The sequence below is a fragment of the Gambusia affinis genome, linkage group LG18 (assembly GCF_019740435.1).
Source record: "Gambusia affinis linkage group LG18, SWU_Gaff_1.0, whole genome shotgun sequence".
Lineage (NCBI taxonomy): Eukaryota > Metazoa > Chordata > Actinopteri > Cyprinodontiformes > Poeciliidae > Gambusia > Gambusia affinis.
Genome location: NC_057885.1, coordinates 11,028,987 through 11,173,165, shown reverse-complemented (window position 1 = coordinate 11,173,165; position 144,179 = coordinate 11,028,987). Strand labels below are relative to the sequence as shown.

The window sequence follows — 144,179 nt, the reverse complement described above, 5'->3', positions numbered from 1 at the left end:
GCAGGAAGCTCACTTCTGTTCAAAACTCACTCACTTTAATCTCAGTGGATCAAACAAAATCACACCTTTAATCCATGTCTAATCTCAGGTCAGCCTAAAAAAGAACCAAAAAAAACCCCAAAACATACAGGTAAAATCCTCACAATAAGAACTAAACAAACCGAAGAAGAAAGAAACTCCTCTGAGGAGTTCACTGAAACTCTGTCTCCCAGCGGTTTTCATTCCCACTCTGAGCTCTCTGTCTTGAATGGAACCTTCCATGTTAATCTAATCGTTGCTGTCAGATCTCTTAGACCGCGACACGGCTCAGCCCCGACTCGGTTTGGACTTCCTCGTGCCTTCTGACACCATGTTGACAGTAACAACATGATAATTGCACCGGAAAATATCCTCGACACCTATTACGGTGGCCACACTGCCTTGTTGGAAGCCTTTTTGATACTTGATTGAGTGCTTTTATCCTGCTTGTGACTCAAAAAATATAATTTCAGCTGACAGACAAAGAAGCAGCAATCATGACTCAGTCTTGTGGGAGTCATGAGCCTGGAGTCTGTGCGGCATTCAGAGTGCATTTACTTATGTCAGCTTGTGTTAAAATTTGTCAATTTTTTTTTTTTATTTAAATCACAAGCAGTCAGTTTGAGTTAAGGACAGAATAATTAACTCAATGAGAAGAATTTAAAATTAGAGCACCAAGCAAAGAAAAAGCAACATTAGAAAGGGACATTCCTAGTGAATATGTAAAAATAATATTTCAGAATTATGCTGAACATCTACATAAAGGGTGAATTTAGAGAAACATTAATGTTACAAAAAAGAAAAGCACTGTAGTTTTCACATTCTTACTGTAATCTCAGGTAGTTTCTTGATTCTGAAGATGTTTTGAACTTGTTTAAACTTGTTTTTCAGTTGTGTTTGCGTTATAGTTTCCGTTAGCCATTTTTTCATATTTGAACTCCAGGTATGTGCAAAGAAACCTGTGCCAACAGAAAGCTTTCAAAAATGAAATGTGTAAGACCTGGTGGCAGCGAATAAAAGGAAAATAGTCCGTTTGAACACGTCCTAGGTTACACCGCTACAATTTGTCCACACTTCGTTCTCTCAAAACATTTTATCTGGCCCTGAAAGTCATTTCAAGTTATTGTTACACACAGTTGTTGGAAGGGAATTCAAAATACTGATATGTGATCTATCATCCATTTGGCTCAGACACTGAGGGAAAAAAAAGCTGCTCAATGTTGCAGACGGTTATCGTGAGTAAAAACCAGCAGCGGTAAACTGACATCAGCAAACGTAAAAAGTGACACTGAATAAACTTCATGCTTCAGTAATACAATCAACGCCTCACAGTTGGACGTACAGACCTGGCTGCCGACTTGGCTTGAGCTGTTATTAGCTAACAGCCATTAGCTTTTGTCAACACAAGGTTTGTTTTCTTAAACATGTATGGGGCTTTGTGGGAGTGGGTGGTAGATTTCTAATATTATTTTTACATCTAGTTGTGAACTTTTTGAATTGTTCTAGTTTGCATTTGTTTGTTACAAATTGCTGTTATAGCTCGTACATCTTGCAATCAGACCTAATTTAATAATAATAATAATATTTCAGGACCACCTTGATGTGTATTAATTTTGATACGAGTATCATGATAAAGTATTGGCGTTTACACTCAACACCACTATGGGACATGGTGCTTTACTCCTGTGGACGGTTTGTCGTCACTCCATATATGGTCGTCCATTTCTTTTTTATGGTAGAGGCCACCAAAAGCTGTCGTTGTGCCAGTAAAGTGCAGTTTAAAGTAATTTATCTGTCTTGAAAAACAATGAAAGGGCTGACTGAATTATTTATTTCAGCACTGTCAAGATTTGCAGGTTTCCCGTCTCATAAATATGATGAAATCTGCCCTTTAAAAGAAATGAATTATTCTGTCACATTTGCAGTCCTAAGATCTTAACCTTTTTTACCGTCCCTTGCTGCTTTTGCTGTGCTGCTGTGAAGTGAAATAATGAACAACAGTTTTAGTGTGTGTGATGTGAGCGAGATCTGCAGTAGTTCTCCTGAAGGGTGAACTTGGACAACACACTACTGGTGCTACTCTTGCTGCCACTTCCTGCTGGCACGTGTGCAATCAATCACACTCATTAGATAAAGTGACATTTAAATGAACTGGAACAGTGTCGGAAGGTTGCTGCTGCTTTCTGTTAGGTTTTCAATTAGAACTATCCATTCATATTTAACTATAACTTCTTTTCAATTTAATCTATTTTAATTCTTTTTTTAACAATAATAATGACTTATGATTTCTCATAAAGTTTTTATACCCTTTGGGATATACTTTAAATTGCCTTGTCTTACCTTGGAGCAGATCAAAAGAGTAGGAGGATTTCCATCTAGTGAAATGAAGCTGGGCTTCACCTGTTGCCCCCCGTCCGACGACAGCTAATTGTTTTAGCCGGCACGCTTTCAGGTAATAAGTACAAGTAACTCCCGAGAGCCCAAAAAGTATTTTTCTGCCGTCAGCCGAACAGCTCGAGCGCGAGGACATAAAGTTAATTCCCATTTTGCGCTGGCTTATTCGTGATCCTGAAGAGTGTCTTTAATAAAACCACCCTACCTTTGTCCCGACAAGTACTCCAGGAAGTTGCAGCCCAGCCAGCATACCTAGGTGGACCCCATATGGGTTAAAAGAGGGCTGTCAATATGGGTCCCAAAAGGGTTTGTCCACGGGTTCCATGGTGGCCCCACATGGGTTTGCCCAGGTAGATTTTAATGGGCTCTGACTGGGTCTTCAGTGGGGCCCAGATGGTTAACTTACATGAGGCCCATCTGTGGCCCACTAGGGTGCGTTCAGGTATATTTATCTGGGTCCCAAGTGGGTCTGAACTGGGCTAGAATATGGGTAACAAGTGGGTTTGTCCACGGTTTCCATGGTGGCCCCACATGGGTTTGCCCAGGTAGATTTTAATGGGCTCTGACTGGGTCTTTAGTGGGGCCCAGATGGTTATCTTACATGAGGCCCACCTGTGGCCCACTTGGGTGCTTTCAGGTATATTTATGTGGGTCCCAATTGGGTCTGAACTGGGCTACAATATGGGTAACAAGTGGGTTTGTCCACGGTTTCCATGGTGGCCCCACATGGGTTTGCCCAGGTAGATTTTAATGGGCTCTGATTGGGTCTTTAGTGGGGCCCAGATGGTTATCTTACATGAGGCCCACCTGTGGCCCACTAGGGTGCGTTCAGGTATATTTATCTGGGTCCCAAGTGGGTCTGAACTGGGCTAGAATATGGGTAACAAGTGGGTTTGTCCACGGTTTCCATGGTGGCCCCACATGGGTTTGCCCAGGTAGATTTCAGTGGGCTCTGACTGGGTTTTCAGTGGGGCCCAGATGGTTAACTTACATGAGGCCCACGAAGGTGCCTTGAGGAATATTTACCTAGGTCCCAATTGGGTCTGATCTGGGCTAGAATATGGGTAACAAGTGGGTTTACCCAAGGTCTCCATGGTGGCCCCACATGGGTTTGCCCAGGTATATTTTAATGGGCTTTAACTGGGTTTTCAGTGGGACCCAGATGCCTTATCCTTGTAGGAACAATGGGGTCTTTCTCACCTAACCTGGAAGTGAATTACATTCTTAGATATGCAATCTTGATCAACAAAACAAAGGTCCTAAAATGTGTTAGCATAAAACTTGCAATAGAAAAAAAAAAGAGATGAAAAATTTATTTTGGTCAAGGCGTTTTATTTTGTAATTTGAAATATTGTCAGAAGTTATTTTTTTACCTCACTACAGCAATTATTAGAACTTCATTAACACTCAGCAAATGGTGCCACAACAAAAAATGCGCTGTTAAAAAAAATAAAATAAAAAAACAATTATTCACATGGCATTTTGAAAACAGAAACTAGTTTACTATAACAAACATATAAACAGATCTATAAATATAGATTAATGAACATATATCTATAGCTGCACACATATAAAGACACCTACATATATCTGTAAAGATCTATATTAATGTATAGATGTTATATAAATACCATCTATATAACATACAGTGCAGACCAAAAGTTTGGACACAACTGTGAGTCCAAACTTTTGGTCTGTACTGTAGATATATATGTATATACATACCCAGAGCTATATAGATCTTTCACAATACCGTTTTGTCAAACATTTTTAAGAATAACCTTCATGTCACATGCATGCTTAAACTTAGAAAGCTCTCATACATTATTGAAACTGTCCATCTTGAAAGATCTGCCCACCTGAGTTTGAACTGACAGCCTCCCTAGTTGTTCTAACTTTCCTATTTCCACCAGTCACAGGCTCCAGTAAACCACTTTGAGAGTGCCTTTTCCATATCTTTGTGTGATTCTGTAGATGAATCCATTTCTTTTAAGTGTCCCTAAAATAACAAGCAAAGGTAGAAATTGTATTAGTATTTTACTTTAGTACAGTGTAAAATTTATGAGATTTGCATCTCCCCCTTCATGGGGCAAAAATGCTTGCAGAGATCTGCCATAATCAAAAGCACTCTTGAGTCATTATTATGATGTACAAAAACTATATTCTTATGGTAAATTTTAAATATATCCATCTATATAAATCAACTACTGGCATAAGAAAGGTTTTATTATGGTTTTGTAGATTTTGTTAATACTGTTTGAAAAACAAACAATATTACCTTCAAATTTTGTCATGTAACAAAACTTTTTAAGTTCTCAAAACAACGAAAGAAAACTATGAAAATAAAACCAAAAATAAAAGTCTCAGTTTTTAACCTTTTTAACCTAAAAGATTACTAAAATACCAAACAAAAGGCATATAACAACCGAAATAAATTAACATATGTTTAAGAAAGAAAAGTGGAAAAAGAATTTACTCTGACCATTAAAATTGATATTTACCATACACAACTTCAAAGAGACGCGGGTCACGGAGCTTGTGTTTCCAATGTCGTCCAAAAAGGCTGAACTGGACCGCCAATTCATGGGGCATGAGGACTCGCACAGCTGGACACTCCTCCAATTTCTGTAACCATGGCAACCTTAGGTATAATGACAATAATAAGACAACATTTTGAAATCAGAATACATGATACATTTTATTTTTATTAATCAGTTTGTTATTATTTCCCACTTATGCTTAATTTTTGTATTAATTTACCTTTTTCAAATCGTCAAAGGCGATCTTCACAGGTTGATGCTCTTGAAGTCTGCGAAAAATATTTATTAGTCCAGTTAAAATAACATTTGGGCTTTTCAAAAAGCCTATATATATTTAAGGCAAATCAGCCTTTGTATAGATTAATCACTGAAGCCTTATATTGTAAACACTGAACAGTTTCACTAATGCAATTATCCTCATTTATTTGGTACTGTGACAGGACTGACAGTAGTATTAATCTTAAGAGTAGTTTAGAAAAATCACTAATAAATATTACTAATAAATCCTAAAATATTGTACACATAAAAGAACAAGAGCTACACTTAAATATAAGTATATTTCACATAAGTGCTAGCAAAATATTGCAAAAATATCAGAGAAATTCTTCATCTTTCAATCATTGAATCAGGCTTGGCCACTGAAGACTAGTCTATAGACCAACACACAACAGCTGCAGACTGAAACAAATTATGAGAAAACAAAACACTTTAAAGTGTCACTTACATGATAAAACAAACATGATTTAAAAATATTAACTGCTATGCCTTTATTTTATTTACAAAAAAGCTTTTAGGCCCAATATACTGAAACCAAGTGGGCCCCATATCCATCCATCCATCCATCCATTTTCTATACACCCTTTGTCCCTAATGGGGTCAGGAGGGTTGCTGGTGCCTATCCCCGGCTACTTTCCGGGCTGTTCACCCTGGACAGGTCGCCAGTCCATCGCAGGGGCCCCATATCTATCCCATTCCCAGTTAGCCCACATTAATGCTGAATAAGGCCCATACAATTAGCCCAAATGGGTCAACAATATGGCTCCCATCTTAGGTTAAACATATGGGGCTCATGCAGTCACCCACACAAAATCCATGCCCAATCACTACTAATCTAGCCCACAACAAAACGTTCAATGCAGTTTCATTTAAAATAAAAAAAAGCACCCTTGCATAGGTGGGTCCCAGCCAAGCCAGCATGCATGAGACCCACCCATGCATGCTGGTTTAACTGATTGTGAGAAAGATTATTAAAAGCCCATGTACATAGAATGAAATCACAATAGTTACTCTTTTAAATCATGCAAGTGTTTTTATTGTGTCAAGACACTGAAACAAATTCTGCTAGCAACTTAGATTCTTTAGTGAACCGAATTTATTCTGCCGGGTTAGCGCACAAATGAACCAATGGTAGCTCAGCAAATAATGGCGCCGCATTATTTGAAAATGTTATGGCTCAAAACAATACGGAGTTTGAAATCGCTCTGCACCAAAATATACTTATCTTATTGATGGTAGATTATTTATTGTGTTTTAACAATATCAGAAAAAACTGTCACAGGAAAGGATAAAAAAAAAAAACCATAAATAATCTTTTGGGGTGCGCCGGTCATCCGATCTGTTACGACCAGCACATTTCTTTAACTGGCGATTTAAAATCTCCCTAAAATTTGATATAATAAACGTAAAACAGACAGAAGAGAAGTACTTACAGATTGTTTCGTAGGACAGTCAACCTGCAGATTCCGCGCAAACGGACTGATGAGGAGAATACGTTGGAGTGTGAAACCGCATATCCATCCGCAGTTAATTTTACGTTTTCCAAGAAACACAAGATTAATTTTGAGTGTTACATCGGTTTAACAAATGTAAAACCGATGTAACACTCAAAAACGTGCTCAAACAAAAATAAATAAATACGGTCGTCCTCCTTATTCAAATGTTCTTTGGAACTATTTTCTTTAGTGGATGTGTAAAATGCCTACTTCAATTCACCAATCTTTATTGGCAAAGGTGCCAAGAGCACAAGTGTCAAACTCCAGTCCTCCATGTCCTGCAGCGTATAGATGTGCCACATGTACAGAACCCTGGAATGAAATGGTTTAATGACCTCCTCCTTGTGTAGATAAGTTCTACAGAGCCTTAATGAACTAATTATTTTATTCAGGTGTGGCGCAGGAGAGGCACATCTATACGCTGCAGTACACCTGCCCTTGAGGACTGGAGTTTGACGTCGCTGCAATAGAGCAATAAAAAGGTTAAAAAGATCATTGCTACCAGATTAAAATATATAAAATTAATAATTAATAGAAATGTTAAGTTTTTATTTCATTTTATTTATGCTGACAACTTGGAAAATGTTTGCAGATATATGAAACAGATGCTCAAAATGTTAGTCTTTCTCACTTGATAATGAGTTTTGCTTAAATTTATTTTCTAAACATTTTGTAATATTTTTCACAATGGTCTGATCTGAACAATTTCTCCAAATAAGAATTAAATCCTGTTGTGAAAAAGCTGCAATAAACCCTTTGCATTAAAAAAAGCAAGGTGAAAAGTCCAGATCTGAACCTAATTTTGAGTGAGCAGAAGATTACATATACATGGTGCATATTTAAAACAGATTATGTCTCAAAAATCACATCCAGACTGGACTGGACTGTTCTAGTGTAAATAATAAAAAGAAAAACCGTTAGGTGTTCAAAGTGTAGTAAGAACAATACTGAACTGTTTTAAAAAATAAAGCATTGAAGCATTATTTTTAATGGCAATATCCTGGTCTTTTGGGCGTAGTGTCATGTCGGTGTTAGTAAATGAGCCAGACACAGAGATCACATAGTGAGCATGTTTTAGGTACAAATACAATACACCTTGGTGACTTCCAAGACGAGGTAACCATCCAAGGAAAGCTTTTCCTTCTGTAGACAGAAAAGCTTATGCAATTGCTTCTACACTTCATATCAACTACATTAGAGGCCAACTGAGTACAAATTGCCTTGGCAAGACCATCAATCTGATACTTTGGGTAATTTTTTTTCCAAATTTTTAGTTTCTTGCTCTTGCAGCTTTTGCTTTTGACATATAGTGAAAAGTTTGAAAGTTACAGGTTAACCACATTCTCTATTAAGATGTTCCAAAGTTTTGTACCATTAACTGACATAAAAATCTATAGGGTCTACATTTCCTTGTTGAGGTCCAACTCATGTACGGCCATGTTTATGTCATGTGGGTCCGATGTGGAAAGCCCACATGGGCTTCCTATGTGGGGCCCATGATACTGAAACTATGTGGGCCCCACACGGTGTAGCCCATTTCTGTCCCATTCCCAGTTAGCCCAAATAAAAAAGGACTAGGGCCTACATGTCCATGCCCAGGTCTAACCCATGTACAGTCGGCCCATGGTTATGTCATGTGGGTTCAATGTGGTCAGCCCATGTGGGCTTCCTATGTGGGGCCCATGATACTGAAACTATATGGGCCCCACACAGTGTAGCCCATTTCTGTCCCATTCCCAGTTAGCCCACATAAAAAAGGACTAGGGCCTACATATCCATGCCCAGGTCCAACCCATGTACGGTCAGCCCATGTTTATGTCATGTGGGTTCAATGTGGTCAGCCCACATGGGCTTCCTATGTGGGGCCCATGATACTGAAACTATATGGGCCCCACAGAGTGTAGCCCATTTCTGTCCCATTCCCAGTTAGCCCAAATAAAAAAGGACTAGGGCCTACATGTCCATGCCCAGGTCTAACCCATGTACGGTCGGCCCATGGTTATGTCATGTGGGTTCAATGTGGTCAGCCCACGTGGGCTTCCTATGTGGGGCCCATGATACTGAAACTATATGGGCCCCACACAGTGTAGCCCATTTCTGTCCCATTCCCAGTTAGCCCACATAAAAAAGGACTAGGGCCTACATATCCATGCCCAGGTCCAACCCATGTACGGTCAGCCCATGTTTATATCATGTGGGTTCAATGTGGTCAGCCCACATGGGCTTCCTATGTGGGACCCATGATACTGAAACTATATGGGCCCCACAGAGTGTAGCCCATTTCTGTCCCATTCCCAGTTAGCCCACATAAAATAGGACTAGGGCCTACATATCCATGCCCAGGTCCAACCCATGTACGGTCAGCCCATGCTTATGTGATGTGGGTTCAATGTGGTCAGCCCACATGGGCTTCCTATGTGGGGCCCATGATACTGAAACTATATGGGCCCCACACAGTGTAGCCCATTTCTGTCCCATTCCCAGTTAGCCCACATAAAAAAGGACTAGGGCCTACATATCCATGCCCAGGTCCAACCCATGTACGGTCAGCCCATGTTTATGTCATGTGGGTTCAATGTGGTCAGCCCACATGGGCTTCCTATGTGGGGCCCATGATACTGAAACTATATGGGCCCCACAGAGTGTAGCCCATTTCTGTCCCATTCCCAGTTAGCCCACATAAAAAAGGACTAGGGCCTACATATCCATGCCCAGGTCCAACCCATGTACGGTCAGCCCATGTTTATGTCATGTGGGTTCAATGTGGTCAGCCCACATGGGCTTCCTATGTGGGGCCCATGATACTGAAACTATATGGGCCCCACAGAGTGTAGCCCATTTCTGTCCCATTCCCAGTTAGCCCACATAAAAAAGGACTAGGGCCTACATATCCATGCCCAGGTCCAACCCATGTACGGTCAGCCCATGTTTATGTCATGTGGGTTCAATGTGGTCAGCCCACATGGGCTTCCTATGTGGGGCCCATGATACAGAAACCATATGGGCCCCACACAGCGTAGCCCACATCTGTCCCATTCCCAGTTAGCCCACATCACTGCTAAATAGGGCCCATACATTTAGCCCAAATGGGCCAGCCCATATGGGTCCCATGTTAGGTTAACCACATGTGTCTCATGCAGTTTGCCCAGATAAAACCCATGCCCACTCATTACCCATGTACCCCACAACAAACCCAAGTGGGGCCCACTCATGCATGCTGGCTGGGAGAGAGCATAAATCAGCGTACTTTATGGTTTGGAACGTAAAAAATAAATAAATAAAAAAACGCAAGAAATCTCTTAGGTGCGGAGAACCAAACTTAACCTAATGACGATCTTTGTAACCCTGATTAAGATCTGCTCAATCACGCCCATTCAATGGCGCACGCGACAACTTCGAGTCCCAACGAACACGTCCTCGCGACGCGTTCGGCTCTATTACGGCGGGCTTTGATCTGTTTCAGCTGCTTTTTAGGGGCAACAAATGAAAACTGGCAGCGCTTGATCAAAAGGTGCACGCGACGCCGAAGTGTCATCAAATTATTTTTAGAGGCAGTTTCAATCAGATCTATCGTTGCGAGAAATTGAGGATGAGATCTCAGACTGCATTCATTGAGGGAGCGAGAACGAGTTGTGCTGCTACATAATGAACGACGCAGATGCTGCTCTCAGTCTGACCCCACTGGTTGCGACTGTGCTTCACTTTATATGGCGAGTTTTACATTATCTAAGGCCGCCATTATTATGGTGATATTTAACAGCGAGCGTAAAAGACATACAGTATTTCAGCTTGATTGTAGCTGCATTCTGTTAAGGTTAAAATGCAATATAGTCAATTTGTCAGAAGCAGCGATATTTGGGCTCTACATCCTCAGTGTCTCAGTTTTTTATGTTTTCAGACAACCCCCACTGATTTTGCTAAAATTACTCATTTGTTTCCAGAAGGCATCCTGCTTTTCTTTTCTTTTCTTTTCTTTTTTTTCTTTTGCCTGTTTGTCTCAAGGGTTTCAGAACCCTAGATACTAATTAAAGACCATATAAGTAAACAGAAAATGCAGTTTTTAAAATAAGGTGTTTATTAAAGGAGAAAACAATAATCCAGACCTAATGACCCTGTTATCACACACACACGTTATCACACCTGACTTCACTGTCTCTAGCTGCACCGGTCTGGATTAGCGCCACACCTGTTCTCAATCAAGGTATCCCTTAAATAGGACCTGCCTGGTCCTATTTAACAGCTACAATGTGTTCCAAATCTTTTTCTTCTCAAATGTCTACGCAGTCTTATAAAAACTACAATAAACCTCAAATTGTTTTATTTTTCTAAAATCTAACCATTCTTTAATCCATCCAGTGGATGGATAGTGCTAGCTATACTCGTGAATCCTTAACCAACAGAATAATATCGAAGCAAATATTCAGTCGGTTCTACGGCGGCAACTTTTTGTTCTTTTTGTTGAGGCACACCGAAAATCTACCGAACCATGACTTACAAAACCAAAATACTCCCGCTTTTTATTTTTTTGTACCTTTATGCCTCTGCTATTAACAGATATTTTCTCAATGTTGTTCCTACTTCTGCAAAGATTGAGGTCATTCGATTTCACTGCTAAGTTATCATCAATCCATCCATTTTCTTTAACTGTAGTCTTTTTCAGACTGAAACAAGAGGTGCAGCATATCCTAGCAGTCAGGGGGCAAGAGCCCTGGACTTGCACATTTCTTTGAATGCAGGTGCAGAGCCGGAGAACCTGAAGAAAGCCCACTCAAAGCACAACATACTCCACCATATGGCCCTACGGTTTGCAAAGCAGAGAAAGCAGAAAGCCAGCTGGACTTACTGAGTTTATTGGATTTTCTTTTTGAGAGGCAATTCTAGAATTCAGTCCAAAACAAGTTTATTATGGTCCTTTTGCAGACCGTTGTCTCAAATTTGACCCCAAACTGCCTCTGGTCTCAATACAGCAACGATGGAGTATTTATCTCTCTAACACTGCTTGATGCATATTCCACCCATACCAGGGACTTTCTTGGAAGGACTTTTCTACCTTCCAGTGGTTGGAGTTCTGCACAATTATTTGTTAAATTCTCTATTTCGCGCATAAAATACCTGAATTTGACAAATTGTATTAATTGCTAATCTTCCTAATTTAGCATTTGCTTGACAGTAAAAACAAACAAATAACTTTTTGTTTGCATAAAGAAGTTGGAAGTGAAGACAAAACCCATCTGTTCAAATAGATATTGGGGAAAAGCTCTAACTTTTTTTATCACAATATTATAAAGTTGGAATTATCACATAATTATTAAACAAGGTCAGTATTTGCAAAGTTTGAAGGCTGCTTTATGTTTTTGCTTGTAAGAGAATTGCAAATGAGCTGGACATCCAACCAAAACAAGGTTCAAGGTCAAAGAAAGTTCATTTTCAACTTTTCATCTGTTTAGAAGACTTACTATCTGCTTATTTTGAAAACTTCTTTTCTCCTCTACTTCAGGCGAAATCGATGATGAGATCTGACGAGCACTATGGCTCAGATACTCTCTCGCTCCCGCAAAATTAAGGCTGGCACCCTCTTAATTAACTTTCATTTCATTTCATTTTTGTCTCCACTGTTGCAGACAAAAGAACACTCCGGTCTCTCCATCATCCCGACTGCACAATTTGGCATCGAAATCATTTATTTGTCCAGAAAATATCTGGCTGAAATCCTTTTTTCTTTCTTTGTTCAGGTACAGCTTTCATTCTCCAATACTATTAATTACAAAGACTGAAAATGTCTTGCCTCTGATTTTTTCTTCTTTTTTTTTAAAGTGCAAAGGCTGTCAATTTTCTGCTCAGGTTTTATGTATTTTCTTTTTCTCATCTGTTCAGCTATGATTTTGGCTCTAAAACTGTCATTCGCTGTTTTTGTGGCTTCCCTGTACACCTCACTTCTCTTCTGCTTCGCCTTTGAAAAAACATTCCTTTTTTTTTTTTGTTCCGTAGATGAAAAAGGTAGACGGCGAGCACCCATTAGGTCACAGTGCATTAACCACACTAATAAACCCATTACGCTGCAAAGGAATGGGATCCAAACGAGAGAGGAGAGGGGCTTGAGTTATAGGGGATCAGGAAAAGAGGAGAGGAGAACGAATAGGGAGAGATTGCAGCAGCAGTCTGGGTAAAAGTAAAACCTTATTGTTTTATATTCACTTTACATTCATGTGTTGTTGTTTTTTTTAAATATTGTTTCTGTCTGTTCATTTACTGGGGTTTTTTTTTTTTGTTTGTTTTCTCCCAACCACCACCACTCATTAAGGGAAGGATCTGCCATCTTATGGCATTGCATCACTTTCTGCTCCCTCACGCAGCCCCTCTGTCTGAGTATTAGCGTCATTGTGGGGCCAATTACCACACTGCAGTGCTGTTCAGGGGGCCATAAATATCAGCAACGCGTCCCCAACCTGCGAAGCTCCTGTGAGGATAGAAAGGAACCATAAACAAGAAAGTAAGGGGGGGAAAAGGGACATCGTGCCGCTGAATGCAGCAGCTTTAAATGTACTTTTCTACAATCAGATCCATGTGAAATGAGGTGCTGCAGAGCGAACGCTTGTGGGTTTTTGGCATTGCAGTGTCACAATATGAACTGTAACTAACAATGTCATGATGCATAAAGGAAGGATTTCAACTTTTAACGTGTGCTAAAAGCTTGGGCTTGGCTTTGCTCACGATTATTTTGTGGAGAAAACACAAAAGCTTCATATTCCAAACAGTCTGACGATCCTCGTTCCGGAAATCAATAACCACAGATCATATCTTTTATATTCTCTAATGCTGACGGAGGAGGGCAACGAAGAGGCAACGGCTGACAGGCGCTGTGGGGTCTTGGTCCTGATGCCGTACAGCAAACGCTGAGAGAACTGATCAGCAGCTGGAAATTTCAATCATACCCCAGTTCGACTGAAGAAAAAGAAAAAAGCTTCACGTGACGTTCACAGATTGCTAAGGTTGTTGTATTTTGCACCAATACAGGTGCAGTTCAATTGTTTTACTGAAGCTGATGAGTAAAAGACAATTCCCCAAAAAACACTATAATTAGACATTAGGCTGTGAACATTTCTTAATAAAGACAAGATGTTTGATTGGGATGTCATATATCTCTAGTAGGGTCAGAAGAGTGCTAGTGCCTATCTCCAGCAAACATTTTGGGCGAGAGGTGGGGTACACCCTGGACAGGTCGTCAGTCCATCGCAGGGGAGGTCATATGTTTGTTTTGTTTTCTGAACTGTACAAGATCGGTGCACTAACTTATAAAACATAATCTGAACAATATCTTACCGAACCTTGGTCTCAAAGTTGTGTTGCAGTCTGGTGGTTCTGTTTCTGGTGTTGCCTCCCCTTCATTCTCCTGATGGGATTAGTTCAAAGAAAATGAAGGCGAAGCAGTGAGGGGTGATGCTCAGAGTCTTGTTCCTGCAGAGGCTCTGAAACAAAAGGCAGGGACACTGCCCAGGGTGAAGCCCACCAGATGCCCGTTGAGTTCTGGAGATGGGCACCATGCCTCCCTCCGCAAAGATTAATCAGGTATGGAAAACGGATGAACAGATAGTTCAGTGTGGGACAGCACTGCCATTAAATTTCTCATTAAACCATTTTGTAGCAAAGAAGGAATGTTCACGGTTGAAACCTAAGAGTTTCCGTCCTTCAGAAATGAGTCAGCATCATCAGCTTTCATTCCTTTGTTTTGCATGGCTGCGTTGAGAGGCTGCTCCTTTCTTGTACTGTCTAAAACAAAGCCAACTCGCAAACAGTAGAACTGATTTCAGACGTAAACAAATACTATGAATTAAAAAGAAGAAAGTTGTTTGAGTGGGTGATTTTATGCATGAGAGGTATTGATCAATACCCACAGTATTCGAGACAGTCCCTTTCGCTCAGTCACATTCAGAAGTTGTTCTTTTAGTATCCGGCACCTATTGATTGAAATATTTTTGAACCGTAACTAACTGCTGAACCAATCAATGAAAATGTAATTCTGTCTTGACTTACTGAATTACAGTTGGAGAGCCAATCACATTCGATAGAATAATCTCTCGTTTTTAAACCTGGACTGTAAAGAATTATGTCATTTAGGGCTAAGACACCTTAAACTATCGGGCATAAAAAACACAACTTTTCAGCACTGGACCTGCTGTATGTACTTGTGAACGCTTGACAGCACATACAAATCACGTCCGATGCCGCTTTCCCCATCGCATCATATACCAACGCCCAGCAGATCCTTATTTTCTCTCAGGGAGTGGCCGAGGAGGCTCCTTCTGTGATGCTCTGCTGACACCATGTGGCCGTCGCTGTAACTGCGCCTCCAGCTGGGAGCGGCGCAGCAGCGGGTTTGGGCGCAGCGCTCCCCGGCAACATTCATCAACAGCAGACGTTTCCGCTCCTCTCCTGGTGCGTCCAAATTGATGAACCATCAACAAAAGTTTCATCACGTTCACTTGGTATTGATAAAGCAATCATGCATGCTTTTCTTCTGCGTTTCACGGTTTAATCCTCCCTTCCAAAGACAAATGGGATGTCAGAAGCATTTTCTATCCTCCCACTAGGGCTCAGCTGGTGTAGGATGCGGGTTTCGGAAAGGTGGTCTTTCGGCTGTTTTCGTGGTGGTGAAACAAACAGGCGACCCAGCTGGATGTCAGTCAGAACATGTGTATGGGGGTTTATGTGAAAACACTTCAGAGATCTTGTAAAAAGTTCAATTTTTACTTTTTTTTTGAAACATGCTTTTTAAAGTACTAAAAAATTGAAACTGATACAATTAAATTACACTGTTTTTCTAAGCTGAAACACTGAAACCCTTTTTCACACAGAGAGAGCTTTTACAGCCACCCCTCTATGAAATAGAAATACAGACCATATATGAATGAAGATGTGCATGTCTTGAAAAAGTCAGAGCGTTACTGCCTGTTGTGTTTTCCTAACGACATATTTTAGGGGAATGTGTCGACTGGATGTGTGTCTGCCTAACTGACAACACAGAGAATAATGGAGGGAGCACTTTCACTTTCCCCTGAGGTTTCTGCTTTAGAAGAGCAAGAACATAACAAAATGCCCTTTATTTCATACCCCCAGGGTATGAAATAAATGGAAACTTAGCTTCAAGGAAAATAATAATGCTTGAGGAATGAAGATACAACAGAGTTCAGGCCGCAGCTAGGACAGACAAGTCGAGCTGGAAGCCAGAGCAGTGAGGCAACTTCCGGTGTTGTTTGTGAGCATAACGTTTTTCAGATAAAATTATGTTTATGACCTTGCTTTTCTTTTTAATCCTAAATAGGTAGGAAATGAAGATGAAGAAGATTTTGGTGACACAGCTGTTTGAATTAAGTGGGGGTAGTGACACCTATTGCCTCAGAGTAACAATGCTGGTCAGAACGGGAGCAGAAATGACATCTTCCCCACATGCTGTGGTAATTTGGGTTTTCAGAATTACAATTGTTGCCACAAGCAGTCTTTCATCACTGTAAATAATGCAAAGCTTGGGTACATCACATAGTGCTTGAGGTTTCTGGAAAAGGTGCCGGTTTGTTAGGTCTCCCAAGATATTTCCTTTCTTATATTTGTCTGGATAAATCTCCATACAATTCAGGCTTGTGTGCTAAGCGCTCAATATAACGTTTGATATTATCATCCTGCAGCGACTTCCAGATGCAACCTTGATTTCTTTCTGTCATAATATTTTACAATTTTCTCAACTTCCGACATGAAACTAAAAACAGCCAACATGCCCTGCGAGGCTATAGGAAACTCAAAGAAGAAGAAAATATAAAAGCCGTGATATTTGTGCTCTTTCATGGTAATTTTGGCAATTAAATTTCAGCAGCTGTTTGATTCGCATGAAACACTTTTTCACCACTTAAGACAAAAGCATAAAACAGACCCGCAAACAAGACTCTGAACCATCTCGGTTGCTTCCTTTATTTTTTTTATTTTATTTTTTTATCATTATTATTATTATTATTAATTCTTCTACAGTATACAAATATCCACACACACAAAAAAAATGTTCTCAAAGCCCCACATTCCTCGTAAACATTCACTTCCTCCCCACCTAGCAGCCCTGTCCTGCATTCCCTTCACTGCGCGCTCCATCGCCCGACAACCTGTCGCATGTACGAGTTTTTGTTTGTTTTGTTTTCTTTTTCTTCTTCTTCTTCTTCTTCTCTTTCTATTTTCAAAACCGCACATTGGATCCTCAGCTCAGCGACCTCCTCGATGCTGCTGGAGCACTGTTGCATTCTCAGACTGCAGCGGCGACACCCAGATCCGGGACGAGAGGAAGCGGCCAGTAATCACAGTGTGAAGCTCTTGACATCAGTGCGTGAGGTTTGCGGGCCCCGGAGGTGATGAGCAGGACTCTATTGCGTGGGTCGAGCTGAGTGGGGACTCAGGGAGGGTCAGAAGCAGGGAGGAGAGGCAGGTCTTGGTGCATCAAACAGCTTGACATCTTGTCGCACGTTGTTTTTTTGTTTTGTTTTGTTTTTTTCCTGTTATTGTTGTTTTTATTTTTTTGTTTGTTTTAGGCAAACAGTTGGATGGGTCTGGTTGCCTTGCAGTGTGATGTCAGATTGGCAGCAGATTATTCTTAAGTGTTCCTGGAATTTTAACACATACAGGCGCATCAAAAAAAAAAAAAAAATTTAAAGATCATTCAGTTTAAAGAGTGAAACTTCTATTCATTACACAGAGTGATACATTTCAAGCGTTTATTACTGTTCATTTTGCAGCAAAAAATTTAATAAAATACAGTTACTCAAAAATAAAATGTTATGCATGAGATGAGATATTAAAAATACTTGATGGCTGCTCATAGAGTGCTGCATCAAAGAATATTAATGGTAAGTTCAGTGGAAGGAAAAACTGCAGGAGGCTGGATTCCCAAAAGCCATCCACTTCAAGACTTCACTTCAGGCTGAATCTAATTTCTAAACTTCTCTATCTGCTCTAATAGTGTGGACATTTAAGCAAAAAAAAAAAAAAAAAACATAAAAAAAATTACATGATTAAACCGTAAAGCAACACAACTTTGAAGATGGTTATAGATTTTTTTTTAATCGGCGTTTTGCCATTTATTGTTTAAAACTGTGATTAGATTTTAAACAAAGAATCTATTTTACTGTATATATGAAGGCGGGAAACAGAACAACATTCGACTCCCTGCTCTTGATGACTGCATCCTCGAGCAGGGACCATCGAAACCCATTTTGAAGGTTTGCGAAAGATTCAAATCTTCACAAAATCCCCCACCCCTAAAAAAAAAAACACTTAAAATACATCACTCTGTATGTAACAGAACTACATGAGACACAGCTTTCACTTTTTAAACTACATTACAAAAATAAATAAGCTCTTCAATGATTATCTAACTTACTTGAGAGACGCACCTGAAAGCCAATCCCCCCTCCAAACATTGTAGTGACACCAGGTTTAAAAAGCTGCAGGGTATATATATATATATATATAATAAAATTTAAAAAAAAGATATTTTGTTACTGTATGGCTACAGGATGCAGGAAATCAAGTAATAAAGGGCGACAAGAACACAGATAAAGTGACTGCTGAGGCTTCAGTCCGCGATGAAGCCGTAAAATTTAAAAATCTATTAAAATCACCTTTAAGAACATCGTGTGAAAACAGTTTATATATATATATATATATATATATATTTTTTTTTTTTTTTTTTCTATTTATATATTTATATTGAGACATCCATAAAGAGTGGCACTGAGGGCACATCAGATCATTTTGGCTCTGTGCTGCGTTTTCATTGCGACCGCTCATGCATCCCCCCTCCCTTCATGTTGACATCTTGATTCTTACTCCGTGAGCTGCGCCCTCTCTCCCTCTCACTCTCCCTAAAAGAAAAAAACACAACCACGAAGAAAGCAGTAGTGCAACAAACTTTTAGCAGGATTATTTTTTCTCTCTCTCTCTCTTGCTCTCTCTCCTGAATGAAATGAGTCAAGTACACGAGTTCATCCACACAACACGTCTTCAGTGAAACACTACACTTTGTGAGTTTGAAACTAGATGAACAAACTGCATCTTTAGACCCTTTATAAAGAGGTTTTTTTTGGTTCAAACTAAAAAAAAATAAAAAATACAAAGAAAAGAAAGGAAGAGAGAACCATGAGCAGGTTTTGAGCCTCGGCTCCTTCCTCCACCTGTGCGGGTTTTTTCTCTGCAAGAACTAAATACAAAGGGATTATTGAAAAATAAGGCTACCAGGCTGAGGGGCGTTTGACGGCACCCAGGCTGAGCTACATTCCATCTCTGAAGACAAGACAAAAAAAAACAAACCCAGGAGAGAAAAAGAAATGTTTTATCTTCCAGTGACGTATGAGCGATAAAACTCTTCCTTTAGTTTAGTTTTCCCTCTCGCTGTCACACGCGACGTGCTGCCTCTCTCTGAATGTTTTTATTTCTTCTTCTTAAATAAGCTTTTGATTTTAGACGAGGAGCGCTTGATTTTCTCCCCGTTGTCGCAGGAGTCCTGGGACGAGGTGCTGTGGAGCTTGTAATCTCTCCCCAGGGTCCGTCCCTCCGAGTCCAGCGAGGTGAGAGACGGGTGGCGCCCCACGTTGGGCAGCATGCTCGCCGGCAGCTGGCCGTAGCTGTAGGACTTCTCCAGGATGCCGTTGTAGATGCCCTTGCCCGTCGGAGAGGCGGCGCTGCCCTGCGACAGCGGCATGCTTTGGGATTCGGGCATGACGCGGGTGAGGTCGGGCGAGCCTTTCCGCGCGAACGGGTGGTGCTCCAGGGCCGGGGACGGGGAGGTGGAGGGCGGGCCGGAGGGGGCGGCGGCCGGCGTCGGGGGCATGGGAGGAGGCGTGGAGTCCCTGAGGCTGCTGCTGCTGCTGCTGCTGGTGGTGTGGGTGGAGCCGGGGCGCTCCGGGCTGCCCTGGCCCAGCAGCAGCAGCTCCTCGCGGGAGATGCGGCGGTACGGGGCGTCGGCGGCGCCTGGGGAGTGCAGCTGCTTCCGGCCGATGGTGGAGCAGAGGGAGTCCGTGTCGGAGCTGCCGTCCTGAGCCGGTTCTCTGACGGAGAGGAGCAGAACAAGCGGGTCACAGACCGAAAGCGTCACTGCAATGTGGAAATATGTTCGACTGTTCAGAATATTAACCACAGAGGGCAGGAGGGACAAAATACGACAGCCAATTCACAAGTTTAATTTTTGTTTGTTTGTTTACGTCTTTCCCAACAACAACTAAAATCACATCAAAACAGGAAAAGCTTTTAAACACATCTGTTTTTTAACCGCACTCTGGTGCTATTGCACCTCTACTGCTGCTGATACTATGACCCAGTTCTACCGCCAACGCTGTAAAAACAAAATCTTACAAGCACTTTCGGTCTGTTTGCTTAGAACACTTGAAATAAAGACAAAACTAACTCACAAATAACTTCTCCGGAAGACATGGGAGCTTGGTTTTAGTCAATAATCCCTTAATAATGATGAAAAAGTACCAGGCACATATAAAATAATCTGCCAGTGGAACAAGACATTTTTAATTTACGGTATGGGAAAAACACATTGTTCCACTGGCTGATTATTTCACTTACACCTAGTATTTTTTCATCAATATTAAGGAATTATTGACTTGAAGCAAGCTCCCATATGTTGCTGAAAAGTTACTTGTAAGTTCATTTTGTCTTACTTCAAGTGTTAGAAACCAGACCAACAAGACTTTTGTGTTTTTGCAGTCTGGTAAAGATTGGCCCAGGCTTTGTTGAGACAGAGAGAATACTGGGACAAAAATCAGATCGTTTCATTTTCGGGAGGCAGTTAGTCCTAAAACAAACGTCTGATTACTGAGATGAATGTGATTTTGCCTGCAGTCAGAAGACAGTTTATAACCCTCATGGTAATCTGTCAGTGTCTGGATAAAACACCTGTTAGTCCAAACTGTAAAACCATTCCATGGCATTCCGGCCACAGCTACATACCCCCTCCTATCCAAACTGAACATAAACTGTTCGTCGTCTGCATCGGGGCGATAGGAGAGGGACGAGCCGGCCATGGACAGCAGGTCTGGGTCCGGGGACATCAGGGACGACTGCTGGCTCAGCAGGCTTCGGCGGGAGCGGCACAGGCTGCTGTTGCGGGTCAGCTGGGGTCGGATCAACGCGGCGGCTGGGAGAACAAAGCAAAGATCGGACGTCGTTCTGGAGCAAGCGGCAACATTTTCTCCTGCTGAGAAAGAGCGTGAAAAAATATATACATATGTAAAACGGCGCGGCGCACTCACTGGAGAACTGTGGAATGATGGGAGGCGTGTCCTCGTCCAGGTCGTCCACACCGCCTGCGATGGGGTACGGCGGGACCGAGACTCGGGGCATGACCACCCAGCTGTGGTCCGAGTAGAGGCTGGCCGTCAGGCTCGGCAGGCCTGAGTTGTTGACGACGGGGAAGCCGCAGAGCTTCTCGATCTGCTGCCAGCGGTGAAGCCGCTCCCTCAGGCACGCCGTCACCTCTGACAGAGCTTTCCTTAAAAAAAATTTTTTTTAAATGTAAAAAAAAACAAGAAGGGAAAAACTAATCGAAGAGGACGGCCCTGGATCTGAACGTGCCGAACTTGGCGAGCAAATTCTTCTCTGATGCACATCAAAACGTCCTTCCTAAGACGCACAGAGAAGAAGTTGACGAGCCAAGATTAATGCGCCTTTTGGCACAAAGCAGACCCGCTGTAAAGCTGGACCTCTGCCTAACAAGAAGCCAGACGGAGCCCTGCACTTTCTTCTCGTTTTTCCTGTGATTCCCCTTGGTGTTTGAACAACTGAATAATTCTTTGGACTGGATTTCAGAGGCACTCTAAATAATCTCGCAGACTAAACAGAGTTAAGCGCCCAGAAGAATGTACCCTAATCTGCAAAGAAGTGTAGAATAGATCAGGAGCTGGCGTTTCACCAGAGGGCACCGGTGGCGTCAACACCAGTGGAGAGCCGGCGTAGCATGCAGGTCGGACATGTTTGGGACAATTCGGGGTTTGCTTGATGCTCGTTTTTCAAAACAATTAAATAAAACTCTCACAAATGTGTCATGCTGTCCATGTATGTATTCAGCACTCAATACTGGAATTTAACTAAGCCATTCTAACACAGGACTATGTTTAGGACTGCCGGTGATTTTCTTGTGCCTGCCTTCATAGATCCTCTTATAAACTCTAAAGGAGGTGACCCCCACAGCATTGATGCTGCCAAAATGTTTCCCAATTAGCGGAACCTGCATTGATAAGTTTTCTGTCACATACACCTATTTGAGTGTAGACCCAAGAGCTGCCCACCACTGTCTCGACAATAAAGGCTCAAACTGATGGATGTACGCCCAAAAAGACTGACGAAGGAATGATAGTAGTGAGTAGTAATTTTTATTGCCACAAAACATCCATGATAAATGTCGACACCGAACGTCCCTTATCGTTCGTGAGACAGTGATTGTTATTGTCAGGATGTCTTAAATGTAATTTTCTATGTTGAACTTCAGCTAAACAAGAGTCAGGCCTTGATTACATGTGCAGGGAGAATCAGTCTGACTCTCGGTCACTTCCTGAATCAGTTTACTGCGAACAAACAGTAAGACGGCAATAAATCCCAGATTAATGAGGCTGTTGGGGGGACGGGGGGGGTTTGTGCTGCTGATGACTTGAACTCCAATATACGCAAAGGCCTTAACCATGAATGACAGAGAAATTTAATTTCTCTCCATTTTGCCTTCCTCAGGGCTGCTTTATGTTAGACTAAGTTATTCTAATGAACTCAAGTTAAAATAAATGATTGTAAATCAGATTGCGAGGGGAATTGCGCACGCAGGAAGTAGATTTGAGCCTTACTTTGCTTCGAGTATCTTGTGGTCCACCTCATCCAGGGACGAGCTGTGGGCGACATGAAGGGTTCCGAACACAGAACCTCTTTTCTTTTTTATTTTCTCTGCCTGAAACAAACAAACAAACAAAAAAAAGACGAAACCATAGTTACTTACAGAACAACTCAGAATGAAGGAGTGGGATCAAACGAATAAAAACATTTGTTAAAACTTGTACACGTTCGATTCAAACAATATGCAACATTATTAAAGCATTAAGATTTCTTTATTCTATTGTCACAGTCAGCTTTGCTACATATGTAGAATAGGACTTTTTCAGACAGGTTTCAAATAATAATTTGAAACAGAACTAGGCTAAAAGATCTATTTCTCACTTTTGAACGAATCAGAGCTTCAAATTAAGGAGCGGACTAGTCAAAGCAGCGACTTGAATCCAATTAAGATGTGTTAGCATGACCTTAAAAGCAGGCTGGTTATAATCAAAAACTCTTTTTTTAATATGACTGAATTCAATTCTGCAAAGACGAAACAGTCAAAATTATCGTAAACTCTTAGTGAAGGTTGTTACCTCCGCAACTTATAAGGTCAGGGTGTCGTTACTTCTTCACACAGGGTCAGGCTTGATGGAAGAGGGTTTTTAAAAATAAAAAAAAAATTAAAAAGTTGCCATTGTGAGAATTTGTTGATGTTCGGGAAGATTTAAGTGTCCTTAAAACTTGACGCAGCTGCCTGAGGTTGTATCAAACAAGAATCGAATTTATGCACATATTTCACATCCCCCAGGGCAGCTCCGTCACTTCTAGAAAAGTCCGTCACTTGATAATCCGCATTAGCGGCCAAATCAGGGCGAAATTCATTCAAATTCATACAATGCAAATATGGACGGAGCGCTTCGGCCGCAGATCCCGGCGCTGGAGGACGGCAGAGCGCTCGGGATCCGTCGCTTCCCCGCGCCGCCGAAGAGAAGCTCACCTCGTCTTTGGCGACGTACAGCTGGAACTCGGCGCTCTGCTTCTTGATGTTGTAGTACTGAACTTCCACCTCGTGCGTGAGCTGCAGCCACTTCTGCAGCGCCTCGGGGACCGAGCGCTCCGACTGCATCTCCTTCTCCGCCCGCTTCAGAGCCTTCCGCACCTGCAGGAAGGTGACACGTCACGACCGGGGGTCAAAAAAAACAAAAAAAAAAAAAAAACAACCTCCGCCGACAGAAACAGTTCGTGACAAACGCAGCAGAGATTACTGTTTATTGGATTCTTCCATATCTGATGAGTTAAAAAAAAAAAAGGAGTTTTGTCCTGACTTGAATTCAAGGGCAGAGCTGTAGGGGGTTTTTTTTTTGTGGCGGTTCGCGATCAGTCGTGAGAACACACAAACAGGCACCAGCCCAGTGAAAACCACCATCTACAACTCGTCCCACTGCTAAAACATGAATATTAGCTAGTTTCTCTGAAGTGCAACATAATACAGTAAGTACAGACGAGTTGAAGTGTGATGTCACACATCCAAGGTCCCGCCCCCAGCTTCCTGCTGGAGGACAAAAGACGCTGCACACTCACCGATTACGACTACCACTGTTTTTAGCTGTCAAGTTGTGAACATAACACGCTCAATCTTCAATGTACGCGTGACGTATAAAAGATATACAAAAGAAAATTAACAGCAGTATTAATTGTCAACACTATAATAGTTAGTAAGGTCTATGTCATATTTCACAGGTCAATAAAAAGTTTTAAATAGAAAGAAAATAGCGAAGGGTATGCTAGGCCGCATAAGTAGGTCAGTTATGCTAGCTTGGCTTTGACAATTGTAGCACGTACATGTGCTGCATAATTTCATATGTTTTTGTTCAGTCAACACTAAACTCACTCACCTATTCTCTGATAGATCGTGAGCAGAAGAGCTGCTTAGATTTACTAATAAAGCACCGCCGTGTTCAGGTGACCGCTTATTAATAATCGCAAAACAAACATCAAGCATAAAATACAACACTGTACCGGACTGAGCGCTCTGCTCTCTTTGTGGGAAATGTTGTGTGTTTTTCGGTGTGGGATCTTGACACATTTGAATGTAATCTCTGCTCTGTAGGCTAATGCAGCTGTTTGTCAGTCGGTCGCCATGGCAATGGCTCTGCGTGTAGCATAAGATAAGTGGATAGATGGCTTTATTTGTTCCCGTACGGACACTGCTTTGGCTGGCACATGTGGGTGTTTTCTGGATCCTCTCAGCTTCTTCAGAACATTGAAACATGAATGGAAATTGTGAAAGACGCAAACAGCCAATAAATGCCCAACAGCCGTAGTCCGTATTACACAGCAGTATGTGTAATACTCGTCCTTAATAACCACTGCAAGTTAAGGATGAAACGAAGCGGCTTTCTGGCAAAGACCTAAAGAATACTTCCCAAACCACATGAGCATGGAAAGAAAACGCAGAAAACTTTTTAATAATACCGATTTTCAACTTCCCTCCCTCAAAGAGAAGACGTCACTGCTTTCTAATTCAACATTGGAGGCAACAGAAAACAACAAACTACGACTAAAATGCATCAAAGTACAAGGCCTTTCTCTCAGAAATCTAAGGCTGTATGGTGATAACCGCAGAGCTGCGTCACGAATCCACTTCCCGGCAGGTTGGCAAAGATGCTTTGCATGCAGTCAGAGGAAGCTTCAAGGTACTTTATAGGGCCATATAAAGTCAAAGCAGCAAGCCACAAATATACAGATAGGTCTGTGTGCAGGTGATTTGTGGTTTTGGTGGTTAAGATCCATTTACCTGAACGGAGGAGAGGAGGGAATCTCTCCAAACAAGGAGGAATAGAAAGTCCAGACTCCCTCTGAGAATCAAGCATCAGTGCTGATGTGACAACATACTGTCTGCACAACAGCCTTGGTGACATAATCAGACCCAGACTGACACAGACACACACTTACACAGCAGAGAACAAAGAATATTTTTGTTCGGAACAGACTCCAGCTTCAGGAGGAGTTGGTTGAGTTTTGGTATTCCTCCCATGAGCCTTTGCTCCACTGACTCTGTGTCGCCGTGATACTCAGCTAAGCAGTCAATCTGCTCTCATTTAACGAGCGAAAGTTATTACATCCACTGTTTTTCCATCATCATCACTGTAAAGATGACAAACGCACTCGGAGATCAACATTACTCTAAGTGAGAGAGTCTGCAGAACGGAGGACAGTGATTTTGATTTATCCTTCCTAATATGTCATTAACATGACACAAACAGCATGGGGCTGCGATTTATGAAGACGTGAACTCCGGTGAAGCCATCCATCATTTTGTAATTTTCAGTTTTTTTGTTTCGCTGAGGAGCTGCAGATTTACAGTTCTGGTCAGAACTTTGCATCCACTCGTCGGGGTCAAAGTTGGGGGCTTTTAATGCTTCATTTTAAAAGGTCAGTGGAACAATTACACCTCAAGTTGTTTTGATTATTTTTGGAAAAAAATCAAAATATCGATGGATCATTTGAGTTTATACTGGATTTTATTGTTTCAGAAGTACACAAACAGACAGAAGCATGAATAAACGATCATCTAAACACTTTAATTTACTGGAGATGGTTGATCTTTTAACTTGACAAGGCCAAGTGCTGTTATTAGCTTCTAATAAATAATCATGATTAGTTGTTGCTGGTTCCTCGTTAGCAACATAAAAACATTTCCCCTTAGCGACCCGATGAAAATCTAACATGGAGAGTCTTGTGAAACCTTTAGTAGCAACTCCATTTTCTAATCAGCAATTAACCAATTTATCTCATGACAAACTGAAACGAGCTTCATCATTTCCATTCCGATGATTAATATTTTTTGAAGGGCAATTTTGTCTAAAAAGACTTCATGATTCACTTACTTCAAGTTTCGTTTGTGTGTGACTATTGTTTTTTGCTTTTCTTAACAGTTGTTGGTTGTTGTGTTTTCTGAATATTTTAAATATCTTCCAGTTCCAGTATGGAGCGTACCCTACAAACTTAAAGTGTTAGTCTTTGAGAGGCAAAACTTGCGAATATATTACTTGAAAATGGTGTCAAAACATTATAATTTCTCCCTTATTTGGCTAGAAGGAAACTAGTAAGGAGTTAATTTCCCAAACGGACAAGTTTTACATCCAAGGTGAGGCGTTCAGATCTAAAAACACTATGAAACGTTAAGCAATAATGGTGGCTTTATGCTTTTATACTCTATAAAAATCCCTTTTGCAGGAATCAGGCAGTCCTTCCTTGTACGAAGAGGACGAGCCTCATTTATCCGGTATTGCTCTGTCCCAATGACCATATTTACCACAGCATTTCCCTGCTGCCGCTTCCTGCTTCGGTCAAAATTTAGAAGTGAACATAAGTTCGTCCACCGTTCTCTCAGAACTGCAGTGCACTATTTGCTCAGCAGTAGCAATGTTTCTGAGGCTCACAGAGCTGTCCAATTTATTCTATTAAAGAAATACTTACACAAACGCCCCCTCAGCGAGAGGGGTGGTCAAAAAACAATCGGTTTTCTTGGCTCCGTGAATTAATTATGAAGTACAAATCAGCAGGAAATTGCTTTTGCATCAAATCTGGAGGCTACTGGACACCATTAGCGGGACAGCTGCACAGAGATCAGCGATTAAAATGGCTGTTTATCTTATTCTCTTGTTCAAAACAAATGAACCAGAACATGTTAAAGGCGGCTTTAATCTCGCAATCTTAAATGTGCATCCTTTTTTATTTATTCTTAGTCTTTGTCCTGAATCTAGATCCGCTGTCCAACCACAACCAAGACAAGCTCCGGTAGCTTTGTTTTTAGTCACCCTCTCTTCTTCAAATAAAAAAAAAAAAAATGCTCTAAAAAAACAAGATTCGGCTTATTTCTCATTTCTGTTCAGCATGTGATCATTTTTGCTATATTTCTATCCTTCTTACCACTGATTTCTTCATGCATCTCTTTCTTCGACCCAACAGCTATTTTTCTAAATTTTTACCACATTACACCTTATATTTGGTGATGCAAGCATCACGAGACGAGAGTTTAAGTTGTACATCAAATCTCCGTGTTGAACATTCTCAGACAAGTCAACAAACACCCTTAAGAATCTTCTTTTTATAGACGTATCATACCCTCGATGCTGCTTCTACCCGACTCGGGTTTCCTCCCCCTTCGTGTCGCTCTAAGACGTGTTGCATATGCAGTACGCCTCCGCGCCGACGGACCCTCGGCGACGTTGTGCACAATCAGCCGAGAACTAATAAAAGTCTGCAACAGAAGCAACCAAAACCACCACCGCGCCGGTCCGTGACGAGGTTTGAGTTCGTGCAATTCAAGAGATGCAACACGATCCGGCCGAGCGTCCACTTGGCGAGCGAGAGGCGAGGACGTGCACCTGCTGTCCCCCCTGGTGACTGTGCTCAGCAACAGACCCCACGGGCGTCATCCACAACCCCTGGGAGTGAGCAGAAAGGTGCGGCCTGCAGAACCGTGTTCGAGCAGTTTCCGTTTATGAGAAAACAGTAAAGCATCACCAAAATCACTTTAAGTTAAAGGACAAAGACGAACAATTCTGGACTTCTTAGAGCAAGGGCGAGTTTTGGATTTGCGTTTAAAAAAAGTAGGACTGCAGCTAGCAATGTTCGTAGTTATCCATTAATCTGTCAGTTTTTCTGACGACTAATCAATTATCAGATAAGAAGTTGCACATTCTGCTCATTTTTTCATTTCTTCATTTCACCGCTCAAGACTTTGTCTACACAGGTTCGCACACATTCGTAGCCCGGGATTAGAAGAAATTGTCAAAACGAGTGAAAGAAATAAGCGAGTCGCATTGATGTCAAAGGAAAATGCGCAGCAGCACCTGAAACGACCTCTTGCTACAACCGAAGTATGCAGAATACCGTTCCTGAAGGCACAACATAAACACGGACAGATTGCAAGAAAAAAATAAAAAATGGTTGCCTGGTCCAACGAGTCTTCATCTGCAACATTACAATGACAGATTGAGAGTTTAGCGGAAACGGCATAAAAGCAGAGCTACAGCTCGTCTAGCGGTCACGGATCGGGACTGTTGCTGAACACGTTCATCCCTTTCTGAACACAGTGTACCCATCTTTTGATGGCCACTAATCCGCCCCGGAAAACAGCTCAGATCATCTCCAACTGGTTCCTTGTATATCGTAACAGCAACTCTCAAGGTACTCCAATGGCCACCGGATCTCAAAAGACGGCTGAACCGGGTATGAGTAAGGTGTGTCTAATAAAGTGGCCAGCAGTGGGTCTATGGCAATAAGGAAATATGTCAGATTCAAAGAAATGTTTTGTATTTTTCCCCTCCAGGGGGTCTTTTTGTGGGCTCTAGTGTCCCTTGTATGACAGTAGGCTGACAGGAAAGGGGGAAAGAGAGGGTGGAAGACATGAGGCAAATGTCGCCGGGTCCGGGAATCGAACCCGTGACGGAGCGTCGAGGACTGAAGGCCTCCAAACGTGGGGCGCGCTACCCTCTACGCCACCACAACACGCCCAGATTTAAAGAAATTTTGTCACAATCTCCCACTAACAAAGATATCTCTCTTCAGATAGCAATGATGTTATGTTGTCTCCAATGACTGTCTGTCTTCTACCGGAAAGAAACGAACATGATTTATCATCATAGTTGACAAAAGTTAATCCAGGCTGTTCATAGCACATCACTGACACACTTGCCCTAACGTGGACAGGGATCCGTTGAAAAAAAAAACCCCAAACGACTAACTGAGGCGCCACAGACAGGGCGGCGGGGTATAGCTATCTCTCACACCAGAACTCCTTCAACACTTGAAATTACTCCTAGGAAAAAAAAGCAGTAGTCAGACATTTATTAGCAAGAGACTGGAATGGAGGGTGGCGGATCAGAGTGCTCTCGTGCGTCAATCTACCCTTCCGGTAAACCAAACACCTCCAAGCAGCTGCTTTATGCTGGGGTGTGAGAGGTCAGAAACATTAAGGGTTTAGTCTGAATCTGATTCGAAAACCACAAACATCACTTCCTCTGAAATACTGATGTTATGAATGAGAGAACGTGGCTACATTTTTTTTTCCAGCAATCCCACAGTTTTCTGTTTATTTGGAGCTGAAATCGAAACTGAAAGACACATTTTCCTCATCGCACGGCCGTAATATAAAATCCGTCATAGCATTGCTCGGTGTTGTGATGATGTGTCGCTATGACGGGAATGCTGACTCATCGTTTGATGACTGACCGCTAAGCATTAAAATCACTTGACTTTCAGCCAGGCCCAGGCCCTTTCTCTCTCTCTCTCTCTCTCTCTCTCAGCACTGGAAACTAAATATTTACATGCGTCGACCTGTGACGGACAAGAGATCCTGCTTCAACAAAGCACCATCAGGCAAATGAAAAAGCTTTAGGAAAACATTCTCTAGCTGAATATACAAAATGTAAGGCTAGTGATTAAAAATCTAGAAAAGTGGCAGTTTTAAGGTCAATCTTTTATTTTCTTAAACCTCTGATGTTTAATTTTGCCGACATTTAGCTGTGAGGTCAACGGTTGTGAACTTTAGCTCTTCAGAAGATTTTTCTTTCCGTTTCTTGATATCTATGCATTGTTTAAAACACTGCCTTGAGGCATTTTGGTCCATTCACACGGTTCTAACAAGAGCATTGATACAAATTGTTGAATTGCAAAATTTCCCACCTCATTCCTTCATGCTTTTTATAGCCATTAAGAAGCCTCTGGACATATTTGAATGGGTTGTTTTTCTGATAAGGTCCAGTTTTTAAGTGTAGTCTATTTGCCTCTAATTGGGTTGAGGCTGGCTGATTCTAAGATGTTGCATGGGACTGTTTTGAGTTTTGGGAACATTTTCCTGCTGCAATTATAAAATACGCCCAAATTTCAACCATTTTGGATGCTGATCTCAGGTGAAGGTTCATTAATATTCCAGAAACACTGAGGAACGCGCCACCACTACATGAAGAAAAACACATCCGCAGCATGATGCTGCCACCGTCACGCGCAGCGACACCCACTTCCAGTTCATAGGAGGTTGAGTCATGACTAAATGATGCAAATTATGTGTGCTAATAATATTTTTGTCCTTTTACTTTTAGTGGTTGAATGTTGTCGCAACACTGTGTTGACGTTGTGATGAAATAAAAGAACAGGATGACAGTCGTAACGGATATTCTCATCACAATATTAATGATTTGTCTTGAGAAGAACAGATTAGTTCAGCAGGTCTATCACATTTCAACAACTGAAATGACCTGATCTTAAAGGTTGTGCTTTTGCATTTATTAATTTTTATTTTTTCTTATTTATAGTCACACAAAGAACTCGGTTTGCCTTCTGAGATGTTGTCCCATCTACTTTTTTTTTATTCTAAAACCTAAAACGAAAAACTATGTTTGAAATATTTCATCCACAAAACATTTTATTTACTATGATATATCTGAAAAACTGTAGAAGTTTTCTTTTTCTTCATGTCAGTTTTATGAATACATGTAGGACTTGCTGCAACAACGTCTCGTTGAATTGTCAAGGTTGCTATCTGTTCTCTTTGTTGACACTTTGGGCCAATGGTTGAGACTTGGACTCAACTTGTGCCAGTGACGCCAAACAACCCTAACAGGAACGCTAAGCGCTGAGCCCCGACGCTCACCTCCAAGCTCTCGTTGACCTCTATCCCTCCGTCGTTGTCGTCGTCCAGCTGCTTGTGGATGTGCCGCAGCGCCTCCAGGCTGAAGCGGTCGGCCTCGCCCACGCATGGCGGCATCACGATGAGACACGGATCTACAGAGAGGAAACGCTTCATGTCAGTTCATCGTCCCATGTACTACACGTGAAATACAAATTCTAATAAAGAAGGGTGTCTTAATTTCCCAAAGACAAGAGGTATTTGTTGTGTGATTCATTGAAAATGGGCCCCAGCGTAAGAGTCAGAGTGGGAAAGCCACAATGACAATTAAATTAGACGCATTTTAATTATTTCAAGACAATCCTGGAAGACTAGACTGCAAGAAGTACTATTTAATCAGTGAAGACAGTTAGTCAGGCAATTCATTGCGACTTGATTTTCAAAATGCAGGCAGGGTTTCATTTTAAAACTCAGGATTTTATGGGTTTTTAGATGAGGTTCTTCGGATATCAGAACAGAATATATTCACGTTTTAAAAGGCAATGAAATGTTTGACCCATTTCATACAGAGGACAAAGCAAATGTTTTGTTGTGGTTTCTGCAACAATGAGTAATCAGCCTTCGTTTACTGTGCTGCTTCTGTAACAATACATAAGTTGTATCATCCACAGAGTGAAATAAGCTAAGTCACACGCATGCTGCACCGAAGCCATCGGTCACGTCAAAGGGAGGAACATTCATACGGCAACATCGAGGCAGTTCTGTGCTGCTCGTCTCCAGGGTTGTTCCAGCTAACAGGGCTCCAGTTGCATGGAATCTTCCTCATCTAAAGGTTTGAAATGCAGCTCCAAACACAGAAATTTGGATTTCCAGCACATAAATCATTTTAAAAGACTTCAGCTCACATTCTATCTAATAAATAGCAATAATCTGCTGCACTGTCAGAGCTCCAGACTTCTTGTTTGCACTGGTGTGGCTAAACTTTTCAATGAGCAAGGGACTGCCACCGCAGTTTTCATAGCACCTATACCGTCTCAGCATTGCATTTTTAACAGTGATATTTTTATCTAATTTATGCCATGCAATGTCTTCTGTATTGAATTGTTTATATTTTTTAACAATGTTTATCTAAAACATGTAGACTAGAGGTCACATGTATCGAAGAGGTTCAATAAACAACCTAAGAGTTAGAAAAACTTTTTTTTTTTCTAAACTTCTAGATTTGCAAAATTCATATCTTTTTAAGCTACTGGCTGTAATTTTACTGTGAAGCAACAGATCTGTTTAAAAGGAAATAATTTTACTAAAATCACCAAGAGTCCAGGGACTAGTTTTTCTTACGCAAAGCCCAAAGAAACTAGACATCATTAGAGAGAAGGAAACATCTGTATTTTTATGATTTGGCACTGAATATTTCCAACATTTCAACAAGCGCTTGAAGATTCCAACAAGGTCGCGTCATGATTTCGGTGTCAGCCAATCAGCTCTCATTTATCCGACGGCTGTTGTTCGTCCGACTTTCAACAAGAAGCTTCCTGTGGCGTCCCTTTTGCGTTCCCCCCGTCTTGTTTTTATTTGACCACCCCTGAACTGGAAAGGAGCCACATTGTCTCCGAATCCCCACACATACAAACCAAAGTTTGAAAATCCTCAGAAAACTGCAGCTCCGGCGCAAACACACACACACCACATTTGTCCCAATTTCAAAGACATCAGTCACACTGAACAAAAACGTTTTTCCACCTCAAAGATGGGAACCGTCAATCAGTCGTGTTCTAGCCTCGGTCCAAGCCAGAAGAACAACCGTGTTCTGCGCTGGCAAGAGTTCAAAACAGAAACGAGCGACCGCAAAGCCAACACACCACCACCTAACATGCCCAAACTCTGGTCTGCAATTCAGGTTGGCAACAAGAAACCTGTCAGTGCCTGAAAGGGCGATAGAGAAACCAAAAGAGTAATTAAAGAGCAGCAGTAAAGTAAAACAGCTGTGCCTTTTAAAACAGTTAATCTTTGGTAATTACTTCCAGGGCACAGAATAAAACTGAGCACTAGAGTAAGATTACGAAACTTCAAAGATTCAGGAAATAGTATCGTGTGTGTTTTCTGAAAATATTGGGAATTGTTTCGATTGTTTGATTTAATTTTGGCATTTCGTTCACAGAGCTACAGTCACAAGAACCATTTCTACACCAGAACGTTTCCTGACACTCTGCAGATTATGCTCATAAATATTAAGAGATTTCTGCACCATCACCTTTAGCCTTGCTGGAAGAGCAGACCTTACTGATGCAGTCATGGATGTCAGTCATGACATCCACCAAAGGGGCATTGGAAAGGAATAATGCACAAAAATCTAAAATTTATATTTTCTCTAGTTACAACAACTCTGTGCTGATCCCAGTGCATTTCAGATATTGCAAAATTGCATTCAACTCTTTATTGTTGTTAAAAGTTCACACGTAAAATATATTGGCACATAGCCTGGCAAATTGACTTCCTGTAAAATTCCTCTCGATTAAAATCCCGCTTCACAAACAGTCTGGGCTTTCTCCCATTTACTTGGATTCCTCCGGTAGAATTTCAATCGGGCCAATCAGGAGGAGAAGTTGTGAACCTCGATTTTCTGGACTGCTTTAGAATTGTGGTCAGCCCGTAGTTTTCCAAATACTGAATTAACATTAACAGTCAAGTTGTTCAGCTCGGCGCTTCTCTTTCCGCAGCGGAGGATGGTTGTTTAGGCGATTCACGGTACGCTTCATGGCGTCGAACTGGTGCGTTGCACACGTCACAGCCGAATGTTCTCAATAAAGTTTAAAACATCAGAGTCCACCCCTACAGGAAGCAATCGTTTCTCAATAGCCACCTTCTGTACGAAGCAAAGCGGAGTACTGGGGGGCTGGTTTTTATTAGGCTGCTCTGCACCTAGAAAAGGGCAAAAAGTATATAATCCCCACACCCATTAAACAACAGTAGTCAAACAATTACACACACTCCATTCGTGCAAGTGTGCAGGATAAATAACATGAGCCACTCCTTGCTCATTTTAATCCCCCCTCTAAATCTCCACTTATGATGTAAGAGTAAATGTTTGACAGTGTGGCAAATAGCTTTTGCATTTGAACAACAGACTTAAAAAGCCACCATGTCCCGCCTTCTCACAACAGTCCACGTGCAATTTGGAGGTCAGTCCAGGAAGAAGCCATATTGTACATGGAGTGTGGCTGGTCATTATGAACAAATATTTGAATAGCCCATACTTTTGTTGGAGGCAGTCGTGGTGTACATACGCCACTTTGGTTGTGTGGAGGTTTGAGGTGAATTTGCGACAACGGTCAAAATCATAAAGTATTTCTCGTTTTAACCATCCAACTGAAAACAGCACTTTTGTAAACACATTAAAGGTTTGGAGGGCTAACTTGTGTTAGCCGCTATTTTAGTTATTCAATCGTTCCTAATTTATGGGAAAAACAATCAAATTCACTTTAGCTGCACGGTCAAAGAAAAGCAAGAAAAGAGAGTTTATTGTGTCAGGTGAAGGAACTGGCAAGGGCAAATGACTGAGCTTAGATGAAGCTGTGATCACGTGTTTGTGTGAAAATAGACACAGTGGGTTAGTGTATCGGAACTGAGCTGGATTTAAATCTACTGCCATACGGAGGACTTTGGGGAAACGTCACGGGTCACTTCCTGGTAGGCCGAAATGATGAGCACCAGCCTTCTCTTGACAAAACTCTGAGAAACAGGAAGGAGGCGACCACATATCGCTCTAAACCACTTCTCCAACATAAACAGTGTGAATAAGTTGTAGGATGTCAGAAACCCTTTCAGCAAAGTCTCAGTCAAAGCAGCCTGCGTCTGTTTTCAGTCGAAAAGCACCAGAGAACAACTTACATAAAGTATTTGCCTAGATCATCTGGGAAGTTTACATAGTCTGCTGTTTGCATAGCAGTGTGCATGTCTATTAGGCTGTTTGGTTATTTAAAGAGACACAGAAGTTTTCTTTGGGTTTTTACAAGCCAGGGCTGAGATGCACGCACACAGCTGCACATCCTATTGTGAGTCCAAGTTTAACTCTTAAGTGGGTTTTACAGGACTGACAGACTTGGCTGCATTTCTCTCCATAGGCTGCTGCTGCGGTGGCACAATTCCTCGTGATCTGACTTGTCTTCCCACACAGGGAAAAACAAGAAGACAGAGTAAAAGAAGGAAAAACTGTCAGTCACAGCTGGACTACCTGCTGTGCGACTCAGGAAAGATGACAGCGCAGGCCTTTCCTTCCCAGGTGTCCGACTTATTTTTGTCTGATTGAGTACGTTTAGGAACTGCCGCTAGCACAACAAAGAGGAACAGGAAGCGCCCCACGCTGACCTCGAGCTCTCCCGGGGAGAAGCACGCTCAAAAACAAAACAGTGTAGCCTTAAAGATGACAAATTCGGAAAGCACTGGATTATTTTTAGTCCCGGCTGTCAGCGTGTAAAGAAAAAAAAAAACCTCAACAATGGCAGAGGTCTCCCTCGCTCGAGCAGGCGGATGCGCGCTCAGACAGACGCACACACGCAGCGTGGCGACGCGACGCGAGCCGGAGAGGTGTAGTAAAGCCGTTTGAGTTGCTTTAACTCACAAACGCATGCAGGCTGTCGCAGAGAGGGCAGCAGCTTGGCTTCAATAGAATCTGATAACAAAGGCATTTAGCTGTCAGCCTCTTCCTTTAAAGTGAAAGGCTGCACCTGAAAAGAGTTTTTTCTTCTTCTTCTTCTTAGAACAATATATGCATGTCATTAACAAGCCTCTGTCTTTGTATTCACAAGGAGCTGAAGAGAAGGAGACAGGAGGAGAAAACAATGAAGACAAAGTGCTCTGTGGTCTGGGACTTCCTCAGACTGTATTTAAACCAACAACTGCTGCAAAACTCTACTGGCGTCCGAAAATAGATAAAACATCCACCATCCTGGAGCCGTACTGGGAGAAACGGAATAGAAGAACAAACCTATAAAAAGAAAAAAGAAAAAAATTGAAGCAGCTAAGAAAAGAAAAAAGTATACAATTTTTCTTGTTTTGACAGCATTGTATCTTATTGGGTTTTTAAGTAACAAAACAACACCAATCCATGCAGAATCACTAAATGGGATGAAAATAATGCAAAAATTAAAAAGAAGTGTGGCATTCGTTTTTATTTTGCTCCCTTTAATTTGATTTCCCTAGGAAAAAAAAACAAAAAAACCCCCCGTAAATCCAGCTGTTCTGTGACAGCTTCATCAGTCGGCGGAAGAACAAAACTGAACAAACGGAATCATGAAGACCGAGGAAAACCACAGCATCGATATGTGTAGAGTTTTCAATAAGACGCCACTGTTGATGGAAAGCTAGAGAATGAGTCTAGCGGGACAGTGACCCTAAACATACAGCCGGAGGTTCGCTGAAATGGTGTAGAGAAAAACATAGTTGTGTTAAAATGCCTCAGTCAAAGTCCATACCTACATCCAGTTGAAAATCTAAGAGTTCCTTTTATAGATGCTCTCAATCCAATCTGAAGAGTTTAAGCTGTTTCCCGAAGAACAACAGGCAAACATTTCTGTCTCCATATCTGAAAATACGAAGCTGTTCAAGCTACTTTTTACCGGGGACTTTACAGCTTTTCACTTTTTCCAAAGATAAAACTAAACACTTTGAAAGTATGTAATAAACTTTCTCCAACTTCCAATTTATAAAGACAGCTGTATCATTTTCAGATGGCTGTAAATCAACAGCATGGGTGTCACTGTTTTCCCAGCAGTGAGGATTAAAGCCGGTCTCGAAGACTTTAAATCAGCTCTTCACAGGCCACGAAGGGAGATCTCTACGTGGGACCGAGCTTAGCTCCGATTCCGCCTTCGCTATAACTTGATCTGGGACGAGGAGCCTGATTCAGGGTAAGCGTATATGAGAGGAGGGAGTGAGCGTAGGGGCGCCGGGGAGTTGAGACAGCAGGATACGGTGGGTTTGATGATCTGTGACTGTGGGGAGCTGAGGCGGCCTCTTCTCACCAGCACACCAGTTTGAGATTTCTCAGGATCCTCTGCTGTCTCCTCCTCTTCCACACACACACACACACACACACACACCAACACACTAATCCCTCTTTCTCCAGACACAGTCATTTTTCATTGCAGCATTATTCATCATACAGCAACTATTAATACAGACTTTAAAGAAAATGTTTGGGTTTTTTTGTCGGCTATACAATGGCTGACAGAATCAGAAAGAGGCTTAGACAAGAAATAAATAAATTTTCAACACGTTTATGCCGTAAAACTCTCGATCGGCCAGATAACCTCACCAAAATTTTGAACATAATGGTTTTTATTCTTTATTTTGCTGAAACGTAGGTATTAAATTCAAATTAAAAATAATTACATTTCTATTTAACAATATTTAAATTGAGGTGGTAACAGTCAAAATGGTTTTTTAGCAGTACAAGAAATCACTTAGATTTCCTGTACCGCTAAAAATATATATTTATGCACATATAATATGCATAAATATGTTTATGCATATTGTTGTTTGTTTTTTGGGAAAGGGGAGGGGGGGAGGACTGCGTACGTCCAATTTAAAATGTGATGATATTTTTGATTCAAGGTTATACTGCGAGTATCGTCACACCACCTATATGAAACCAATGCTTCCCTGAAATAATTCAGCAGCTCTCAAAACTTAACACACCACTGTTAAAGTTGCACATAAGTCACATTTAGCAAAAATGTGACTTATGTGCCATTTTAAAAAAACACAAGGGAAGACGGTTGGATACAAGTGCATGCTTTATAGACGCAACTTTTCCTTCAGGTTAGTCTTTCATCCTTTTTTGAGTTCATCTCTACTGTCAATCTGATGAAACAGAAGCAGAGTTCGGATCTCCTGGTATTAGTCATTGAATGCAGTACCAATACCGCATAGGACTGCGGATAATGAATGTATATTAGGTAATTACAGAGTTGCATTCATGCCATTAACAACATTTGGTGAAGCTTCGGTGTAGCACAGCAGGAAAGCGGTTTTATGGCAGGCACTGAGGTCTGTACAACAGCCAACTACACTGTTCCACGGCCAACGCAGCAGCTGTAACCAGATGCACGTTTTGCAATGAAAGCACGCTGGTGGAAATAATGCACTGCTTTCCCTGGTATCTTTATTGTCTACTTTCAGGCTGAGGTTTGTTAGCAGTGAACTAACAAAACATAAACTTGTAAGATTGACATTATGAATTTTATTTAATGCCAACTGCACCATCGCTGCAACATTAACCAGTGTCGTTGCCTGTTGCGAGTTTTAATGCGCCTCTGCCCTGACGAAAGCAAGATCCTAAGAATCCGTTTGTAAAGAGCTAATTGTTCTTGCAAATGCATCAGGAAGAAGCATTCTGGTTGTCTGGCATGAGGAATGCAAAATATGTTTGCATTCCTGATCCTCGGGGTTTGTTTGCAGGAAATCCCCAGGGTTCACCTTTGGCTCATTAAATTTGAATCAAGATAAGTGTTACTGCAGCTGCTGCGGGAGAGTTTAGATAAGGTCAGAGTCCACATCGGCAAGACTCGGAGCTAAGATGTAAAAGCTGCCCCAATGTAGGTAGGCAGTCGGGTCTTTTTAAGTCGCCGTTTTGCCTTCTCTGCGTGTTTTACGAAAGTACGGATTGGGAAAGGGGAGTATAGGTCAGCCCATCACTGTTATGCAAAACGCTCCTTAAACGACATACTGACAGAAACAAGTCGGTTGAGGTTGCTTTGGGGCAAGTCGGGTCCTGTGTGAAGGAACGAGGTGTTTAAATCTGAAGTAAGATTGAAATCAGTGTATTTTGCAAAACTGCGATGGAAGCACTTTTTTTTTTAGCATCACACGAGTCATGTGATCAACAACCGGGTGTTACAGCTGGCGAAAAAGACAAAGCAGACAACAGGAAGTGGTAGGAAGAAGAACAAACTTATTCACGTGTGATTCTAATTACATTTTTTATATAGGTGAAACACTGCAATTGCAAAATTGTGGGGGGGTTTTCGGCAAAATTTAGCAATTGTAAAATTGTGTCAACTCTGTTGCTAATTTTGTTGTGCGCAACAAAGTTTTGTGCACATTTGCAACACAAACACAGCCAGTAAGTGTCTATCTAAGCTTTGCTCTGCGCCAACTTTAGGTGATGAAAATGGCTCGGCTTTGGTCAAGTTTGATGCAAAAGAGTTCATCTCTTATACCTTCACACATTTATCATTCTGACAACAAGAGTTTTCTTTGAGCCAAGTACAGAGCCACAGCAAACATTTAAAAGAAAGGCGATTTAGAGTAACACAAGAACCAAACATGCATTATTTTGGACTGTGGGAGGAAGTTGGAGCACCCAACTTCCTTCCACTGTGTGAACCTGGCTGAGGATGTGATGTCAGAGTGGACCGTCGGACATGATGCCCATGTGGCAGTCTCATAAGTCAAGCTGACGGGTCAGTATTAAAGGCGGGTAAATAAAGCTGCGGGAGAGTCTACCATTTCAGCTCATCAGCAACCGTTAGTAAGACACAAATATCATCAGCCACCGGTGGGAGCAGAGGTATGAGAAGGGTGGAAGAGAGGCCGTTAAACAAGATACAGAAAGGGTTTGTTACTCTCGGTTTTCACAAGTTGGTCACAAGAGAGCAATGTTAAAAACAGAAGCGTTCTTATCCAAAAGTAGTTTGGGGATCAAAATGAGTCGCTAGACAGAAACTGAATCCAACTGGCAACTGGGACCTGGCAAGACGTGTTTCAGCGCTGATGCTTTACCATTATTCATTTGATGATGTGCTGACAGATGAGTCTTGAAACTCCTTGTGTTGCAGCCAGGCGTGGCAAAGGAATGTGTTGCAACAAAGTCACTAATGGGCAGCACACACAAATATATGATTACAACCGATGAAAAGGCAACCACTGCCATCCACAAACACAAATACGGATTCTTGAAAGACGCCTTGATAAGCCACCTCTGTACGCTACATTCAACATGTCTGAACGATCCTTCATCCGCTCTGAAAGACGACGGTATACAGAACATATCAAGCACATAGCAAAGGAGGAGCTGGATCAGCTCAGGGATCTGCGGTTGCAAAAACAAACGACTGTGACGTCTTGCCGGCTTACAGGAGCCCACTCCTTTTGCGCAAAATCTTGAGCATCTCAACCAAAGGTAATCCTTTGCTTGGGCAACAGCTTGAAACAAGAGGGCAGATGAAGAGGAAGGGCCTCAACATCTCGCTTAGTCTGATGAGAAAACTTCCAGAAAAGGAGACGTTCCCTGCTTTCTCTCAGGAATGTTTGAGTAAGAACCAGAACACGGGATGTGCGATGTAGGCCTCAGAAAGGGCACTGCGAGGCCGAGCAATCATTTAATTAGCTGAACTCGACACGCTCCTCAGGACAGGAGGTTAATGGAGTGAGTGTCTACAGAGAGACAAAGGGGGTAGTTGAAGAAAAGCATGATGGGAGTTCAGTATGTACATTCAGTGTATATTGTACAAAGACCAAAAACAGTAGAAAATAACTTCTGCTACTGAGCGTGACTCCTTGTTAATCCCACCTGGGATTATGTGTTCCCCCATCTCTTACGGGGCCTGAGGGATGGAAAGCTAAAGAGAAGAGGGCAAATGTGTCGTTGGATTTCCAGCGGAAACAAAATAAGTTTTACAGACACATAAATTAAGGATAGGATTTCTGAGAAAAGCCCTGCAAACACTCTTGTGCCAAAAGTGTTCACTCACCCTCATTAAATTCAGGTATTCTACTATGTTTCATTGCCACGTGTATAAAACCCAGCACAACGGGGAATGCATCTACAAACATCTGAGGAAGAATTGGTTCCAGTCGTGAAATTTACTCACTTCTAAATACTCCACAGTTAGAGGCATTAAGAGTAACTGAAAAAGACAGAAACTTTGCCACAAAGTGGTGGATCGTATAAAATTACAGAGCAGGGTCAGTAAATGATGAGGCTCGCAGTGAGCAGGGGTCACCAAGTTTATGCATTCAGTAGCTACAGACCTCCCAACTTCAGATTACTTCAAGAACAGGCTACAGAGAGCTTCACAGAATGAGTTTCCATTGGCGAGCAGCTACTTCCAAACCTTATTTCACCAATTTAATCCCAAGCATCGGATGTATTAGCCTCTCTGGGTGTTTTCACACTTCATATTCTGGTAGACTCAGTTTGATAGGGTTACCAAAATTGCAACATTTGCTGCATTTTCATCTGGTGCAGTTTGCTTTCACACTGCACTGTGTCAAATGTACCAAACTCTTTAAGCAACCTGTTCATACCCTCACCCAGTGGTGGCGCTGTGCTAAGAACCTCTGAAGGAAACTATGCAAAGGTCTCTGAGCACAACCTCCTTCATAACGTGTAAACCAAAATGAAGATTTTAGCAATTGTAGAATTTTTTTTTCTAGCAAATGTGCCAAAAACACAACTCTTCAACAATGGGCTCAGCATGGGCGGAAGATGAGGCTTGCATGTTTGTTTTGGTTATAGTTACCTAGAACGCCATGTGCTATTGTCCGCTTCCAGCTTTTGGAGCGGTCTTCGCTCTGATTGGCACAGAATTGTGGACTGCACAAGAATACTGTACTGAGACCTAGGTTTTTAGTAGAACTAGAGTTCACTTTGTTGGCACCAGAGTTCAATTAAGCATTTAAACTTTTTTGAGCATACCAATATTTTTGATGCTATTTCATGCTCCCAACTATGTGGATCAGTGAGAATTCCTCCTGTTCCAACATGAATGCACCAACTTACATAAAGCAAGTTACACAAAGACTTGTGAAAGGTATTGTGTAAAAACTAGAGGAACCTGCACAAAGTCCTGACCACCTTGGGATAACTTAAGACTGGACACCATTAGCCAAGTCTTTTTGTCCAATATGAGTGTCTGACCTCATAGATGTGCATCTGGAAAAATGGCCATACATTGCTATAAACACACACTCCTAAACCATGTGGAAATCCTCCCCATAACAGTAAAAGCCATCGTAGCTGCAAAGAGCACAAGTTTACACAAATGGTGTGAACAGCAACTTAAGCTTTGCAACACGATCGCAGCAAAAATACATACAAAGAGCTGAAAAAGTGTGGGGAGAGGAGAAATCTCAAGGGAATTATTAGAATAACAAAACATCAAAGACAGGAATCTCAAGTCACACTTTAAGCAATATTTCTAGTTGTGAGCAGAAGAGCAAATTGAGCAACTGAATGAGGCTGAACACAACAACAAAAAAAATAAAACCTTTCCCAGGTGCTTCAGGAAACAATGAGAAGATCCTTTGTCACGCTTTTCATTAGAATTGACTTGTGTGGAAAGGTTTCCGAATGTAATTTCTAGGAATTCACACAACGATGTAGCACAGCTTGTCCATACAGGTTTTTTACTTCCTTACAACGTATGAGACTGACTAAGCTGGAAGAAGAGTTCCTGGTGGGAATTTATCACTTGATGGTTGAAGGGATACAAACTCAAAGCTTTAAAGTGTGGCATTAGATCTATTCTTAGACAAATGAGGGACAATAAACACATAGGCTGTCTGTCACTCATATAAAATCTCTTCCACAATCCTTTAATTTGCAAAACAAAAACCTGTCCTGATTCAGCACATCACTTTTTCCATCTACAACCGCCTGCTTCAGATCAGTAAACGCCCGAACGGCGAGATAACAAACGTTTCTGCCTCCGGGCAGCATGCTAGTCTGAGGCATGCCGCTTTATGCTTCAGACAAAGTAACTGTCAAAACTCCTGATTTTATAAGTGATTATGACTGTTGATGATCGGTTAATCAAGTAGGTTAACTACCAGTAGTTAGTTCCAGTTGACTGCTACTTTCAGTCTGAAGTCCTACAGAAACAGCAAGGGTAGACTTCATTTTTTAACTAATGTTTTATTATTTCGTCCTTCATGCACCATTCTACTCGGCGAGATCCAAAATGTTATTAGAATGCTAGTAATTGTAATAAATACACATAACTGATCATGTGGCAAAAACGTGTGTAAAGCAGTCAAAAATACAATACTCCACGTTGCTTATTCTTGATTTAGGATTTCTTGTAATTGATACTTTCACTATTGAATCTTACATTTATGCTGTATCATTAAGTTGTATCGAAATCCAAGGCTGAGTTTCTGGAGAGGCCAACGAAGACTTTTATTGGTAGCAAAGAAATGCCAGGAACAAAATGTTCAAACTTCCACAGTTACCTTTAAAATTTATGAGGTTTTTGTGCCGAGTTTCTCGCTTGGGACATTTGTTAATTTACAACACAATATACATTTGGTTCTTCTCCAGCATCTTCTGCGCGTCCTTCATCTTCCTGCAAGACCGGATTCTGTCCTGTTTTTTTTTTTTTCTTTGCTCTTTCTAAATTTGGATGCGAGGATGGAAAGTAAAAAGTAAGAGATGAACTCCAGAAAACCTGCAGGTTAAAATGTAACAAATAGTAGGGGTTGCCATAGTAAGTAAAGCGTTTTCTAAATTTTAAACTTCTTCTTTTAACTGGCATGAATATGTTTTTGGACCATCAAGGGTAATCCACAAATCCTATTATTTTTATGGTGTGTTGAAAAATGGAAAATTCAAGGTTGATCTATAAAGAGGTAGTTTTAGACACATTTTAATTTGTAGTTTTTAAAAACCAAGAAAGAAAATCTAGGAGTAATCAAGGTGGTTCATCCTTCAGTTTTTAATATTTTTTATTGTTTAACCAAAGAGATTGGAAAACATCAGTCAATTACAGGCATCTTTAAGGTCTTCCCTCAAAAATTTTAAAACAAATTGTGACATGTAATAAAGTTGGACATTAGTATTTTGAAAAACTTTTTTATTTATCAAATTTTGAGTAAAAGGAAAAGTAAAACTCACCACAGGAAACTTTCCTAAAACAAAGGTTGTCAAGGGTTCTTATGTTTTTCAGACAATGTGCTTCTTTTGTTGTTTTCATTGTTTGATTTTTTTTTTTTTTTTTTTTTTTTTCCTTTTCGCAAAAATGTAACAAATATCTGTGTGTAAAGGACATAATGACCCAGAAAGAGTGGGGGACTATTTTTCCCAAAAGCAGCTTTCTAACAGGCTTAACAAAAGTCTGTATTTTATTAAATTAAAAATGGTTAGGCGTCTTTGGTTGAAGAGGAAACCATAGGCCAAAGACCAACGTAAAAGGTAACGAGGCTTGGGAGGATAAATTGTCAATTTTGGGATCAAAGTAAAGCTTAACTACCAATGGAAGGATAACTCTGCTAATTTAACGGATTTAATCTACAGGGAAAAATAACCTGGGTTCTTGAGAAATGAAAAGAAATTTTCTAGTAACCATCAGACGTTAATATGAGAAGAGAAATAAACTGAGCTTCCTTCTTAAATATTTTTCTCTAGGTCTGGTCTTGTAAATGACGCTGTTATGAGTGCAGGTCAGAGCATGACCGTCAGTGGAGACAGAACCGAGAAGGGACAGCATACCAAAGAAATCCACACCACTCACTGCCCTCCTTACTCGGGGCCCACCGCATCACGTGCCCTCTGCCAAGGGAAAGTCCCTGAAATCTGAGGGGGCCGCTTCTCCGTGCTCATGTCCAGCATTAAATCTCAAAAAGTCACCTGAAAATACGCATGCCATGTACATTGCTGAGCAAGAAATGGCAAACAATACAGCGCCGATGCCCCGTAACAGTTTTAGACCTCTGTGAAGGGCACAACACTGGTTTCTTCCGGTGTTAAGGCGAGAAGTATTATCACGGTGGGAGCCCAGTCTCTCTGTGACCCCTATCCGTCTTTTATCCAGGAGGCACTGAGCCGCCGCTGGGATTGGCTTCCGTTTCAAGAAGCCGACAAAGGTGAGTTTCTGTGGCGCCTGTAGTAAAACAAAGTCATCGGCCCAATTTATCATCAAGCATAACTGTCAAAAGAGCTTGAGTAATTGATCATCCAACCCTTTAAGCTACTGCATAAGGAAACTAAAAATAGAGGAAGTGACACCTAAAAAGGGAACCGAGACTATTTTCTTTTCTACTCAGGTTTATGCATGTAGGTCCGCAACTCTTTACGTCTTTCTACACCGCTGCTGGTAATGAAGGGCTCACCCAGCTTGTGTGCTGCGAGGTGGGGACATCAACGCCTTAAAATGAGCAGCACAGGAACAACAATAGACTCCCGCTCCTCTGGGGATGTGTGAGGGCAGCCTCTGCTACTGTAGGCTGCCACTCACAGCAGGAAACAGTTTACAGTGGAGCACACTGACCTACATCTCCTGGCAAAACAGTGAATCAGCTTATTGGCTGCAAAGGGGGCCTCTGCTTATGGACGCATTATCTACAACACCTGTTACAGATAATGCTTGTACATTCCCTTTTAGATTCGGGAATGTACAAGTAGGACTATTTTTCCATTTAAAGTCTTTTATCAAACAAGAACTGGAGATCCGAAATCACCCTTGAAATTGTGATAGGTGGATCTCTGTACAACAAATTGCCGCTCAACCAACTCTCAGCACTCTCTCTGGATGTGATCTTGGTCACAGAAACACAATCCTATCAAGCTAAAAAAAACTTTGCATCACTTGTAGATCAGTTTGTCACCATGGTGACGGACCTCAGGAACAATAATGAGCATCCTGGATCCACAAAGGCAATGTTAGCCACAAGGACATGGGGGAGTATTTTGAAAACTTCCTCCACTTGCTAATAGGGTAGATAAAGGGATTAAGAACCGGGGATGAGACGTAACACAGCGATAAGGTATCCAGAAACAGCCGTGTTTTGAATGCAGTCATTAAAAAGTTAATGCCATTTGCGTAAAAATGTTATTTTAAAATGTTTCAGTTGTTTATCCAAAGTTTGCTTCCTGGGTGAACTTGCTCTGCCACCGTTCCTCCTGAAGTATCTATAGCTACGTTTCTATTACAAATGTGCAAAAAACTTTGCCAAATGTTCCGCTAATGTCGAAGGAACACAATTTCGCAATTGCGGCGTTTCCATTAAACATGAAGCGTAATTGAAATCACTCGTGAATATTTTAGTTCACCCAGTGTCATTAAAAATCTTGCCGTGTCATTATCCTCCTACCAATTTCTTGTTCATCTTTTCCAGCAGTAGCAACATTTGCTTTTGACCGTGAGCCAAAAAAAGTGTTTATATTGCAGTTTTACAAAATACATTAATTTTGATGATGTCAACAAAAACCCCTCATTCTAGCGCAAAAACTTTGTATCAAAAAAACTTAATTTGTTTTCTAACTGCCATGTTTCCATTAAGCAAATTTATTTTTATAATCCCAATTTGCGCAATTACATAGTCAAAGAAATACAGCAAGAAAATCAGGAGACTCTCTTGAGCGAAAAAGAATATACATTTAGCTTTGTTATGACAAATTGGCTCCTATCATAGTAGAGAAATAAAAATATTGCAAAAAAATAAAATAAAAATCTTGCTGTGGTGCAAAACAAATAGTCATGTAAGACTCCAGCACCATCATCATTGTTTTTATCTGTGACAGAGCAAGCACTTTTCATTGCTGCTATATATTTAGGCAGCTGCATCAAGATCAATGACTTATAAGCTCCAAACAAGGTGATAAAAAAAGACTGCATGTTTGTGACTTCTCTGGAGCCTGCAGAGCTGACTGTGTACAGCGGAATGATGCACAAGGTAGCCAACGCAATGAAAAATAACACGTTGTACACAACACAAAGATTAGCAGAGTGTGTTCCATCAGAGACCTCTGCAATTCTGCATTGATAAAGACTAGTACAGGTGGTTCCACCTAACCATAGCTATAATTACTCCCAGACTTACTGGACTGCCATTATCTCATACTGCTCTCCATTTACGTATTATTAAAGTTAACACAGCCATAAACTTTGTGTTCCCTCAGTTTTTTTTTTTCTCTCATAGAAAATGCTCCTATTTCAGTAGTTCAGTGTCTTTTTCCCGGACGGAGCCATTAATGGAGATATTGCTGTCATTAACTTTTCCTTAGGAATGGTATTCTCTTTTCCACAGACAGAGCTGGTGACCAAGGTGTTGCTCCCACTGAGTTAGTGAACTATTAGTTTTTGTCCGCATAGAAAGCAGAAGAGCTTTCTATCTCTGTTTTTAGCTGGGGGTTTTTCCTTTAATGATTCACTCACAAAGCGATTGCTGCCTATGCGTGCATATTAAATACTCCTCTGTTTTTCTAAATGTGGTTTCATCTGTTTTAGAAATGGACAGAGTAACTACTACCAATAACTATGAGTACTACTCTTGTTTATTTTTCTCATAGACTAACTCAGTGTTTGTGTCCTCTATCATCGCCACAAACTTGCTTACGGTTAGGCAATTTTTGAATCTCACTGTCTTGCTTTTTTTTTTGGACTGGATTGGACTACGTGCAATTGTATCTAAATCTGTTTATTGCATTGGAATAAATTGGATTGATTTTGAAATAATTATTGATCAAATTGTATTTTAGATAGTTGAATGTGAATTGGATATTTTACCTTAGAAACTGTTCTGAGACTATTCCATTTATTCTTTTTTTTTCAAGGCAGTTTAAGTGATTTGTGAAAAACCTATAGGGTGGGTGCAAACTTTTCTCATAAGTGAAGAAAAAGGACAAGGCGTGTTGAGAACGAGGACATTATGAAACGTTCACATTCACACTGCGACCCCAGGGCAAACCAACATTTTTCTCTTAAGACTCCAGCTCATCCTGTCTTTCCTCAAGTGTGCGCGTGTCAGATTGATAGAACTAAAGGCTGGCCGACAGCAGCATGCAAATTCCTGCGCTCCCAGCAGAACTTAAGCAAGCAGTCAGAAGATAAGCAAATGTTGAGCCTCCCCTCCAAACAAATCCCTTTATTAATGCAATGAGTGAGCCATGAGATGATAAGAGTCACCTCTGATTGGTCTGAAAACACACAAAAAGACAAATTGACTTTGCCCAAAAGTTTGACCGAGCTACGTATGCTAAAGGAATACAAGCTGCATGTGTTTATTCTGATGCACAGCAGCCACTTACCGCATATTAAAATTACATAACGCGTCTGCCTGTAGCCAAGACAACTATCAACCCGCCGGCTAATCACATCGCAACCAAAGGGAAGTGCAATGTTTGTCGAAACGCCAAACAAGAAGATTAAGGTGGGAGAGGTCACATTTGTACAAAACAGACACCTCCCTGTTGTCCGTCTCAAAAATGCTCCTCCACTTGCTCCTTGAAATCACCGCCGGTGATTTATGATGTGTATTGCTGTACAAAAAAACACACACAGAGTGATATACTGTGGTCCCCGAAGGTGCATTCCCAGTAAAGCAGGAACAGTAAAATGCTGATAAAATTCACAGTGAGGAATACGGGCTGTCAGATGCTTCAAGGAGACAATAAAATACAGTTGCAACCTGGTGAAAAACATCTCCCCAACTTTGGTTTTCAATCCAAATCACATAAAACCAAGACAAGCAACAAGACTTGATGAATAACTTTTCATCAAGAGGACATTCATTAGAGCATGTCCTCTAACGAATTTCAGATTAACCTTGTGATTATGCTTATTTGGACTAAACCAACAGAGAGGAGAAAGGGAGAGGGACTAAAAGTTATCAATTATTTCCACATCCCTTTGTAGTTTGTTGGCTTAACAATGTATAATAAGAGGTAACGGTACGCTTTCATTTCGCACTATATCAAACAATCCAAACCCTTTTAAAGACTTGTTACTTCCTTGGCAGTGCTGGCGCTGCACCAGGAACAACTCAAGGAAACAATGCAAATTCCTCGAAGGAAATCATTAAGTGCAAACTTCCTTCTTCACAAAACGCAAACAAGAATGGAGCGGTGCCAGATTTTAACTGATGTAGGATTTTACTTTTGTATTTGGTAAAAGAGCACAAGCCAGTTCTCCAAGTAGCGCAAGACACACACATTTGTTTTGGTTGTATTTACCCAGAATGCCCTGCGCTGTAGTCAGTTTCCTGCTTATGAAGGACTCTCACATAGGCACACAAATTCTGACAGTGGTCAAAAATAAGTAAGCTAAATGTAGGTAGATTGCTAGAATAAAAACTGTACATTTTATCACCAAATTTCTGACAGACTTTGAAATAATAGTGGGAGTGCATGTTTATAATTCAGTCAGTATGTTTAACTTTATCTGGTCCGGATTAAATAACACGCAATTCGCATTCAAACCAGTGCACCTAATCCTTGCTTTTAAAACAAAGTGCAACTGTATTTTACATAAGGATTTGCATGACATCCATGTCCATCATGGCTGAAAGTAAACCTCTGGCCAGGACAGTATGCACTCAGAGATTTAGCGTTAAATGTCTAAGCTTAAAGTCAACATTTCCATTTCGAAACGTCAGCAGTTATCCCTCCAATAACCGGTTATGTTCAACCCGTGGCCTGATCTTTGAACATCCCAAATCACAGGGGGGATATACCTGACCCACCTACAGTTTCACCGCCTTGCTGCTCCCAGCAGGCTAAATGGCAGCTTTGAAGCCTGAGAGGATTGGTTAACAGCAGCCTTCATCTCTGAGCTTGATTAAAAAGTCAAAAATCTGCAGGCCTTCCAAATGAATTTTCATACCACAAATACATAAAATATGAATTAGATCATTACTATTCCCTGTTGTTTGTATCTTGTCATTGTCATTGGAAGGGAAATGCTTCCTGACAGGGAAATATTTTACAAAAGTAAGAGAAGAATGAAATGTATTGACTACTTCACTAACAGATGACTTAAGTAATGACTATAACAGCTCCACCATGTTGCTGTTCTAAGGTCTTGCTTAGTAGTTGTAAAGTACAGCCTTTTAATGGAAAAACCCCAAAACTATCCGGACCCTTTGAAAATCTGAGAGCAACTGAAACATATTAGATTGTACGGAGCCCTCAGCACGAACACACTCAAACAGAGACTTGTGTTTTCTTAGCCTGACACCAGGGCAGCTGACCTTTCCAGGGAGCCGTGTGGGAAACGGCTAACACTGCAGTCATGTTTACTGACATTGTATTAAATCACTGCCATCTCTGCATCCACTTTGCTCCACTGTGTGCTGGAGGAGAGAGGGTCGCCGCGGGCCTCTGGGCCGCTCTCACGCTGGAAAAGGCAGAGTGCGCCTCTGCCTTATTAATCAATAAACCGTATATATCCTGGGTTTATTTTCAGCGACTGGATTCACACTTGTAAAGACACGGTCCTGAATGTTTATCAGCTGTCTCGCATGAGGTTTAATACCTTCTCCTGCAGCTCTGCCACACGTGGGTGGGACGTATTGGGTGGATATGCATATTTCAATGAATTTAAGGCTAAACATTTGTCAGGGTGCTTTGTGAAGCTAGCAGCCTGGCACTGTGGCACATATTGGTCTGCATAAACAGCTCACAAAGGTAGAGGAGTTAAACAGTAAATAGAATAAGAAACTAGGGTTTACTTTGGATTTACCTAAGAGTAACGTTGAAGAGGAAAACTAATATTTACGTCAGGGAAGCATCTTTAAAAAGAAAAATCTGCTTGCAGCTGTACAAAATTTCATGTGGGGACAGTTAAAGTGTACAGGAGGCATAAAAATGAAAGAACAGATAAAGAAAATACCCAAGACAGATAAACCACAACCTCTGATGAGGATCGTGTGATTTATTATTCAATTACTGGTCTGCATTAGAAAATAATGATCATCATAGAACTCAGAGCCTTACCTGACTTGCATAAAAGACTATTTAAATGCAACTTGGGGAAATCTACTAAGCATGCTCCATCATTTTGTCAGTCATAAAAGCACCTTTAGCAGCAATGCCTTGTCATAATCCTTTTCTGTATGACTTTATAAACCTCTTCCATCTCTGTGACAACATTCCCTCGAGCCAATTTGGTTTGAGTGTGTACATTTATGCAAGACCACCGTGGCATTTCCGACAGGCTAAAGTCTGGACTTTGGCTGGGCCACTAGAAGCTACCTCACTCCACGGCAGTGAGGCACTTTGACAGTTTTTTGAGGCCTTTATGCCGATATGTTGTGTTTGGTCTCCAAACATCTCCAATGTGGTCTTATATATCCAAGGACTCCTTATCAAATCTAAAGCGGATGTTTTCTCTTCGCAGCTCTTCAAAACAAGCCATACTTGTTCATTCTCTTTAGTGAATCTCATGCAATGCAACATTTAACACGATAAATGAGGCCTACAGAAGCTGAAATTGAGCTCTTGGGTTATTTGGAATTTCTCATAACATTAGTTAATAACCATGTGGTAAACTTTGTGGGATATTCACTCCGGGAAATATGGGATTTCAATGTTTTTGTGCCACTAATATTTGTTACCAGAGAATGGATTTTAAATTGTTTGAGACGGTAACACTTCCCATCTTCTTGTTTATTACAGAGAGTTTTTTTTTTTTTTTTCTTAAAGACAGTTGAATTAGCATGAACATAAATTAGAGAGAGAGACGGTCTGGGGGAAAAATTGTCCCTATAGTGGCTAGTTTTTTTCAAACAGTGCTCTAAAGGTAAAAGCCTAAACAGCTTATATCCAGGATGTGTGGGGAAAGACGTTAAAAAGACGTTAGCCGCCCTTTCCCTGACCTTAGGCCTTTACAAGTCCTGAAGGGGGGGAGGTGAACCCTGATGAGTCTCTCTGCAGACCTTACTGATTGTTGTCGGACCTGTCCTGTCAAAGTAACCCAACTCCAGCTTTTAGAAAGAGCAGTCACAATTGTCGATCAATTGATTAAGAGCACTGGATGTCCAGAATACCTTCTAGAAAATTACGGCAAACAGGGTACACTTAGGGGTTTTTTCTTCATTAATGTGTTGACCATCATGAACATTTTCTTTTCCACATGACCAGACAAAATCATCATAAAAGGTCATATTTATTAAGACCATAAAATATAAAAGAAACTAACTACAAAAAGTACAAGAAGACATAGTTGAAAGCTGCAGTAATATTCTAATAAGTTGATTAAAAAAATACATTGTGGCTTCCAGAATCCCTAATGTGCACCAGAGCATATTCACATCTTTGTATAAGACTTCTAAGTCCTATCTTTTGGACGGGCTCAGCAGAAAGCCTGATACTCGCCATGCTTTAATTTATCCGTCAAACAACCATGCTTCACACTGAGGTGAGATCACAATTAATTAGAAAGTGCCCGAGCTGTTTTTAAGTTACCACCAGCGACACATTTTGTTCAGCTCCGATAAATTCGTAATAAAGTGGAGGACAAAAAAAACAAATGACCCATTTTTAGAGCAGGTTTTTGTGGCCAGCAGGGCAACATCAACTTCCTGGACTTTCTCCTGGTCACATGGCAACAGAGCCTGTGAAAAGGAACTGTTTTCCTCAAAGGAGTCAAAACTATGAAGTGAACAAAGTGTCTGGAGAAGGAGAAGACGGACTCAGTGTACAACATACAACCTTCACAAACTATACAATCCTCCAGGTCCAGGTTACATCAGGTATACTTCAGCTTTGTCTAAGCTCTCTAACTGTCATCTCTAAGGTCAGACATCGAAGAAAAACTCCACCTGTTAATAAGTCAACGCTTGTTCACTCTTTAGGCTGAGAGATTGATGTCAAGTGTCGCTGTTTTTTAGGCCTGAATGATTCATAGGCCACTGTTAAGTGATTAATTTCAGAAAAAAGGGCATTTTAAGAAAAAAAAATCTTTAGAATAAAGCAGATTTATAAAAGCATCTTGTGTCTAAAAAAAGTCTTTTGAAGTCAGAGAAACTGTGGAGTAGCACAAAGCTAAAATAAATGAATGTGACTGACTTCTTGAAAGCTAAAAATAATAATAATAATAATAATAATAATAATAATAATAAAAGGTTGTGAAATGTTCATTTGCATTTTTCCTGACACTACAAATGAAAATGCTGCTTATTCAACAACTTAGGTGGTTGTAATTTCCCTACAGTATGTGTGGATTAGAGAAAAGCCTTAACAAATTTAAGACACTTTAGCACCCAATTCTTGTTTTACTGACTACAATTTTGTGTTGTGTGATCCTTTCTGGGAAATAAACAACACAAATAATTCATTAAAAACCCAAAAAGGAACACATATATGCTCTTGATGAGCATATGTAAACCTCTGACTGCCTATTAAATAAACCCAAATGAATAAATAAAGGAAAAGACAACTGGGGCATATATTAATGTCCCAAAAGTATTGTATAGATCCTTTATGACTCAAAGAAACACATAAGTTGGTGTCTGTATTTAACCCTGCCAGTTAAGGCGCAGTGTAAAGAGCTGTTCAGTCTGTTCAATCAATAAAGCCTAGTTAAAAGACGGATGCAAATGGATAGAAAATACTGTTCTCATTAGTTTGTATCAATAGTGCAGTTAAAAGGGGGTGAAGGAAAGTGCAGGAGTTCATCTGAGGCTTTAATGATCAAGAACATACAATGACTTCCTAACGTATTCACACTTTGTCCCTGCTATTAACTTTAATGTGTGGCAATACGAATTTTCTGAGAGCTCATCTCAGCCTATTGTATAACTCTACAAGCTTTGAAAATCTGGAGACTTGAAACTTTGCTTAAATTGTTTGGTTTTTTGTTTTGTTTTGTTTTTTTTTTTTTTGCCACAAAGTGTTAACCCCAGTCAGACCTGAAGGAGAGCATCAATTTTAAAGACACAACACAGATTCTCAATTGGATCCAGATTGGACCATTCTAACAATTGAATGTGCTTTCATCTAAACATTGTAGCTCTGGCTGTATATTTAGAGTTGTTGTGCTGGTGGTAGGAGAACCCAGGTTTTCTTCCAGGATTCTCCTGTTTCCCTATTTAAAACTAGCATCCCTAGGGAATAATGCTGCCACCACCATGTTTTACAATAAGGATGGCGATATTAGGATAATCTGCAGTGTTAATGTTTTGTATGCATGCTGAAAGGTTTAACTTTGCTTCAACCTCCTTAGAGTGTGTATCCGCTTTCAAATATCTATTTCTTTGTGTTGCTTCTGTCAGATCCGATTCAAAAACAACACAAAAAGGTTTGTGATTGTGAGGGATCAAAATGTAAAAAATGTAAAAAAAAAATATATATATATATATATATATATATATAGAAGACAAAAGGGTTGTGAATACTTTTACAAGGTACTGCGTGTAAACACAGCATGATTTCCCTGACGTTCTTGATTAATAAAGCCAATACCCTTGCATTTGAAGATTCTGCAGCCTGCATTTTAGTCATGTCATGCATTCCTCAGCAACGTACAGGAGGGGGAAAAAATGCATCACGCTCCATCAATGCGCAGGGCTTTCCTCGGCTTTCCCCGAGAAAACCACTGGGGACCAGAGGGAAACAAAAAGGAGGAGGGGAAGAGGAGGCTGTGTGTTCGGTGGGGGTAAATCCTGCACGCATATTCAAAGTATATATAAAATAAATTACAGGCACGCAGCGGGTTGATCTTACCTGTGATGGCTACATTTGCAGCATCAGACGAGTGGCTTGGCAGATCATTCGAGTAGGAGTACTCCGAGCCCAGTACCGCATAGATGACGAGTCCACGTAGCAATACATTTACTACCATATAACTCATGGTGGATATTAGGACGGGAAAATGAGGAAATTCGTGTCCTGCGAGGGGTTAATTGATTGCAAAACACACAGCAGTTAGCAGCCTTAGTGTAAAGATAAATATCTTAAAGAAAACCCAGAATAATTATGACTGCAAAATAAATGCGGTGTCACGAAAACAAATAGACACCTGTAATAATGGGAAAGCTAGCTCACAAGAAATATTAATTGAAGGTGGGTCAAAAACGGGAGCTAAGAGGAGCTTCTAATGGTTTCACAGGCTGTTTGAGAGGGGGGCCACCCCATGGCTAATTTTATACATTTAAAAATGTGTATTGGCTTACAAAATCACCTGAAGCCTGTAGGACAGAGCACTCAATAACTACGACGTTAAAAAAAAATACTAAATAAAATAAGCAACACACAAGTAGCGTTTTTTTTAACCGAGGGGCTACAATTAGCAAAAAAAAAAAGTGGCGATTTAAATCCTTAGGTTAGAGCTGTGAGTGGGGAAAAAAAAACACTCCGTGTAATTCCACGTACAGTAGTGTACAAACACCGGCATATTCAGCCTCTTCACGTCGAACAAGAAAAACAACAACAAAAAAATCCCGGTTGCATCAAATATTATCCATTTCTCCGCTCCTCTCCGTGTAGTTCCTCTCCGAGCTGGATATCGGCAGCACACGACATCCGCCTACTTCCCGAATGAAGTTTTTAAAGTCAGCTCTTCATGGCTCTCCGTGATACAGTATCCTCCCGTCATGTTATCAGCTGCTGTTGCTGCTCGCTACGCTTCGCCTCGCCGGCTGGCTGATGGGAACCAGCGGGAGAAGGAAGTCGGTATGCAAAGCGGCTTGACGTGCCGAAAGGGACAGGGAGGGGTGAGGACGGGTGAGGAACTGTAGTTTGCCTCCAAATGCCCTCGCGTGCGGGACACCATCTGATCAGGAGGGACCTTTTTTCTGGGAGTGTTTGTACCTGTATGTAAATTCAGAGCGCTATCGCCTCCCTGTTACGCCGGGGGTTTAAGCTAATGGTGCCCCGTGGGTTTACTTTAGCCACACCACGCAAGAACCCCCGGAAGCCTCCAGAAACTTAGCGTGGTCTACCACAGTGAAGTGGAGGATGAGCACGTTTTTTAGCCGCCTCATTGTTCTCCTCCATCGGCCCATCCAAGTTTTTCTCCCCCGATCGAGCGATCCCATTGGCTGGACTGCCCCGACATGGCAGCGTCTGATTGGTTGCTTCCAACAGCAGTCTTCTGTCTGTTTTTGAAGATGCTCCGCGCGGAAAACAAAGGGACGTTGTTGCTATTGATGGTCAGCGCAGGGTTTATGTTTAAGACTTATATAGCAGCCTTGAAACATAGTACATTGGCCTCATGATACAATTCATGATTCTGATAACATTAAAATAGAATGAAGAACGATATTATGATTATGACATCCCTAAAACAATTACGCAAGGTACAAGTAAAATGGCTAAAATTCATCGACTGCCTTCAATTTATCAGAAATCAAGAGGTCCAACATTAGGAATACCAGAAGAAGGGGGGTGCAAACATTTTGTAACTTGTCAACTCAAGAGTATTCATGCAGACAAATGGTTTTTCTTTGCAGGATAGAAAAGAGTTACTCATGGAAAATCCAAAACTTTAAAATGGTGCATGTTTCCTTTATTGAAAGAAAGGGAAACTTGTATTATTCAGGTGCAGCACAAAATCAGTCTAGATGTTCTTTATCCATCAATCATTTGAGGGGTCTCTTAGAAATCCCAAAATTATCCATACCTCTGAAATATAGGTTTAAAGTCTTCTTTAAATTTTACCAAGATGTTATGTCTGGAAGTAGTAACGGCGTTTTGGAGTGACATGGCCTTGCCCAATTTGAATCTGATGGGCAATCTGTGGAGGGAGATAAAATATGGTGATGGTAAAGAGGTTTTCCAATCTCAAATATAAATTGTCAAAATAAATAAACATGTAAAAAGCTGGTAAGCAGCTATTAAAAAGGGTTTGATTGTTGCAGTTTTTTCCCAGATTGATGAGCGTGTAAAATAACCTCTACTTGATATTTTTAAATAAATGTAAATAGGAAAACTCTCTTTCAATATTTTAAAATACATACATTGTAAATGTTTTCTTTCAGAAAAAAATATATTAATTGTATATAACAGATAAGGTCATTTAGCTTGGGCCAGGGATATTCTGGAAGCAAAAGGGAGCTCATAATGTTATGTCTAAATTTACAGAAATTTGAGTGAACTGAAATTCTGAAGGCTTCTCTTTTTCAACATGTGTGCAGGTCTGCGCACTGATTGCAAAACCCTCTGTTTACATTGTGCCACGTTTTTGCATGGCATGCTGTTCTGAAGCAGGATACTCCTGAGGAATGGTGTACTGGTCTGTAATTCCATAAAATGCTATTTTGATGCTAGTTTGAAGTAAAAGTATTTCCCTCCTTACAGATTTATGTGTCATTTTGACTTTTTTTTTTTTTTTAGATTAAGCATTAGACAAAGTTAAGCAAAGTAAATGCAAAATGCAGTTTTGAAATTAGTTTTTAAAAAAGTTGAAAAATGTGACTATTCAGACTTTGATTAGGCCACTCTAGAAGTTCACAAACTAATCTGAATCATTTACAGTTAAAACCTGAAGTTGAAATGAAGTGACTAAAAAAAAAACCAAAAAACAACCAGATACACATTTTTCTCTTTTTTAGATCATTGTTAGATAATGGATGGATGATAAATGACAAAAAAAAAAAAACTTAGCAAGAAGGGTTTCTAAAAATATTTTTTATAATTTTGTTTGAATTTAGAAGTATACATTTGGTCAGTGTCAGGGATAATTCTTTTAAACTGTATAACTTGGGTAAAACAGTTTTGGTTTCCATCCACAAGATTCTCACAATAGTTCTGTCCCATTCCTCCTGACAGAACTGACTTAACTCAGTCAGGTCTGTAGGCCACCCTGCTCTTTTATGCTTTTTCAGATCTGCCCACAACTTCTCCATAGGGTGGAGATTAGGCCTTTTTGATGGCAACAGAAAAACATTAACTTTGTTGTCTTTAAACCACTTGATTAGCATCTTCACAAGGTCTTTGGCTTTTGTTCTGGGGTCAATCTGCATATTTCCAAACAAGACACATTTATCTCTTGAGACACAGAACCAATCTCCACCCTGAGAGCTATGACAGACATTCCCATCGTGTCTATGCTTGAATATAATTGTTTGAACACATAAATGTGGCGCCTTCAAGCATCCCCCAAGGGATAAACCAGTTGTTCAGCTTCAAAATTCTCTTCCCGATATCTTGGTTGAGTTCTTTTAACTTTCAGGTCTTGTCAAACAACAAAGCAGTTTGTTCCAGGTGTGGCCCTAAAAATACATCCACAGGTCGGCCTCCAATTTACTCAAGTGTGTCAGCTAACCTATCAGAAGTTTCCAAAGCCGTGACATCAGCACCTTGGCTTTTCCTTGTTGCTTAAGCTCTTAACTGTCACCCTCAAAATGCTTACAAGTAAGCCAATGTGTCCATGAGGACATTGGTGTCATCATTCATGACAGTTAAGAGGGCTAAAGAGACAGCAATCATGTTGTATGATTTTGAAGATATTAATAATTGAATCTCTCTGATTTTGTGTCATTTTATTCAGTGTACGTAAACTCCTGGTTTCCACTGTAAGGGGTAAATGAGTTTTTCACAGCACTGTAATTGGAAAATCTAAGACGATCTGAGTACACAGTGCTGCCCAAACATCTGCTAGGATCACTGTGCTTGATTCAAATTTCAGAAAGAAATCCGTCAGCGATGGCCAAGCGTCTGCGTGTTGACGGACAGTCCTGCAATGCAACGAATCAGCCACCAGGAGGGACTGCAGTGCGAGTAAATCACCACAGCAGGTACATGTTGCAGGACCAACAGACTTGTGGGGCCCAAAGGAGGAGCGTGACTGATAAAAGAGTCTGGCGTGGGAGTGCTAGTAAACAGGTGGCAGATGTAGCGGAATCCAGGAGGGTGCAGGAGGGGGAGAGGAAAGACGAAAGAGAAGAACAGCATAATTCGATACCAGCCTGCAGAGAGGACAGCAGGGGATGAGGGAGGCGGCCAAGAACGAGGGAATATGCTACATGTAGGGCGGGGGCTCATTTAGAAATGATTGCTGTGAGCCTCCAGCATACACTTGTGCCTGTCCAAACATTTATCTTGTCACACAACCCGACAGAAATATTCAGAGAAGAAGCACAGAGGTCTTCAGGTGTGATTACCTTAAAAACCTTTAATTAAAAAATAAATAAATAAATACAATTTTTTTGGAGCACAAGATTTAATGACAATGACTTCCAAAGAATAAAAATGCCACGACTGATCATTCATAATTTAAAGTCGTGTAAAAAGAGAAAACGTTTCACCTCAATGTTGGCACTGAAGGTGCTAAACATCCATAAAGTTTGTCGTAACCCTTCATAGATGCAATAAACTGCATGTAGACAGTAGCTTGTACATTACAGAAACAGCACTGATATTTACGGAGTTGTCCACACAAATTGTCCCATAACCAGCAAGGGAAGGATTGGGCAAAAAAAAAAAAAAAAAAACTTAAAATAAATTCTTATTTTAATGTTGCACCATAATCTCACACACACGCAAAAAAAAAAAAAAATCTAATTTAAGTAATTTATTTGTTGGGGAAAATTGTATATCTTGAGAAATAATTGTTTTATTTTACTTCTCAAAAAATTACAGGTATTGCATTGGCACTCCCGACAATTCCTTTAAAACAAATAAATGACTTTTTTATTAAACTTATATAAACTTTAACATTTCTTTCGGCCACTCTGGAAAATGGGTAAGATAAGAGAACATGCCATTCATGTAAGAAATTAACTGGAGCCATGTGATTTGATCAGATTAGAGTAAAACCAAGCTTCTTAGCAGCAAACGTCCCAAGTGGACCTGGCAATAACAAAATAATGACGATTAAAATAACATCTTATGTCCACTGTTGAGCACAGTTTATTAGGAGTGATGATCTGGGCCTCTTTCTCTTTCAAAGCCACTGGAAATCTTCCCAAAAACAAAACGTTAGAAAAAATCTAGTGGACTCAATTAGGAACGTACAAAGGGTCGTCATTGGGTTTGTCAGGCAAAATAATAAACCAGATTATGTGGTCAAAACAAGACCATATAAAACAAAATAAACCTCCTAGCATTACAGAACTAAATGAGGATGAAAGAGGGCCAAACCAAGACAGATTGCATGAAAACAAATGCCCTAAAAGCCTCTCTCTGTATGCTCCTCAGTATAAACGGCAGGCGATTTAAAAAAAATAAATAATAAATGCTGTGAGATTATGCCACCGCAATTAAACAGGAATTCATTTCAAGATTCATTTGTGGATGGCACTGTAGTTCATGGCTTTTTGCAGGTTTCTCTCATCATGCTGAAGCAAACTACGATGCCAAATCAGTCATCAGTAACATAAGGATTTAACAGTTTAATAATAACAAGCAGGAGCTGCTGGGCTGCATAAATGGCAGGAACTAATTAACACTTCATTAGGCAAGCACGGAGACGCCGCTGTCGGAGCGTCTCCTCGCACGCTGCCATTGCGACACAATTACTGCTTCATGCAATTCACCTCAGCTGATCGGAGAACTGCCGCGAGGATCATCTTTCCCTGCGGCTTAATGAGGCTGGCTTGGCCTTAGGATTAACTTACATACAGTATGACAACTAATACCATCATAAAGGGGGAATACTATTTATAGGGCTAAAGGTGCGTTTGGCTTTTTGCTTGAACTAGATGAGGTGTGGCCCCCTGATGTCACTTTTCATCAGTCAGCTCGTTGTTCATTGTCGTGCGACGAGAACCGACCCAGAACCCCGAGTCCTCGTGTCGGCGATGTTCAGATGGCGGTGGCGAAAAGAAAGATCTGGATGAGCGGTATGACCTTCAGAGTCGAGAGGTCTGCGAGGACGGCCTGCGGTGCGTTCGTCAAAGAAAAGACAAGTCAGACAACTCTCTAACAATCCGTTTTAATATAGACATAAAAAGTTAAGTCAAATATCCGCAGAGGACAGGAGAGCAGCAGGAAGATCCAAGATTCCCACCCTGTCCTTTTGGGTTCACTGGGGGGTGGGGGAGGGGGGGATTAAATTTAGGGACACGATCATGTTTAGAAAGAGGGTTTAAAATTTCAGCACTGGGCCTGAGGCGCTAAATAAGGAGCAGTATGTTATGATGATATCTTCTCTTAAGTAGGGCAGGTGGGAGAATTTGCAAGCAAATGGTGCCCCCTAGAACTACTCCCCTCCACATAATGCTGTCGATTTACCCCGTCGTCATAAAGGGGTGAGGAGGGCAAAAGGGTGGCGAGTCACATAGCCTGCATTCAGGGTTACACTAGCAATGTAAGGCTACACTCAAGACGCTGTAAAAATGGTTGTAAGCACAAACAAAGAGGTTCTCCTACACATGCATGGGTGTCAGAGGACACGGCGAGTACTTGTCAGCGTGCTGGGTGGGGCGGGGGATGAGAGGGTGGAGGCTCCTCTGAAGCTATTTCTAGCTTTCTGTGAGTACGCAACCGGGGAAATGGACTCCTCGTTTGACACGCACCTGCGAACACACAGGTCTAAAAGCGGGGCAGACAAACCTCAGCCGAGGCCAGCGACGTCACCTCCATCAGGTTCTCAGCGCGGAAGGCAAACACCGCAGCCGCAAGAACTTCAGGGTGAAAGAGACGGCATGATGGGACAAGAGGGCAGAACAGCATAGTAAAAGACGGGAAGGATGGGAAAATGACGTCAGAAAACGAGAGCGCAGTTGGTATGGAAGTAAGAGTTCAGGATGTACCGACCTGCAACTACCTCCAGCGAGTCATACCCGAGGATTCGATCCCATAGAAGGAGCAGCTGATCGGTGGAAAGGTATCCGGAAAAGGCCCGGACCATCCATTTAAAGGCAATACGCAACCTTAGAAGAAAATATGAACTCTTCAGTGACACTTTTATGTTTCTAATGGCATCCGCTACCTCTCACACTAACATTTTATGATTCCATGACAGAGAGGAAAATGTAATTCAAGCCATAAACACTAGATGGCAGCAGCTCATAAGAATCAGAATGCAATAATCTGCTAACAGTAACAACAGTCGCTAGGGACACTCATGTCTCTGTATGCAAGCTCAGATGTATTGGATGGAGAGGAAACATTTTTTATCAGATTAAATGGGACTAAAAGACAAGTGCATGTCACACCAGATTTTTAAAAATTAAAACCAGGTATTATTTGCCTGCTGGTACTTTGAATTGGCATTTCTCATAAAATTTAAAATAACAAAGAGTAAAGTAAAAGTGGGATAAAAATTTGGAAAACAAGGCTTCTGCAGATTTCACCATGTCAGATTGAAGACTTTTTAAGGGCATTGTGAAAGAAATTTAAGACCTGGAGAAATCACATTCTTTATATAGTTGTGCCTAGATTATTATTATTATTTTTTGCACAGAAAAGGCAAAGTATGGATTAACAACAGAAATGAGTCAGAGGCAGACGAATGTCATCCATCCAGCCAACTGGCGATAATCTACGCTAACAAATGGTGGGCGCAAAAAGCTAGCAAGGGTTTATTAGCAGCTGATAAGCGGTAGCCTCAACATCCTCAAGTTACAGAACATAGTGATGTTTGTGCACGACTCAAACGTTTGCCTGACAGAAAATTCCCACGAGAAAAATAAACTGAACCGAATATACAAGATTAAATAGTCTGATTCTGCAAAATATAAAAGCTGTGGGTGTCGTATTTAGGACCAACTTGAACATTTTCTAATGCATTTAAGATATTTCAAGGCCTTAATTTGAGAAATACAAGACTTTTTAAGGATGCACAGACACCGTGAAAAAAGGTCAATGTGTATTCATAGTTTTGCACTGTATATGATGTACGTATAATCACAGAGATGGGACGGCAAAGTATTTTAACTCACGGCTGAGCACCAATCTGTCGAAGATGGTAGAAGAGCTGAGGCAGGTGGGTTTGGAGTAGCCTCTCAAACTGCAGGCACAGGGATACTATGCCCTGCAGCAGCACAAAACAACAACATAAAGTCAGTTCATTCACCAGGTAGAGTGGAGCTGTTAAGACTCGACTTTTACCCAGAAATCGCTCGTACCGAGAAAGAAGACGAGATGGAGTGCAGCCTAAAAAAGTAGCGGATGTACATTTCCCGGAAGACGCTGTAGAGTTTGGACGGCTCGTTGTACAAGAAACACAAGGGCGCCACTGTGGAAACATCCACAAATTACAACACACATGGTTGTATACTGGATGTTTCGACTTGCATAAAAAAGTTTTTTTTTTTTTTTTTTTAAAAGAGTTGAGTTTGATACGACTCACCATACATAGAAAAGCCATGGAAGGGGATAACACCTGAGAAAATAAAAATGCCAGCTGAGTGAATTTTCTCTGATTTGATTCAAAAACCTTCATGTCAGAATCTCTCAACGTGAACTCACCGTTTGGAGGATAAACGACAGCATACTCTTCGTCTCCCACTTTCCCTGCAAGGCAGGCCAACAAAGGCAGTGAATGCCTACATTTGGAGTACGATCGCTGTTTTAGTGACTAGCGAGTCCTGCAACGTGTACACGAAAATGGAAAGGTATCAAGTGATCTCACCGTGCAGGTAGGATTTAGGCGGAGTGGCGCTGTTGTACTTGAAGTGCTCCAGGACGGCGGTGTCCCGTGAGAAACATAACAGCACCTGGAAAGAAACGGAGCCGGCTCAAAATTTGAGCTGAACAAGAATTTCAAGCGGAAAAAGTGGAAAATCCTCTATTAATATTTATCCCTCTTGAGCCAAAAAAAAAAAAGTATATTTCCGTTATACTTCTTTCTGAAGAATAATATGCAGCATGCATTCACATTATTAAGGGTTTTCTCATGGACTCGGGGCGTGGTGACGGCCTTGAGCGTCCTCGCTTTCTCTTCATACATAACTCTATTAAATGGTGCACCTGGAGGCAGCAAGGATGTATCGAAGTACACTGAGCTAAGCATCAGGTGGTGAGGAGGTTCGAGAAATATTCTGTTAAGTAGGAAATCTTTCCGTGGAAACATGCAGGAATAAATTAGTTTTCATTTCGCCTCCATATTGATTTTTAGAGATGATTCATTTGGAGGGTTTTCCTAAGATAGATTATCGCCACATGTGATCTCCCTGCTTTTGAAAAATATTAAGAAAAACATCGTAAAGATGCAATTATGTTGTACTCCAACAGCGTTTTGCAACTACAAACAGTTAGTTACATATTCTGTACAAAAGCACAGAACCACTGAACAACTTGTAATGTTTTATGTCAGTTAGACGATTAAAATTATTTGTAAGGGCTGACAGTCAAAAATAACTTCTGTCAAATTCAGAATTTGACAATTCCAGACTGTGGAGGAATCTTGTCATGTTCACAGAAACCTTACTTCACTTGTATTTATCCACTATCTCCCTCCCTGAAAGTTATTAGTGTGTGTTGTGAATTTAGGAATCTATAAGAAACAAATAAAAACTCATTACTGTGAGCAGGTTTCACACTAAAAATCCAATCAGTTCATATCACCACCTCATTGTCGTTTCTTTGGATAAAGATCAAAATTTTACGTAGAGTAAACGCAACGCTCCATTTATTTTTCACATCACAGCTAATATTTAATGACTGCTTCATGATTCTGTTTGTCTTTCAGATCATAGCCGTGCTTGTCCAACTGTGGGAGGTGCCTCATCAAATAATGTAACAGCTATTTCACAAAGATAAAAACAACAATCATTCGAATATACCAAAAAAAAAAAAGAAAAGAACATCCACTAAGAAAACAAGGCTTCTCTGGGAAATCAGCCTTTGGATTTTCTTAGAAACCTTGCACGCTTTCTCTTGTCATCTCTAAACTAACATTTCGACATGAAGTGCATTCTTTCACTGCCTGGCGAGTCTGCCATCAGTCAACATTGACAAGGATGCAGGGACCTGGTCTTTGATTAACCTTGCCCGTTCATTGGTTTGTCACCAAAGAGCCCAGCAAACAAGCAGCTGCCGAGTTAACCTGTTTGACAAGTGCAGAAACATGTCTATTAGACGGGCGTCAAAGACAAACAGAGCAGCGACTAACAGAGTAGCCATTGACGCCTGGTTGGAGAGTATAACAGCAGATAAAATGACTGTTGTCACACAGAAGGAGTAAACACCAAGGGTGGCCAAAAAGGAAGATGCTGTCAGTGTTATTCAGTGAAACAACAGAAGAAGAAAAAGAAATGCTAATGTATAAACAATTTTGATGAACAAGAAACACTGTGTGTTTCTTATTACAGATCCAGCCCTGAATCTGTAATAATCTGTAATACTGGAAATTACATCAAAGTTCTATTATTTGTTTACGGAAGAAATACTGGAAGGGTAAATAATGAGAAACTGACTGTTTCATAAAGAAGAGAGCTGACCTGATAGAGGAAATCTTCAAACACAAAGTAGTAGTCGTCGTTACTGGCGGTGAGTTTGACATCCTGTGGAAGGAGAGGGTTTTCACAGATCTTGTGACATAGAACAACTTTCTGCGTCTTTACCGTCACATATATCCTGTTCCTTTCAGGTGAAAAAACAACAACAAAAAAACAACACACAGGTAGCAACCTGATTGCACAAGTGTGCACCCCTTTAAACTATAGAAGTTCTCGCTTACAAAAGATGACAAGTCTTGTCCAAAACCCTCTAAAGGGTGATCACTCAGCCTTCAATTTTTTTTATTTTTTTTTTACAACTTTGTAAAAACACCCCAGCTCCATTTGAGGAAAATTATCCACTATGAGGTTTCAGTACATTCTTTCATTGTGGTTCATGACACAAACATCTGTTGGGTACATTGACACAAAAGCACAAGTTTAGTTTCCTCAGAGTTCAGACCATAACACACTCTGTAAAAAGATACATGTATATTGTACGAGATAGTTTTGATCCTTTGTAGCCTCCATGCAGACTACTTTTAGTTAAAGGACATGCACACTTTGTAATTATTTATGATGCTGTATTGTTTTTCACAATCACAAAAATCTGTCCCATTTCAACAGATGTGTGTACATTTTTCAGTTCCACTGTAAGAAAAGCAGCTCAGACCTAAACCCTGTGAATTTACACACACACAGCAGTAACTTAACATCCAAGGCCGAGTCATTCAGAGGAATGTGTTTATGAGAAGAGAAAAAAAAAACCCCATATGCTAAAGGCGTGCCTACGTTTCATTCACTCAGAGGAGAATGAGTGTTGAGCAGCTCACCTTGTAGACGAGGTTATCTACCAGCAGGTTGTGTTGGATCACTCCAGCCCTGAGCTGTTCATAGTGCATCATGTCCTGAAAGGGCAAAGACTCAGCAAGTTTTATTTCTCCTACCAACTAGAATGGTCACTATGTTAAACTGAAATGAATAGAAACAACTTTTAAGTGGATGGTGAGCAAAAAAAAAAAAAAACTAAAATGTGTACCGCTTCGTACAATTGTTCTGTGAAAACTCTCACTTCCTTTACAGACACTACTAAATTACGTCCTCGCAGTAACTGTGATGACAGTCCGGTTAAATCGAGCACGAATAGAGAGGGTATCGTGTTTCCGAGAACATGCTTAATCTCTAACACGTCTCCGGTTTGAGACAGCTTTTCACAGATGAGCCAAACGGAGCAATAAAAATGTTCTCAGCGACACTTTCTGAGCATCTTGACAATGCTCAGCGATCCGACTGCGAGAGCAGCAGCAGAGAGCTGAGGGAGGAAACTGGACCAACTGGAACTGGTACTGTGGACCACATCAAAGACAAAGGTTAAAGGATTTCTGATAAAATACCAGAGCGTCCCATCAGTTGCTAATCCAGAAAAAAAGAAAGAAAGAAATTAAAATGTTGAGATTACTTTTTTGTTTAATTTAGTAATGATAATGTTGATCTGTTATGAGGATCATGTTAGCACAATCCTTTCAGGTCTTTTCTTGAGCTCTTTTTTCTCTTCAGCTCTCGCCTCTGGCTTTCTGCCAGCTTGATGTAGAGTCTTGTGACCTGTTTTTGTTTTGATTTAGTCAGTTTGGTTTTGGATCGTTATTCGTCCTAAAGGCCCAATGACGTTTGACTTTCCGCTTCCTGACATAATCCAATTGATTCTTCACTTAAATTGTCGAGGTATCCACTATAGTCCGTGCTGCCAAGTAATCTAATAACGCCAGCCGACCATTCAGAAGAGAAATGAGCCCACATCATCATCGATCCTCCACCATGCTAAACAGTGGTCAGGAGATGCTTTTGGACCAGGGTTAAGTGATCTTTTTTTTTTTTTTATGAAAATGTAATTCAGTTTCAGTAGCAAATCAGTCAACTGGTGTATTTATTCACACCCCAGTTTTAGGTTAAACATGATTTTTTTTTAATTTTAGGAAAACCTTTCGTTTGACTGGAAGTAATATTCACACTTTTTGCAAATCTGTGCTCAAAAAGACAGCCTTTTTCTTTTCTTTTTTTAATTTTTATTTTATTTTTTTACACAAACTGAGCAATGTTTGCGACCCTCTTTGATGTGCTTTGCGCTCCTTTGCGCTGACCCAATCAGGCCTCCGATCACATACGGTATTTTCCAAACCGGGCCCCAGCAGGTTATCCTGGACTCTGGTGTTTAGGCTAAACCGGGCGAAAGCATTTGATTATCCTAACATTTGGGACAAGCCGAGGCCAGCTAAAATAAACACCACAGCAGCAAACACCCAGATTATCTCGAATTTATCGGTCAGCTGGTGCTATATGTCATATGTTGGTTTTTAACTTGAAGTTAATGTATCCAACTGGAGATTCAGACGAAAATTTAATGTAAAAAAAAAAAAAAAAAGAAGAAGAAGAAGAGGCGAACAGAAGCAGTTGAGAAGAATTCAAGTTGTCGGGAAACAGCTTGGGAAGCGGGGCAGTTGTGCAAGTGACCCGTGAACTTGAGTGTCTGTGCATCTGCTGCCGTACCTGCAGCTGGTTGGTGGAGTTCAGGATGAGGGCCCACAGGTCCGCCCGGAGCCCGGTGGGACAGCCCCGCCTGCTGTACTGCTGGGCCGCCGCGCTGTCCTGCTCCGCTACAACTACACAGAACGCAATCGAAAACAAGCAGGAATGCAAAATAAGTCGGGGACCGACTCTTTGCGTCGTTAAGTTATTGCTTAAATGAGGCGTTAATCCATTTCGAATAAAACAAATCAGTTTAAAGCAGAAAATCGAAACGGCATTCATACCTCCTAAAGCTTTTCACATTTTTACAAACACAATATTACACATTTCCTATAGAGCCACATTTGACTGCAATCAAGCTTTAAATCTTTTGGTGTGCTCCAGTAGGCGCTAAGATTTATTCTTTGCAAAATAGCTCAAACTCAGATGGGATCTGTGAACGCCAGTTTTTAGGTCAGCCTGTACTTTGAATGGGCCATTCTAGTACATAAAACCTTACTTGAGTGCAAATTGTAGCCCTGGCTGGAAGGTGGATCCACTCTCCACCTTCTGGCAGTTTATTTCTCTTATAACTTCATACATTTTCATCAATATTAAGACATATTTGACTATATCTTGCTGAACAGTGACTCATAAGTTAGCTTCATCTTATTTCAAGTGTACGAGAATATTTTTCACTAGAAACTACACCAAAAATACTTAGTAAGATTTGTTGTTTTTTTTCGTCCGCTTTCCAGTTATGTGCAACTTTGTATTGCTCCAATTCAAAAACAATCTAAATAAGTAATAAATAAGTTTGCAGGTGTAATGTGAGTAAATGTAAAATATTTAAGCGGTGTGAATCCTTCGGCGTGCTGCTGTTGTTTTGCTAACATCCTGCGCTTGACCTCCACTCCACTCGAACAGTTCAGCTTGTTATCACTGCCACATGAACACAACACAGTCTCACTTTAAAGTCAACAGAAAACGGTTCCTGTTTGACTTGCTCACGGTCCTCCAGCAGCACAGATGGGAAAACGAACATCTGCACATCTTAAATCTGGCTTGTGGGCTTACTATTTCACAGCCTACAAAAGCATAAACACCAGAAATCAAGATCTTCATATAATTGGAATAGTTGCGCAACTTTCTAGAGCCCCCTCTGGCACATTTTAATAACTCTTCAGTTTGCCCACTCTTATCCTAAATATATGTTGTGACAGGAGCCCAAAACACACATCCCTCAGCTTAAGGTGCAGGCCAGATGTAGAATAAACTAACACACTCCTCAGTCCCCTAAATTTCCTGTTTGAAGGCACTTAACACTTGGCCTGGAATAGAGGCCGCAGCCCAGGAGTCAAAACAAAGCTAACTGAGGCTGAAGCAGCAAGCGGAGGGTGTGTGGCACTGTATATAAAAAGCACAGCCTGTGTTTTTAAGGCTATTGATGCTTGACTGGTGTCCATATTAAGCTTTGTGTTTATACTGGCTTCATGGCATGGCTCTGAGTGTTGCTTTTACTGATTATGGAACCTGAGAAAAAGATCTGTCAGTGAGAGAGGTAGGGCACTTGTTCCTGCCATACAACTGTATATTTTCAGTTTCTATATGTATATATGACATGTAATGGACATTACTGGGGTTTACCTTGAAAAAATGTTTAGGAAGACCTATGAAACAGACTCAGTTGGAAGGAGAATTTTCAAAACTTGTTGCAGCCTTTTAGATGGTCCTTTCAAAGGTTTTATGAGACTTTTCTCAATCAATCGTCTCTAGTCCACTTTTTGACCGTTTTCACAGAAAGCCTTTATTTTTCTGTGTTATACCACCTAGCCCCGATACTTTAATCATCCGGGCATAAAATCTAAAACAAAAACTCAAGGAATGAGCCAGAGTTTACAAACGTCTGCAATGAATTAACGGCACATGCTGCTGTGGGAAGGCACATAGATGGAAAGATGTAATGGACATAGAAAAAGAAAGGGAGGAAAGGACACAGGAGATTGAAGAAGAAAAGGTACAAAGTAAAGTAAGTAAACAAGTAAACAAATAAGGAAGAATTGAAGAAAGGAACGGCACACACATTTAAGCAATGGTATAAGGGACAAAGTCTAGAAATACAAAGATTTTCTATACTCTTATTTTCTTTCCCAAAGACGACAAACTAGTTTAGGAAAATTCTAGGATTTCCTAGTCTGGAAATCCCAATATTTTCCAGACTAGAAACTATGAATTCAGCTGATACCAAAGAACAACAATTCTGAACTTCTAAAGCAGTGTTTAAAACTGCAAATATTTAACACACATCAATAAATTAGGGCTGCATAACAAAACAAATCAAAAAAGCACACGCATGTACACTAACCTTTTTTGCCGATCTGAACATAGTCATTTTCAAACAGATCTAGAGGAAAGAGAGAGCAGGACAGATTAGATCAGCACTGTTATCGGTCTGACTTACAAACACACAGACAGCGGAGGCCATTCTATTTAAGGCATGAACCATAAACTGGAACAATGTCAATATCTGGACTTCGTGATACTATTTGAGAAATCCCAGACAGCCAACAGAGAAGCACAGACTGATATACAACCAGTGGCGTTTTCTGGTGGGTGTGCCAAGCTGTTCAATGGATAAACACGCATGAGTATTGAGAGGGAAAGCTTCCCCGCTGTCACGCAACTGATCGAATTGCTGTTGCGTGAAAAATGTTTGCTGATTGTGGATTCATCAGACAGACGTGAGTCTCTTTGCTTCCTGTAAACACCTGGATGGACATGCGCGAGGTCGTCAATCCCCAACTGGCCGGAGCTCAGGTTCAGCTCTGCGTACGCCCGTCTCTGTGAGCAGAAAAAGCAAAAAGCAGTTTAGTCAGCTGCTCCAATCGTGCCAAAATGCATTTGTAGTTCACTCAGTGCCTTTTATCCCCAAATTTCATCATTTGCTCTCACATTTAGCAAAAGCAAATGCTAGCAAGTATTAAAAATGAATTCAGAGAATAGCAAAACTGAACTCCTGCTGCTTCTATGTTCCTAATAACACGAGGCAGGGAGAATGTTATTCCGACTTCTTGGGTGGCCGGCAACCTGCTTAATGAATTTCCTAGCTTGCAAACAAGGCAAAGTTTCTAATTTCCTCTATTTGTAATAAGTCGGGTGGTTCAACTTCAGTTCTTTTTAAAAGGAAATTCAACTCTGCATGGAAAAGAGACCAAGTGGTGTTTAGGAACTGAATCTACAACCTTCCAATTGCAAGACAACCACATGAGAGAAGAAGTAAGTTGTGCTCATGTCTTCTTTGTGTCCTTCAGTGGTTCTTGATTCAGTGCCACCACAGGCAAAGGGATGGGAAGGTTTTTCCAAGGGATTGGATCATTTGACACAGTGCAGTGTGAAAGCCAGCTGCACCAGATGAAAGTTTAACAAATGTTGCAATTTTGGTTCCCAATCGAACTAAGACTACCAGATTATCAGGTGTGAAAACATGATCAAAAACTCTCGTGGAACATGGATACTTTTTATACTTATTTGTTCATTAAAATGTATTACCGAGTAAAAAAAAAAAAAAAAATAATCATTAAAATCGTAGAAGAATGTGATATATACCAGCTGTGGGATATCTCGGACGTTGAGGGGAACCTGAATGAGCCCCCAATGGCTCCGGGCGCTCACGTCCTCGCAGCTGTCGTGGTTGGGGTTCCGCAAACTGATCAACACCTGAGTTGACGGCAATAAAAAAAAAAAAAAAATTTTTTTTTAAAAAGCGAAAAGGTCCATCTCCAAATTTTCAACATGACAAAAAATAAATCAGCAGCAGCAAGAAATGCAATTACCTCGAGAAAGTCTTTCGGTGCATAAACGGGCCTGAAGCGACTTAAGTCTGCAACCAACCACAGAAACAACTGTTTTACATCCTGAGGTCAGCGGAAGAGTGCTTCCATTGTGACGACACGATTGTAAATTCACTGCAGGAACAGGGAAGGACGCTCAACTTTTGGGATGGGAGCAGGGTGTTGTAGCCGTTATTACAGCTCCGTGCAAGAGGTCTGGACAGCTTCTATACTCGCAGACCACAATGTTTACAGCCAGAGAAGGGGGACATCCTAAATGTTATTATACGTCCCTGAGCTGTGATAGCACTGTTAGGATTAAAAGATTGGCCTGCTCTCTGGAAAGGGGCTGGCTTCGAGCAGAAAGGGGGAAAGGAAAGAGCTAATAAATCCGAAATTTAACAACAAAGTACACTGCCTTCCGAAAGTGTTCAAACCCTTTGAACTTTTTTCACATTACAATAAAACCTCAGCACATCAGGTTTTGCAATCAAGTTTTTATGATTCCGGTCATGCATTCAAAAGGCTCCTAATCGGCAAACAGCGTCTACCTATGAGTAATTTTAGTGTAATTCTAGCTGTTCTGTGAAGGTTTTTGGAGAACATTAGTTCTTACAAACACACAGACAGCGGAAGACATTAGTTGGACGTCTTTTTACTTAATCACTGTTCACCGCTTGGTGTTGACTTGTCACCTAAAATCCCACTAAAAACTTTGAGGTTTGTAGTTGGAACCTTACAGAAAACATTGAACTAATCTGTTTCACTTTTGCAAGACACTGAACTCTTCCTAAGGCGTTTCTGAAGTCTGAATATTTCAAGTTTGAGTTAAGCGATACGAGTCACTATAGATGGACACATTCCTCATTAACAAACCAGTCGCTAGAAAAACCTTGGCTGGATAAATATAGATCTCAAAGCAATCACAGAAGTGGTAGATCTGGTTCAGAGCAACATGGCAAGTTGTTCAGCTGATGCTGAATGCGCGTCAACACCAATCTGTCATAGCAGGCAGATGACTGCAGGGGCCAAAACCCTGGGTAATGTCTGCAGACCTGTTTCATCCGTGCCCATCTCGTTCCATTTGTTGGTGAGCTCCTTCTGCTCGGCTCCGGGCCTCTGTGGGAGCAGAGGGGTCTTTACAAAACAAACAACACGCGGCCCGCAGTACACAGATCTTGGCTATGTTTAAATACAGTTGTGTGCACGCAAAGGAACACAGAGATAAAAATAAATAAATATTTAAAAAAACGACAGCCTGGTTACCATCTGGTGAAAACAAATACAGCATTACGACAGCCTTTCCACTGGGGAAGTTTCTGCAGTTTAGCGGTACTACCTGTGACGGGCCGCGTTTTCCCCTACCTTACAGGCCAGAGGCACTCCGAGCTCCGTGCTCATGCTGTTCAGGCTTTTCAGGATGCGCTTCTCCCAGCTGGCCTGTGCACACACATGCAGCCCACGTGTGACACGAAAAAAAAGGGATTTGCATCTCTGAGAATTGGCAGACGAAAAAGACAAAGAGAACGAGAGGAAGATGGAATTCAAAGGAGTGACGGAGACGAGAGGAGACGCACTGACCTGAGCTTTACGCATGTAGGCCAGCGGCTCTTTGAGATGCTCCAGCGGAGCGGTGGGATGGCTTGGAGGCAGCTGGCTGCAGTGGGGAAGCGCAACAGAGTGATAAAACGTTGACTGCAAGAAAGACTGACAGCTTTGATAATTTGATGCAAATGGAACGCTGTTCAGAAATAGAACGAATTCATCAAATAGAGATATTTTTTCTCTTTCAAAGTAAAAAAATGCCCCCCCCTGATCAGAGCTTAGATGACTCAGGACAAATCTCCACCAGAAGTGTTTCACTAAGCCCGCTCAGGGCATGCTGAATGACTCAAGGACTCGGTGCATTAAACACCATACATCCTATTGTAAACGCCTACAAGGAGCTCACAGGGCTGACTGCAGGCCGCCACACGGAGCAGTCGGTCAGTAAGTGCCTCACGCCGATGTCTGAGCCTCCAGAGAGCAAAAAGGCTCACTTATCCGTTAACAGGAAGGGAGGTGCGGGACACATATGTCAGAGAAATTTATTAGTTTCAGCCCGTTAACCTGAAGTTGCATACCGGATAAAAAAAGGTAAAATATGAACAGAACAAAGGCAATGCAAATAAGAATATATAGATGAGAAACTGTCTCCTAAGCGCTATATGAGAAACAGCAGTACCACCTGCTCAAAGGTGTAAATAGGTGTTGCTATCACACTATAACATAAACCTAACAGTGAAGAGTTTGAATAAAATAATAATATAGTTATATTTTTATATATCTGAAAAGAGTGGCAGAAAATTATTAAGAAGCTTTATCTGAACAACACAAGTGTAAAAGAGTGAAATCTGGTTAATTTACTGCAGCTTTTAAAACACAGAAGTATACTTGAATTAAAAAAAAAACTGTTCAAACTCTATTTTGATTACGTTATGTTAGATTTATGTTATCACAGATGATTTCTTGGAAAACGTTCTTAGATTCTTAGTATATCTATGAGCTGAAAATCAAAAGCACTTTATGCTTGTGCCTGCAGCCTCCTTTTACTGAAGCTACTACTTGTAAATGAGCTCACCAATTATGTGTTGATTGATTACAGGATGTAGGAAATGTACTTAATTTATAGAGCACATTTCTAGTCAAACTGACCACTCAAATTGCTTTGCACTACAGCTACTTTTACCTACCAACACTCACAAAAAGGTGAGTGGTTAAGTCAGGGTTACGTCTGTTGCCCAGGTGCTCATCGACATGTGACACAAAGAAGCTGGAATCGAACCTTCAACCTCAAGTATACCAAACCGGCTGTGAGTCAGTCATATGACTGATAATGGCTGCGTTTGTAACAATGCCTTTTCACTCTATAGATCTCACTCTCGAATCAGGGCGTTTTTTTGTTTTGGTTGTTTTGGTTTTTTTCCAAGACACAAGTCACTGGAGATATTCCAGATGTTTACTTAAATATGGAGAAACAACAGGATGGGTGGATCATCTTACAGGCAACAGAGATTAAAAGTCTGCAAATAAAGATGTACACATCCTATTTTTCTTTTACCCAATTATTCCCATCTGAAAGACATTCCATTCAGATCTGGCTACATCAGAACCCTCTCTCTGTGCAAACAAAAAAACTATACAACAGAATAAGGGACCAGTATTAGTAGATGGGAATGACCCAAACTGAGAGTCAGATATGTTGATGGAGAATGAGCCAAAACATTCTCTACAAGCGTTTGTTGTTAAAGAAGCTCAAAATATTGACAATATTTCCATGTGGTGGATGATGGAGAAAAAGATCTTCCTGACCGTCAATAAGAACCTGAATGCAACCTAAGTCCTAACTGGATCCTGGCAGCTGTTTGGGAAAAGTGTTTCATGTATGTATGTATTTGACTTACATGTGAAGTTCTCTGTAGATAGCATTCTGCAGCTTTTTCTCCCAGCCTAAACAGAGAAACATATCCGGATATTCATCATTCTGTCGCTCTTATATTAAAGGCGTGCTGTGGCGTGGCAGCAGGTAGCAAAATAAACCTCAACCCACCTGACGTTTTCAAAAAACTGCGCACGTCTTCCTTTAGCGACTCCAATTTTATCTCAGGACGATGTAAACAGTCCTAAAAAGAGTTTAATAGTTTAGAATGAAGCTGAACAAGAAAGAAAGAAAAAAATGCTTATTACTGAAACACTGCACCAAACACCAGCAGCTAGCTCCGCATCGTTAGCCGCATGCTAACTGACTCACTTTAGCTTGCCTCTCTATCTGAGAGTGTAAATGGCTTCCTTTGAGACGCTGGACGATCTGGGCGATGCTCAGGGATAACTCGGTGCCTTCGTCCATCCTCCGGTTTCACCTGGACACCTCACACGGCCCGCTTTCAAGAGATGCTGCGGCTGAACTCTCAGCATCCCTCAAACAGCAGCCGCAGCAGCGCCAGGGGGTTCCTTAGCAACCAAGGTCGGTGCGCGAGAAACAAACACCTGATAGTTTGGTTCCGACTAAATAAAAACGCAGCAAACTATGTCGAATGTAACCTTCAGAGGTTGTCTGAAAAGATAATAACAGTTCGAGCTAACTTTAATTAAAATATTTAGGCAATGTCAAATGCACACCCTACCTTTAGGGAATTCTTTATGAATTGGAAGATACAATTAATCTTTAAGAAACCTTTTAGGTGAACATTCCCTAAAGGTTTGAAAGATTTGCGAAGTTCACATTGAACGCTACCTCTAAGGAATCTTTTCTTAATGTTTATTGAAAGATATATTATGAAAGCTGCAACTCTTCTTTAGGGTATATCCTCTCTATATAATCTCTGTTGCCTGTAAGATCCACCCATCCTGTTGTTTCTCCATATCACTATAACATACAGACGTACCTCTATATAACACTTTCTAGGCGTTCCCTGAAGTCAAATATAAAGTTCCCAAAGCGCTTCTTAGCGAATCCTTGGAATCCGTGTTAACCTCCAGAGGAAAAAATCCTGAAAAGTTTGAGGAGAGAGTTATATATGAAGAGAATGTTTAGACAAATAGGCCTATTTCCCATTCACCTTTTCTTCCTTATCTTAGTTAGCGTTCTAATTAGAAAGATGAGATAACATGCAGATAACAAGTTAGGTCAAACACATGACTACTTCAGCCACGGTATGTCTTTTAAACGGCTCCTCCTCTAAATACCTTGGTTCTGGAAAGACATGAATAAAGCTTTGGGAAATTGCTGCCAGGTCCTCTGGGTTAATATGGAGCAACTTGATTCTGTTTTGCTGCCAAATCTACACCTTCTGAATCACTCTAATCCAATAAATCAGAGTCAAGAATAAGATGCAGCAGAACACAAATCTACAAGTCAAATGTAACATAGAGTTTGACTGGACTTGATTAAAACAGAAAAGCATCTATCTTTATTGTCATCCCCCCCCCCCACCCCCACCCTTCAGTGTACCAGCAGTAAAGTCAAGTGAAAGGCAAGTGGAAGCATGCAAATTCACAAGTGTATAAAAGAAACAACATAACAAAAATTAGAAGAGATTGTACAGTAAGGACAAGTTTATTACATCAGAAAAGAATCTGCCTGTCGTTTTAAAGTACTCTGATTCATTGAAATATAAAACAGGAGTGAAAGTAATCCTGGACCAGCCAGTTTTACCTGCTCATTTTATGGATCCTAACCATCTATTATCGCCTCCTTGGAAATGAGTTTTAAACAGCCACACATTTTGGTACAACAGCAACAGAGGGCGTGTAAATACTTCTCTCTTTTTTCTATGCATTTTGGCTTTCTTTTTTTAGTACAACAATAATCGGCGCCTTTTGAACACGTAATGGCTGATGACAGCCAGTCTATCCACGCATCAGAACATTTACAATTTCACGCCCGTTCTCAGGAAAATGCCACAGCCTGCAGCAGCATGCCCGTGCAGAGGGTGAGAAGCCCTTTCAATATTGCCAGGGACACAAATGATGTTTGTAATCAAATACTTCAGAAATTCTTTTGATTGGGATTTGTTTGCCTTTTTTTTTTTTTTTTTTTTTTTGGAAGGGAGGAGGGTTTGGTGGACATATAGGCGGGCTGACGATCCCTCTCCACACGCTGTCAGCAACAGAGGAGCGCAGCAGCGGGAGCTGGGTTTTTTCTCCCCTCGTTGCTTTTGTTTTGTGAATGGATATTTAAACTTTGAAATCCATGCTGGCACTTCTCTCTCTCTCTCTTCCTCTCTGTCTCTCTCTCTGTCTCTATCTTATGAAAGAGTATGACCGCTGCTGAGCTTCAGACAAATTTGACCTGAGCTCACACACAGGAGAGAAGGCGAAATGGAGACTATCACGACCCATGACTTCCTGATTAATTCAACAGATTTGAACAGTGTCTTGTGCCGCTTCGGGATCAATATTTCGGATTGCGAGCCAGGACGGGGTCCCGCTCCAGAGCCGAACGGTAAAGTAAACCAGTAAACCAGTATATCGATATAACATGTCTGGGAAGATTTCTCAATTTACCTGAAATGATCTTTTGAACTCCAGATTGTGGCAAAAAGAAACGAGCGAGGGGGAAAGGCGAGCGCTTTGGGCATTTTTTCTTGCGTCATTGCGCATTACGCGCACGGCTCAGGTCCTCCACAAAAGCTAATGCAGCCAGCGCTCGCTGGTTCTGCACGGTCAAGTGAGCACAAACTGCACTTGTGCACTTTGCGGGGGGAGAGAAAGAGGTGGGGATGCGTCTGGGACGTAAAAAGCGCCAGTTTGGAACATTTTCGACAGGTGGGACAGAAGCCCCACGACATACAGGTGCATCTCAGAATGCCACGGAAAAAGTTAATCTTTTTCAGTAATTATTTTCTAGAAGTGAAAGTCACAGTTTTTTAAATATATATATATATATATTTTTTAAATTTAGATTCCACTTTGGAAATATAATGCTTCAGATGTAAGAGGACAGAATTACATCAGAAAATGTTTAAAAGATGTGGCCCATATGGGCAGAAAGTTTCCATTTATTATGCGACAGGTGGGAAAAAGCCTATTGACATACAGGTGCATCTCAGAATGCCACTGCAGACAAAGTGAGCTTAACATGGTTGCTTTTTAAATGTAATTTATTTCAGTCACACAAAAGTGAAAGTCACAGTTTTTTAAATATATATATATATATATTTTTTAAATTTATTTCTGATTCCACTTTTCTTACTGAAATGCTTCAGATTAAGCACTCAAATTACATCAGAAAATGTTTAAAAGCAGGTTTCGAATGATGGTTTCATTTATTATGCGGGGAAAAAGCCTATTGAAGAAGTAATTGAAAACACTGCAGACAACTGGCAGTGAGCTTTAACATGGTTGCTTTTTTAAATGTATTTATTTCAGTCACACAAAAGGGTTTCCGAAGATGAACGATCTGTTGAGGGCCATAAAAAAAACAGATTCTCTGTTGTATTTATGTTTCCAGAATATTCTTTCATGCGATGCAATTTCTAACGTAGTTTCATATATTTCTCAAGTGGAGCATCGTGGCATGATACGCATGTAAAAGTAGATTTGTTGACAATAATTCTGAGTGCCACACTGCTGGACAGGAGGCGTTCAAAAAGAATTATAAAAAGGATTCTTAATGCAGTTAAAATCTGCATTTTTCCATCGACCGATGGAAAAGTAGACCTACTTGTCATTATCAGAAGCCCACTTAGTATTCCTCCAGTCTGAGACCTTCTTTCCAGAATCCAGATTGGATTTTAAATGGTCCAATTTAATGAAAATAAAGACACTAACATGTCTTTCCTTCTCAGACATCTCCCAGCCTGTTCGGATCGTCCTGTACAGCATCATCTTCCTCCTCAGCCTCATAGGCAACAGCATCATCATCATCGTCCTGCTGCCGGTAGGACGGAAACCGTCGCTGAGGACCATCACCAATCTGTTCCTGCTGTCCCTAGCAGTGAGCGACCTCATGATCTCCCTGGTGTGCATCCCCTTCACCTTAATCCCCAACGTCATGAAGGATTTCATCTTTGGCCTGGGCATGTGCAAGCTGGTCACGTACTTCATGGGTATGTAGAGATGCAAGAAGGCGGACTGGAGTTTTTGGAACGAAACAGTTTGATCAAATTTCTCAAATTCTCCCCATGCAAACATGGAAATAAATGTGGACACCCCATTAATTATTTAGTTCTTTCAGAAGAAATGTTCACATATCTACGCCTAATCATTCTCACACCATAACATTTCCACCTCCATACTTCACAGGTGATATAAGTTTTTTTCCCCCCTGGAATGTTGTCTTTGGTTTATATAAAATGTGTCCTTTGTGCTTATAAGTAAATAATTGTGCTTTAGACAAATCTTTCCAAAAGTCCAGGTTTTTCTTAAAGTTCTCTTTGGCAAGTTTTACACACATGGACGTTAATAATATCCAGGAGATTGCCGATCTTTTGCGACTACGATGGTTTCAGCTCTTCTGGAAACCATGGCCAGAAGGTTTGAGAGTGTATATTTAACACTTGTTCCAGGAAAGCATCGGTGAGGTCAGGCAGTAATGTTGGGCGAGATGAACTGACTCTGGTCATCTAGTTTAATCAAGTCAAGTTTATTTGTACAGCATATTTTAGCAACAAGACAGTTCAAAGTCCAACTACGACACAAGCAACACAGATTACATTTTGTGAAATTCCAGTCATCGAGCAAATACACAGCTGATCAATGTTTGACCTCCTACTAACAAAAGGCAACAGTTGAAACTCAGTGTTTCGAGTGTTTTCCAGTTTTCTGGAACTTTCTTCCAGATTTGAGGTACATAGAAACTGGATGCTGCTTCTCCATGTTTGATTCTGGTTCTGGGGATGTTGAGTAGACCAGAACCAGAAGACCTGACATTATTCCCAATGTGCTCTATGGTGCTGACCTCAGGGCTCTATTCATTCCAGTCAAGAAGGAATTTGCTTGGAGCTCTGCTGTGCACATTGACAAACAAAATGCCGTCGTCATAATTCATCCTCTACTTGACACAAGGCAGTCAGTCAGTGTCCATAAAAATCCATTGGACCATACTCGTCCATTGGGATACCAGAGTCCAGTGGAGGGTTGCTTTACTCTTCTGTATCCTGTGCTTTGCCTTGAACTTGGTGGCTTGGAAATCCATTCCAAGAAGCTCTCCATGATTTCTGTGAATTATTCTGAAATTCACAAAGTTTGGAGGATGGTAGCTGTTTACTCAGAAGACAATCAGTGACTACTGCACTCTATGAACTGCCCACGTTCAGTGATTGAATGTGGTCTGCCGTTCTTTGATTGGGTTGCTTACACCTTGGCATCAAGAAAATTTCAGCAAATTGACTTATTCTATTTGTAGCACCCTGGTACCAACAGCTGAATTCACTGAGCTCTCGATAGAAACCCTTTTTTTTTGCAGACGTTTTTAGCATCAGTCTGCTACTAAAGTTACCCTTCAGTGATCGGTCGTGTAGCGAATCAGAAGAGCCGAATATAACAAACATAACTTTCTTAATGTTAACCAGAACGTAGCTATTTGAAATGACAAAAACTTACCTCCCTAAATAATTATACTCGTAGACAAAAATAAACGTCCGCTCACTCCTGCAAACTCCTTCAAGAACCTTTACAAGGTCTTTAACAAAGACAAACAGTGTGGCCGGTTGGGATAAGCGCAGGGTGGATTGAGGAAGTCCAGGGTCTTTTATCCTCCTCACCTCTGGCAGGCCACCAATCCAGAGTCTCCGCAGGCTTCAGGAGCCAATCAGTGACGGGCATCTGCATACTAATATTTACATAATTGACCTTACGACACCAGTTGTAACATTACATACAAAATGTTCACATTTCCAAGTTAAGCAAAAAAATATGAGGCTACAGATGACAATAAGTTAAAGGCTGGCTCTTTTTTTGGAAGCTGTGCCACGAGAGCCAAACTTCCCATCATTAGTTCCTTTATTTTAAACCTTGTCCACTGTTGTCTATTTGACTGGAACATCTAAATCCAATGAGGGGTTAGTACTTTTATCACTTTTTAGCGGTATAATGTATGAAAGATTTTAATTGTGATTGATAACCCTAATGCTGGATGCAATATAATCCAACTCCATCTCTATGGTGAGTTATTGTAATTTTTGTTGTGTTGGTAATTGCTTATTAGATAATTGAAGTCATGTGAGGCTGTCTGGCAAGGTTCATTTCCCTGCATGTTCAAATGCTCCTGGAGATTTAATGAGCTTGAGCTAAAAACGGGAGGCCCTTTTTGTCCAGAGAGTATAAATTTATATTTTTACAGACGCAAACCTTTTTAGTTTCAATTTAGGTCCTACCTAATGATCTCAACAAGAAAGGATGAAAACTGACTGCCACAAAAACCAGCAGGAAGATGATTCTTATCAGCTTCGGTTGAAAAAGGTGTCCTGTTTCCCCTGCCAAAATTAATCTCACCAGTTCATTCCTTGTGTATGAAACACACATAAATTACCCTTCCGGTCGAGAGCAAATGGGAGTAACAACTCTAATCATTTCTGATGTGACTGAAGGCTCTGAAGCAGCAATCATACCAGATGCCAGCCCTCACTGGACATTTTCTCTGTCTTCCCTGTATTCTGAGGAGGTCGTCAAAACACTGCGTCTGAAAATAACTTGGCGGGGTAAAGAAGACAATCCGAGCGGCCTCCATGAGTCAACAGGGACACGTCAAAGATAATCAGTTTATCGGCTGAGAAAGACAAACACCGCAGACGTAACGTACGCCATCGTTGGCTGTCCTACATTTCAGCCTTTGGGACGACATAAATGTAAACTTTCCAAACATAGTGAGGCCAAGTTGAGGCATATTGCCTGAGAGTTGGACGGGAGATAATGCGTGTCGTATAAAAGTGAAGCTTTGTCCTGTAACTTGTTTTGTCCAAGTCTTTGGGTGCTTGTTAAAACCGGGAACCATGGAGATGTGCGAAGTTAAGCCGCCTTCTGGGAAATACATGACAAGTGACTGTGGACTAGTTAAAGTATTTAAATATGTGCCATGCTTCTCCTGCAAACTAATCTCAACATCAAACAAAACTCCTTGCACCACCTTTGTTAGCAACAGCTACTATCAACCTTTTGTGATCGAAGTCGAAGCGTCTTTTATATCCACTGTGGTAGACATTTTGCCCACTCTTCTTTACACAGTTGTTTCGGATTATTCTTAAAGTGTTGTACAGCCGGTTTAAGTTCATGTCACAGCATCAAAACTGAATTTTAGTGAAGACTTCGACTATTCCCTTGCAAAACCATGACACTACCACCACCACGTCTGCCTGTCACAATGAAGTTTTACACCACAAGCAACAAGATGCAAGCCTTTAAAAAAGTTTCCCTTTACTGCAACAGAACGTTAAATCAACAGAAAATATTCCTAGAAGACTTGTGTTACTAATATATAATGTATATAAAACATTATTGAGGATTATTGTCCTGTCTCTTCCTTATTGCTGAATCATTAACTTTGACCTTAAATGAGGCAGATGAGGCCTGCAGTTCTTTATAATTTGTTCAGACACTCCTGATAAGGTTAGGCATTGATTTCCTGATTTGTGGATATTGGCTCTCATTGTGGTTTTCTGGTCCTTTCCAAACAGATTGATATTAATTACTTTGCTTCCCATATCTCCTTATATTCTTCCTTAAAACAGGGCGTGCTCTTTTGTTTTTCTGATATCCTGTAGCCTATTTTTCCTCCTGAGTTTTGTATTCATTCAGGTTATCTGGTGTAGAATCTAATTTGATGATCTAAAATATTTCAGTGAGACAAAAAAAACAAAACAAAAAAAACCCAGATGAAATCTGCAATGAGGTGAATACTTCCTCACAGCCCTGAAGCTTGTCTGTAACTATCTTGATCAAAAACCACAATGAGAGGGCGTGCTGTGGTGGCGCGACCCACATTTGGAGGCCTTCAGTCCTCGACGCGGCTGTCGCGAGTTCGATTCCCGGACATTTGCCGCATGTCTTCCCCCCTCTCACTCCCCCTTTCCTGCCAGCCTACTGACATATAAGGGACACTAGAGCCCACAAAAAGACCCCCTGGAGGGGAAAAAAAACAACAACAAAAACAATGAGAGTATTACTTTCAATATGGAAATTGCTCGACATCCGAGTCCAAATTTGGTTCAACGGTTTAGTTGGATTTAGCAATGCAATCAAGAGATAGTTTTTTCTGATGGCTTTTAATACTGCGGCCAGACTGTCATTTAAATTCATCTGCTAGCTCTGATCTTGTCTGCTCCGGCTTAAATCTCTCAGATTGCTTTCTGTGGTTCATGCTCTTACATTGCTTTGTCTTAGGTCAAGTCCTGATAGATAAGCCTTTGGGGTTGCATGCAACGCAGGAACTCATTCATTGAGAAATGAAGGTTTTGTTTATTGGACCTTTCCTTTTTTTTGGCAGTCCACATTAGGTCCACTTGACTCCATTAGCAGGAAAGATATATCATTTCCCAGTCAGTGCAAGCTTTTTATTTTTTTTTTCTTTCCCCTGTGCTGCACATTGTCTGACAGCTGCAGACACTACAGAGGCATAGTTGCTCTTATTGTAAGATATATGTCTGCTTGGACAGCGCCAGCAGCGTATCTGTACTAAATTGCCTGTGAACATTTGTCCGACAACTCCACAATATTTTTAAAAAAATAGCTAAACAGATACACAGATTGTGACAGAGCCCTTCCAAAGAGTATGGTTTCCGCAATGTTAGCAATTTTTACCTTATATTTACTTTTTTTTTTTTTTTTACTAAAGTAACTTACATGACCAAGTTAAAAGTGTAAGATTAACAGACAGTACAGACTGCACTCCATCTAAGCTGGACTGTCAATATGCTCTGTCAGTTATGCTAAGCTAGCTGCATCTGGTTAGCGTACCGCTAATGAAAAAAAACCCGCTACTCTCGCATCTATCTATAGAATCCAGCTGAAGTTTGAAGGGGATGAGTCTTTACTAATTAAAGGTTAAAGTTATATAGGTGTTTGCCACTGTAGTGTTACGGGATTAGATGTTAATTTTAAGTTTTAGCTGTCTATTTAGTGACATGCTATGGCAAGCGTCATGGCAGTTTTTAAGTTGGTTTTTTTTTTTAGTTTGTTTATTATAAATGCATATTTTCTTGATCTGTTTACTAATTAGGTGTCTTCTCATAGATAATAGGTAGCATTGGATTTTACTAAAGGGTGGTTGAGTTCAAACGCGTGTCACATTTTCAATTCTTATTTGTAAAAAAAACAACAACAAAAACATTTATCATGTTCATTTCATTTCACAATTATGCAACACTATATCTATATATTTACATTTGAAAGAACACAAAAATAAAATCCAACTGAGGTACTTTGAAGTTTGGGTTTTGTGACACAAGGTGGGAACTTTCAGAGGGCATGAAAACAATTAGAGGGTTTCCATTTATTTTTATTCGGGGATCTGACGTTTCCTACAGAGACAGACCAAACAGAGATGATTTAGTGCACTCAGGGATGCGAACCTCTTCCTTGACTTTAATTTGCCTGTGATTCTGATAAATGACCTGGATTACGACTTCATGTGCCTTGCAGAAAACCTCTGTGGGGATCTTTCTAACAAGATGGAGTCATTACAGATGAGGCATTGAATGCAGATATTTCATTTTCATCCAATTACAGAAACACGAGGAAATGTGATTTTAATTCCTCTCCTCACTTCCTGTTGCTCTATTTAGCCGTACATGGAGATTAAAGCGCCGTCCTTGGGCATTGCTACATCATTTGTCCATATTTTTATCTGCTTATGCGTCACTCTTGTAGGTTGTGCCCAGCCGTAATTTGAAATGTATTTATAGATCGAGTTGTTATTGCTAAGGACGGTGTTCACGCTGATCAGATGCAGCAATGGTGTGTGAAATATGACTAAACGTCCATCCACACTTTACACTGCAAAGTCTGAGAGTTACAAGGGATAAAATTAATGGCACTACTTTGTCTTTGCATTAACTGTGGCGGTACAGAACACATAAATGTGAGTTTCGGTGTCAAAATGTGTTTTTTAATTATTTATTTTTTTAAGCAATGACTTCTTAAGGTGTGTTGTTGCGATTTGTTCATTTTAAAATTTTGACATGGCATCTCTTTTTTACGCTTTCCTTTCCTTAGCATCCTCTCTTGAATATCACTTGCAGCAGCTTTCCAAATATTCTGCAGAATACATTTTTAAAAAATGGTTGAACATAGGACAAACCCCGGTTTTTATTTATATTTTCAGCTTAAACCTCTTTGATATTCATATATTTTATTTGCAAAACTGACGTGGTATTAATGCATGCGATGCGTTTCAGTTTTGTAACAAACACAGAAAGAATCTAACAAAGGAAATGGAGGAAATGTAGTTATTTCATCTTCAGGACTAAGCAACACAACACAATATTTAATTCAATTCAGTTTATTGATATAGCGCCAATTCATAATGAATATTGTCTCGAGGCACTTTACAAAAAGATTGTTTTGATTCAGTCACAGGGTACATTGTTAATTGATCCTCGTTAACAAACAGGACAGTAAACTCAGTAAGTTACAGAAAGTAGTTTATACTCAGCATCGAGTCCAACATTGTTTTGACAAACTTAAACATCAAAGCAACACTAACTTTAGAGACCTCAGATATGCGTAACCAAGTGTCAGGTTATGCCAGATCTACTGAATATGAATCCAATCATAGCATAAATTAACTGTTTACATAGATTTTTATGACACTGCAAATTACTATTAATCTCTTCAGTTCTATAACAGAATCGGTTCATTTAGGGGTGTCATTTCAAGCATTTGCTATGAAACACTAACACCTGAGAGAGAGGATATCACTTCATGGTCAAACAGAGCTTTTGGTGCGTTTTCCTCTCTGTGCAGGCGTCTCGGTCAGCGTTTCCACCTTCAACCTGATGGCCATTTCCATCGAGCGCTACTATGCCATTTGCAGCCCCCTCGCTTCCATGGTGTGGCAGACAAGGAGCCACGCCAGAAAGGTCATCACCGCCACCTGGGTGGTGTCCTTCATCATGATGCTGCCCTACCCAATCTCCAGCACCCTGAGGCCCTTCACCCGCCTCGACAACAGCACAGGACACATGTGTCGCCTGATATGGCCCAACACAGTGTTCCAGCAGTCCTGGTGAGATACAAATCTATTCATTGGGGAGATTTGTACTACACGATGTCCGCAAAACGGATAGCTTAAGACGGCTTTTATTGCCGAGTGGGTTTCACGTCTTGGTGAAGAGAGAGCGAGGCAGCCATCGGAGGAAATCCAGCAACAAGAACCCTTCGAATAGAAAACATGATTGAAAGGGCTCCATATCTGCTTGGTTGTCCAGGAAGTTGGGTTTTGTTACAAGTCATATGGGCAGTTGCCCAGGGTGTAAATACTAAGGGGATGCTCTAGTACAATCCTGGCTTGAACAAGTTTTATATCACATTTATACGTGTGCAGGAACCCCTAAGTAGGCACTCCACCTTGGTAGTAAGAACAGAGATCAGACTCTGTTTGCTGTCAATCACACTGAGCTCATGTCGAGTGAGATACAAATGAACCTTTATTTGTACCTTTAGCTACATGACATCATTAAATCTGAAGACACTATGCTCTTTTAAATGAACTGTGAGGGAAGCAATCATTCAGCCCACCTTTAATTGACTATAAAGTAATTTGGGGCTGACTTGAGTTAAGGCCAACAAATGCTCACTGCAGTGCAGTAATTCTGGTGAAATTTGGTCGTCGTAGGTACATCGCGCTGCTGCTGGTGCTTTTTCTGATTCCTGGTATCATTATGATGATGGCCTACGGACTCATCTGCTTGAAGCTGTACAAGGGAATCAAGCGAGCGCAGTCCCTGAAGTACTCCAGCCGTGGTAGGACAACAAAGCATGGCTGCAACAATTATATATGTGTTTTTAATGTTTTATTGTTTTTGTTTGCTGTTGTTTTAGTTTACCTTACAGCATGCAACAATGTGTTTTGAGTGCGCATTGTTGCACACTCAATGCGCAACACATGTTGAGTTGTTAAAAAATGTGGCAGTGTGGATGACTGAATTAATTAAATAGAGTTGTGACTACAGACGTACGAGAAGATGCTACTTTAGCATCGTTGCGCAGTAGAAGTGCATGACAAGTTTGCTTTAAAAACAACAGAAGTGTTCTTGCACACTGGATTTTTATGTAATTTATCACTCAATGCTAATAATGTAGATTACAGAGAGAAAAACAAACAATATCTGCAAATCAAAGTAAGTTTAAGTTGATTCTAAGTAATTCAGCCAATTTTATTTTTTGCTAAACCAAACAAATTCCTTTGGTTTTAGTCCCATCAATGACAATTAATGGGACTACACTCTACATTAGCATTCCACATGAAACTGCTATTTTGTTTTTCCACATTCTCGTCTGTACCAGAACGCCACGCCAGCACCGGCAGCGTCAAACCAGGAAATGGCAATGGCTACAACTCATCTGAGAGCAAGAGATCGAGGAAGAGCAGAGGCGGCGAGTTACCTGAGGCGTCCCGAAACTCCGGCAGAAAGGAGCTGATGGCCAATAAACGCGTCATCCACATGCTCATAGTCATCGTTTTTCTCTTCTTCCTCTGCTGGACCCCTGTCTTCGTCGTCAACGCGTGGAAGGCGTTCGACCAGCGATCGGCGAACCGTCTGACGGGGGCGCCCATCTCTTTCATCCACCTGCTATCCTACACCTCGTCCTGCGTCAACCCCATCGTGTACTGCTTCACGCACAGGCGCTTCCGGCGGACCACACTGGCTACCTTTTGTAGCTTCAGGATCCCGTGGAGAATCAGGAAGTGGTTCTACGGGGCGAATAAAAAAAGCCCATCTGAATGGGACAAAGACGTGGTGAGAGGATACGCGCCCTCCAGTGACCTGAATGTCAATACTCAAAGCATCAGAGAGAGCACGCCCGGCGTCAACACGAGCATCCCCTTGACACAGTGCAGCGAGGTCCCGTGATCTGGACTGCGCTGTGCATTCTGTATGTAGAAGTGCCACCCAGAGTGAAGACAGCGTGTTGTATGTTGCTGAGCCCTCACAGTGCTTTCAGGACCAGTTTATGGGTATTTCTTTCATTTTAGCTTGGAGTGAAACGACACGAGTCGGTAGGCTGACGCCTGCTTGACGCAGGCCCCTCACAGCAGACGGTCACGGCCAGATGTTTTCCGGAGACCTTCAGAGTCCAGAGTACTGACGATGCTCATTCATCTTCAGGTTCCGCGAGCCTGACATGAAGCGCTCTGACGCAGCAGTAAATAAGTCAATGTCCCAGTTCTACACATAAATAAACGTTGTGAGCTCTGGAATTACACATATGAAGAAATAAACATTTTTCTTAAATAATTATTTTTTTTGTTGAAAATGTTAAAACAATGTAATGTTAAAGACCAGTCCACAAGCAAAAATAAGTGTGATTTTTCTTTTATTATTATTATTATTTTTAGTCAAAAAAACAAACAATGTCCTAAGCAGGGACTAATAAAACAAATTTTTATTTTTATTTTTTTTTATCTGGGTAGCTGATCAACTAAAATTTCCAAAATTATAATGTTGCCTACTTCATAATTGCCCACTCTTGGTCGCGTCTGTAAGTTTGTTTCTTTTGTTGTTGTATTTGGAAGCAAAGTGTATTGCTAAAAGTAGCCAGCGCCACAAATATTCTGACTTGAATCTGGAAAGCCGTCGATCCCCACCTCCGAGTTTCAACCTCTGAGAACAAATCAAATCAAACGCAGCTTGCGGCTAGATTTGCCCCGACCCCGTTTCCAGTAAATGTTTAAATTCGCCTTTGTGCTGAAAAGAATAACAAGTTAGAAGAAATGTTCAGTAGTGTGTTGTGAAATAACAGGTTGCGTTTTGTTTAAAGGCCAAATCAAAGACAGTAAATCATAAATATATGCATGTTACATTTCTCTCCTGATGTCAGAATGATGTCCTCGATTCAAACCCGTTTACCTTTCATTGGTTTTCACACCGTTTTGCATCTTGACGGCCTTTTTTAAGCGCTTCTTATGCAGGCATGCGCATGAAAAAATGAAGGATATTTTTGTAAAAATCTTCAAGCCCCGTCATTCCTTTGAAGTATGTTTCGCCTTTCATTTGCTCCTGTTGTGAAAGTCAAAGTGTGCTGGAGATCGATTGTAGTTCACAGTGTTCTGCTGCGTCACAACAGGTTGTGTTACCTTTATTTAAGGACACAGACTCATTTTATTTATTTTTCATACCAAAGGATCAACTCAGTATATGGAAGTGAACTGTTAGTGCTGTGATAGTGCCCTCGGGGTTGCCAAATATTTCTTCGGTGACTTAACACATACTTTCAGTTTTAATGGTACGGGTGAGTAACTAGTCTGTGTACTTCAGTTTGAGATCAAAGGTTGTTGTGGATATGGAGTTTGCACAGTGTGCGAGAGAGCAATGCAGAAAGATCCCAGGCCGGGAATTGAACCCAGGATGGGAATTGAACCCAGGACCTTCTTGCTTCAAGGCAACAGCTCTACCAGGTGCGCCACTGTGTGCCCCCCCTGTGTGCCCCCCTGTGTTTTCCATTTTAGCAAAAATATATTTTGTGCACATTTAATCTCAAAAGAACTGTAAGGAAAGAAAAGTTGTTTGTGATTTGCTTAGCAATTAGCAGGAGTAAAAAGAAATTACCGAGGCTGAAAAACACAAGTCAAAATTGTCGTAACACGTGTAAAAATTAAAATAATTCAAGTAAGTTTGAATTTAAGTTAAATTAAACGTAACGTTGGTTTAAAAAAATCGTGTAACTGTATATGGTTAGTAGTATTTCTAATCCCTCTAGAGAGAGAAGCTGAACTGAGCTTAGCTTACTTTGGCTAAATAATCAATCCAATGTAGGTTGTTTTTTTAAAAAAATTCTCTCTCACCATCATTTATTAGTCGTTTTCAGCATTGAATTTACATTCTGAGACATTTTTATATAGTTCTGAAAAACTAAATGCCAAGACACTGAACCGTTGCTAGGTTTTGAATACACCGTCTCTTTGATTTGAATCTTTACATACTGCCTTCCCACTTCCCTAGAATATATTCTCAACGTCTAGGAATCACCGGCCTCACCGACACATTAATCACAACCAGCAGCTTTGAACTGAAACCCTCCGCCCCCTGCTGCACAAACAGCTGCTGCCCTTGACCCTCTGTATGTATGTGTACCTAAAGGACTGGGCAACTTATCTTTTTGTGGGATTTGTAACACCTGCAGCTCGTCTTGAAAGAGTCAGTCTCTCCCCTCACCCACACGATTTCCACACGTTCTTACTGTTGAACACGGCAGCGTCAATGTAGCAACTTGTGCGTATTTTTTTTTCTTTTCCTGTGAGTTTATATGTGAAGAAGCCAACATTTCTCTTGTCGTTTCTGCCAGTTGTGATGTGAAATGTTGGCTCTCAAATGTACTTCGCCGTCGTTTTGTGATCAGGCTCGTTTCAGGCGAACGACTGACTAGAAAAGTGCGATCGCGGGATACTTATCGATTTATCGCGAACGTGGCTGTCGGAAAACGTGTCGACATTTTACAGCGACTGGCGACGGGCGTCCTTCACGCGTCATGGTCATAACTACGAACTTCAATGTATCTTGCGGGGATTTGTGTAATATATACAGGCGGTAAAGATGTGCACAACTTTGAAGTGGGGGAAAAAAAAATATAATTTATAAAAAAAAAATGTTTAAAAATAATAATAAGAAGAAGAATAAAAAAAATCTAAAAAGTGTGGTGTGCATTTGTATTCAGTTCCTCTGAGCAAACACCTTGTGGAACTGTGTTTTGGGGGTTGTTACACGCAGTGCCTGTGAAAAATATTCACCCCTTTGAATTTTTTCTCCATTTTTTATTGCGTTTACAAATCAAAGTGAACAATATATGGCTTTTTTGACAAAAAAAAAAAAAAAGTACCCTTTGGTATCAAAGTGAAACTGATTTCTATTAAATTAATAATTATATAAGCATATTTAAAAGCAGAATAATTGATTACATAAATGCCCCCCCTTTTATAGGCAATAAAGAGTCGAACGGGGTGGAAACTTTTTATCGGCACTGTAACTCTTACTTATTTCGGTCTGACTGAGTCAAACACGTGATTAATATAATTCATTTCACTGGTGCATGGATCACAATAATTGGTATTTTGTGACAAACGTTTGGCGCCAACTGGATGTGAATGGAATTGGACATCTAAGAAGAAACTTTTTTTATTATTATTATTATTTTTTTTTTACAGTTTTAAACTGTGAAGCTTGCGTGTAAAGCGGTGCGTGTAAAAACCTGAAGCGCACACAGATCCAGGGCAAAACAAGTCGGTGCTTTTAGTGGGTTTCACAAAGTGGACCTTGAAGGAGAAGAGCGACTCTGGCGAGACTCGTGTGTCACCGAAGGAACAGATAAAACGAAAGCTTTATGTAAGAGCAGGACAAATCCAGGTCAGTTATCCGTAGCATCCATTCAGAGTGATAGTGATAAAAAAATAAAAAATATTTTCACTGACTAATTAAAAACATTCACATTTCATCACTTTTTAAATTCTCATTTTATTCCAATATTGCAAGTTTTTTTTTCTTGTTTTTTGTTGTTGTTTTGTTTTTCCTTTCTTCTTTTAATGACATACAGTTTTGAGCATGATCTGGAGCTGCAATATGTACAAAAACAAACTAACATATGTTATTAAAAGAGAAAAACAAAAAAATAATAATAATAAAAAAAAACGTCCCCTTTGTTTTGACGTTATTGCTAAATGTTACAAACGGCACAGGTTTCTACCATCAGCAACCCTTTGAGCACTGAGTATATACTACCACACGACACCTCTGCTTACCATTTTACTAGATAACAGTGAAAGTAGCGGGAGATGAAGACGAGGAGGAGATGAAGACAAAGAATGGGCGATCCAGGTACAGCGAGGCTAAGCATCGACAACGACAAAAAAATTGTGAGAAATCTTCAAATGCACAATGGAAGATTAAAAAAAAAAGAGAAAAATCATTTAAAAATGAATAAAACAATGGAGAATGAAATATGTGAGAAGTAGAAAGTTTAGCGCTCTGTAGTGCAAACAGCCAAATAGTCTAAAAGGAGAAGTAAGGCTGAGTGCGACAGAGAAAGGGCTCCACACTCCGTTTTATTCGTTTAAAGCTGCCTCTCACTCTGCCCTGTTTTTTGTTTTTTTGTTGGTGTTGTTTTTTGTTTAGCAGTGCATGAAAACTACATTATAAAAAGACATTTGGCATATTAAGAAGATACATACATTGTTCAGAGCTCATAAAAACACATCCACACAGAACAACTGCTTTTTTCTTTTTGTGTGTGTTTTTGGTAGTGTAAAATAAAAAAATAAAAAAAAATAAAAAACACGACAAGGACGCACGGAGAGGAACACAAATACTGTACACGAAAGCAAACAAGGAGAGACAGAGAGACGGTGTTTTCCCTCTTGTGAAGGTTCATATCGACACAGCGTGCGCATTGAGAAGGCATGTAACATCTTAATTTTTTTTTTTGACAATATGTTCCTCCTCCTTTCTTGAATTAGCACATTTTGAAAACAGAAAACCCAGTAAAATAATTCAGATTGTCGAAGGCGGCGCATTTGTTGAGAGCAAGAGCCGCCATTTTTGTTTTCTTAATTAATCTGAAAGCTGCTCGGGGTGGCGCGGTTTGCTTCGAGGCGGCAACACGTAAACAAATATTTAATCTTAGGAGACGGAGGACGTTAAACAAAATAATAAAAAAAATTTACAGTTAAGATTTGGTGACCTCCATCCTGCAGAGTAAAGGGAAGTGCCGCTGCTGCTCGGTTTGGATGCTACTCCGCTGCTGCAGCACTTATTTATAATTTTTTTTTAGTTTAAAGTCATTCCAGGAAGTGGCGTACTTTAAGGGAAACTTTAGAGGCAGCACGGGCAATAATGCACTTTTTTTTCCTTCTTTTTCTTTTTTCTTTTTTGTTGAAAATTTGACGTAAGACAACGGGAGACTTTGTACCAATAATTTAAAAAATATCAATATTACAATATAAAACATTTTACATTAATAACAAACATGATGGATAAGAACAGGGCATAACTTAACTCATCGTTTCTTTTCTGCGCTTTTTTTATACATTAAAGGGGGGGGGTGGGGGTGGGGGTGGAACGAATCCTTTTCTGTTCCCGTTTCAAGGTGTAACAAAATTATGAAACACTTCATTGAGCAGACATTCAAGTTACAGTGCTGTTGTATTGTGTTGTTTTGTATTGCCTTTGAATGTCTCCCCGCAAACTAGACGTTTTTATTTTTGGACCTGGTGGAAGACCGGAAGCTCAATTTCTTTCTTTCCTTTAAATGGACCGAATCAGCATTCGGTCACAGTGACGACATTACGGCACTAGCACGTTTTAAGGAATTTGCTGGCTGGTGAACTAGTGCTCAGGCGAATGAGAACATAAAATCACGACAATAAAATGACCTGTACAATATTGCTGTTATGTTCGGAAATGCACGTTTTTCGTTTTAAATACACATTTTAAAAGGCCTTTTTTTTTTTCTTTTGCTCCCAAAGGAGGTGACGTCACCGCCGGCGCAATGAACCACAGGGTAATTTAAACAGAGCAGAAGGCCGAGAGGGGTTTACAGCAGTCTGGATGTAGGCATGGACCGAGTTTAGATTAAAAAGAAAAAGTTTTTAATATACACAAAAACCTCCCTTCCCCCACCTGTTGCTACAGGCTGAAAGTCAGGCTGGTTAAAAGAAGGCCATTTCCTTCACTTATTAAAAAAAAAGAAAACACATTTGGCTGGAAACCTTTCTATTCCAGAAAGGACGTACAGCTATGGAGTGCAAACAAAGGCATCAGTCTCTGTTGGGAGTTCAAAAGCACAACATTTTCCCACCTTACAGTTTCTGCACAAGTGTTTAGAATCAGAGGTGACCCACCTGCTGCTGCACACTGACAGCTAGCTGACTGAAAGGCCATTTTATTGTCCATTGCTTACAAGAAAGCACATCTGCTGAAGTAGTAGAAGCAGTAGCTATAAAACCAGTTAGCAGATTTTTTTGTGTTTTAAGATTTTTTTTAAATGCCAAAAGGAATGTTGTTTGTTGACTTGAGTGCTTTTAATATATTTTTATTTTATTTTGTATTTTTGCTCAAGTCTATGCAACATCATCTAATTGAAAAAGAAAAAAAAAATGCTGCAGTGCTCAGGTTAAAACTACTGCACTCCCCCCCACCCCAAGATTTTACCATCTACAGTTAAACAAAAAAGTTTCATATCCATTGTAAGTTGAGCTGCAAAGTTATCTCATAATACTGCCAACATGCTTCTTCTGACTGGCATTAATTTTAACTTTTAGTCACCAAAGATAAAATATCTAAATACCAATGGAAACTAGCAACTATAAGAAGGGCTTGATTGTTGTAAAATCCACTTTAGAAAATGTAAAGAAATACTTAAGTTAACATTTTATTAAAAACAAACCAATTATTTATTTATTTATTTATTTTTTACTTAAGCTCTGAACATTATCTCATTATCTGTTAGCAGACGCTTGCCTTTCTCATTTCAAACCAGATAAAACATGTTGCATCTTAAACATGTATGAAACATTTTGGGGCTTACCTGTCAAAATTAACTACTGGCCACATCTCTAAAATTAAAAAAAAATATTTTTGAGCATTACTATAAAGCAAATGGTGAAAAATAAGGGGGGAGGGGGGAGTTGCATTTTCAGACCAGAAAAACACACAAAGAAGAATTGTATGTTCTTCTTTGTGAACATAAAGAAGTTCTTCAACTTTACTTTAAGAACTGGTTGAGTTCAGAAATCAATATCTGGTGGGAAAATCTGGCATTTGCTCTTGTTGATCAGTACCTTATGAAGTAAAACAAGACGTGGTGACGTTTGAATTCTTGAATAGGAAGGCTTTCGTTCAGGAGTAGAAGCAGACAAAGTGAATTATTTCAGCTGGCGTGCTTCCTGTTTTAAATTGGAGTAAATCTGAAATCGTTTTGTAAATATTGTGACCTTTCTTTCCCCTTGATGTTGTCGCACCGGTCCATGCCTACCCCGGGAGATATTGTCCCAACCGTGGCGGCAGTAGAACAATATCGAAACAAACACAGAAGAGTAGGGATCTTTGTATTTCTACACCACAAAACAAACAAAAAAATAAAAAAATCAGGAAGGCTTCAGGAGAAGAAGAAGGCTGTTTCTGCAGGGAGGGTGAAGCCGCAGCGATGAGCTCAGAGACAGCAGAGCTCCTGTGATAAGCAGCGAGGCATTAGTTTGTGCTACGCACAGCTTCTTCCAAGGTGAGTAAACAGCATATAAGAAAAAGGTGAACTCTCTTTTTTTTTTTCTTTTTTCCGTCGTTTTGCAGTAAGGCCACATCAAATTGAAAAAGTGTCCATTGTTTTGTGTTTTTCCTTTTCTTTCTTCTTCTTTTTGGAAAACTGCCGGATACAAGCAGAGCACGTGCTGGAAGACGCCTCGCCGGGTGCAGTGAGCGACAGATATTAGATATGTGACTGGTCTGACTGTGTGCACAGTAAGAATATACAGTACTAAGGCTTACTAACGCTTATTACATGAGTTTGACTTGTTTTTGTAACCAAGAATGTCTTTCTTCTTTTTTTTTTTCTTCCTCTTTTTTTCTCCACATATTCTGCAGATGTTGCTATGGCTCCATGTGAGATGTACTGAAGCGTTTGCGTTCCAGGAGACGCGGCGAGCACGCAGAGTATTGCAGGCAAGGCAAAAGGCGTTGCTTAAAGCTTTTTCTTTTTAAAGACTTAATAAAAACCAAAGAGGATAAAAAATATAAGCCCCTCTGAGGTCGTCCCCCCCCCCCAATAAAAACAAACATAATAAAAAGCAACCTTCGCTTATGTGAATAAACAAACCCAGACTTCTGATTTTTTTTTTCCTTCCCCCCACTCAAAGGAAGACGTATCAAAAGAAAAAAACAAAACAAAAAAACCCATCCAAAGTCTGAGAAGCAGGCGTTTGTTGTAAGGTCACATTAACATAAAAGGTTTGGGAGTTTGGACCTCAAACAGGGGCAGAAGGGGAGGGAAACAAAGCCCAAAAGCTCAGAGAAGGAATAGAAACTATTTGGTAACAAAAGTGTACTATATGTTTAATACAAAAAAAGGTATGGAGAAAAATGTACCTTTTGCTAAAGCTTATACAAGATCCTTGGTCCATAAAAACTATGTTATCGTCACGTTTTTGTGTGTCCCTCTGCATCCTGCGACAACAACAATACGCCCAGCCGAGGCTCGTGGGAGCTGATCAGTGTGAATCCAGGCGGGCCGACGACCGACCGGTCCGTTCAGGTTGCTGTCGGTGTTGCCTTCAGGATGGATGTATTGTTGTCGTCGTCGGTTCTCACAGCTGAAGGAAGGTGCTGGTGCTCTGAGCCTGCAGGAACGTCAACTCATTCCAAACACCAGGATTAAATAGGCAGGTCCCTACAGGTAACCGCGGGCGACGGAGCACTTCCGCTTATTCCCATTGGCTGACACCTCGGTGATGTCACTCCTTCAGTTTTGCTCCTTTTGCTTGTATCCCAGCTAAACACGCAGCACTCTACGATGAGTCAAAGTTAGGGTTTAATTCCTATAGTCTGTCATGTATATACCCCAAGGTGTGTTTTGCTCTCAAGGCATACTGTGTGCGCGTTAGGACACCACGGCGGCGGCGGAGGACGAGGACGTGACCCCGGCGCCGGGGGTGCTGTTGGGGCCGTAGACGCCGGCCTCCTGGCTGCTGTTGCTGTGCAGGCTGGCGTTGCTGGCCCGCAGGATGGCGCCGGCGGCGCTGCAGTGCGGCCTCGGGCCGGGCTCGGGCGTGTAGGTGAAGGTCAGCGTGGTGGAGTAGATGATGCCGTCGTTCCTCACCAGCGTGACGGGAACCTGGACGGGCTGCCGCACCCAGCGCCAGCCCTCGCGGAAGGCCGAGATGTCGGGCACCACACACAGCATGCTCTCCGCACACCTGCAGGGGGCGCACAACAGGAAGTATGTTAGTAGTTATGGCCCGAACGCGACCCGAAATTCGGGCCGTTTTGCTTGATGTTCGGGTCAGGCTCCTATCCCGCGTTTCATAGGGCTGCAATTAACATTTATTTTATTGTAAATCGATCTGGAATCTGTTTCATTTTATTATTTTTTTTTAAATAACCAACTCAGCTGCACATTATTCTGGACTGGAGTCTTTTTATATAACCTCACAGTGGAAGATTCCTCTTCTGTGATTTTCAACATTATGTCGAAATTGTGCGCTTAGTCCACAGTATTTTATTCTGTACTCTACTTTATACTCTTTGTGTGAGTATTAGCTCATATTGCCCGTCTCTTTGCTGCTGTTGCACAGAAATTTCCCCAATTTCTATACAATAAAGCCTATTTTTATTGCATCCATTATTCTGATCATTATTCAATTTGATAAGTAAAGTGGTACATTCTGCTGATTTTTGGTTTAACCCTTTATTACACAATGTTAGAAAGGCATTAAAATAAACAAATAATTCAACAATAGCTGGTTCATCATTTCAGCCTTAAACATACTCTGCACAGGAAAAACCAAGCGAGAATGCATGATACGATGTTGTGTTGATCCACTTATTATGATCTAAAGAGAGGAGTAGATGGGTTAACCTGTTGAGGAAGTAAAGAAAGTAAGGTGGAGAAAGTTCATTAGACTGTAACAAGCACAGTGGCCTCGCACAGCTCCTCTCCCATCGATCACACACATCCCAGACGATTTGCACTCGACTCGCCCTGCGGCTGCAACAAGCGACAAAATGGAACTGGAAGAGGTTAAGCGAAAGCTAAAAATGGGAGAATTTACACTGCCAACTCAAATTATGGTCTAAATACGAAAGCAGTAAAATCTTAATTGGAATAATATGCTGAGCTTACTTTGGGCTCGGGCCTGTAATTAAAGTTAACCAGTCGATTCAGGCTGGATTCTTCTTTTTTAGGCTGAATCTAAACTAAAATATGTGACTTAATGAACAGAATGCAAAAATAGTAAACGACCCAGGAGAGTTCTTTCACATTTTCATGCAGACACATCCAGACTTTTCCACCACTCTAATGAAAATGAAGGCGGACAGGCAGCCGCCCCACGTTGGTTTATCAGCGACGCAAAAATGAGAAAATGGGAAATATTTGACACTAATATGCAAAACAAATTGCTTTCTTTTCCTATATTTTCCCTCCAAGGCATCTCCAAAGTAATTCCCCTACATTAACGATTTACTCCCGGTGAAAAACACCGGCCTCCCAAATGGTGTTCAAAGAGCCACATCGTGTCCTTTCTCCATAAATCTGAACTTGCATAAGAGGCTAAAAGTCCCGAAGGAGATTAAAGTCTGGTGAAGAGCGACATCAGGTCATTATTCTGGTACTTCTGAGGGTTTTGCAAGTGAATGGAGCAGCAGACATGTGACTCAGTGCTATTCTTCAATATGGATATATTTATTTTTCTAAATCCTGAGCTGATCTTCTTACGTCGTTGCCTGAGGGAGGCATCTTTCAGTGACATTCTCTCTCTATTTGAAACTTATATTTCACTTAAAGTACTCTAAGAAAGTCTTTTGCCCAAGTAAAGTATTTCTTCTGTTATTGCTTCTATGCTATACTTTAATATTTCAGATCATTTTAAAACCAGGCAAAGATAACCCAAGTAAATACAAGACAGTTTTCAAAATCATGATTTGATTTACAGAGCAATCCATCCAAACCACACCGCCCTCATCCTGTGTGAACATATAAATTGCTTCCTTTTTAAATCATAAATTCACCAGGATTAAAACTTTTTTTTTTTCTGGTTTTGACTCACTGTCACGCTCAGGACAGAAAGCTGGCAAACTAATAAAACCCTGAAAAGACTTTAAAAAGAACCAATAAAACAACACGAACAATACTTGTTCTTGGCTAGTTGCAAAATAGAAGAAATGGAGTCACTGACATCCATCCATTTTTAAAGGGTTAAAAACCCATTTATAAGGCTTTGGCACTTCAGCGAACCACAGCATCCACAAATTCTCCATCATTATAATCCGACGATAGAAGGTAAAAAAAATCTTTTGCCAGTGCAGTCTTATTTTTATTTATTTTTTTAAACCATATTTTTAAAAACCAGGTATTCCTCAAAAAGGGGCATTTTTCTCTCTTTACAATCCAGAAAAAGCAACAACTGACCTGTACATGGTTTCAGCCTCGACATCTCCGAACCAAACCCGCAGATTTGGTGTGAAGTTCTGCCCCGTCAGCTCCAGCATGGCAACATCCCCACCGCCGTTAAGCTGCAGACAAGACCAGACGAGTTCAAACGCGTGAACCCATCGTCGCCGCCAAGACGTTCGTTCCGAGGAAACGCCGCCCGCGCCGTGGCTACCTGCAAGCTCTCTACCACAGGCACAGGGGTGACGGGTGAGTGGACGGGGCCCATGCCCTCGTAGAACGTGTACTCTGCCTTGTCCGTGCTGATGATTGTCCAGGAGGCGCCGTCGTTGATCATCTCCTTGTTTGGTTCCTTTGGGCATGGAGTGGCCTGGCATGTAAGGGTGGAGGAAAGGTAAATGGGAATTCGAGAGCTCGACTTGGTGTGATTTTTTTTAACATTGTATGCAGAGGAAACAGTGGCACAGACTTGAAACTGGATGATCCTTTCTTGGGAAAGGCACAGGTACATGCGCTCCGTGTCCTTCAGGTAGAAGGCACACTTGTGCAGCTGGGAAACCGGGTCGTCGGCGTCCAGCAAGGCCGTCTGCTTGTCGACTTTTCGAATGATCTCATAGGAAAACAAACAGAAACGAGCAGATAAGCCGACCGAGGGACGGATGTTATGATAAAGAGGAGGGTCAGACGGGAAGTCAAGAGATTGAGACCGAAGAAAAAGGACATATCGAGACAACAAAGGCATTTAAGAAAAAACAAAACGATTACTTTCTGATTGCAAAAGTATTCGTTCTGGTTAATGTGTTACACTGCTTGTCAAACTGCAACAAGAACTTAATGTGTTTTATTAGGATTTTCTGTGATAGACCGACAAAACGTTGATCATAATTGTGAAAAGAAAGGAAAACCATACAAAAGTTTTACTTTTTGGTGTGCTTGTATTCTGTCCCAGTCAATTACTTGCAAAAAAAACACACACAAAAAAAAACTTCTACAATTTCAGCTGTAAGCATTTTCAAACCCAAACCGTAAGTTTTGAGGATCGAGAGACTGAAATCCTTATCAGTTCTTCTTCCAAAAAAAAAAGAAAGAAAAAAAGAGCTCAAACTCAGACTGCATGAAGAGTATCTGAATATTTCCTAAAGGCATTAGTTCTTGACTTTGACTAGGCCATTCTATCATTTTGCTGCATCTCTGCCTGAAAGCTAGTGATGGTTTTCCTGCTGAAAGGTTTCTAATCTGACTTCTAATGGGGTTGCTCTTGATTTTATTTAGAGGTATCAGAATAAAGGGGATTATATACAAATGCAGGGCACCAGTGACGTGCGGTGAGGTTCATAGCTGGTGAGGCACTGACGTCATCAGAATCAGATTTGCAAATAGATGCATAGATTGACAGCAGTTTACAGGTTATGTTTCACTTCTGCATCCTTACACATACAAACTGTAGCTCACAAAACACACATTTCCTTAAAAAACAAAACAAAAAATCACTATCTCTATTATAATCTATCGCTGCACTTGACTTGCTTCCCGAATCGTTTAGCCTAGCTCGCTGTCACTTACTCGGCAGTTGAGGAGTGAACAAGACGAACGTCTGGGATCTTGAGCGCCCCCTGCCATGAGGCAAGAGAACTGCCTGCCTCACCTCGAACCTGTTCTCTGCCGTTTATAATCGCTCATTACACGAAACACGTTACACAAACACAGTTTGTGACAAAAAGCACTGTACATTATATACATAAGCTAAATTATTGGAAATAAGTTCACATATTAAATTTGTTTAAACCATTTTATTGACGCCGTACAGCAACATGCTCTCTCCGCTTAGCAGCCAGCGCAGAGCCAGGGGTTGCGCAATCCAAGGTGAGGCAGAGCTCGCTGCTGCCTCACCGCATCGCTTCCAAGCATTTGAATGGGAAAATAAGAAAATTCAGCGATTTTGAACACATAAAAATCGAAATTGGTGAAGCTACATGAAAAATAAATATTTTTTAGTACAAACCACCGGATGAATATAACAATTTAAATTACTTTATGATTATATATTTTCTTTCTTTCCATGATGGCTGGTGAGGCACTGCCTCACCTGCCTCCCCTGACCGCACGTCACTGCAGGGCACACTTTTCAGGTTTTTATTAGAACATTTTACAAACCATGTAAAGTTTCCTTCCACATGAAAATTATACACTACTATGTGCTGTTCTATGATAAAACTCCGAAAATGAACTGAAGTTTGTAGAGCTAATGTGATAAAATTGGGGGGAAAAAAGTACAAAAGGAACAAATACTTTTGAAAGGCAATGTAGGTCAGAAGAAAATGAGGTTAACAAACATATAAATAGATGGAAGAAAAGGCAAAAAGTCAGTTCGCTGCTCAGAAGAACATGAGTCACAGCATGAGTGAAGAAAAACAAGGCTGACTTTGTCTAAGAATGAGTATTTGAACAAAATAAAAGTCTAAGAAGATTGACAGCTCTGTGCAGCCTGCTGATTAAAGAACAATGAGAAGATCTAGTTTCCTCAGTGTGGAGAACAAAAACGGGGTAAAAGCTGTTTACAAATATATATATATATGAAAGAACATAACATGATTTTGTGGGTACTGGCAGTCTGGTTTTGACATGTTTGGACAGAGGCAGGATGGCAGCGTCACTCAGCTGCCATTTGTGAGTGTTGGCTGAGAAGCGGCAAAATGTTCGCCTGTTTCTGCTGCAGTTTGGTGCTTTTAATGTTTCCCCTGATCTCAATCATTGAGATAGTAATTATTTACTATTATTATTTATTTTTACCAGTCTGGGCAGCGCCATGCCGGTGACCGAGCACACCAGCTTGACCGTCTGGCCGTAGTGGATGTAACCATCTCTCACAGTGAACTCCTCTCCTTCTGACTCCTCGTCGTCCACTGGAAGCGCAAAGAAACGACCAATCAGAGCTGCTTGATGTTGCTCCACACACTCACCACAGTCCGTCAGTCACTCCAGTTCATCTCTCAGCGACATATCGCCACGTTTGGGTGAGGGCGACTCACACAGGTGGATGTAAAAAGCCCCCCACTGCTGGGAACTGGCGTGGAAGTTGCCCCCCTCCACGTGCAGGTAGCGCGTGCTGACCGTTTGGGAGCGCAGTCGGTTGAACAGCGCCACCTTGGTCCCTGATGCGATGCACACTGTGGGCGAGAACAGACAGGCTTGCGTAAGGAGAACACACCGGGTGACAAGAGGTGTAAAAACAGCCAGGCGAACGCAGCTGCATCGCACAACCGCTACTGGACAGACACTGTAGATTTAACGAGGCTGCCCCCTGGTGGTTAAACTAACTTACCTGTTTTTTTTTTCTTTCTTTTTTTTTAATGATACATTTCCTGTTTAAATTCCACACCATACTTGAATTTAAATGGGCGAAATGCGGGACATTTAATGGGGGAAAATATTCCAATATTCTACTTGGTTCAGGTAATAAAACCTGAATAAAAATATCTAAGTAATAGAATTCAAAGTTTTTTCTTAATTTTCTCCTCTTTTATAAATCACCAGTGATATGGCACATCTAACCTTTTCCTTAAGAACGATCTTTCTTAATAAAAAATAAGAAACTGCTCATGTTTACGTGAGAACATCAGTAGCTCAAACACAAATGTAGGCCGATGTAAAAGATTTACGACTCTACTCAGTTAAGACCACTGAAACAATCCACCCAAACCGGTTCCTGACGATTAATGGTGCCACAAACCTGGGAGAAAGTCTGGTCTGAACGCAGTGCTGGTCTACCACACCTCCTGCCGTGAATGTCAGTGAAAAGCACCAAAAGCTGCTACAAAGAGGAGCTTGTTTCTACACTGCAAAAGCTCTGAGGCACTAAAGTGAGTCAGGGAAAGAAAATTATGCTGAAGATGTAAATTTAAACTCAATGTTTGCATTTTACAGAGGTAAAATGTCAAGAAAGCAATTAAGCTAATTCCCCCCCCCTCATTTGAAATCCTTGGTAGGTGTTAAAATACTGCGCTGCTGTTAGAATTATGCATCTGATAACATGTGACTTATTTTTATGATTTTATTTAAATTTGGGGGGTTTCCTACTTAATAACTGACATTAATGTGACCAGAAGAGACAGTGTTTCATTTTTTATTTTTTTTCCCCCCACCAGGGGGTCCTTTTTGTGGGCTCTAGTGTCCCTTTTTTCATAGTAGGCTGACAGGAAAGGGGGAAGGAGAGGGGGGACGACATGCGGCAAATGTTGTCGGGTACGGGAATCGAACCCGCAACGGCCGCGTCGAGGACTGAAGGCCTAAAAACGTGGGGCGCGCTAACCTCTACGCCACCGGAGCATGCCCCAGAGACAGCGTTTCATTTTCACGTTAGCTGCTTAGTAGAATAAAATATTGAACAATTTTATCTTTATTAGACAACTTATTAGGTATATTCAAATCAGTTTTGTAAAACTATTTGACTCCAAAACATTTAATTTTTACAGATAAAACTTACACTGGTGCACATTGTCTTAGGAACTGGATGACATGAAACAGTCATTTACATTCTGTAGTTTTCCAACTAAAGTACACAGAACGGCAACTTAATATTTTGGAGTTAAAAGCAGCGAAAAGTACTTGCGTTCCGTTAGTTTTGACATCAATAAAGATAAAATCGAACCAAAAAGGACAAAATAAGCTCTAGAAACCTGGAGATCATCTCCAGTCTGCAGGAGAAATCCCATAACAAAGTGCTGACTTATTTTTTGCTAGTAAAGTAAAATGTGTTGTAGTGTCAAATGTTTTACTAACACAGATTTGACGATTGTGCTCCAACTGTGAACCGACGGCGGACGAAGACACAAAAGAGGAAACTCGTCCAACTCACGGTCAGCGTTCTTGAGGGACTGCTTCTTTTTGGAGGGCTTGGAGATGACTTTGATCCTCTTGCTGAGGAAGACGCCAATGTCTGCGCTGTTGCCGTAGAACATCTTGACGGACAACATGAAGTGCTTTCTCTTGTCGGAGTCGGATATGTACAAGGTTTTGGCTGTGCAATAATTCTGTCGTGGAGAAGGAGGAGAAATCGCGAACAGTTCTGATTATTTTTGCTCAAAATGCAAAGTGAACTGATAGGTCAATGTCAGATTTATGCTTCTGTGTTCATTTATCCGCTGCTGGATGTTTAGATAAATCCACTGAAAACTCATATCTAGTGTTTGTTTGAACAATTGTTCTGATTTTACTTACTCTACTACCCTACTTACTCCTTTAATATAATTCGCTGCAAAAATGAGTGAATCCACAATTCCTCTTAGAATCATCATTGGACTCTAAATATTGGTTAATTTAGGCTTAGATTGTGACGGCTGCAAATTGTCGTGATTTGATTGGTTTTGAGTGAGTGTTCCTTCATTTCAGCTTGCATATATAAGGTGCACACTGTGCGAATTTGGAGGAATCCACCAGAAGTTTAAATGCACAGAATAAAAATACATATTTCCCCTCGCCATCTGAATTTAAATTAGACCAAACGTCTCTTATTTTAGGTCAGCTAAGGTACAGTTGCTGAAACGCATAATAATGATTTCAATGCCGTTATCGACAGTCAGCAACATTTCATTCACCTTTTGGACGAGTGAAGTATTTATGTATTTTTTTTACTGAATTTGAAAGAATAATTTATTATCAAAAGAATTGGAAGGAATTCATTAAGTTTGTGAGCAACTTGCTGGCACCGAATCGGACACATCTGTGTTTATTTTGCCGTCTGTAGCTGCTCAGCCATCTCCAGTTATGTCCCATCCCTTCATCTTGACTGAAGGGATGTGAAGGAGTGGCTGTGGCTCCAGAGTAAACACTTTCTTTTGAGCGTCTTTTTGTGCAATTTGTACCTTTCCCTCTAGGTTGAGCTGTTGCATTTCTTGGTCGCTGTTGCCGATGCCAATGAAGGCACACGGCTGCGACTCGTGCTCATTGCAGCCGTCTCTCTCCATCTGCTCCTTCTTTTTCTTCCAGCCGCTGCCCATCAGGTAGACGCAGGGAGGAGGGCAGAAGAACCTGGAAACAATGAGGTGTGTGGCATGTTTTTTTGTTGTTGTTTTTTCAAAGCAGCTCTGTTTCCAAGACAACCTTCTCTAAATATGCCATGAGCTTTTAAGAATCAACATTTATTCACATTTCAGATATAAAAAAATAATTATTTCAACTCAAATTCTTGACCGGGATCTTGGAATTTCGGTTGATATAAACCAAATCCTGTGCATCCTAATTTACACCAGTAGAGGGCAGCCTGGTGTCATCGCTCTAGCAGTGAAAAAAAAAATAAAAAATCTGGTTCAATATATTTACATGCAACTTTATTTCAAAAGTTGTAGCACTTTGCGTGTAGACACACACACACACACACACACACACAGACACAAAAAATAAAAAATTTCAAAATAAATTTTAGACATTTTAGTCCTTCACAAATAAACCTTTGAAAAAGAAGAAATGGGCTCATTACTGGATGAACTGGGTTCATGTGGAACTGGAGAGCAAGCCGTTTCGCAACTCCACTCTCCGACTCCGTGGGCGTTTGTCTACTTTCACCTCCTATAAAAAGCACAGACGAGCGAGAAGCGGCGAGAAACGGGGGGAGAGAGGGGGGGGACTACTTTAAGGTTCTCCGTTCACCTCCACTCTTGAGACCCGTGTGTAAAAACAGAGAGAGCCCTGCAGAGAGGTGCAAAACCTGATAATAACAAAGCAGCATCCTGCAAAATCCTGCCTGACAAAGACTATTATCTGAGGAATTCATCCTTTCCAGCTCTTGGTGGTTGGCGTCCAACGTTTGATTTACCAAGAGATAGGCGGCCTGATGAGATTGCAAGCAGTGTCGCAAGCGAAGCCAAAAAACGCAGCGGAGCCGCAGAGAGCGGCGGAATGAAGACGCGCAGTGTTTCGGGCAGGAGGCTATAAAAAGTTGCAGCGAGGGGTGGAAAGGTGAAGCACAGCTTTACAGGAAGGGTTTGAGGAAGAAGATAAGAGTTCAAGAGAGCAGAGTTGAAAATAAAAAAAAAGAAAGAAACTGGAGGTGTTGCATCAGCTGCTGATTGAAGTGCAGTTACATGTGTTGCATCGGAAATGAATTGAAAAGTTTGACGGCAGCAGGCTCTGCAGCTTAGATCCCAACCAATGAAATTCCTCCCGATTTCCCAAAACGTTCCCTCCGGAGGAGTTCGACTTCCAGCTCTAGCTGCCTTCAGCTCAATGCGATTTCCATGCTTTCCGTCAAGACTGATCAGTGCAATGCCTGAAGAAAAATGTTGCTTTGTTTATATTCAAATGATAACTGATAGGTGAGAGACGGTGTTCAGGTCTCCAGTCCGTCACACGGCAACAACTAACGCTTTTACTTAAAAAAATAAATAGAAAAATACTGGATAATCGAGTTTGAAACAGTTTTGTTTATGAGATTACACAAACTGGAGCAGAAAACCCCAAACCTGGATATTGTACAAACTACTATTTTTTTGTCATGTAACATATACATTCATTACACAAAGAGTGAAATTCTCCAAGCTTTTATTTTTTGGTAGTTTTGATCGCATTGGCTTGTAGATGAATCAGATTATCACATAAGTGCTTACAGAAATAACCCGCTTCTGGAAAGTCGGTTCAATTCTGTTTGTTTGGCTTGAATTACTGCATCAATGCGGCGTAGAACGGAGACGATCAGCTGAAGAATGATGGGAGGAAACACGAGCTGCTCCAAATGTTCCTGGTAGAAGTTTGCGTCGACTGTGGACTAGGTTTGTCACAATAATCAATAAATCAATTAATTGCAAGATAAATGGAGACGAGCTCAATTTCCATTGGCACGATCCACCGTTTATCTCTTTTCCCTTTCTTTCGACCAAAAAAACCAGATGATAAAAGTCTTCAGTTTGGTGCTTTGGATTTTTTATTTATTTATTTTTTTTTTAAAGGAAAACTTAAAACTTGTTTGCAGAGACGTCATAATAAATTTTTTTAATTGTTTTGTTTATTTATTTTGGATATTTAAGATGTTTTCCAGTGTTAAATGTTCATTAGCATTTAAAATGTATTGATCATTGAGAATGTGTCCTTGTGTTTTTAGTATGCCATTATCATTGTATTGCTTAAAAATGGTCTCAAACCAACAACGTTATGGATTATCCTCATTACTCCTGGAACAATTTATGTGAAGACAAAAGCTGGTGGGTGTCGGTGCACAAATTTTCTTTTAAGGTGGACAGAATTGGTTCAACACGCAAGCAACAGTCGATTGGTTAAGTCAAAACCTTCACACTTGTAGAGCTTTATTAGGCGTTTCATCTACAACATGGGAGAAATTAAACGTTTGGAAAAAATATATTTTTGTCCAAAACTAAAAAAAAAAAACCCACATGAGCCCAAAGCGAGCTCAAACTCCATGCGGAAAAAACTGAAGGTTCTGTTTTCAGCATCCTGGGGACGAACTAATCCATAACACCCAATCTGTGTTAATCCCTCTAATGACTGCCTGCTCTTTTCAGAGATGTCAGGGGGGGGCTACACTGGTTTTGTTTTGTGACGGTTGCTTTCTCACGGCAGCGTGGCGTTCAAGTGCGGCGATCGTTCAGAGCGAGGAAGAGAGCCCACGTCGATCTCACCTTTTCTCATTGCCGTAGGATTTCTGTGCAACTTTTGCGTGCAGGATCATGACGGTTTGGTCGCCTCGCTCCTTTAGGTAATTCCTCATCGCTTCTCTGCAACAAAACAGAAACATTAAGGTTTTAGCACCGACATACCTTGTCACTTGGAAGGCAAAGGTTTTTTGTTAGAGTTGCAACGATTCATCAAAAAGCATAGCTTGAGAAAAAAAACCCAAAGTGATTGTACAAGTGTCACACATGTAATCAGATTGAGGTGAGGAAACGCATACAGTGAACTCAGGATGACCCAAGAAAAGACTCGAGCGCTTGCCAAGAAGTTCTGCTCTCCCCCAGATGTGTCCGTGTGGGGGTGGGCTGAACTCTCAGCACTTGGCTCAGGGGGACGGAGGGGAGCAGGAGACGTGAACGTGGAGGAGAAACAGAAGTTGCGGAGAGGGAGCGAGAAGGAGAAAGAGGGGAGGTAATGGGAGGATAGAGAGAGGAGAAAAACAACAACAACAAAGCTGACCTCACCAGCAAAAACTTTTTGTTTTCTGGAGCTTTTTCTGTTTGTTTTTTTTTCTCAATCAAAGCTTCTTGCCCTTTAAAAGGCGCAGGTCGTGTTTAGACGGAGGCTCCGCATCACACCTCGACTCAGGCTGCACACATGAGCAGATGTCAGTGACACCTGACACGCCAGGGTCTTCACACACACACACACACACACACACACACACACAAATAAACGTCGTTCCAGTCTCCAACGTTAGGCTCAGAGCTGGAGTTCGACAGAGCCTTTGTTATGAAAAGTATGGGGCCTCCTCAGAGCGCAGCTCTGTGTGTGTGTGTGTGTGTGTGTTAGGGGAGTGGAGGGGATGCAGCAGAGGAGGAAGTCCAAGAGGAATTGTGGTTTATCCATTTCATAATGGACTAGAAAAGGCTTTCTTACGTCACTCTAATGACATTTTTATTGGATATTTCCATCTGACAGCAAAGCAGAATTTAGCAATTTCTGAATTACTGACTGGCCCAATCTTATAAACAAGAACAGGCAGCGGAACCGATCTGAAGCATCCATTTATCAGGGTCCCAAAAAGGATTAAAGGATCTTAAATTCTTAAAGAAATATTAACTTTACAGATTCTTAGTTCCTTTATATCCATTCAAAAAGGCAAAAATACTGAGAACTGGAATAGGAACCCTGACAAAAACCACAGACTGGAAAGACGGACAAAATTAAGGGAAAACGGAAGGAAGGGCAAAGGAAAGGGAAGAAAGAACAAAGGGAGGGCGGAAGGATGGAAACTGAGAAAGGACAAAGGAAGGAAGGACAGTTTGGAAACCACTGCTTTAGACAACGGGAAGGGAAAAGTCTGGGAATAAGATTTTTTTCAATGCTTACTTTCTTAATTCTTTAAATAAATCACCAGCAGGTGTTTTGTTTTTATCTAAACTTTGTCTTGGGGTTGGCTGACAGATTCAAATACCACCGCTTGGTTAGAGAAGGAAGCATCGGTCCTGAGGTGTTATGAAAGAATGTAAGTCTGTACTCGTATCTTCAGATCTTCCTCCAGAGCGCTGCATGCTGCTAGAAGAAGAAACTAGTGTCAGCTTGGTTATGTGCAACACCCCTTGGCTTTTGGTTAACACTGTTTCACAGCTCAAGAAACCAAACCAGAACCAGACCGCTGCAGCGACCTTCGCCCACCGAGACAGATCGGCTTTGGCTCAAAAGGAAGTTTTCACTCTGAGGGTCGTTATTCAGACCCTTCATGGTTTCGTTTTGTGATTGTTGCGGCATGAAATTAGGGATTTTCCTGCATTTTCTTTCTTTAAAGGTGGGGCCAAAGCTACACTATTTTAGAGCTTTATTCTTGCCATGATATGATCTTGCAAAAGTGCTGAAATTGATGCACAAAACCTTCCCGAAAACCCCCCCAAAAAACTGGATTTTAACCTAGATTTTACATGCCAATAACATTTTTAAGTACCTTCTTGAAATGGCACTCTCAATACAAATCAAATCCTGCCCTGAGGAAGTTGTCGAAGTGTAAAGTAAGAATTTCATATTGGTCATTCAAGTTAACATGAATTGAATGCACAAGACAAGCAAATCAAACAGAACATAAAAGAAAAAAATAATAATAATAAAGTCAGTGATTGGTCAAAAAAGAACAAAATACAGTAAAACGCTATGGTGATCTGTAAGATTTATAGAAAAGGTGCGATGACTGGTTAAGATTTAAAGTCCGTGGAAAATGTGCGAATGACAAAAGTTGTGTTCGCAACTTCCTGGAGGGAACAGCAATAGTCCACAGAAGGGCCGGGACGCCGACTCTTAGTTGAGTCCACGAGCATCGGCTAAGACGTGGTTCAAGGAGAAAACGTCGGTCAATATGTTGGCCAACGTTTTGCTTTTTTTTGCAGCAAAACGTATGCAGTGAAAAGGTAAAACGTTTACTAAAAATAATTCATTTACAGAGATTTCCACAGAAAAGTGCTACAAGTTTGGCTCCTAGAAAACAAGGAGAATTTATATGGGAAAAAAAAGACAAAATCTGATCAAATCTGATGTTTCTAGGATCAACTGGCTGATCGGCCGCCTCTCACTCAGAGCATCGAGTTGTGTCTCCTTTAGCGCAAAAGACGGAAGGAGAAGTGAGACAGCGACCAGCGCACACAAACCAACTTCCTGTGGAAAACTAGCGTGTAGACAAACATAAAAAAAATAAATAAATAAGACATGTTCTTGAAATTTAGCATGCAAAATTAAAAACACGAATCAAGCCTTTTAAGGAAATTAAGCACAAATTGTTTAGAAAGAACCCTTCCAGTCCCCTCGCCCCCAGAAAGTAGTTATATAAATCAAGTCTGTCAGAGCAGAGAAAGGGAAAAAAAAGAAAAGAAAGAAAGTATCACAAATAATCTGATGCAATAGCAGAATGACGGGAGGGAGAGATGTAATGTTTTGGGGAGCTTTAAGGAAATGTGCATGTTTATTCTAAGAGAACAAACTCCAACAGAGGGAAGGGAAACAGAGAAAAGGAGAACAGATAAAACAAATAAAAAGGGGAATTGTATAAGAGGTGAGACCACCCAAAAAAAAAAAAAGTGTCAAACACATAACAGTAAAAAACTAACAAAAAAACCCCAAACAAACAGAAGAACTGTGGGGTGTGTGTGTGTGTGTGTGTGTGTGTCAGCAAAGGTAAGTTAAATGAGTCTTCAGATGAAAAGGAGCAGGCAAGGCATCTGGCTTTTCATCCGCAACAGCAGCTAAAGCAGAGTGGGACTGTCCCTGTCCCTACACGGCCCCACACACACACACACGCACACACACACACACACGCACACACGCACACACACGCGCGCGCACACACACACACACACACACACAGACACACGCAGAAAGTGGGCACCCTTTTATGGTCATGCACAGTGAAAAAGCTCAACTAGTTTCAGAAGCCCGCTGACTGAACCTCCCAAACCTTAACGGCTTTTTAAACAAAAAACAGTTACTGAGCAACAAGGGAAAACATTTTCAACATGCAATATTTTCAAGACCAACTGACCTCAAAAGCAACAGAGATTTCTCTACGTTTGTTTATTTGTCTATCAGCTTATGACGTCCTGCATCCCCCCCAACGGACTGAGCTCAAGTTTGCCCCAATCAGTGCTGCAGCTTTCCAATATATTAGCAATCTAAAACTGTACTGAATAATCCCTTGTTTCATTAGAGCGATTAATGTGCGCTACTAGGGTACATTTCCTAGAAACATGCAGGATGAGCTGCTAAACGGAGTTTTAAACAAGCAACGTGATTTGATATTGCATAGTTACAATGTGCTGTGCAACTCATGTAAGTGGTCAAATCAATTACTACTACTGACACTAATAATAATAATAATAATAATAATAATAATAATAATAATAATAATAATAATAATAACAGCAGGTTATAGTCATTATTAGTCAGTTGATAAACTCACAGATTCTGTCCATCACACCCCTCCTGTGGTTTAAATCCTCTCCATAAAATGCCCATATAATGACCAGAGTTTTCATTTTCATTAGCATGCAGAGATGCAGAGCTGCCCCTCCACCACCTGTTGCTGCACAATGACCGTTAGCTGGCTGAAACAAAAGGGCCACTATACTGTTCCCTCGGCCTGTCACAATAGCAAATTTTGCTGGACGATAAACACTCCAAAAAAAATGTTTGCAATAGACAATAATACTGGTGTTTTGAAGCCACTTTCAAGTGATTCAGTGGTTATGGCATGATAATGTCAGTAAACTCTCTCTCTCTCAGATATCAATGAAATTTAACTACTACCACAAATTTAGCACAGGAACAGGAATACATTTTAAATATCCTAAACAAAAAAATAAACAGAAAGCATACTGAAGACTCTGCAAACAAAACTGCCATTAAAAAAAGAAGCTGGTTGAGCTTAATGCGCCAGACTTTTATCCGCCAGTCTTTCGTAAAGGTTTTTCACCAATGTATGAGCTGAAATATATTGTAATATATTCCGATAAATATTACTTTTCCATACAATAAGATGTTTGTTTTCCTTTTTCAAAAATGGACATGAATTAGTTTTGTATTGGCATCTTTCGATTTATTTCCAATACTGTGCGGAAAATGTTCTAAGTGGTCAAATTAAAATATAAATGAAATAAAAATTTTTATCCGATTAATCATCAGAATAATTGATAGATTAACTAAAGCAATCGGTGGTTTTATTTAATCCCACTTTCTGTGCTTACTGAGGTCATATTTTATTTTAAAATGTGCGTAACGATGGCGAATGACTCAACTGTAACTACAACGAAAAAAAGAAAAAGAAAAGATTTTGACATGTTCTGGGTGATTCGTCAGGCAATCCACAGCAACAGGTGTTTCAGATCCCCCTTCACACACTCACCTACAGATTTGAACCTGCAACCCTCTGTGCGGACTAACTTTGGACGCCCCTAAAATGGGATGATGGCAAACAGAAAGTCACCCAGCCACGTTTAAAAGTGGAAAATTGATGTAGAGAAACCTTTAGGAATGGGGAATTGAGGAAAAAAAAAAAATACAAAGAGCAGAACATCACGATGCACAGTGGTAGAACCACAAGCTGCACTTAAAGCGAACCGTTTTAGAGGGAAGAGAGAGAACAAGAAAGAGAGAGAGAAAGAGCAAGCTCCATGTCTGTCATATTTTGGGCCTTCAAAAAACCATCACATGAACCCCAGGGCCACTTGCAAGCCAGGGAACTGGCAGCACATGAATAAAGAGGGGGACACATCAAAAGGTGCTAGGGCCCCCCCCTTCTTTTTTTTTTCTTTCCCTCAAAACCCAAAGCTCGGCTGTTCCAGGCAACGTGCAACCCCTCAATTTCCTCGCCGAGAGCCATGTGCGAAAGCCGAGCACATGTGCGCACGCAAAACCCAATAACCTGTTCCAAATAACAAAGATGACAAGCAAAAAAAAAAAAAAAAGCAAAACACATGCAAGCGCTTTACAGCGAGCCGCAGCCTCCAACAACGAGGAGCGCCGAACGACTCGCAGCGAACTGAAGGCAAACGAAACGCTCCGAAAACATGCGGCGGGGTTGTACTTGACGCGTCACGTTTTTTAGAGCTGAAGACTGAGAATGGAGGAGAAGTCCCGCCTCTCGGGGTTGATTGTCCACAAACAAACTGTGAGAAAGAAGCTCGTTTCCACACAGGCTTATGAACAGGAAAGTCTCAGCGGAGATCAGAGCCATAATCAACGGCAGCGGAGCAACTGTGATGTAATACAACAGGGAACAACGGATAGACCGAGGTTGGCTGACGGTAAAAGATGCTGCGACGGCAATCCGCCCAGAAATGAGCAGCAATATCACCAGAACTTCAGCGCCGCGGAAAAGTATCAACACCCCTTACATGGATTTTACTGGAATTTTACCTTATGAGGAAAAATTGCAGAGTCTAATTGTGAAGCTAAAAGAAACTTTCACAAACACATTCTGAAAGGACAAGCATCTGTTTTTATTCGGACATCTTTTCCGGCCTTCTTCAGCTCTTTATGGACTTCTTCCCCATCTGTACTGACAAAACATCAATAAAAAAACCCCCACAGCATAATGGTGTTGTCACTGTGCGTTCCCATAGAGACACACTGTCTTTCTGGGTGATGTCTAGTGTCCAGTTTTGGTTTCCTTTAACCAGAACATAATCTTGTACTCTGTAGCCTGATGCATCCTTTGCCACAAATAATCAAGTGTACAATAAATGAGTGCTGTCACTCAGTTTTGGGGAATAGAATGTTTATTTTCCCCATTTAAAAAACTGAATTATTTGTTTATTTGCATTTTTTAATGTATTTCTAATATTGTATAAGAAGGCTAAAGTGGTTCAATGAAAACTCTGCAGAATGTGCCAATTTGTTATTCGATTAATAATTTGTGTAGCCGACGGATTAATCAGAATAACCAATTAATCGTCTGACTAATCGATTAATTATCAGAATATTAGATTAATCGATTACTAAAATAACTAGTAGTAGCAGTGCAAGCTTGTGTTTGCCTACCACATAAAACCCCAACAGAACACTTTGAAGTTTGTGGTTGCAAAGTGTCAAAATGGGGAAGAACTTTAAGCTTTTCTATCTTTTGATATGAAATTCTGACTACACTTGAATCACCAAAGACTTCAGTTTCCAAGCGGATGGACGAACATATCAAAACACGAGCATTAACGCACGTTATGTACTATCAGGAACATAACAAAACCAGCAAAACATTTCTCACCTTGTTAGGCGCTGTGGCTGAGGGCGCTCCCCAAACTTCCTGCAGAGACACAAAGTGAGAAAAAAAACAAAAACATAAGTGGGTCAGCTATTAACCACAAGCAAACAAACAAACAGAAAACACGGCGTTACTGAACGGTGCATCTTTCCTTGCACACAAAATCCACCCATTCTGACCCTGACAGAGTGCACCTCCGCAGAAAGCAAGCAGGTCAAAGCGAGCGGAGGTTGGAGAGGTTGAACAGAAAAAAACAAAAACAAAAAAAAAAAAGACAAGAGGATACCGTTATAAAAACGTGCATGAAGCTCAGCCACATGCTGCAGATGGTTTAAGATTAGATTAACCTCTCAGTGTGCTCAGAAGACGCATCCACAAACCTAGCTTGGTTTTCTGCACATCTAAACGGCCCCATGGTGGCCTGGATGTTTGATGACTGTTCAGCAACTTGTTGTTGGACAAGCAGAGCAGCAGCCTTCTGGCTTTTTGCTATTTTTGGGGAAATCCAGAAATGTCTCACTTGATAAATTTACGACAGGGATTCTCGTTCAAAGGTTCATAAATTTCACAAGCACTGAGTCAACATTAAGCATTTTGTAAGCCAGACGCCACAAGATGTGACAGGGCCCACAGACACAGGAGGAACTGGTTGCGTTTCATCACTTTGGATTTTTGAAAGATGCCAGACAGGCGTAAATCTCACCTAACAGGATGAGGGATTCGACTCTTCTGATGAAATCGACTCAACGAGGCCAAGTCAGGTAACATTTCTGAGGTAAGATGAACTGCAGCAGATGGAAACTATTGATTTACGGGCTTTAGAAATACACTGATGGACAAAGCAAAGTGAAAATCAAGAAAATTGGTGATTACCTTGAGTACACAAGTATAAATCTGAAGTGTGTCTCCGGAGTACAGTTACTCCACTTTTGGGGGGGGGGTAAAAAAAAAAAGTCGAAACTCTCACCTAGTTTAATCTGTGCAGAGCAGATCTGAGCCTCTTCTGCACCACAATCACACCAGAAAGGAAGCCTGACAACCCTACTGAAGATGTTTTTGACCCTTTCGGCTGAAATATCTAAGCTCCACCGGTAAGTGACGATAAAGTCCGCCCCAGGAACACTAAAGTTTTAAAACCAGATGGCTAAAGCAGTGCTAGACACAAGATTTTCCCAACAATCCTTGCTTGTGTTTCCCTTGACTTGGTTTATCGTTTCCTCTCATTCGTTAACCTCTTCAGCTCACATCTGACATGTAAAGGAAAAGCCGATCAGGGTGAAGGACGACGGATGTTAAGAAACCAGTTAAAACGGCTCTGGCGTTGTTGTGACCAAACAGGCAAAACTCAGACCAAAGCATAGATCTGCGAAAATGAAGAATTGGACTCAAGAGTCCCTGCCCCGTCACTCTTATGAAGGTAACCTTGAACCAAACTATATATGCAACAAGCAGCACGTCTGTTCAACAGCTGACGGCAAAAAACCTGACTAAATATCAGCTTGTTAGAGTGGCATTATTATAGGAAGAACGACAAATAGGTACGTTTTTGCACAGTTAACACTGAAGAGTCTTCCCTGATGGTACGGGGACGTTCCAAGATGACAACGCCAGAAACCATGAGGCTCAAACTGAGAGTCTGGACCTTCAACCTATCCAGAATCCATGGGGTTAACACTGGGTGAAAATAAACCTTGTGACAGAAACGTTTGGAAACAACGCCACAGTGAACATGTGCTATAATAAAAGGTTTTGGTTTTTTTTAGCTTTTTGTGGCAACGTTTTTTGCCAAGGCGTCTAAAAATGAAACTATGAAAATTGTTTTTTTTTGTTTTTTTTGTCCAGCTTCTTAAACCAAAGGAATGACATACAAATGTAAGTTCTATCTTCAACAATTTGTTCTGTTTTTTTTAAAGATATTTGTTAAACTAAAGCCACGTATGTCAATGAAGAGTTGAAGGCCTGATTAAAGTCAAAATCTGCATGCAGCACTCAAACCACTGACTCCACCACATGAGCATGTATGTAACCAAAATTAATCTCAGCTCAAAGTTAGGAGTTTTCTTTCTTTGTTAGTAAAACAACAACAAAAAAAACCCCAAAACTGATGTCATAACCAACACCATCTGCATGTAGCTATCTGATCATTTTCCTCTCTTATTTAAAAAAAAAGGTCGCCAACTTTGCACAGGCGAAATAGAAACTCGTAACTGTCAGAGGAGGCTGCCGAGAGGCATGCAGGGTTTTTCCTGTGGCGGGGCTCTGCCTCTCAGCTAACTACTCATGAGCTGCGGCCAGGTAGTTTTTTCCGGAACCAGGCTGACAAAGACATAAACAAAACACCTCGCCACTGCTGCGACGGGAAGCAGAAAGCGAGGCCAAACCGCTGATGGGGTTAACGTCAAACGTACTGCCGATCAGCTCCTCGCCCGTTTAAGACCTCGGGGCAGAAAAGCGGCTGGTATTCGGCGTCGAGAAACGCGACTGAATCCAAAATCTCTGACGTTCGCCAAAAGCAAATGCATATTCAGAAGGATTCGGAGGAAACAAACAAACGGGAGAATGTCCTGGATGTCAGCAGCACGAACACTTTCATATCTGTGTTAAAGATTGTTCACAAGTGTTAAACCAAGACATCTACCGAAGCCTTATCCTCTGCACAGGCTGCCTTTCATCTCTAGGCTCTGAGAGCACATGTGTTCGGCATGAATGAGTCAGTGAATGACCTGTGAACAGAATAATTACAATCTTATTTATTTGTCTCATTTAGTTAAATTACAAGCTTGTGCTACATCAGATGCAGAGGTCGGTTGAAAAAAAATGCGAGTCCCACCAGCAGATGTTTAGTAGCGATACACTTCAGGCGAACCAACCACCTTCCATGATGAGAAAAACAAGTCGGCAAGTTTGGATTCGATTCTGATCACGGCTGTTTGCTTATGACTAAAAGGGTCAGAAGAAATCTCAGAGGAATCGAAAGCCAGTTGCAGATAATTGAGTAGAAATAGTTTTGGGGCAAAATAAAACTCTTTTTTTTGTTTTTTGTTTTTGGAAATGACTATTTTAGCCCCAAAGCTAAAAATATCTGCGGTTCGCGACTCTTCATATTTCGCAATCTTAGACAGACAAGAAAACAATTCCAAATAAATATTCAAATCGATTGTAATATTCAAAAATCGCAGTGAAATATCAGGTTTTCAGGATTCTCAGTCACTAGTTTCTTGTGCAAGCGTCAGCTGCTGCAGGATATTAGAAAACCATTATAAACACAGTAATATTCGTAAATATTGCAATGATTATATTGGTGTGCGGAGGGATGCACAACGATTTTATTCCTTCCGCTTTCGCTCTCATTTGTGATTCCGTCACTCTGACCTTTTGGACTATGTCATTTATGTACAGTCGGGGCTAAATATTACATTTATCGAGAAACATTCAGCCTCGTAACTCTAGGAAAACAGTAATTATTGTGCTCCAAACAACCATTTGAATACTGAGCATTGACGGCGGAGGATCATCATTCAGCATCACTGCCAAGCACCATATGAATCCAGGATCCCAAACAGTCTTTTTGCAACGTAAAAACTGAGCACACCAATAGCGTGTTGATGTTTTCATAAACTGCTCAGGCCCGTCAAAGACCTTAGTGGTGCAGCTGCTCATAAATAATGAAAACACAAAGATCCCCACCGAGATTTCCAGACATTCTGTTACGGTTTTTGACGTGCTCCCGCATTTTCTCCTGCCTCTCTCGCGTATTTCCTGGCCTCTCAGTCAGCCGATTTAGAAAGTCCTGGAAGCCGAACCAGTGATTACTTGAGACGATAAAAGATATTTACATATGCCTAAAAAAAAAGACGCACATGATTATGTTTTTCACTGTCATTAAATGAGACCAAATGGTTTTTTAAAAATTATTATTATTATTATTATTATTATTCCAGGTCAGTTTATGTTGCTTTCCGTAGAGTAATATAGACAAACAGCAGAAAGTATTTTAACAAATTATGAAAGCCCAGGTGATGTCAAGGCTTTGCGAGCTTCTTATTAATCCATAAGAGAGGAACCCATATCTACTACTGTTCTTTGAAGATGAATGCATATCCACAGAGACAGATGGGTAAATACTACATTTTATTATAAAAATTATTCAAATCAATTAATAGCAGCTTTACGTCTAAAAATTAGCAACGCAGGGTTAGAATCAGACCAGACAGGAAGCATCCTGAGTGAGAATATTAGTCCCAGTAATTTCAGCCTGAACTTTGGAGGGGCGGGGGGGACGACGACTTTGAGCTTGTCCATTAAAAGCTTGAGACTTGATTTGGAAAAACAGCCGATCCAAGTATGGAACACCTACGGGTAACCAACACAGCTGCCGTTAAGAAAGTGAGCCAAACAGAAAAGTAAGAGCGAGCAGGAGGAAAAAAAAAGAAAAAAAGAAAAGGGAATAGAGGAAAACAGGACGAGAGAGAAGCAGATATGACTTGAGCCTGAGCCAGATGATGAGAAAAGAGGTAGAATGATTATAAGGGAGGACAATCAATAAGGTTCCCACAGTGCAGCGATGCTGCTTCCACTGGCTAATAGATTCCAGACGGCTCTCTTATCTTCCTCCAGCTCCCTTCTGAACATCCCAGCACCTACTGCCTGCTCCGAATGATGGAAGAAAGGATTACTGCAGGGGAAAGGGAAAGGGAGCGTGATGTTTAAGGCAAAATAAGGGAATAATACGGGAATGGGACAGAAGAGGAAAACATACAAAATACAGACACATTTATGTGAATGTTTTTTAGGGGGGTTTTTTCATTACAAGTTTCCACTTCCATGTTTAGGTGATTTTATTCAGTGATATAAAAAATAAAAATAAATAGTGAGCATTAAGATAGTAGCGGTAGGACATCAAGTCTTTCAACTTGTGACATGCTCTTTTGGTTAGCCAGTTCTGTGAAAAACCACAGTCCCCACTTCTCTTCACCTCACCTCCACAAACTGACTTCAGCACATCAAGTCGAAACACAAAACACCAAAAAAAAACAAAAAAAAAAACAGAAGAAGCCCGAACGCAGGAAACCACAAAAAGGTAGAGCTGCAGATGTCAGGGGTAAGACATTCTCACTGTTGCATCAGCAGTTCTCCAGGCGCCTCCAACACGCAGCAACGTCTCACTGCTAACTTCGTCAAACAGCGGGACCTAGAGCCTCGGCTTTTGTCTTCTTAACAAAACAAAACCAGAAAAAAAAGCCTCATTATACGAGCTGTCGACATTAGAAATCAGGCAGAAAAAACAAAAAAAAATGACAGTCGTTTACAGAAAACGTTGAACTGTTTCCTGCATCTCCGCATATCATGGCGCGATTCCAAGAAGCAGAAGAAAGGGAGAGGAAAGACGCAGATCACTCAGCCGCCAAACAAAAAACGTTTACTCATCATAGTTAAGAATATATTTGAGCTGCACACTGCATGAACGATATTTCTCTTCAATGTGTCAAATAAGGTCGATTATTCTGATGATTAGTCGATTTTTCATTAAACCACTTTAGCCTCTTTTATGCAACGGAAATGAATTCATTTTTTTAAATAAGAAAACAAACATTTCATTGCCTAAAATGCAACAACACTGAACTCCTTTAGTGATTTTGAACCATGTGAAGCTGAAAACCTATGCCACATATTTATTGTTTTTTCATCTCAAGTGCAAAATGTATGTATACTTTGTACAATTCTGGCTTAGTTATTGCTCTGAATATGTTGTTCTTTCAGAAAATGGCCTTTTTGAAGCATTTCTACCGTTACTAAATTAGAAGATGATTAACTGAATAGTCGATTAATCACGATTAATAGATCCAGTCCTAGTGTCAAACACAAAATCAGACTAAACCAAATTTGTTTTGAGGTCAGCTGGGATTAACGAGGCCGTCTTAATTTATTAAAAGCCAGAAGATTCCTCCAGACAGAACCGGTGCAAACAAACGCGTCTTGCTCAGAAATTTTCTTTGGGACCAATATCAAGGTTGAAGCTTTGGTTTTGCTGTTCTTTAGCCGCTTTGTGTCTAATCTGGCTACATCTTTAGGGTCACTGATGACTGCAGGAACCTTTTGTGACCCAACTTAAACTTCCTGGCTAAGGTCTTGGCATGTTGCTCAACACTCCCACACAGTTTTCTGTTTCCCCATGCCAGTTCCTCCTGCAGCGAAACGCCCCACATGATGATGCCTCCACCCTCGTACTTTACAGCTGGCCTGGAAGTTCTTCCTGTTTTCTCTTTCGCAGTTTCGTCAACCTACAGCACACTGTCGCATTAGCAGATATAGCCGAAACCACAGACAACTCAAGGTAAACCGCTCCCTCCCCCAAAGGCAGTGAGGTAGAGTGAGTAAAAGTCAGGCTCTGATTACAACAAAGGAAAACAAGAAGTATAGACCGAAACACAGACAAACCTCCAGTCATGTAGAAACATGAGAGGACAAAAAAAAAAAAAAATACATTTTCATCTTAGGTTAGTTAGGATATTATACCTTATCGTTTTTGACTTTGTGTTTGTAGCAAGACAGGCAGAGTGTAGCGAGTAAAACTGGACTAAATCAACATTAAACCGCCAAAACTGTTTTCAAAAGTTCTGTAAAGCGAGAATTTTAGTTTTGGACAGAAATGTTACAATTCTGGCTGTGTCAAAGAAACGGTGACGCTTAGCGGTTCAAATTGAGCAAAATATTCACCATTTAATCTGTGAAAATAATAGACATGATACATAATGGTAAATAAGGTGAAAATGTAAATGTTTGTATAACGGAGCTATAATTTAAAAAAAAAATTATTTTATTTTTCTCATTTCTGCTTGAAATGGTCAAACTTAGGATGTTTCTATGGCAACTTATTCATCCCGGTATATGGTGAACAATATATAACAGAATAAAAAAAATTTAAAAAAACCAGACACATTTGAATTGAATGTAATTCTCATTCTTCACTCTAAGATCAGAGCATAAACAAAGTGACGCTGCTAATAATCAGAGGAACATTGATCTGGACGCAGCTCTGTAGGACAACAGGAAGAGTTAATTGTGTTTTAGCAGGTAGTGGGAGGTACTGATGGCTGTTATGAGTCAGACTCTGATTTTATGCTAAGATGTGTGTTTGAAGGAACAACGATAAAAACCTTAGAAGACAAGAAAAACGCACCAAATGTCCTGCGCAGATGAAAAACGTTTAAAAATTCATGGCAAAACAGACATGTGGCGTAGCTCTGGCAGGTGTCTTCCACTGAATAGCTTTAAATGATTAAACAAGGGATCATTTCATGAGCTTGAAATGTTTCCATTTCACCAAAACATTTACAACAAGGAAGCAGGGAGAAAATTTTGCACCCTGAGCACTTCACAGGAATCTGCTGATGGTATCCTCATGGCTTACGTCATTTAATTGCAATCCAACGTTTTTCTGTTTAATACTTTTAGGCAGGTTGTCTTTTTTTATACACGGATGTTATCGTAGTGTCTACACCAATCACGGGGAAGTCTGCTGACACACTAGCTGTGCAACACACGTTGGTTGACAGCCATGACTAAAAAATGTTTATGACACAAGAGATCTTTGATAATGACAGAGGTCCTTTGAGGGCACTATCCAAGCATATTGCTGGAAAGTTGAGTGGAAGGAAAACATTTGGTATGAAATTGAGTTAAATGATCAGGCATAACCAAATACCTGTGAGGATTGAGAAGCAAAGCCAAAAGAGCTTGGTTGACGACTTACAAAGCATAACTCAGCAATCTCTTAACCTATTCTACTGAAATAAATGAACTGTTCCTGAGCACTGCAGTGGTATAAAAATGCCCATAAAAAGTAATAAGAACGCCGCTGTATCACTGGCATGTTTTTTTGTTAAAGAAATGCTTAAAATTGACAGGAAATTTTAAAATATCACTTGATACATTATTTTTTATTGGAAGATTAATACCTGAAGACCAACTATAAAGTGCTTTAGAAAAAGGGGAAAACATTAAAATAAACTAAAAATAAATAAACAATGCTTAGCCTGGTGGCCCGCCAGGCTTATAATCCACTGGGGGAAACCCTGAACAACAATAAAAAAACAACACATTCACATAAACCCAAACTGAACATAGAAAATACTTCTGTTTTCTCTATTAAGTGGGCTTTTCCTGTTGTGAAGTAAGGGGTGTGTATTGTTTCAACTGGAACAACTCTGACCTCCTCCACTCACAGTTAGCCTTCGGTTCAGGTAGAAATTAACAATTAAGATTTGAATTTTCTAAAATAAACAACGAACGAATGCCTTTAATAGTTTTGCTTTGCGTAAAAAGGAGGTACGCTACCATGCTGATCGCCACAAAGTGTAATATCCAGACCAGACTTTGTAAGTCATTTAGATCATCTCCAGCTCTACTTCACCAAACACTACAAAGTCCTTGATCTTCATCTGCACTGGGACACAGCGGTAAAAACCCTTCTCCCCATTTGACTCTAGCTGCTTTTAACACTTATTGTGTCATAGCGTCTTATGAAAGGCTGAAGTGACTCAAGGTGAGAGTGTGACCTCAGCAGCCTTGACTGCAAATGAACTCGCAATCAATGGTTTCTCTGAAGCCGAGGCTCTTCAAATAACCTGCGGTCACTTGGCTTTTCTGTTTGACTACTACTATAAAAACCTACATGCAGAAAGTAAACACAGCCCCATGTTTCTTAACTACACAAGTGAGAAACGAAAGAAAAGGACGGTCCGAGTTAGACGAGTCTCTGACAAGAATCAGCATTTTGATATCAATCTACAGCAGGCACGTGCGGGTTCTGCCATTTTGAGTTTTTTTCGGGGGGGTTTGTGTGTGTGTGTGTGTGCTGTCACGTCTGTGCCACTCAACAATACGGTTCACCAATAAGTAACTTCCAACTTTGAGTTTATCCTAATGTAACCAAAAGTATTCTATATCACTGTACAACTTGAACCACAGCAGGTATGGGAACCCAAATGTGCCACAATTCAATAAATCAAAATGTCCCAAAATTGACATTTATACATGTGAAAATTTTATTTAAACTGCAGATGCATTTGTAAAAAAAATTTTTTCTTTATCCAAATAAATATAAAAACAAACATTTGAATTATTATTTTATGGCTCATGATATGAATTTATTGAATTCTTTAGAAGAAAAAACAAATCTCTCAGAAATCCTAACCCTATATTAGAAAAGTGGCGCTAGCCCTGCTGAACTATTTTGATCTTTAAAAGAAAGTCTGCAGCTAAGTTTGTCAGATAGTATTAGAGTTTATGCAGTGAAACAGCAGCGATATAAATAATTTCATGATGCAATTCACTTGTTCAATCTGCTTCCACCTCTCCTAGGTTAGTGAACTCTGCTGAAATGCATTTGTCCACTGAATTTCTCAGCTAAACTTTGCTACACGATTCAATCTTGCTTTAATGAGAACTTGCAAATGTAATGATTCACGAAAGAAAATTAGATTAAAATAAAAACAAGCAGATACTTGAAAAGCCTCGGTCGCTGAGTGAGCGCATCCTTTGGCGACGCAACCACGACTTAAAAAAACCCACAAACTTCAATGCAGCTTTCTGATTTTTGCATAATAGATCAGCATGATCTGGTGCATAACTATACTGTTGAAAGAAAACGATATATTGTTTTATATTATACAGGTACCGCTATTGACTTCTGTAAATAAAGTCCGCTGTTCTGGAAAAAACCCATGTGTCATTTTCCTTCTACTTCACAGTTATTCACTGCTTTGTGTTGATCTGTCATATATAATACAAATCAAAATAAAAAGCAGCTTATGGGTGGAATCTGAAAAACAAAGTGGAAAGGAGCGTAAATATGTTTTTATATTGGATACATTCCAGCTGAGCTCGACTGTAGCTCAAAGTGCGACAGCGGTGTGTGTGTGTGTGTGTGTGTGTGAGGTAAATGAAGAATGGTGTGTGGGATTAGGGCCACAAAAAAGGGTGTCTGGTTTCAGCCTGAAGGGTGATGGTAGATATCAAAGCTCCGCTGAGCTTTGATATCAGTGGATATCAAATGTTGCTACACCTTATTAGCAACATGAGGTGTTGCTCGTTAGCAACATCAACGAGCAACACAGTCACAAATATATGAAATTAACTCTGAACAAGCTACTTGTTTACGGCTATTTAGCAGGTTAAGTGTGAAACAAAAGGTCCTCATAACTAAAAGCAGTTCTAACCTGTTCCAATTTTAAAAAGTAGTAGTAAGTCATTTTATTCATGAAAATAACTTACAGTGCTAGTTTGATCAAAATTTCAAAACGCAAATATGACCAAAGAAAACACATTTTGACTAGTTTTCACTTAGTGGATGCATATAAATGAATACAACAAGTTACAAAAGTAAAAACAAGCGATTTTATGATATAAGAGATGAGCCGATTGGGGCTCTTCCTGGAAAACACAGATGCAAAAATGTTCTTTGAGGTCCTCCTATCCACATCTGATCTGTGATGTTTCCGTTTTGGTTTTGTTTTTTTCTTTAAATAACTTAAGCACTGTAGAGAAAAAAAAAAAAGTGCTGCAGTTTAGAGTCCAACAGAAGATAATTAGCACATTTTTAGAAGAAAAAAAAAAACGACCCCTGTATAAGCTGTTGGTAACTTATTCTTTTATTAAAAATGATAGTTTGGATAAGCATAATGAAAAACAGCTGAATGGCACTTAGCTGACGATGACATTCCTGACAATAAGGAAGAATACAAAGAAGACGATAAAGAATATCAGAGCCATAAATCTGAAACTGAACAGACTAGTTTTCAGAGGCGGCAAAAAGAAACCTGTTAGTTACTGACATCCGTCAAGATGCGGATGTGACATCAGAGTCGGAAGACAACCGGAGCCACTCAGTTCATGAATTATTATTTTTTATTTTTTTTAAACAGTCCTCTAAATGGGTTCAATTTTGCCTTGTCGGACCTGCTCATCCCAACCCGACCCCAAAACAAAAAAAATCTGCAGCATCTGAAAGGCTAGAACAGGCTGAGGTTCAGATGCTGTTCCTACGTGTTTTTAAAGCTTCCCAGAGTCAGCGAGAGAAAAAAGAAATACGTGGAAACAACAAGTCTCACCAAGCAACTCGATGTGCGTGTCAGTGAAAGAAATTTGGAAATTAGAGCTTATTGCCTGCATTAGTCCTGGCAGTCTGTTGAGAAATACCTGCATACTGATGTCACAGCTTCAAACACACACACACACACACACACACACACACACACTGCTGTACAGCTCTAACACACTTCAAGCATAAACAACAGGCTTTTTCTATAATACACACATACACACACACTTCCTCTGCTGCACTGAGTTTTTTTTTTCTGTGTAGCCTACAGCTAGTGTGTTAGGCACACATTCATATCTTACAGGCAGAAGTTTAATCGTTAAGAAAAAAAACCCGATAAAACACAAAAAAATGAATAACTTTTTATTCCGAGTCAAATCTGGATTCACATTTTAAAAGCAGGGTGCAAATGAGGACAAAGAAACGGATATAAATAAAGGAGGAGGAGTGGACGGACACTCCCCCAGACAGTAACGGGGAGATTGCTGGAGCTGGAGGCTCGCTCTGTGCTTGGCACTGCCGCCTTGGCAAGTGCCAGCGGTTTGTAGCAGCCTGCAAGGGCCGAGGAGGGCAGAGCTGCAACAAATGTTGCGAGAATCTTGCCTCTTAGCAAAGTCATGCCTGAATATTTGCATGTGACAGAGAAAAGGAAGTAGCAAACACCTTTTTTAAAAAAAAACAAAAAAAAACGTTTTTCCATCATTTTGATGGAAAATGAAGAAATTGTAACATTATTGCAAGTTTTTCATAAGGCATATTACGTCTACTTTTATGTAAGCTCGACACTGAGAACTGAGAGCAAAGATGCTGTTTGTGGAGCTTCATGTATCTGATGAACCTTGACCAGTTGACCCTGGGTCTGAGCAAACCAAGGAAAATTTGCTCAACTTTCCACCACTGACCAACTCATATTTAAACCAACAATCTTTGCTGGTGTCAAACGCAGCTTTCATGGAAAATGTGGCCAAAACTATCATGGAAAGAAGAGAGTTTAAAAAAGAAATGCTCACCTGGAACAGGACTAAAAAGATCTTGGGACTAGGGCTGGGCAATCATTATGCTCATCCAAATGCATCACGATATAAGCATTTAATATCAGCCGATATCAATACTTATTGATTAGTTTGTTGTTAAATATCCAAAATACTGCCAAGCTAGTGACATGACCATTTCTCTTTTGTCCACAATCATCTCTTGAGCGGTTATACCAATTTTCTCCTTTCACTCCACTCCAATCTTTTTTTTATTTTTAAGTAGTTATGTGGCACGGTGTCAAAACATGAAACTGCTGCTGCGTCTGTACTATGCATACAAATGCTGTGGGTCGCTAACTGTCTGCAAACAGTTGAGATTTCATAGTGAAGAATACCGATTGCCAACATTTCTCGTAACAAATTCCTAAATTTCCACACAATTCTAATGGGTACTTGCATGTTTGATGATGCAGCTGGGTGCATAGCCCCAGTTCTTCTCCACCAGGGCAGCCAGCTCACAAATGTTAGTGCTTCACAGAGAGCAGAAGACACGCTACGCATGTTTCCGACTGATAACGTTGACCGACTCAACATTATCAGCTCTGTGTCGCATATGAACAGTGAACGCCGCTTCTTGACGAGCAGTTTCCTGTGCGAGTCGGTTCGACACAAAGTACGCATCCGTGGTTGTAAAGATTTACTTTTGAGGATGTCTGCTTTGCGTCCAACACTGAATCCGCATGGAGTTAAGAATTGCCTAGTATGTTGGGAGCTACATGAAATTTTTACTCTACGTTACACAAAAGTTGTTCCTATGTTACCAAATAGCGAGTAAGTTAGTTTATGCCACTGACCTTTCTTAGCTAGGTCAATGGCTGAGAAGCCTTTCCTCTACCTACATCCCCTAGGGCTAGTGTGTTGCATTAGCTATAGGGTAACACACTCAGGTTCCCTGATCCAGAACCTGAATGAGGTTCTGGATCAGAGTTCAGTGAATTTATTGAACAGTCCATCAGATGTATTTTCTATTCCTATTCATCTTGTGTCTATCGAGATGGATATTGTTCTATTGCCCAGGCCTACTAGTGTGTCTCTATTAAGGTTATAGCAACCTGGTGCCAAAAAAAATAAAGTTAAATGTCCTTTTTCTCAAGACTTAAAAATGATTAAGTGATCAGAATGTAAATTTTTCCTTGAATATAGTGAATGTGGTACGGCGCTGCTGATGAGCCGACAGACCCTCAAGGTTGAGTTACTGCAGATGGCGGAGGTCTTAGGTGCCCAGAGACGTCCCCACCAGGGGCAGGATAAAAGGCAGCGATCAATGGTGTGTGTGTGTGTGTGTGTGCGCAAACGTGGGTAGGTCACGTCGCCCTGCACTCAAAAGGCATGCACATACACACACAAACTGCTCCATCTGTCTTTGACATGGGAGAGCTTAATGACAGAGGCAGCAAAGCCCAGAAGAAGAAGAAAAAAAAGAGAAGGTCTCCTCGTCCTTCTTTCCTCTCTTCCTTCATTTTCCTTTCCTCCGCCTCTCCCCCTCTTGACCACACTCTCCGACATCAACCCTCCATATGGAGCACTCAGGACAGACTTTGTTAAATACTCATCTTGGCCTGGCACACAATCAATAAGACCTCTAGACACACGCTCACTTGCACACCAACTCCATGCTTTAATGAGTGTAATCTGGCTCTGAGGCTGGAACAAGTAGAAGCTCCACGGCTCGTGCAGCATTTACGCTCTGAAAATAAAGTAATGACATTTCCAGTGCGCACCATTTAGCCAACCTGCACTTGCACATAAACACAGCACCATTCATCTTTTTATTTTTTTTTTTTGCAAAACCCAAAGTGTATAGCTACAACAACAAGACGCTCAAGATTAATTTTCCACAGAAACGACCAACAATGGGCGTGCTGTCGGGAATAGCGCAACCCACGTTTGGAGGCCTTTGGTCCTCGACGCTGCCGTCGCGGGTTTGATTCCCGGACCCGACAACATTTGCCGCATGTCTTCGCTCTGTTTCCCCCTTTCCTGTCAGCCTACTGTCATATAAGGGACACTAGAGCCCACAAAAGACCCCCTGGAAGGGAAGGGAAAAGAAAGAAAAAAAAAACACCAACAATAGCAACTTGAAAAAGTCTATATATTCTATCTATTCAGATTTTGAGTGATAAACCAACACAAAGTATAGCATAACAACGAAGGGAGACAAAGGTTTTAAATTGAATCTTTGTCCAAGACAGAAAACATAACAGTGCACCAATAAATTGGCGGCAGTGTCCTTAATTTTGGGAGCCTGGCAATTTGGCCGATACCAAAATTTCATCTACCTCTGCAAAGGTGTGAAAATCCCCCTTTTATGCTACCATGAGAGAGGGCTGGTATGTCAGTCACCCATTTCACCCAATTGTTGCCAACTTAGCTATTTAGAGACTATTCGGGCAACAAAACAAAAAGCAAAATCTATATCGCCCAAAATCGGAATGGCGAGGTCAGGCTTTTTAAACATCGGTGAAGCCGTAGAAAGTACATCATGCATATGTCTTCAGTTAGCAGAAATATTTGTTGCAATTTACGCTTCAAGTCTTGTATGTTTAAGATATACGAGGCGTATATCTTAAATACTTTATATTTGGATTTAGGCCTTGACTAACTGGGCAATGTTAACACATAAATACGCTTTCATGCAAGTCCTTCCATTGTGGCTCTGCCTGGATGTTAAGGGTTGAGGTCTTGCTGGAATGTGAATCTACGCCACAGTCCTGGGCAGCCTCCTGCAGGTGTTCAGCTCCATTATCTTCCTCCCATGAATTCTTACCAGCATCCCTCTTCCAGCTGACGAGAAATGTCTCAGCTGTATGAATCTACCACTAGATTTTACCGTTGGTGGGATCAGGAAGATGTACAACTTTGGTCTGACCTCACCAGACCACCTTCATTTGTAGAAACTGCAAACTGGACTTCTGATGGCTTGAAAATTGTCCTGCCAACATATTCTTGCAACCAAGATGTGGATCTCTGCAACTCCTCAATAGTGACCTTATAGGCCATGAGGGTTGTACTTCCAAAAGAATTCCCTTACTTAATCACAAACGTGTGCTTTAAATACCTGACACAGTTCTGCAGATGCAACAAAGTAAGCCAGAAGAACTTGTTGGTTGCCCTAAACTATGTGCCACTGCTATATTTACGCATCATCATGTAGTTTTGCATGATTTTAAAGTGCAGCGTGCCCTCAGGCTCCTCTCAAGTTTCAGAAAATACACCACCTATTCAGCCATGCTGCTGTTGAGAAGTTTTCAACTGATTTGCCTTCGGTAAAAAAAGAAAAACAAATCAACCGCACAATGGCATCAATGTCCAGAGTAACAGCACTTCTCTTCCAACGGGGACTTAGTTTTAAGTCAGGCTGAAAAGCGTAACTTTACTTGCATCTGTTTTAGGCAACACCTTCACATCTTTAATTAATTTCAAGCATTAGAAAAAAAAGCTTCTTTCAACTTTCTTCTTGCACAATATCAACTTCATCATTAAAAAGATTGTGTTTATTTCGACAAAACTATGTCCAGTCTTGAGGAAAAGCTCTTACGCAAGCAACTGTACACCAAGTATAATTACCAAAATATCCAGTTAAAGCAAAGAAATGTTAAGTCACTAAATGGCCACCATGATTCTAGACTCCAAAAGGGTTTCTCTCAAATTACCCACAATAAAAAGCGGAGGAAAGTGGAGGTCATAAAAAATATGGTGCACACTCTCTAAAAGGAGCAATGAGGATCAGACCCGAGCCAAAAAAGGGGGAAAAGAAGCACATTTATAAAAGTAGAGGTTTAGGGAGTTTTCTAATCTGGAGAATTCAAAAGTGTTTGAAAGTTAACAGCATTAATCTTCAAAAGTAACTTCTGCTGAACATTTTTGCTTTAGAAGAGCACTTTACAGACATTTTTGAGTTGCATCTGAAACAGCAAATTAGGTAAAACATTTAAATCTCTCATCTTGTCATTACTGTGCATTTACCCAGAGATTAGATCATGTAATCCTCAGAGAAAATGAAAACAACTGGAGGCTTTTTCTTCGTTTATAGTCTCCATCAAAAAGTTTTTTTCTAAAAACATCAAGCTATCTTTTACATTCCCAAAGGTGTATCTGAAAAAAAAAAAGCTTTGGACTTTTAAATGTGCTTTGTACAGCAGGTTCTACAGCAAAAACTAGATGAAATATTAGCTTTAATACCTCACACCAACTATGATGCAAAACTGAAAGTGGATTTCTTGGACTCCTATTGCTGCCTCAGGACCGTGACAACCAACAATGGTTAAGTTGAACAATAACTACTCCGTATACTCAAACAATCTATAACCAAAGGAGGATAAAAACATAAATCATGTTGCCACCATGGCCCAATCATAACAAAATATTAACTTAGTGAATAGGATCAAAACTGCAAAGAATGGTCCAAAACTCCCCTGAAGGGGATGTTAAAGATTTACACAAGTCTAACATTTCAGGTTACACCTTTACAGCTGCAGGGAAGGAAGGGCAAAGAGGACATGAGGAAGGAATGATAGAGGGAAGGACACTTCTATGGTATAAGGAAATGTTTTTCCCCGAGCACTTATGTTTTTCATACTCATCTGGAAAAACAGCTCGACCAGATTTCATTGGTTTCCAGACTGCATAGGAACCCTGCTAATTTTAAAACCTGATGAAAACCAGATGATGAGCCAAAAAATAAGCCATATTTACACACTGAAAGTATCAGAAGCCGCAGGGAAAAAAAAAAAAAAAAAAAAAAAAGCATGTCACACAACACACAAACTAACTGCACAGAATCAGATGCCGACGATGAAGCCACAGCCTGCAAAACAACACTGGACTGGCACAGGAAGGAGGGGAGAGGGTTGGGAGGAAAGAGATGACATGAAACGACACAACGGAGATCTGAACCTTGAATGAACCACCCCCCTCCTCATTCCACCGCCGCCCTCATCCCCGCCACTCACTCTCTCTACAGAGTCGATGACTCACTTCTAAACAAGAACCAACCCAGGGGGAAATGAGGACGCTGCGTCAACCACAACAGTAGTACGGCGGCTCCTGGTCGGGAAGAAAACTGTCTTTGGTGCGGTGGATCTGCTCAGGGACCTACGTTCAGGATCTACTCGGGGTTAATGATACATGTGCAGGTGTAAGAGATGAAAGAGAAGGTGGTTAGGTGATTGGAAGTATTTTGATAATTCGCTCAGACAAAAAGATGTTGAGCCTACAATTGTTTTAGCAATTGATTATTCTGAAGATTAATTGGATAAAGATTGGCACATTCTGCAGAGATTTTATTTAATCATTGAAACCTTTTGGTACAATATTAGAAATACATTAAAATATGCAAATAAATAAATTGTTTTTTTGTTGTTTTTTTTTAAATAACATTGTTTAGACAGAAATGCAAGAACAGCATTTATTTAGCTTTAGCTTGATCACTTGTAGTGAAAGATGCATCTTTAGCTTAAAAAATATTTACTAACTTTTTTTGTCTTAAACGTAAAATCTATGTATTACTTTAGTACAGTTCTGGCTCAATTACTGTTCTCACTGTGTTGTTCTTTCTGAAAATGACCAGTTTTTGAGTCTGTACACTCCAGCAAAGGATTAATCAATGACTGAATCAGTTGGCAGTTCTTTCAACAATCGATTAATAGTTTCAGCCCTAGCTGATTCCATTTCTATTGAGAAGGGGGGGAAAAATGAAGGAACACACATAGTGTAACGCTTCTCAAAGTTAAATAGGAAAACATGACACAGACATATCCTGAAAATACAAGAAATCTGCCTGGAGAAATTATTAAATCAATCAGATAGTAAATGTCAGAAAGTACCAGAGCGACTGAAGTAATATAGCATAACAAGGCAGACAGCCCCTCTCATACCTGCTGCTGCACACTGCAAACCAGCTGGCTTAAGAGACATATAACATCAAAGCAGCCAATCCAGGAATTTTTCTTTGCAATGATTGGCTGTAAATCAGGCTTTACAGATGTCTTCTACTGAGTCTTAGCAGATTTGATCTGTTCTCAGGTGTTTGGGGTCCCTAAAGCCAAACACAGTCATTTAAATGGGTGTTTATTTGATATTTTTATTCAATTCTATGTAATATTCTACTGAAATTTATGTTACAGTACATACCATCACCAAAATTATATACTGATTACCCTACAAAAGTTAGCTTTGAACAAAAATAGAATTAATAAATCATGACTTGTTGCACTTTTATAACGGAGTAATTTTTTTTTCTTTTTTTAATTGAAGCATTAGGCTCTCCGGTGCGGGTTTAAGCAGATTAATTGCAAACGCTAAAAAGGAAACGACATCCAACATTTCTGCTTATTCTGCCAAATATCTGATATGATTTAACACTGTTGCAGCTCTCCAAGACAGAGAGAGCCTAAATTTAGTCACAGTTTCTGGGCATTTATCAAAGTGACCACCGTCTTGCCCTGCCCTTGCCACAAAGGCACTGACTGAACTGCAGTCGAGAGAGAGAGAGAGAGAGAGAGAGAGAAAGAGAGAGAGAAAAGAAAAAAATTCCTGGCAGAGCCAGAGAGCGGGAGTGTGACCTTTAGCCCACATGCTGAGAGACGATCCGAAGCAAACCAAACCAAACCAAATGTTTTTGTGTATATGTGCAGTTTAGCAATGAGTATGTCGGCTCAAGGCGACTGTCTAGTTTCATGATGGGGAGGGAGGATGTTGTTCCTGCTGCTTGTTTCTCTTCAAACTGCGCTATCTTTGAAGGGGAGAAAAACAAAACAAAAAACAAGGTTACGTGAACCGATTCAAAAATGTTCCCCCACACATTTCGAATGCATAAACGTGGCGCACGCAAAAGCAATATCTTCTTCATTCTTTGGATGGCTTCTTTGGGAAAAACCAAAGGATTCTAAACCAGGTCAGCTTCCTTCCATGAGCTCATCCGAAACCCCACACACATTCCCCCAGCAGCGCTTCAAAACCCTCTGAAACAGTAGACGGCAGCATCAGGCCGCGGCCGCAAGTGCAAGACGATCAACCACAACATAAACAAACCCTCTCATTAAGTTTAAAAAAAACGGGGGGGGAAAAAAGGGCATTGTTTGCTCAACCACAATCAGACATTTTTACAGAACACCACACACGTCCAGTGCGTTCATTGCGATTCTACAGCAAAGGGCCAGAAACCCTCCTGACGTCAACAGCCACAGGAATGCCACCAGGCGGATTCTTCAGTCAAAAGTCTCCGCCGGCCTCGGTTAAACAAGCAAGACAATGCGAAGAAAACATTTTGCAGATAACAGCTTTCCCTTCCTGGAATCTCAGCCTCCTTTCCTTCTGCTCTTTTTTTTTTCTTCGTCTGCTGCATTTTCATGACACTTGATAACTCCCCTTGTTGCGCTCTTACTTTTACAGAGGAGAAAGGAGAACGCAGGCTCGCTAATCTCCCCCAGGGCCGCCATCACTTGCCTGGACTGACGCCAGCAGCGGTCTCAATGGAGGCGGGCTCGCAGAAGTCACAGGCTGAAATATGATTTTTGAGCTAGCAAAAAAAAAAAAAAGAGCAAATGTGCACTGCTATTTTAGAGAATATCATACTAGGAAAATAAGCAGCAGTGCTGCAAAAAAAAAAAAAAAAAATGCTGGATTTGACCTGATTAGCACAACATTTCAGAGCTACAGAGTCATTTTATTGGGAGTTTGTCTGATTGTTCAACACAAACTATTGGATTATTGGCAAGGAAACAAAAGACACGTGGTTGGGAAACTTTTTTTCTTTACAGATAAACTGCAAAGTGTTAAGTGCTTTTGTAGCTGGAAGAATAAAAGCAGTATTCTTTGCAATAGGTGTTGACTTTTACCGTATCGCCTGTCAATCGTGAAGAATTTCGATTGATCGTTGTCTCAATAGATTTCACTTCAATTGACAGTGTTATTGGAAATGTGATTTTTAAACATGTTTGTTCCATGAACGCATCAATAAAGATCATCACCTCCTCTGATTTTGCCGAGAAAAGAAAAATCTCCCCCCACAGCATAATGCTGCCGTCAACATGTTTTCACCATGCATCTGGTCTGTTCAGGGTAGAGTCAACTTTCTTCCACATCAGACTAAAATAAACCACAATTATTTTTTGTTTGACTTTGTTTTGTTCACCTAAACCCCCGCCACCGCAAAAAAACCCAAAAAAAACAACAAAAAAAAACATGAAATATTGTGTGAAATCTGAAGGGGTTTGATTACTTTTGCAAGGAAGTGTGTACATTTCCAGTCAGGCGATACTAAGATCAGCCCCAAAAGATTGAAATGAAAAGGAGCAAAAATAGATCAGGTGTGGGTCAGCATCGCGGCCATCAACAAACATACGATGCCAACAACTGCCCCGGGGGCAATAAACATTGTTTGTGTACTGCTTCACCCCTCCCCTCTTATCTTGTGCAGCAATAGTGGCAGTTGCTCGCAGCTCCGAGGCGCTGTCGTCAGGGGTTTTCCCAACACGGGAGATCCTGTGTATATTTAGCGTCTTTCTCTGAATGTTTGAACAGGGCCCGTGTTATTGTCTGCCGACATTAGGACGCAAACAAAAGCGTCACGATCTAGACGGAGCTGAACTGAAAATGATGCAATATTCAACAGGCAGAAAAAAAAAATAAAAAAAGAGTATGCTTTCCTGGACGTGTTTGATAAAATAGATTATCACACACTTCTTCTTTCAGCTGCTACTCCCTCTTCGTGTCAGCAGCTCCAACATAGGAAGTAGGTAAGAGAAAAGTCTGCAGAGGGGAGGGTGAAAGCGAACTGAGCCAGACAAGTTTTGTGAATGAAACATCCTGAATGTAGAGGGACGACGGGGGCAAAAACTGCTGACAGAGTAGAAAGTGCCATCCCCCTGGTGAGACTAATCACTGTAAAACAGCAAAGGAGCGTAGGACGGGGAACGGGGAGGTCCGCTGGCATTACTGCATGAGGAAACGCTGCTGGAAGCTGAGGCTGAATGTAGGAAAGGCAAAGAAGAATTTCAAAACAAGAGTCGACGCGGAGCTGAATGCTTCCACTGTGCTGACTTGTTGGTTTTCTGTCTAAAGCAAGCGGTGAAGCAGACGCCAACAGCAACACAGAGGGAGGACTTGAGGCCAGGTCTGCTTTTGAAAGCCACAAAGTCTTTAAGTTCTGCCTTAAATTGTTCAACACCGTCCTTACTGCACACCTACAGAGCTTCTTAGCACAGACGCACAAATGTTCTCTTCCGTGCAGATTTATACCAGCATCCCAAGTTTTTAACGACGTCTAGAGCTGGATGTTTGGAAAAACTGGCATAAGGTCATCATAATCAGGTTTCAAACCAGGGGTATAAATGTTATTTGTCGGTAAGGATGTGGTCAAGCAAAGAGACTTTTTGTTCTCACATAAGTACCACAACAGAACAATTCATTAGAAGGCTTTTAATTAAATTCAATAATAATTTATTTATCCCAAAGGGAAATTAAATGTCATATTTTTTAGTTTGCCACTACAATGTAATGTGTTTTAAGGTTTATTTTTTATTATGTAAAAGCACTGTGAACTGCCTTGTTGCTAAAACGTCCAACACAAATAAACTGAGATGATCAAACCTGATGATGATTAGGATTAGTGTTATGACATGCAAACAGCTCAGTATCCAGGCAACAGAGACAGTAACATGTCCTAGATGACACCATAAGTTGTTGGCAACCATTGCTAATCCACTCCATTTGCTTTTGCCGCTCCTCTTTAAATCTCTGTCTGGCCGTGTGAGAGACGTTGGAGTCTGGGATATGATCAACGAACAACATGGCTTCAACGTCCTCCTCCTCGCTCTGCGATGCATGCACGAAGAAACCGTTTCAACTCATTGAGCATTGGGGGTTGTAGTTCAGGTATTATTTGAACTTCAGCGATGCTAATCAGTTGCTACCAGTTGTAAAAACAATACCTTGTTTCCTTGGTTGCGCATCATAACAACTGTCCCAAAAAAAAAAAAAAAAAAAGCATGAGTCAAAATCTTTCCAGCTGCATCCAAAACCAAAGGGAATAATTGTCCAAACATGCAATGCCTCAATCAAAGAAAATAAATTTTTTAAACGTCTACAAAAAGAAAAAAAAAAAGCAAAACAGAGAAACTCCAACCGCTACAGAAGGCTTCCATGCTTCTCTGGATGCATGGAGATGCGGCATCAACAAGTAGGAAAGTAAAAGTGCAGGTACACGTGTGTACCTGCAGGTGTACTATGTCACAATATCTGTTTGGGTGCGCACTTAAGCAGATGGCTAAAGGAGTGCCAAGATGGCAACGATCCAACGCAAATTACACAAAAATGTGTATTTCTATCCGCCTGGGGAGTCTCCAAGATGGATACATGGATAAATACTTTATCCATCCCCTCAAGGAAGCTTGGATGGCTGTTCCTCCTGAGACAAACAGCTGTAGCAGGGAAACCAGAAAATAAAAGACACTGACTCAACTTGGGTGTGTGGTGCTTTCACAGGCCCTTCCTCACTTGACCAAACAAGTCGAATCCGAAACTTGAACGAAACTACGGGCCTCAAGGAGGTAGGGGGGGAGCGGGACTTCAGTCATGTGAAGTAACAGATATGTATGAACTCCTAAAACAATGGCCCACTGTATGAACTAAATAAAATCCCCCTCCCCAACGTTGTCATGGCAAATTTGCTTTGCCTGTGGTTTTTACTTGTGATTTTTGCACTGACTCCCAACCCCACATGCACTTTGAAGATTTTCACAGCGTCTGGAGTGAGTTGCAGGATGCTCAGGTGACGCACAGATCAGATGTTTACCTGTCCCTCCAGTGCCGCAGGTGAAAATAGCTGACTGTGTGTTCACACGAGCTGGTGGGGGTCGACTGGGTGGGCATGTGTTTTAACTCTCCTCTGAGCCTTTGCCACCATAAAGGTCAGCGCTTCGACATCTGCTGCTCTCTCTGAATCTTTCCTTTTATAAAAAGGACGCGGGGAAGAGGAGATGACCCCGGGGAACACGTGCACGTGCACGCACACACACACACACACACACATCGGCTTTGTAGCCACCCACACTCACTAGATCAGATCAAAACAACATCAGAAGCCCCCTAAACCGCATTAATGGTAAAAAATAAATAAATAAATAAAAATTACAAGAACACAAGTTTGTGTCGCAAAGACACGCCGAGTTAGTGTCGTTACACCAGAGCAAATTCTTGGCTTCCGGCTGAAAAAAATACTTTTTTTTGTGGCAGGAGGAAAGTGTGTGTGTGTGTGTGTTGTGGGCGTGTGCGTAGCGGGTGGGTGGGTTGAGCTAAATGGAATCCCATCCCCGAGGGGCACAGTGAAGGCGGAGCACTGTTGAAATAAGTGATTCAATGCTTTTATCATCTCAGGTGAACAGTGCCGCTCTTTCTACTGCGCAATCAGTTGCGCTAGGAAGCAACGTGCAGAAAGGAAAACCCAAAGTCGATGTTGTTTATTTTCATTTTCGTCTTTTGCTTGTTGTGCACACAGGGGACGGGAATCCAGCGAGTTCAGACAACGTGCACAAACATAATTTGCTCAGGCTAATACGGTACTCAGAGACGAGAAAGATCCTGTTCTATGCTGCAGGAACAGATATATTTTTCTGCATGTTGTAACAAAAGAAAATGCTATTTTGAGCCAAGAAATTACCCTTCTGACTGCACAATTATGTAAAGAAAAAAGTTTTAAACACTTTCTTCAAATGTATAAACCATAGAATTGTCACCAAAATCATTTTTTCTTTGGTCTTTAAAAAATCCTGCAATTTTTCTCAAATTATGATCTTCAATCCGTAGTTTATCAAAATATTATAGAAAATGCTTCAGCAAATTAAAGTCAGGTGCAGCTTTTTGATTTCCTGTTACGTTTTTATCTCTTTCAGCTGGAAATATGTTATTTAATGAAAGGCTGCTTTTTTAAACCCAGAGAGATCTGATTTTCAGCAGTCTCTTTAATCCTGCACACACTGCGTCAAATATTGCCAACATGCTCATTTAGCCACATGACTTTTTCCTAAATAGTCACACACTTTCCTGTTGTAATTTACAGAAATCATTGGACTTTTCTAATTGTGATGTCATTTAAAAACAGGCATTTCCCACTTCAGTCCTTCAATAATAATCAATATGATTTATGTGCTAACTCCATAGCTTTAAAGTGTAGGTAAATGAACAGTCTGCGAAAGAAGCAGACTACTGCTAGCATGTTTGCTATACATTTTGATAGTACTTGTTGATAATTCAGCTCTTCCGATGCAAGTGCAGCCAATTGAGTGCAAACATACACTGCAGTAAAAAGCTGTTCTCCTGCTTCATTAATTTAACACTTTGAACATCATAACATTTAGTGAGCAGCATTCCAGCTGCTCTCTGCACAGCTCCTCCAAATAGGGAATGCATAGCATCACACAGACGAATGCTATTGGACAACATAGTCCGATATAGTGAGTATCGGACTATACTGTGATCATACTGCGATAATGTGGAAAATGGGCACTCCTGGTCCTCGAGGGCCGGTGTCCTGCAACTCTTAGATGTCTCCCTGGTCCAACAGATGAATCACCTCCTGAGTGCAGTCAGGTTCTCCAGAGTCCTGCTAATGACCTCATTATTTGACTCGGGTGTGTTGAAGTAGAGATATATGTAAATGTTGCAGGAGACCGGCCCTCGAGGCCTGGAGTTGCTCACCCATGATGTGGAAGAACACATGTCCAATCTGTAAGATTGTCAAAATATTATGTTGATATAGTAGAACACCACGCACAGAAAATATCTTTGTCAGGACTGCGAGCAGATACATCGGATCTGAACATCGTCACCGTTAACCCTTAACATTTACCACATCAACGTGACGAATAGAGTTGGGAAACCCAAACACTTCCTTAAAACTCAAGTCTGCTTCAGTAGGAAACAATGTCAAGGAAATATAGTACACATAAAAATACTGGCTAACAGTGCTGGTTCTAATTTAATAGAGTGACACTTAAAGAAAAATACACACACATAAAACCAAATATTCATTTGCAACATATACAAGAACTTGTAATCCTGTTAACAACTCGGTACTGCTGGAGCCCCCAGCCCCCTCATCAGACCAATTACAGATTAGGTCTAGTCTGGTGTTTCCAACCGTTGCTGTGAGCGAGGCCGACGGTGACTTTACGAGGATCCTTATGGCGTTTTAATTTTCCGTTACACCCCTCTCAGCCCAACAGGCAACCGCAACATTTTGTTCCTCCATGCTGACCCCAAGCGCTCCCCACCCCCCACTCCCTTCCGACTTTATTCACAGGAAAACACAGTCAAACACACATGAATCTGCTGATATCATCTGGACAGGTGGCCAGCCACCCAGACCTGACCCTCCTGCCCTCTTGCCTGCCCCCTCCTCACTCCAAAACGCACCGACCAAAATCAGTTCAGCTCTGCTGGAAAGCCCCAAATGAACATGCACAGCAAACTACCCCCTTCCTATCCATCCGCACGCACACACACACACACACACACCTCTAAGCAGCCCTGCAAATGTCTGTCACCCACCGAGCTGTCTGTGAGGATTAGTGCCTCAACAGAGCCAAAAATTTGGAAGCTATATGACTAATGCGAGGGGGAAGTACAATTTTGGGGGGCCATTTTTGCCAAATGGAGTCAACTGGCTCCTTTCAACATGGCCTAAAGTTTATATTGATATCACAAGCCTGATTACAAAATAAGTTACTGGCAGCTCTATAAGCGGGAGCTCTAATTAAAACCATTTACTTTTTCAGGAGTATTGGGTAAATAATGAAGAAACCATTGTGAGATGCCTATGATTTCTTCAATGTGGAGAAAGAGGGACTTGGCAATATGTGAATGTCATTTTACATAAAAAAATATATATATACACTTTGTGTCCAATTCTTGTCTTCTTATGCTGCACAAGGTCACTCTTCTAAGTAAACACCAGATTAAAACTATATTTTCTTTTGACTGTAGTACTTCCCCTGTTTAAAAAAATACAACTCACATCCCACTAAGGGACGGGTACAGCAAAGAAAGCAGTTGTAAGTTTAAGCACATTTCACATTTATTCCTCTCACTTATTTTATTTGACTAAAATACAAACATTATTTTATGCAGAGGCATTTTGTCTAAATAGTTTTGATGTAAACTTTAGTGTTTTTGTTATTCAGAAACTCCAGTTTCAAGGTGAACTTGTATCTGTTTCCAAGGTAAACTTGCCCCTTGCAACATTGTGGACGTGTTGAGGTGTCATTGGGTCAACAAAGCCAATGTGGTGTTTACTTTCCTACGTCTATGGAAGCAAATGCAAGGGCCGAACCCTCACAGTGGCTGGTAACAGCTTGGGTATTATGGAAGAGCTGTAACCTGTACTTTGTTCACACTGTGATGAATCTTGTGCTTCAAACCGCACGGTTTATCCAGTAAAAACAACTCTTCCCAGAGAAATCTTCAATAAACTGAAAGAGAGTCATCCAAAGCGCCAACAGCGCCACATCTTGCAGCACTGTTCACTTGAATACGTTTTATAGTTATTTCTGCAGCATGATTTAAGTCAGAACAGTTGCTACGACTAACTATTGTTAGGTTTAGGTTAGTAAGAAAATGACTGACGTTATATTGAGATGTTTGAAATGTAATTGTAACTGTGTGTGAGTAAAGGGTGACAGTTAAGGCATGTTTGAGAAAGACTTAATTTATCAAATCAAGCTAACATATGAAGACCGAACCTTTTCTGTGGCAAAAGTGTCATGTGAACTTGATGTGTGAACAAGTCACTTGTTTTACAAATGATCCGTTTCTTTGCTCTGTGAAATACATGAGGAACATATGTGTTTTTAAATAAATCAATTAATGGAAAGATTTATAGGAACTTAACCTCACAAAAGCTCGAAAATCTTTGTTGGGATTTATTTATTTAGAATGAACTTAGGAATTTCTCAAAAAATGTTCACTTTTTATTTATGAATCATACTTCCAAAATTTTAGACTTTGCCTTTAAAAAAGCGGGAGAAAATAAGTTTAAGAATCGTAAAATTTTCTCAAAACTGGACACGAGCAAGAATTAAGTTTTACCCCAACTAAAAGAGTAAATAAAATGTCCACAACATATCCCTCAATGGTTTATAAAGCCTTTGTTTTTTGTACCTTCTCCATATGGCAGGTTTCAGTAACACCAGCCATTTCTATAGTATCACTGTAAATGTTCTTATTATGGGTATATTCCTAACAGCAAGGCTGCTTCAAACGCCCAGGTATATTTATGCTTCTGGCAGCCCATCAAAAATAGCTTTTCATTTGCAACCGCAGGTTAATGTTTCAAAAGTCCCCAGTGATTATGTGCATGCACCCTGAAATATCATTCATTACCATTTTTCAATCCTGTTAGAGATCTACCAGAGGCTTTTTGTTGAAGATTGGACCAACGAAACTGCGTTTGCAGAATTTATTTATTATTAGTCTGTAATAAGTGTTTCCACATAGCAGTGCCTAAAGTTATCTGTTTTGGTATGTCATAATATGCTCAAATTGCCAGTGCAGGGTTCAAATTCAATAAAAAAAATGTTTTAATAGTTTATAGGTTATCTTCAGGACATAACTATAATGTTTTATTTGAACAAGAAAGCAAGCCGAATACACTCTGTCAGAAATTCAGCTTTGAAATGCCATAACTGTCTAAATTTCATCCCAATGTTAATGTTTTTGGTATCAATTTTTTTCCAGTGATCTTTCAGATTATGCTGCATGCTTAAAATAATAAGTATTTAAGAAATATCACAAGAATATGTTAAAAAAAATGCTGATATGGGCCTAAACAAGCTTTTGCTGATTTTGTGTACTTTATGTAAACAGTCTTACAACACATAGGCAGCAGGATAAACAACCTCGAGTCTCACAGAAAGCTGTTGCATAAATGTAGATATTACACCAGTATCCACTTAAGAAACCAAATACAACTTCGATTATTAGCCATATTTGTCATTAACCTATATCTGCTTTGAATATGCATGCACACAAATACCAAGGTATAGTTTTCATTACATTTAGATCGCAGTTAGACGCTACTTTCAATTGAAACTAAAAGAGTACTGATTTCAAATGAGCATTATTCAATGTGTGTTCTAGATTCATACTAAAATATACACAGATACCAGGCTAAGCAAGACGTACTTTATATCATTGAGAAAAAAATAAACAAAAATGGGTCTAAAACACTATTAAGAGGACACACGGACCACAAAGCAGCAACGTGTTTCAGTAAGCGTCCGTTATCGGACAGCTAGCCAATTCGTAATCGTGCTGCCCGGCTAGCTGCTGAGCACGTTTCAAAAACAAATACAAGTGCTGAAAAATTTGCTTCCCCGTTAAACTGTGACAGAAAGGATGTAGGGTTTTGGAGTTGAATTGTTCTAAAAACACACGCTTTTTCTGGCTGTGCCTAGCCCCACGGGTTAGCAAGCCTGCTAACAGCCCTCCGTTGTCTGGCAGAAAAGACCACCGGGGGTGAAGTGACGCTAAGCGGGGGGCTAGCTCACCAAACACCGCGGTAACAACAGTCAGCTCAGGCAAGTACCCGCAACTGCTCAAAGAGGGGGAAAACACCCTCACTAGAACACATGCAGACTTTCTCAACACCCAACTCATCAGAAAAGCACTTCACAAAATACAAGCAACACGGCATGCACATAAAACCGAGCCGTTTCATCCCTGTAAGTTGTTTTCTGCTTAACTCAGTTCCCCACCGCCAGCCCCGATTCTTCAGACTCACCCTGTCACAACAGGCGCCATCTTCCACAAACTCTCACCAAAACTCCAATACTCGCGATATCCCTCCTCTCTCCGACAGTCCAACAATCCGCCGAGACAACAGAAGCAGACTGGAGGTGTAGGGATGACGGAGACGGAGAGAAAAAGGGGTGGGTGAGGAAGACTGAGAAAAAAGGGGGAGGGGGAGGAGGAGGGAAGCAGCGGATAACAGCAACACACTGAAGAGAGAGAGAGAGCGAAAAGGGCAGAGACGCCACAACAACAGGCGTGGGAAACTTCAGAGGTAACGCGAGATTTGGAAAACTCTCACAATAGGGTAACACTGAGGGAGCATTTACGTCTCGCGAGATATGCCTTGAAGTGGAGTAGCTGTTTATCTTGTGGCGCTGTAATACTATTCCCACGTGTGTACCGGGTAATAAATTACAGCACCAATCGGTTTGAGGGAGAAAACCGCTCCCAGGCCTTACACACGCACATATTCTGATATGAATTGTGTCTTCTCATGAC

At 40.8% G+C, this 144,179-nt stretch overlaps 4 protein-coding genes and 1 long non-coding RNA gene across 7 annotated transcripts; 1 reads left to right on the top strand and 4 right to left on the bottom strand.

The window, feature by feature from the left end:
• Window positions 1-3,420: 3,420 nt before the first annotated feature.
• On the bottom strand, window positions 3,421-7,212 carry LOC122820111. The gene is made up of 4 exons (XR_006368729.1): window positions 6,662-7,212; window positions 5,173-5,221; window positions 4,914-5,053; window positions 3,421-4,411 (listed from the first exon to the last, which is right to left on the bottom strand). It is a non-coding gene; the product is annotated as an uncharacterized LOC122820111 (long non-coding RNA).
• Window positions 7,213-15,966: 8,754 nt separating this feature from the next.
• stim2b (stromal interaction molecule 2b) lies at window positions 15,967-56,623 on the bottom strand. The gene is made up of 8 exons (XM_044098254.1): window positions 54,646-56,623; window positions 31,166-31,357; window positions 28,527-28,546; window positions 23,562-23,723; window positions 22,597-22,697; window positions 21,016-21,254; window positions 20,660-20,900; window positions 15,967-19,803 (listed from the first exon to the last, which is right to left on the bottom strand). The coding sequence occupies exons 1-8, from the start codon at window positions 54,770-54,772 to the stop codon at window positions 19,185-19,187; spliced, it is 1,701 nt and encodes a 566-aa protein (XP_043954189.1). The 5' UTR covers window positions 54,773-56,623; the 3' UTR covers window positions 15,967-19,184.
• A 2,441-nt stretch (window positions 56,624-59,064) lies between these two features.
• tbc1d19 (TBC1 domain family, member 19) lies at window positions 59,065-75,605 on the bottom strand. 2 transcript variants are annotated; one of them, XM_044097285.1, is made up of 21 exons: window positions 75,369-75,605; window positions 75,168-75,240; window positions 75,022-75,067; window positions 73,160-73,235; window positions 72,944-73,018; window positions 72,634-72,697; window positions 71,582-71,628; window positions 71,355-71,465; window positions 70,517-70,589; window positions 70,114-70,152; window positions 67,791-67,903; window positions 66,080-66,154; window positions 65,250-65,312; window positions 63,440-63,524; window positions 63,277-63,321; window positions 63,158-63,190; window positions 62,934-63,043; window positions 62,748-62,839; window positions 61,621-61,736; window positions 61,417-61,487; window positions 59,065-60,741 (listed from the first exon to the last, which is right to left on the bottom strand). In XM_044097285.1, exons 1-21 carry the CDS (start codon window positions 75,462-75,464, stop codon window positions 60,667-60,669), a joined length of 1,578 nt encoding a protein of 525 aa, XP_043953220.1. In that variant the 5' UTR covers window positions 75,465-75,605; the 3' UTR covers window positions 59,065-60,666. The 2 variants fall into 2 exon arrangements, 1 of the variants encoding a protein (XP_043953220.1); XR_006368728.1 differs by lacking the exons at window positions 59,065-60,741; window positions 61,417-61,487 and having other exon boundaries at window positions 61,687-61,736; window positions 63,277-63,353.
• A 1,591-nt stretch (window positions 75,606-77,196) lies between these two features.
• Window positions 77,197-90,830, top strand: cckar (cholecystokinin A receptor). Of its 2 annotated transcripts, XM_044097288.1 has the most exons (6): window positions 77,197-77,561; window positions 78,907-79,167; window positions 86,018-86,279; window positions 86,889-87,016; window positions 87,560-88,150; window positions 88,251-90,830. In XM_044097288.1, the coding sequence occupies exons 1-5, from the start codon at window positions 77,438-77,440 to the stop codon at window positions 88,126-88,128; spliced, it is 1,344 nt and encodes a 447-aa protein (XP_043953223.1). In that variant the 5' UTR covers window positions 77,197-77,437; the 3' UTR covers window positions 88,129-88,150; window positions 88,251-90,830. The 2 variants fall into 2 exon arrangements, with proteins under 2 accessions (XP_043953223.1, XP_043953222.1); XM_044097287.1 differs by having other exon boundaries at window positions 87,560-90,830.
• Window positions 90,831-91,763: 933 nt separating this feature from the next.
• On the bottom strand, window positions 91,764-143,948 carry rbpjb (recombination signal binding protein for immunoglobulin kappa J region b). The gene is made up of 11 exons (XM_044097286.1): window positions 143,671-143,948; window positions 114,762-114,800; window positions 107,992-108,087; window positions 105,226-105,391; window positions 104,220-104,394; window positions 102,394-102,531; window positions 102,155-102,267; window positions 99,834-99,974; window positions 99,579-99,734; window positions 99,383-99,486; window positions 91,764-97,169 (listed from the first exon to the last, which is right to left on the bottom strand). Exons 1-11 carry the CDS (start codon window positions 143,688-143,690, stop codon window positions 96,854-96,856), a joined length of 1,464 nt encoding a protein of 487 aa, XP_043953221.1. The 5' UTR covers window positions 143,691-143,948; the 3' UTR covers window positions 91,764-96,853.
• Window positions 143,949-144,179: the final 231 nt, after the last annotated feature.

What these genes read in the sequence shown, in the direction of transcription:
- cckar (XM_044097288.1), top strand. Translation starts at nt 77,438, where the DNA reads ATGGAGACTATCACGACCCATGACTTCCTGATTAATTCAACAGATTTG. An exon ending in TCCCGCTCCAGAGCCGAACG is followed by an intron (nt 77,562 to 78,906) that starts GTAAAGTAAACC and finishes TTTCCTTCTCAG; the next exon opens with ACATCTCCCAGCCTGTTCGG. An exon ending in GCTGGTCACGTACTTCATGG is followed by an intron (nt 79,168 to 86,017) that starts GTATGTAGAGAT and finishes CTCTCTGTGCAG; the next exon opens with GCGTCTCGGTCAGCGTTTCC.
- stim2b (XM_044098254.1), bottom strand. Translation starts at nt 54,772, where the DNA reads ATGAGTTATATGGTAGTAAATGTATTGCTACGTGGACTCGTCATCTAT. An exon ending in TGTACGTCGCCAAAGACGAG is followed by an intron (nt 22,698 to 23,561) that starts GTGAGCTTCTCT and finishes TGTTTGTTTCAG; the next exon opens with GCAGAGAAAATAAAAAAGAA. An exon ending in TTTACAGTTTGGACTAACAG is followed by an intron (nt 19,804 to 20,659) that starts GTGTTTTATCCA and finishes CCTCTCCGTCAG; the next exon opens with AGAACCGGCTCAGGACGGCA.
- tbc1d19 (XM_044097285.1), bottom strand. Translation starts at nt 75,464, where the DNA reads ATGGACGAAGGCACCGAGTTATCCCTGAGCATCGCCCAGATCGTCCAG. An exon ending in GAGTGCCTCTGGCCTGTAAG is followed by an intron (nt 72,698 to 72,943) that starts GTAGGGGAAAAC and finishes CTGCTCCCACAG; the next exon opens with AGGCCCGGAGCCGAGCAGAA. An exon ending in TTGAAGATTTCCTCTATCAG is followed by an intron (nt 63,525 to 65,249) that starts GTCAGCTCTCTT and finishes GTTTCTTTCCAG; the next exon opens with GTGCTGTTATGTTTCTCACG.
- rbpjb (XM_044097286.1), bottom strand. Translation starts at nt 143,690, where the DNA reads ATGGCGCCTGTTGTGACAGG. An exon ending in AGCTCAACCTAGAGGGAAAG is followed by an intron (nt 104,395 to 105,225) that starts GTACAAATTGCA and finishes TCTCCACGACAG; the next exon opens with AATTATTGCACAGCCAAAAC. An exon ending in GTCCCTCAAGAACGCTGACC is followed by an intron (nt 102,532 to 104,219) that starts GTGAGTTGGACG and finishes TCTCGCCCACAG; the next exon opens with TGTGCATCGCATCAGGGACC.